The 127,500-nt window shown below is 38.0% G+C and overlaps 2 protein-coding genes and 2 long non-coding RNA genes across 8 annotated transcripts in view; 3 read left to right on the top strand and 1 right to left on the bottom strand.

Moving 5' to 3' along the window:
* Positions 1–31,770: 31,770 nt before the first annotated feature.
* LOC115216986 lies at positions 31,771–114,568 on the top strand. 4 transcript variants are annotated; one of them, XM_029786467.2, is made up of 6 exons: positions 31,771–31,925; positions 37,957–38,157; positions 41,086–41,157; positions 44,004–44,093; positions 45,433–45,555; positions 46,534–46,686. In XM_029786467.2, exons 2-6 carry the CDS (start codon positions 37,981–37,983, stop codon positions 46,672–46,674), a joined length of 603 nt encoding a protein of 200 aa, XP_029642327.1. In that variant the 5' UTR covers positions 31,771–31,925; positions 37,957–37,980; the 3' UTR covers positions 46,675–46,686. The 4 variants fall into 4 exon arrangements, with proteins under 4 accessions (XP_029642327.1, XP_036363623.1, XP_029642329.1 ...); XM_036507730.1 differs by lacking the exons at positions 37,957–38,157; positions 41,086–41,157; positions 44,004–44,093; positions 45,433–45,555; positions 46,534–46,686 and adding exons at positions 71,064–71,264; positions 108,796–108,867; positions 111,719–111,808; positions 113,119–113,241; positions 114,254–114,568 and having other exon boundaries at positions 31,782–31,925; XM_029786469.2 differs by lacking the exons at positions 31,771–31,925; positions 37,957–38,157; positions 41,086–41,157; ... (1 more) ...; positions 45,433–45,555; positions 46,534–46,686 and adding exons at positions 61,796–61,942; positions 71,064–71,264; positions 108,796–108,867; ... (1 more) ...; positions 113,119–113,241; positions 114,254–114,568.
* LOC115216987 lies at positions 34,286–53,592 on the bottom strand. Its single transcript, XR_003882146.1, has 2 exons — positions 53,186–53,592; positions 34,286–34,348 (listed from the first exon to the last, which is right to left on the bottom strand). It is a non-coding gene; the product is annotated as an uncharacterized LOC115216987 (long non-coding RNA).
* Positions 46,690–67,918, top strand: LOC118765494. Its single transcript, XR_005001358.1, has 3 exons — positions 46,690–46,951; positions 49,803–49,811; positions 67,902–67,918. It is a non-coding gene; the product is annotated as an uncharacterized LOC118765494 (long non-coding RNA).
* A 12,507-nt stretch (positions 114,569–127,075) lies between the features above and the next one.
* LOC115217015 overlaps positions 127,076–127,500 on the top strand; it is a 35,883-nt gene continuing 35,458 nt past the window's right edge. Inside the window, exon 1 of one of the 2 annotated variants that reach the window (XM_029786541.2) lies at positions 127,076–127,224. The gene's annotated coding sequence lies outside the window, so the exon portion shown is untranslated. The remainder of the gene's footprint in view (positions 127,225–127,500) is intronic. The other variant, XM_029786539.2, reaches the window with a different exon arrangement.

The following is a 127,500-nucleotide window of genomic DNA, read 5'->3' as shown; positions in this document are numbered from 1 at the left end:
ATATATATAAATGCGTGTATGTGTGTGTGCGCGTGCTGGTCTGTGCGTGTTTGTGTGTATGTAATTATATATGTATTATGATTCGGCATAGGCATCGCAATTCTAGTAGCCTTTTGTTAGGACTAAATATACATATGCTTCAGAATAAAGTGTTAGGCGATCGCCTACGAGATTCGACCACTTTTAATTTGTCTGTCGTAAACCACCGTTCAACTCTGCTTTCTTTTCTTCATTCTTCATTTGCCCTGTAAACTTCTAGCACTGCCGATATTTCCACATCTAGCACTATCCATACTTTACACATCCACCCCATCCCTACCCCACCCTCTGCTTTTCAAAATGTTCGACCTTATTTACAACCATTAAACATTATTGTCTTACAGAAGTCCCTCAGCCTCTCGCGGTTCACCTATCGCGGTTTATTATTTAAGCTTACATCGATTCCTCCGTGGTGTTGTTTTGAATTTATAATAAAATTAATATATACAAGTTATAAGAATAATAAAATATATATACAGTACTGTTTCTACTTTGCGGATTTTCACCTATCGCGGGGATTTTGTAACGTAAAACCCGCGATAGTCGAGGGATTACTGCATTTTCTTTATTACCTCGAAGAATAACCCTCTTAGCATGGACATTTCTTCAATTTTACTCATATTACGATCTGATTATGGCCCATGTAGACAAAGCAATGATAGTGCCTGTTTGGAATGTTACGTAAATTCTATAAAAAATAAAGAGTTTTGCAATATTTGTCATATTTCCCTCTCATTTTATATATTTTTAGTTCCCTTCCTTACTGTACTACATTTCCGGTCACGACGGCCAGCGAGGGGCAACGCGAATGCTACTACCTATGCTACGCCTACCATGTGCCCTCACAAAACTGGACTAGTTGTTTATTATTATTATTATTATTATTATTATTATTATTATTATTATTATTATTATTATTATTGAGTGAGAGAGCAGCGCTTGCCATCAAAGTGGCACTGGGGTACAAATATTCGAAGCCCAGTATACCCATCATGACTACCCGTCTGATAACGGTACACCAGACACATGCATCACAGACATGTGTGCGCGACATGGTGATCTCATATCAAGATAAACAGTGTATGACCTTGCGGGTGGAGCCCAGTTAGAGTTTTCTTCAGGTCGAGTAACCCCTCCCAATCAAATGGTCCTTGAATAAGGGTTGTTTAAGGATGTTGAGCGAAACACCCATGTTTCCAGAAGTGAATTATTGAAACTCCAAAGAATTTCTTTCTACGCATGGCTGTTATGCCCCCTCCCACTAATCCTGCACGTGATCAGAGATGCACATATCGTCAACCACCAAGTGTCTGAGGTCAAGCAACTGACAAGCAAATCTGTAGTTTTGAGCAGAATATTTGCTGTAGCCCATCTTTTATACTAAGTATTATTATTATCATTCATCATCATCATCATCACATCATTATTATTATTATTATTATTATTATCATCATCATCATCATCATCATCATCATTCATTTATTATTATTATTGAAGGCAACGAGCTGGCAAAATCGTTAGCACGCTGGGCAAAATGCTTCGCGGCATTTCGTCCGTCCTTACGTTCTGAGTTCAAATTCCGCCAAGGTCGACTTTATCTTTCATCCTTTCGGGACGATGAAATAAGTACCAGTTACGCACTGGGGTCGACGTAGTCGACTTGCCCCCTCCCCCAAAATTTCAGGCCTTGTCCCTATGGTATAAAGGATTATTATTATGATTATTGAAGGTAGCAAGCTAGCAGAACTGTTAGCACGCCGGGCAAAACGCCTAGCGACATTTCGTTCGTCTTTATGTTCTGAGTTCAAATCCTGCCGAGGTCGATTTTGCTTTTCATCCTTTCAAGATTTTAAAATTAAGCGAAATACCTAGGGTCGATGTAATCGACTAGGCCCCTCCCCCAAATTGCTGCTCTTGTGCCTGTAGGAGAAAGGATTATTATTATCTGTTATCATTATTATTTTTGGTTTGACTCAAAGTTCGATCTTATTCCTTATAGGATTTATGTGGGGAGTGGGTTACTACCTGTAACCTTAAGTATTCACAAGTTTTCAGTAGCCTTTCAAGTACATAGAACCCTCCTGAAAAATCCTTACTTTCCCTAAGAGACAAATGTTTTTGTTGGAGCTCTACAGGGCGTTCTATTCCAATGTCCTTCAGCCATTTGTCTACATCGTTACTTACTGTTCCCAACGCACCAATTATTATAGGCACGACCTTGACAGATCTCATACTCCAAATTCTTCCTATCTCAATTTTTAAGTGATTGTATTTTCTGTTTTTCGTCCTCTTTCTTTTCGATCCTGGAATCAAACGGGCATGATGGGTCGATTAGTAAGCATCTTCGATTTTCTTTATCTATTAATTGTTGTGTCTGGTCTATTATTTTATAACTTATACGTTTGAACAGGTAAGTCCTACAAAGTTTTGCATTTCTCCGACTCCAGTGCTCTTTTCGACCCGATGATTGTACCATGTTTCCAGCTTCAAATCCCCATTTCTGGCAAAGTTTCCTGTGTAAAACTTTTACAATCTGGTCGTGCCTCCATTTCTTATACTCTTCCTATACCAACTTGAGAGGTTCCTGCCACAATGTGTGCCACTGTCTCGTTCCAAGTTCCACGGACTCTACATTTTTCTAATACATTCTCTCCATACACATTTTTTTCTCAAGCTGCTTGATTTTATCACTTGATCTTGAGCTAACTTAGGCTAACTTATTTTCGTCCAAACATAGCTTGCTATCTTAATTTCGTGTTCTCCATATCTGATAAGAGTGTTCGGTGTGTTTCTCTTCAGATGGCCTACTTAATGCATAGTAATAGACGTATATATACAATATATATACAAGACTTCTGTATACAATTCTCGGTTCCATCTGATCCGCTTACATTTTTCGTTCGGTGAACTTGGAGGGTTCGAGTTGGGGACAGTTCCAGTTCAAGTGACCATCCAGATTCGTATTCAGAGAGGAATAATTATTACTACGGTGTCAGCTGTTCACTACCAGTGAACTAAGGTAACACCTCTTATTTTTCGAGCACCTTACGGAGTATTCGAACAGTTCCAAGCAGTGCTATTTTCTGCAAGTGCTCCACCCTTATTGCAGCCCCTATTTGTTCCACGTACTTCTCGAGATTTTTGCTCACTGTTCCCAGGGCTCTGGCAATTATTGGCACTACTGCTACCGTTTTCATCGGCCACAACTACTTCACTTCCCAAGCTAACCTGTCATATCTCTCGACTTTTCTTTCTTCCTTATCGCATACCGTGTTGTCAGCTGGGTATGCTATATCTACGACCCAGCATAGTTTGTTTGGATCTTTTCAATTGTGTGGCCAGGAGCCCAGATCTTTCTACTTAACTAAATAATTTGAAACTTCGTATGCTGGTACAGTATTTCAAAACAAGACACAGGTTGGAACTAGTTTATTTGAGAAAAATCTATTTTATGACTTTAATCGTAGATTAAAACTGCGAATTTTAACCAATGAGATTGCTTGTTTTCATATTTAATACGTTACTGCATTCTGTTAGTGTGACGTAGAAAGCAGTTTTGTGACGTAGGCAACTGTGCACATTTGAGGCTAACATACATAGATACATACACACACACACATACATACATACAGATACACATACACCGAGTAATCACTCGAAAAAACTAAACACTGAATCGGCCATACATACATGTGTGACACACACATAGATACACACACACACACACATACATACACACACATACATACATAGATACATACACACACACACACACATACAGATACACATACACCGAGTATTCACTCGAAAAAACTAAACACCGAATCGGCCATACATACATACATACACACACATACATACACACACATACACACACAAACACACACACACACACATACATAGATACATACACACATACATACATACATTCATACATACATGCATTCATACATATACACATACACCGAGTAAAAAATTTCATCGTTATTGTTTTGTTTACATTTGTTTACATACCATATGTTTACTACGTCACCAAATTGGTGGTCGAGACAGAGTAAATAATATGAAGCCGAAAGACGGAATACCATTGGTTAAAATTCTAATTATTAAACAATGTTAAACTTAGAAGTTACAATTCCGTTTTCATTCTGGTTTACAATTAAGTTTACTTTTGACACATTCTACCAGTATACGAAGTTTCAAATTGTTTGGTTCAGTAGGAAAAATTTGAAAAAACTGGCTTCACAAATGAAAAGATCCGTTTGTTTTCTTTCTTTCTCAATTAAGACTATGTCTGGCTTATCATCATCATCATCATCATTATTATTATTAGCCTCATTATTATTGAGTGAAAGAGCAGCGCTTGCCATCTAAGTGACACTGGGGTACAAATATGCGAAACCAAATACACCTATCATGACCACCCGTCTGGTAAGGCTACACCAAGCACATGCATCACAACCATATGTGCGCGGCATGGTTAACTAATATCAAGATAGATAGCGTATGACCTTGCAGGTGGGGACAGTTTTCTTCAGGTCGAGTAGCCCATCTCGCTCAAAAGGTCCCTGAGTAAGGTTTAAAGATAATGAATGAAACACCCATGTTTCCAGAGGTAAATTATTCAAACTCCAAAGAATTCCTTTCAACACATGGCTATAATGCTCCCCAACTACTACTACTCGTAATCAGAGATGCGCATATCACCAGTCACCAAGGCACATGCTCAACTGGTTAAGTTCAAGCAACTGGCAACCAAATCTGTGGTATTGAGCAGAATATTTGCTGCAGCCCATCTTTTATACCAAGACAAAACACGTTCACGATAACGCTTCCAAACGGTTAAGATGAGAAGCCATGAAAGCCACTACCTAGAGAAGCCAAGCGAGCCACTGCCTTGAAAAGCCGTGAGAGCCACTGCCTGGGAATCCATAAGAGCCATTGCCGTGAGAAGCCATGAGAGCACTGTCTTGAGAAACAATGAGAGTCACTGCCTTGAGAAGCCATCATCATCATCATCATCATCATCATCATCATCATCATCATCATAATCATCATCATCATCATCATTATTATTATTATTATTATTATTATTATTATTATTATTATTATTATTATCGTCATCATCATCATCATCATTATTATTATTATTATTATTATTATTATTATTATCGGCATCATCATCATCATCATCATCATCATTATTATTATTATTATTATTATTATTATTATTATTATTATTATTATTATCGGCTATAATATCTAAATAATTCCATACACCTTTTAATTATTGATTTATTTCTTTTGTTTACTAACCTCAGCATAAACCAAAATAGGCTACGAATAAACCAGTGGGCAGAAACTATATTCTACTACTACAACTACTACTACTAACGTTAACAAAAAACGTTAACTATTTAGAGGAAAACAGCATATAAAATGTTAGTAACCTTTTTTCAAACTTGGCAGAATGTTAACCTACCAGACAGCTACACTCTACACACGTGGGCGCGGGAGCATTTCTGTCCGTTTTCAGTTCCTAACTTCAATATATAGGTCACATACATGTTACTGCCTCTTTTCTCTTCATGATATGGAATACGTATTCTGATTACGAGTTAGTTAAAAGGAATGTGGGATAGTGAAAGAGGCAGTGGTAGTGTATTATAAACTAGGACAGGAACTATACATATACGTTTACTCAGTTCAGCTTACACTTCTACGCTGTCTCGTAGTTGCACAATATCTCTGCTTCGAAACATTCTACCACTCCTTTTCATTTCATAACCTATAGAGTAAATGGGTGCAGCTACAATGTTTAACGCAATTGCTAAAACTAGCTGTTGATTGGATACAAGGTTTTGCGTCAGTAGAAGGCTTATACTTGACATGTTACGCAATTCAACATAAAAGTTATGAAATAGTTGCAATCACATTTCCTCTGCATCCTTACTACCCGCTTCCTCTATATTCTTGTTATCTGCTTTTTATTACTACCACCACTACTACTACTACTACTACTACTACTACTACTACTACTACTACTACTACTAATAATAATAATAATAATAATAATAATAATAATAATAATAATAATAATAATAATAATAATAATAATAACTGATTGGAAGTGTTATCATGTACATTGTTTTGTCCTGGTATTAAAGATGGGCTACAGCAAATATTCTGCTCAATACCACAGATTTGCTTGTCAGTTGTTTGAGCTTAACCAGTTGAGCATGTCCCTTAGTGGCTGACGATATGTGCATCTCTGATCACGAGCAGAAGTAGTGGGGGAGCATCATAGCCATGTGTTGAGAGGGATTCTTTGGGGTTTGAATAGTTCACCTCTGGAAACATGGATGGTTCTTTCAACATCCTTAAACAACCCTTATTCAGGGACCGTTTGAGCGGGATGGGCTACTCAACCTGAAGAAAATTCTAACTGGGCCCCACCTGCAAGGTCATGTGCTGTTTATCTTGATATGAGATCACCATGTCGCGCACATATGGTTGTGATGCATGTGCCTGGTGTACCTTTATCAGACGGGTAGTCATGCTGGGTATACTGGGCTTCGTATATTTTACCCCAGTGTCACTTTGATGGCATGAACTGCTCTCTCACTCAATAATAATAATAATAATAATAATAATAATATTATTATTATTATTATTATTGACATATCCTTCCAGTGTCGATAAAAATGAAGTCCAAGTCGTGTAAACCCGCTAGGCCCAGGTGGCGGGGGCCCAGCATGGCAACAAAGCTAGTATTCGGTCGGTGGTGGACCACAGCGGCTGTGTGCTTTTAATTTCCAAATAGATGAGTTCCATTTTCCAGCACTTCACTGAATTGTTGTCGATGAACAGAGAATCGAAGACAGCGGACAGATTTCCGTATGCCAGACTTGTTCGCTTCTGTCATCATCCCAAATGTCCAGATATTCCAGCAGGTGTATCAGCCTCAGTATGTGTATAATGCATTTCCTAATGCATCGCAAATTCTTCAACTCGAAGCATGAAGGCTGTGTTGTCAGAGATGTGCCACGTGCTCTAGGACATGAAGGATCAAAAGTTGTTAGACAGGCCCATGTAACGTTGCAGCAACATGACAACACGGTCACTACTTTGTCTTTGGTGGACCATAATCGCGTTGCCTAGTCCTAAGCAGATATGTTGTGGCTTTTGAGCGACACTTTGCTCGACTTTTCGAGCCGGATTACAGGTTGGACTCCACTCTTTCTCTCGACGACCTAATGTGACTTATGACAGATGTGGCGGAGTGTTGCAAAAAGCCGATAGTAGCCCCAAAATACAATCCCTGGTTGCGCGGGGTAATTCGCCCCGTTTTACGAGCGTTTGAAGGTAATACTTGACCAGCTTTACTTAATATACGCCAGACTTGTTCGAGGATCTCATATCTACCGCAACTGACAGCAGAACGAGAGAATTTCCAATTCTATGGGTTTAAGAATGGTTGCACTGCTAAGAAAGAAATTTCAGAAATAATTTTCGGTCCATAACTCTAGTAAACGTAGATTTCAAGATTTTGACCAAGGCATTAGCGGAGGTAGCGCTTGTCGTCGGTAGTCTGACTGGTGACGCGTAAACATGAGCCAGCGCAAGCAGATTTATCCACGACAACTTTGTCACATTATAGAGATGGTGGAAAATGAAACTGGCATATATAGGGTCTTGGTCAGCTTAGATCAATCATAAACCTTCAACAAGCTTGTCCATCAATACTTGGCGAGTATCCTTTACGATCCTATTTTCAGGGGTTGGATCGCTGTAATGTACAATATCTGCTCGGTTGTTAGAGTAACCGACAACCTATCGGAACCTTTCAGCATCATACACTCCATCCGTCAAGGTTGTCCTATCTCATCTCTTCTGTATGTACTGACAATTGGGCCACCTCTACGGAAACTAGAGACTGTGAGAGACCCCCAACACTGAGAAAGTGAAGGTTCTATGTCGATACATGTGAACGGTGCCACCGTCATGGTATCGGATGCCAAGCACATCGAGGTGACCTGCACCTCTCTAAGAGACTGCAAGCGTTGACAGGAGCCCAAACTAACCAGAAAATTTGATGAGCCGGAACTAGACTCCAGGAGAAAAAGTCATGCCGGCCAACAGCGTCAGTGTCCATTGTGAAGATCGTTCCACCGCATTCCTTTGTCCGGAAATGACGGGAAGTCTTTATCTGCCTAGTGATCATCAGCTTTTTCAAGTTTGTAAAGGAATGTGAGGATGGAGAAGAAAGAGCTGCCTCTCAGAAAATTTGTTGAAAGGTGGATGGGAGTAGCTAGCATAAGGTCAGGGTGAATGGACCTTTTTTCAGCATGCACCAGGAGACTGAAAGAAGACCTTTAAGAGAAGGCACTTTGCTGGGCGTGCTTCTACATAATTCTACACTGTATCGTCCACCCTGCATCGAACAGGGACCAGCCCTCCACGGATAATAACAGAGGCCCGAGTGAGGAGAGAAGTAAGTTCCTCCTCTGTCACAAAGACACGACATGGTATCTAAACACATCATAACACGAGTTGGGGATTGCTCTGGAAGATATTTTAAATGAAATATTTTTCATTGGAAGTCGGACATATGAAACTATGTGTCATTTTTAAAACAGAGGAGGCAGAGATAACCGAAATCCAAACGAGACGCGTGTCCTATAATCTGGCTCCGCAGTATTTGGGAAAGAAAACGCAAGGAACTACGATGATATCGACCGCTGGCTTGTAGTCACCATCATAGCACGATATGAGAAGGTGGTAAGCATATATGTCCCATTTGGTGAGACGTGGTTGGGTGAGAGGATCACCATGAGCATAGATATCCTCACAACATCGTATGACCACAAAACAATACTTGGATTGTGTTCTTTACAGGGTGTCGAGAGGAAGACCTTAAAGCTCACCAACTAAGGTAGACGACTAGATATGTGGAAACTGAGCCCAGCTAAAAGCTTTCTGCGCAGAAAATCCAGAAGTACAAATGCAGCAACAACAAATCATAGTTATGAGCCACATATCTAACTACTGGTCGTTTTCCTTAGTTGTTGAGTTTTAAGGTCCTTCTCTTGGTATGCTGTACATAACAAAAACCTTCGAGGTGGAACTAGTTCTCTTTCTGAATGTAATTAAATTCTCCGCAATTCGTTTTAACAAAGTTCTCATAAAACACTTATACACAAAGAATATCTAAAGTATTCTACGACTGGTTGGAGTAGACGATGGGCTAGCCGAGTACAGACCATTTCTGTTTCACCATGAGAGTAATAGATTAGAGACTCATCAAAGTGTCTAACAGAATGCTTTGTGGTTATTTCAGGTGTATTCGTTCATACATACATACATACATATATGGCTAAGTTGGCAAAATGACCATTCCTAAATACAACAATATATACACACACACACACATACACACACACCACACACATACACACACACACACACATATATATATATATATATAGTTTTTTATAAATCTTTTAATGTATTTGTTGTATATGCATTTATGTTTATTATTTGGACGGAGGGACCGGTTAAATTGATTGGATCTGGTTTGGTCCAGATCTCCAGATGGAGAAGAACTGAGACTGGCTGACGAGCAGGGTGGCCACTCTCACTCAGAAATGGGCCGAGAAACAAACTATCCCTGAAATGCCGGCAGAGGTGGCGAATGCATATATTGCCTCCATCATTCCAAAATTCACTTGTCCGTGACGAAAAATACTCCTCCAGTACAGTTCTGACCTCGTCTACAGAATTCATATTTTTCAGTTCAAATGATTTGGAAGACTGCTGAATAAATGATAATCAGATGGGGAAATGTCCGGTGAATATGGTGGTTGGGGCATCGTTTTCCATTCAAACTGCTCCAGTTTTTGCTGTATGTGGCCGAGCATTATCCTCGCTGTATGTGGCCTAGCATTATCCTGATGGAAGAATACCTTTCATCTTGAAACCAAAAATGTTCGTTTTTCTTCTAGCGTTGACTGAAGCCGCTCAAGATCTCGCAGTAGATCTCCTTTGTTATCGTTAGGTTTGGGTTTAAAATTTCAAAGTGGACTAAATCTTTCATATCTCACCAAGTAGACAACACCTTACGTGGGTGAAGACCTTCTTTAGCCTGGGGTGCCAGTATTTGTCCTTTCCCTACCCACTGTCTTCGGCGCTTGAGATTTTTATAGAGAACCCATTTCTCGTAACCAGTCACTATTCGGTTCATGCGTGAGACATGACAGCAAGGAAGAGCACACGTTCACTCTCTGCGCGCGATTAGATTCGGAAAGTTTGTAAGGAACCCATCGACCCAATTTGCTGACTTCCTGATGGAACGCAGGTGCCGATGTATGGTTGAATGACCAAATCCAAGCTTCTCTGCTAGTTCCCCAACAGTTACGATGGGGATTTTATTCCACCAGGGTTTGCAGGACGTCCTCGTCGAGCTCTATAGATCTTCCAGGACGAGGCTCGTCTTTTAGGTTGTAGTTTCTGGCTCGAAATGTCTGGAATCACCACTAACACTGGCTTACGCTTACTGTCCCATCCCCATATACTGCATTAATATTCCTTTTATATATGCATTAATATGCTGCATTAATATTCTTTTATATATGTATATATATACATATATATGTATGTGGCTGTGTGGTAAGTAGCTTGCTAACCAACCACATGGTTCAGGGTTCAGTCCCACTGCGTGGCATCTTGGGCAAGTGTCTTCTGCTATAGCTCCGGGCCGACCAATGCCTTGTGAGTGGATTTGGTGTACAGAAACTGAAGAAGCCTGTCGTATATATGTATATATATATATAATATATATATATATATATATATATATATATATATATATATGTGTGTGGTGTGTGTATATATATGTATGTGCGTGTGTGTTTGTGTGTCTGTGTTTGTCCCTCTAGCATTGCTTGCTGGTGTGTTTACGTCCCCATCACTTAGCGGTTCGGCAAGAGAGACCGATAGAATAAGTACTGGGCTTACAAAGAACAAGTCCCGGGGTCGATTTGCTCGACTAAAGGCGGGGCTCCAATATGGCCGCAGTCAAATGACTGAAACAAGTAAATATATATATATATATAATATATATATATATATATACATACATACATACATACAGACAGACATAAATATATATACATGTATATATATATATATTATATTAAATTAGAGATAAAACCACTATTAGGCAACTCAAATAGTGAAAATCATAAACCAATACATCACTATTTGATTTACCTAATAGTGGTTTTATCTCTAATTTAATATAATATATATATTTATACTATAAATTAGATTAGATTAATCCTAAATCTAATTTTTCCCTGTAAGTTTGGATTTACTCCCTAATATTATATTATATATATATAATATATATATATATATATTATATATATATATATATATATATATATATATATTATATTTATATGTATATATATATAACATACGGAATGCGTTGCGTTACATAAATATTTCAAGGAATTTTTAAAAAAACGGTTGTCATATATGTGTGTGTGTGTGTGAAAGAGAGAGGGATATATATGTATGTGTGGAAGTATGTGTATATATACATATATACATATATATATATGTGTGTGTGTGTGTATGTATGTATATAAATGTACTAGATGTATCGATATGTATGTATGTGTATATACATGTATATGTGCGTATATATATATGTGTGTTGTGTATATACACATGTGTATATATATGTACGTATATGTTTTGATATATATATATATATAAGTATATGTATATATGTATGTATGTATATGTATATATAAATATGTATCTGTGTTTATATATATATATGTATATGTATGCGTGTGTATATATATATTATATATATATATATATATATGTGTGTGTGTGTGTGTGTGTATGTATGTATGTATGTATATGATGTGTATATCTATATATATATATATATGTATGTATATATATATGAATATATGTACATATACATACATAAAAACATACATATATATATGTATATGTAAATAAACGTATTTACACACACACACACATACGCATATATATATATATGTATATATGTATACATATGTATATATACATATATACATTATATATATGTATATATTTTTATGTATATATACACATATATATATGTAATATATATAGTACTAAGCAATAAAGGGTTTAGCACGAATTGCCTTACCACATACCGAATTTAGAAATAGCAGTCTAGTATCACCAAATTCAATGTGTGAATGAAAAGATTGTGTCACCAGCCCCTTCCCACCCGCGTGTAGCCAAAACAAGATGCTGTGGTCATCTACTGAGATAAAATATGGTTATCCGTAATAATGAAGGGTGAAATTAATTAATTTGGAATAATTATCAATTACACCAAGTAGTCTTCGGCATGTAAAAGCCTCATTCGAGGAAAATTTAAGTAATACTAAGCAATAAAGGGTTTAGCAACGAATTGCCTTACCACATACCGAATTTAGAAATAGCAGTCAAAGAGTTATAGCTATTTCTTCTACTAAAAAGGGAGATCTCAGTAAAAACAGCAATCGGAAGGCAGACACAAACAGGTAAGAGAGCTGAATTGACGGCAATCTATCTACAATTTTAAGTTATCTACGGACGTTAAGTCGAAATCAAGTTTTGGAAGCATAAGAATTAAATATAAATAATTCTATCTCACCAAAACTTCTTTCTCTTCAGCGTAGAATACTATAATAATAAATGATTATATATTGAATTTTGAGATACCAGAGGCACCAACTCAATCAGTATCAGAGCGAGCTAGAATCCGCAACTAGTATCACCAAATTCAAGTGTGAATGAAAAGATTGTGTCACCAGCCCCTTCCCACCCGCGTGTAGCCAAAACAAGATGCTGTGGTCATCTACTGAGATAAAATATGGTTATCCGTAATAATGAAGGGTGAAATTAATAATTTGGAATAATTATCAATTACACCAAGTAGTCTTCGGCATGTAAAAGCCTCATTCGAGGAAATTTAAGTAATACTAAGCATAAAGGGTTTTAGCAAACGAATTGCCTTACCACATACCGAATTAGAAATAGCAGTCAAAAGAGTTATAGCTGGTGACCAATCTTTCATTCACAATTGAATTTGGTGATACTAGTTGCGGATTCTAGCTCGCTCTGATACTGAGTTGAGTTGGTGCCTTCTGGTATCTCAAAATTCAATATATAATCATTTATGATTATAGTATTCTACGCTGAAGAGAAAAGAAGTTTTGGTTGAGATAGAATTATTTAATATTAATCTTATGCTCCTAAAAACTTGATTTCGAAACGTACGTCCGTAGATAACTTAAAATTGTATGATAGATTGCCGTCAATCATTCTCTCTTACTTTTGTGTCTGCCTTCCAATTGCTGTTTTTACTGAGATCTCCCTTTTTTAGAAGAAATAGCTATAACTCTTTGACTGCTATTTCTAAATTCGGTATGTGGTAAGGCAATCGTTGCTAAACCCTTTATTGCTTAGTATTACTTAAATTTTCCTCGAATGAGGCTTTTACATGCCGAAGACACTTGGTAGAATGATAATTATTCCAAATTAATTAATTTCACCTTCTTATTATGTATATATATTATATATTTATTTATATATATATGTGGTGTGTGTGTATATATATATGCATATATACATATATGTATATATATATATGTGTGTGTATATATTTGTATATATATATATGCACATATATATATATACATATATGTATACCTGTATGTATACAAGTATGTATACATATATATACATACATACATACATACATACATACATATATATATATATACATACATATATATATATATATATATATATATATATATATATATATATATATATATATATATATATATGATGACATTGTGGACCGCGAAGCAGATAAAGCTATAAATAAAAACGCGTAAATATTGGTTTAAATATTGGATAGAAAAAGCCGGAGGCTGTCTGTAGGACTCAGAACCATACCTTCATCATTCCAAAGAGAAGTTTTTCATGTACTCTCGATAGCATTTAACTGTCGCTGGTATGAATATTATTTCTATAATGGATAACATAATTCGAAGTATTTCTCTGTTCCCATGGTAGAATGCCTGTCGTGTTTACATGAAATGCGGAGGTTCAATTCCCACGGGCGGGATTCCTCCTTTTCTATCCAAGGGTTTTTTAGCCTAATATTTGCACCCTATTATTTATGGCCTTGTCTGCCTCGAAATCCACCATTCCAAAATATGCTCTTTTGAGCTTTCTCGAAGTTTAAAAATTCTCATGACGTCAACGATGTATATATATATATATATATATAGTTAATCCAAACATGAAAACACAAAGAGAAAACACAACAACGCGAGGACGTGGAACAAGTATAGTGTTATTGGACGCTCAGGAAAGGAAAGAAAGAAGGGGGATTTAACGTTTCGAGCAGAGCTCTTCGTCAGAAACATAGGAAAAGGAAAGATCCAAGGAAGTGAAGACGGAGGAAAAAAATCGCCAACTCCTTTATGTACACTGTTTTGTTCTATATTATTATGTTTGACCCTAAAGTTTCTTATGTGGTGGTTTAATAAAGTATGTGATTGGGTATTATCTGGTAATTGATATTTGATTTGGATGTATTTCTCCATTTTCTTATTTTGTATTATGAATTTGTGGTAAAACACTTTACCTTTGCCCATATAATACAGTAAATGAATTAATTGCATCGCAATTCTTAACATTTATGTATTAACTTTGTTGGGTACTTCACTAGCGGTATATCACTAGCTTTTGATGAAAGTAGATACTATGCCTACGCAGACTTATTGAAGAATCAAAAGCATTTAATCGCGATCTTGCAATGGTATTTGTAGACTTTTCAAAAGCGTTCGATTCTGTAGATAGGTACAAGATGTTTGAAATCCTTAAGCTCTATGGGATACCAGACGAAATCATTTCCGCTATCAATGTCCTCTACACAGATACGTCTTCAACCATCTTAACCCCTGACGGAGAAACATCATCTTTCTCAATCAAAGCCGGAATACTGCATGGAGACACACTCGCCCCATTTCTTTTCATCATTGTTGTTGATTATGTGCTACGTATGTCAGTTGATACCATCTCTGGCAAGGGCTTTGAAATAAAACCAAGAAGAAGTTCCAGACACCCAGCTGAGTACTTGACAGACACTGACTTTGCTGACGACATCGCTCTTATCAGTGATTCTCTCTCCAATGCCCAGTCTCTTTTACAATCTCTTGAACAAGCCTCAAATTGTGTAAGTCTTTACCTCAATGAGGCCAAAACTGAATACATAAACAAGTGCCTGTCCAACAGTGATTGCATCATCCATACTCTCAACAACGCGCCCTTAAATATGGTTTCTGATTATAAATATCTTGGGTCATACATATCATCATCTGGAAAAGACTTTCTAACTACAAAGGGTATGGCCTGGTCAGCCTGTAATGACATGCATAAGATCTGGTCATCAAATCTAAGTAGAGACTTCAAACTTGAAATATTCAAAGCCACAGTCGAACAAATTCTACTATATGGCTCAGAAACCTGGACGTTATCAAAGAAGCTTGAGAGGCGGTTGGATGGAATCTACACTCGCCTCCTTATGAGAGCTCAAAATCTCTCGTGGAAGCGCCATCCAACCAAAATGCAAATATATGGGAAACTACCACCTGTGTCATCTCTTGTGAAAGGTAGGAGAGTCCAGTTTGCTGGACATTGTTGTAGAGCTGAAAAAGAAGTAATTTCTACTCTTCTCCCCTGGAAGCCATCTACTCGCAATACCAGAGGGCGCACACTCTCCTACCCCGATGTAATCTCCAGGGATACAGGCATCCAGCAACAGGACCTCCGTAATGCCATGATGGACCGTGAAGTCTGGCGTAGCATGGTAAATTCCATTGTCTCGACCACGGTCGAACAATGATGATGATGATGAGCAGTATATTGGATATATGTTATCCCATGGAGGGTTGCATTTACAACCCCTATCTCAATTTGTATATATATATATATATATATATATATATATATATATATATATATATAGGTGAGAGAGTTGGTATATGAAAACCCGTTGTTGGATGTATAAAAGGCAAAATAGAGTGAAAAGCTACAGAAGACTTGTGTTATATGGTTAAAGAATATATTTATATCGTAATGTTAGGAAAATGTTATAAAATTTTGTGTAAATTAACATTGTTTTTGGAGAAATAACCGGTTCGTATTTTCTTTTCAAATCTGTAGTTATTTTCATTCTATTTTGTCTTATATATATATATATATATATATATATATATATATATATATATATATATATATATATATATATATATATATATATATATATATATGAAAAAACAAGTCAAAAATAGAAAATGCTAAAATAATTTTATAGTGAACATGTCAGTACCGGTTTCGGTCATTTTGAGACCTTTTCAACTGTAACGATTAAATAATTAAATTTAGAAAAATTAGAAGAAAAGTTTTTTTAAAGGAATATTTCTATAGTAGTGTTCAGATATAAGTAGCATTCTGCCTTTCTCTGACTCCCTTGTTTGCACTGGGAGTCAGAGAAAGGCAGGATGCTACTTATATCTGAACACTACTATAGAAATATTCCTTTAAAAAAACTTTTCTTCTAATTTTTCTAAATATAATTATTTAATCGTTACAGTTGAAAAGGTCTCAAAATGACCGAAACCGGTACTGACATGTTCACTATAAAATTATTTTAGCATTTTCTATTTTTGACTTGTTTTTTTCATATATATATATATAATATATATATATATATATATATATATATATATATATATATATATATATATACATAAAGAGCAATAGCATACCACTAACAAGCATATCCGGGCAGTTTCCTCTCTTGCAAAACTCATGACAATTTTCTCCGTTTTGCATATTGTCCTCTTTATTTTCCCTCCTCAAAACTTTTTCCTTCGTTTCCCCCTCAATCATTTTTAGTCTTGTCTTTCTCGGTCTTCTGTTACTGCTACTTCATTCCACATTCTTTTCCATCCTTCCTCAGTACATGACCGATCACAAGCTCTATTCTCATTATTCATTGTTTACTTTACTCCCTTCCTCCCTCTCTCTCACCCCCACCTCTCTCTCTCTCTCTCTCTCTCTCTCTCAATAATACGTTGCTCATCCACCAAACCATTCTCATTTCTATTCTTTCCTGTCTTCTTTACTGTTTCATATTCATTGCCCATATCTCTCCCCCGTAAATCATATCACTATTCACTCCTCACAAAGGTGGTATGCACCTTTTTCCTTCAGTTTCAATAACATTCCTATCCTTATTAGCCTTCAACTCAACTCCAGGAACTTCATTCATAAGCATCATGGTGCTGTTTTTCCCCCCAGACAGTGCCCAACTGACTCTGCTATACTGTGTAGGCGACAAAATCGAAAACAAACAATGCGCATGCACGGAATTAAAAATATAAAATGGTGACACTTTACCTATCACACACCCTGTATATATATAAATACCCTCCACGGAGTGAAAACGTTTGAGAAGGCCAGGATAACATATGCAAGACCAGTGACCAGTGGTTTCGCATCCACAAAGGCCTTAGCCTCGAAGACGTCTCGTCAGACTCTAAAGCCGAAGACAAATGTAATTCTTGGAAATACATCGGGTCAGTAAGGACAAAGGCGATTCGTCACATCACTGGCCAGCCACGTGTGGTACCTCAAAAATGAAGGGATCCCATGCGATATCAAGTGGAGGATATTAGAACAGCCTCGGATCCTACATTAATGGGAGCGAACGCTGCAGGCTTTGCATAGCCAAGCGAACAAGGATACTCAAGGACTCCCTGAAACCTGGATCACTGAACACTCGCCTGGAAATTTACAGTCCATGTATCCATTTGAAGTTCTACGTGCTGCAAGCATGGTATTCCTCGTTCTTCGATTTAGCCCTGAAGGGTCCTTACGATCAATAAGCTGCCCAAGGAATAAATGGCTTGTTCCGCCTCCTTTGGCCCACAAAAACTGGTCTAAGGGAGATAACCCGTCCTCACTGACCCCGGATTATTTATTTTTTGGTGACAACTGACCAAATGACCGTAACGGATTCCTGCCTCCCAGAGAGGGAGAGTTTCATTTGTCTTCGGCTTTAGAGTCTGATGAGACGTCAGGAAAATTTTAATTCCATATATAGATTAGTATACGAAAAATATAATTAGACGCCATCAAAACATTTGTGTCATAATCGTCGTTACCTCATGATGTTTGCAACAACTGTCGCATTTGAATTGATTTGAAAAAAATGCCTAGACAATAGCCACGATAGTAGAGCATCTTTAGATCTAAAGTGATTGAAATATTTGCTTTAAATTTTGGCACAAGGCCAACAGGTTTGGGGAAGGGGTTAAGTCGATTACATCGACTCCAGTGTTCAACTGGTATTCATTTTATCGACTCTGAAAGAATGAAAGACAAAGTGAACATCTGCGGAATATGAACTCTGAATGTTAAGACAGATGAAATGCCGCTAAGCATTTTATCAGACATGGTAACGATTCTGCCATTTCGCTATCTTCAATGTGATTGAAACATTATTATTTTTTTTAAAAAGCATGAAATGCACTCCAATGAACATTTTTTTTTAAGCAAATCGATAAATAGCCGAACAAAATAGCTTGCAATATTCCTAGATACATCACAATTCGTACAGGGTCCAAGTTTTACCGAGGTCAAGTTTGCATTCAACTAATCCGAGGGTCGATTAAATGAATGCCGTTCATGTAGAAAGCGGCGAGCTGGCAGAAACGTTAGCACGCCGGGCGAAATGCGTAGCTGTATTTCGTCTGCCTTTACGTTCTGAGTTCAAATTCCGCCGAGGTCGACTTTGCCTTTTCATCCTTTCGGGGTCGATTAAATAAGTACCATTTACGCACTGGGGTCGATATAATCGACTTAATCCGTTTGTCCCCTCTGTGTTTAGCCCCTTGTGGTTAGTAAAGAAATAGGTATTTCGTCTGCCGTTACGTTCTGAGTTCAATTTCCGCCGAGGTTGACTTTGCTTTTTAACCTTTCAGGGTCGATAAATTAAGTACCAGTTATGCACTGGGGTCGATGTAATTGACTTAATCCCTTTGTCTGTCCTTGTTTGTCCCCTCTATGTTTAACCCCTTGTGGGCAATAAAGAAATAAGAGTCGTAGGCACATTGGACAAACTGCATAGTGGCATTTCTTCTGGCTCTTTACGTTCTGAGTTCAAATGCAGCCGAGTTTACTTTTGTCTTTCATCCTTTCGGAATCGATAAAATAAAGAGCCAGCCAAGTACTGGGGTCGATGTAGTTGATGTGTCCTCTCCCCGAAAAATTGCTAGCCATGAACCCTGCAGTGGACTGGCGTCCTATTCAGGGAAATGTGATCTCGATTAGTCATAACGCATGCAAACCGGGTAATCGGCCTAGAACTCAAGAAAAAAAAAGAAGTTATGTACAAGGTTCCATAAAATCGATACTTGTGCTTACGTTAGAAATAATTATTCTCAACACCATCTTTTTTGTCGGTTCCTCTCAGGTTTTGTTGTCGATATTTAGATTCGTAAAAAATCGCTTTGTAATGGAATCAAACGCGACAAACAAGAACACTTCCATGCAGGAATTAAGTCGAACAAATAAACGACACATCCGCTAATTCTGTACTGGTTGACATTTCTATAAAATGCTTTCTCGAGACTATATAATGATCTCACAGAAAAATGCGTTCAGTTCCCAAATAATTAGCATAGCAAATATTGTACGCTTCAACACGCTGTACGCATTAATTTTACAAAATGTATGCTATATATTGGGTTATCTCATAAATAATGCGGTGTTTTGATTGCATGAAATATAAGTCGGAAGGGGACGGGATAAACTACCTGCATCAACTTGCAAAAAGCAGGTAGTAATTTTACCTTGTACTTATTCTTAGTGCAAGTTTTGAAGAGTGCGGTTCGATTTTAACAGTTATTTTTTTCAAAGCTATAATGGAAGTGACAAAGGAGCATATTCAGTATATTTTGTTTTATGAGTACAATAAAGGTAACAATGCAACGGAAAGTGCGAGGGATATTAATGCAGTATATGGGGATGGGACAATAAGCGTAAGCCAGTGTCAATGGTAGTTCCAGAAATTCCGAGCCGGAGACTACAGCCTAGAAGACGAGCCTTGTCCTGAAAGATATTTAGAACTCGACGAGGACGTCTTACAAACCCTGATGGAACAAAATCCTATCGTAACCGTAGAGGAACTAGCAGAGAAGCTTTGATTTGGTCATTCAACTATTCATCAACATCTGAGTGCCATCGGAAAAGTCACCAAATTGAGTCAGTGGATTTCTCACAAACTTTCCGAGTCTAATCGCGCGCAGAGAGTGAATGTGCGCTCTTCTTTGCTGTTACGTCTCACAAATAAACCTTTTTCGAAATGGGATCTCTATAAAAATCCTACCTACTGAAGACAGTAGGTAGGAAAGGAGAAACACTGGCACCCCAGGCTAAAGAAGGTCTTCACCCATGTAAGGTGTTGTCATCTATTTGGAGGGATATGAAATGTTTAGCCCACTTTCAACTTTTAAACCCAAACCAAACGTTAACAAAGGAGATCTACTGCAAGCAGTTTGAGCAGTTTAAGTCAGCGCTAGAAGAAAAACGATCATTTTTGGTTTCAGGATGAAAGGTGTTCTTCCATTAGGTTAATGCTCGACCACATACGGCGAGGATTTGAATGGGAAACGATGCCCAACCCACCACATTCACCGGATATTGCCCCATCTGATTATAATTTATGCCGCAGTCTTCAAAACCATTTGGAGAAAAAAATATGAATTCTGTAGACGAGGTTAGAACAATACTAGAGGAGTATTTTCCATCATGGACAAGTGGCTTTTGGATGAGGGGCCTTGCATGTCTACCTGATAGATGGAAGAGCATTGTAGAAAATGAAAGAGAATATATTTTAGATTAAAAAAGTACTTTGTTCATCTTAATTTTGAAAAATAAAAGAGGTATAGAAAAACGACATTACTTATGGGATGACCCAATATTTACTGTAATTTTTATCATATGGGAAAGGAATTGAAATAATATTTCAGTCGGTGAAATGTTAATATTAAACATCTAGTTTTCCCTGCTATTTCAGAATTTATGGATTTCATCAGCCAAATTTCAACTAAGTAGAATCTAAAGATACAAGCGCAGAAAACTGACAGAAGGAACCTAATGTGACTTTTAACAAATTCAAGAGTGGCCGACTAAGTTACATACATACACTGTTTCACGAGAGAGTTCAATTAAATGCATAATGTTGTTCTACAATTCATCTCTGTGCGTACACAGTCATAAGTGAATATAAGCTTGCTGTCTGACATCCTCTTCTATGACATTTCACAATACGCAAGCTTAAATCAGCAACAACTTCAATTTATAAAGAGAAAAAAAAAACAGCCTTTGCTCGATTCACATCCATCTGTAGAGAGTTCTATTTAGCATGAAGCATTTACGACAAAGTTGTCATATTTATTTTCCATTTGTATATGTATAAACGAGTGCCAACGCACTGACTTAAAGACTGCGCATTGGTAACTATCTGGCACTCCATCGGTTACGACAGCCTGCTCGTCAAATTAAGGTGCAAGTGATTGAGCACTCCATAGACACACGTAGTCTTAAAGTAGTTCTCAGGGAGATTCAGTGTGTGACACAGACTGTAACAAGGCTGGCCTTTAGAATTACAGGTATAACTCATTTTTACAAGCTGAGTGAACTGGAGCAACGTGAAATAGTGTCTTGTTCAAAGACACAACGTACCGCCGGGAACTGAACCCACAACTTACGATGGTGAGCCGAATATCCTAACCACTTAGCCACGCACCTTCACACTGGCACATATACACCGTTAACATAGACCAGAAATAGATAATAGTATCACGTATCAACAATATTTATCAGCCACTGTAGTGTAAACTGAACTTAGGAATTCTTTCCCAACTGCTTGAAATCCTTTACTTAAATCACAACTTTGTTCTATTTTTGGACATTTAGCATACATCTTTTCGACATATTTTATATTCTGGCCTTTTTTTGGACCCATCACCTGTCATATTTGAGGTAGTCACCCAATCTTTTCCGGCTCTTTCTTAAGCAGCCATTGCTAGTCTTTCTTCCATTGTTTGAATTGCCAAGCATTAGTGAATCGTCTCTTACCTCAGTTTGCTTGCTCAAGGATCTCGAGTTTCTCAACTTTAGCTTATCTTCAATCATTCCCTTGTTGCTGTGATATTTGGCCTCAAACCTCTCTCTCTCTCTCTCTCTCTCTCTCTCTCCTCGCCCTCTTCTCTCTCACTTTTCTCTTTCCTTCATCCTCTTCTCTCTCGCTCTCTTTTATCCTTCTTTCTTTCTCTTTCCTTCTTTCAATGTCTCTTTATTATGCTTTATATGCCCATCGATGTCATGGTCTAGAGAAGATAAAGTAACTTCAAATTCGCATTTGCCAGGATTAATAACTACACTGTACTGACAAAGACAGCTTTCACTATTGTTTTCAAACGTGGTGACAGTTAACAGATCGTCAGCCGAAATTGCGAGGATGATCCGGTTCTTGACTGAAGATTAAAGGCTTCGAATGACCCGTCCGTGTTTTTTGTATCGTCTATTTGGATGTTTTACGTTCTTGTCTCATTTTGTATGTTATATATATATATATATATATATATATATATATATATATATATATATATATATATATATATATATATATATATGCGAGTACGAAAGAAATCACTAGTAACATCACCAATAAATCTTTGGAACGTCTATGCAGCATTCCTCAAATTAAAAAGCATCCGTAGAATTTCGCGAAGCTGAAAGGATGTTGCGACACCCGTTTTCAGTACGTCTGAAACGGTTAGTGGAAAAACGTAATGGTTTGTAAGGGTATGTAACAGTTTGCAGAGAAATATGACGGTTTGTAGGGAAATGTGGCGGTTTGTAGAGAACTAGAACGGTTTGTGTGTGGATGGTTGGCAAGTTGAGAAGACTGCATATTTGGTTTTTCTAATGTCATGTCACCAAGAAAGTAAATAACTTGGTTGCTTTCGAATTCCGCGGAATAAACAACAGAAGAAAATAATAGATGAAATGGTCTTTATTTTACCGTTACAGTATAAAAATAACTGCTTCGAGTTGTAGAAGTATAATCAAACATTTAAAACAATACTTTAAATGAGTTAGTAAATATGCATTAAAAAGTTAGTCCTATTGTTAATGGGATGTCTCGATGCTGATTGGTCAGTTAATCGGCCGATCACATGAAATTGCTGTTACTATATCGTGACTTTTACTTCGCAATTTGTCGAAATGAAAGTGGAAATTTCGAAAAGAGTTGTGTTTGCGCATCAATTTTCTTTTTCATATTAAATAACGACATAATCATAATTTAGATACTCTGAAAGGTATTTGTAGTAAATATCATTATAAATTACCCATTTTTCCGAAAGTTATGACTTGTGTGAATTTACCGAAACTCATCACCCCACCCTCGCAAAAAAATTTTCAACACACAAATACCGAATCTTTTCTGTTTCGACTTCAATTTTCAATTTCTTCAATTTTGTTCCAACTAATTAAAAATTTGGTGTATTGATGTAGTTTTGTATGCTAATTATTCAAATGAAGTTTCTTCTTCACCACATATCAATAAATAAACCGTTAATAGCTTTTAAAGTTTGCAAATTTGTAGTAATTTTAGCCAATCGAAAGCCACAGACATATAGGTGTCTGTTTCCATAGTAACGAGCCAAACGTGCTTGCTCATGTAGAAATCTATGTGGGCCTCTGTAAAGCAAAGTAATAAATGACGCTGTGGTACTCACCGTTCCATGGCTGACTCTTATCTCTCCGAGTTTGTGTGACGCAGGAGATATGAAAATTGCAATTTATTTTTTAAAATCCCAGAGTGCATTGCTAACTTTCGTTTTTGAATTTCCGATTTTCGTGTTGTATCCATGAACTGAAGTCCAGTTAGTCTTTTTCGTGTAACATTTTCGCTAGAAAATATGTATTGTTTACAGTGGTAATGATTTTGATCAAAGGTATGCTTGACTAGAACTGACCTGAGGTTTAAAGTCTTATCATCTACAACATTCAAAGTTTATATTTTGCTGCCATATATGAACATTCTACATTACCGTAAAAACTATGTACAGTTGAAACCCAACTTGATATGAACAGGAATATATTTTACAAAAGAAAATCAAGTAAAAACCAAAAAAGGGGGAGAAAGGGGAAAAAATAGCAATGCAGCACCAAGTACTTCAGTAGGCTGCACACCACAAGGTACAAGGGAACTTACTGAAGCAAGCCAGCACGCTCGCGGCATTACCACGAGTGATGGCGAAGCTAAGGGTTGGAAAAGCCAAGCACCCTCGGGGGCATCACATCGGTGAGGCGAGCTGCCAATGATGCCGAGAACTCAGTCCCTCCAAACGTCTCTATATCACAGGTTGTAAGAGATAATTCACTGCCAGGTCCAGATATTTCAGGGGTTTGTTCCATTCAGCTACGGAAGCAGTGGCATTCCCATTTACTGCAGTATCCAGGATGTGGGAGGGAACAAAAGTGTCATAGGCTGCAGCGTCCCAGATGAGGCCCCTACCTGAGGGATAGAAGGTAAGACCATCGGGTCTCTTCCCATCATTTCTGGATTATCCCACCGGCTCCAGAACTGAGGGGATATTAATCCGAGCCAGGACCCACTTAATGGTTAAGTTTAGCTCGGTGTGATGAGCGAAACGACCAGCATTTAAGCGGCATGACAGAACTTGAAGACCTGTGGAATCGAGAGTCCTACCACAGAGATATCTCAGTCCCCTACAGACGTCAGCTCTCGCTCTAAGTATGATGGAGAAGCGGAACTCTTCTAGACTGTGTAGACTTTTAACGTTGGTCACGGACATGGCTTCAACAAAGTCCCCCGAGATTTTGCACTCACAGAGAGTAGACGACACCTTGAAAATTGATCAGATTGATCAAAGAAAGAGTTTACGGTATCACTTGAACGCAAATTTTCCCATACTCTCTGCTTGCGTCTATCCTCAGCAGTAACAGGAACTGACAAACCCAACTCACTTCACTATAACTGAGCTTCATCCCTCTCCCTTTTGGAATTAATCCATGTTGAAGAGAAGAGGATGTTGCTTACCAAAGGAATGCAAACATGGATGGAGGAAAGAAAACAGGGAAGAAAGAGATAGACGAGCACTTACGCAGACCTAGGCCACTGACGAGAATCTATAAAAGGGAGTAACTCTGAGAAAATACAATAATTTAGGAATCGACAAGTAATTCCTAAGCATTAAAAAAAACCTTGGTGGGGCTCAGTTACCTCAAGAATTTTAAAAAATGTGCTAAAGGTTAGCCATTTTAGATAGAAAGATGTACTCGAAAGCTCGGTCAGTAATTGGGGTTCCCAGAGAGCACCATGCTGATGAAGGAAGGAACCGGGATGGAAGAGAGGGTGTCTGTAAACAGGTTTAGAGTCTGCTGATGTGAAGCTGGATGGTTGAGGAGCCAGAGCTCGCATTTGGAACTATTAATTAAAGGCCTCTGAGACCAAGTTCCCCAATCATCGCCCTCCTGTTGCAAGGATATGATGTAATTATATAATGAGAAAGCGGATTATAATATTCATCACGTTCTCCTATTTCAACCTCATTATCTTATAAACATCATCGCAGCTGATCTCATGAAACCAAAGAAACTACATTTAGCTAGAAAAGCACTCGGAGAGCGCAGATCTCTGCCAAGCAGTTCATTTCCACCCATATACACGCATGCTGAAAATCGCCCAATTTCCCAAACCAACGCCGGCAAAAACATAACCTCCTCCCATACTTATCTCGACCATCGTCATCATCAACACTGTCTCCGCTTTCATCACAATCAGTTTCTTTACACAGCTGAAAGTCCATTATCCAATACTCATGGGACCGAGATTGTTGCAGATTTTGACTTTTCTAATTTCGGAGTGCTTTATTACAAAAAAAAAATTGCATCTTCAAAACAGAACAGTTTGAGGATAGAAACCAGGTTTAAACACAATAGCTTATAGACATACTCTGAATGTAGTTCTATAAAAATCTTTAATATTTTTTATACTTAAGACCATCAGAAATGTTAAGATATCAGCCTCTATCCACGTTATCAGGATTTGATTAATAGGTTACAGCATAGATTAGATTACTTAGATAAGTTTCAGCCGAAGTTGACTCAGGCCATGTCTAATTTAATAGCACCAACTGGAAGAGATACACAGTCAGCTCTGGGGAACTGTAGCCTATTCAAGCAGGGGGTTATTGTTTTCAAAGACATATCTAGGTGTGGGTGGTTTATCTCGTATTTGTTGGGGGTAAGCATCTAAGGATCGTTTGAATGCCGTGAAGTCACTTTCCTCTTTTATGTGTGTCTCGCACGATGTTGAAGAGAGCAGGGCCAATTGAGGTCAAATAGTTCTGTCACAGTGTTGTGATACGATACGAACATTTCTGTAGTGGACAGATGGCACGGGGGCCAAGCCTCGGACAAATTTTAAAGATGGGCAATGTTGATGGAATATTTTTCCACATCATACAGATGATATAGAGCTCAAAGCGGCGGTGGAGGGTGCAAAGCCTGAGCTTTTTGAGTCGATCCCAATAATCAAGGCTTATCATGTCATCCTCCGCAGTTCATTTTAAGATAGATACGCGAGTAAAATTACTAATAGAGAAACGAAAATAAACTTTGGAAACAGCAACGCCACCATAGGTTAGGTGGAAATGATGAACGTGTTTTCAAGGGAGATAATCAAAGAACCTAACAATACTTCATGTAAAGTAAATATAACAAATGAAAAATCCTTCAAGAATCCATAAAAATTCCTGGATCACTACCAAAATTTCATCATCTATTCTTTGTGCCGTTACCAACTTTTCCTGCAATTTTCATCAAATACCGTTCACAACTTTTTGAGTTATTTTGCACACCGACGGACAACCCAACGCCGATGAAAACATAACCTCCTTCCTTAGCGGGGTAATATTTTTTTTTTTTTCAATTTTTCGAAATTTTTTTTTTTTTTAATCACAGTCCGAATTTTTTGCTTAAATCTTAGAAATAGACCATTAAATGTCTTTATAAGATGAAAGATATTGGAGAACATCAATACATCAGAGTGACAAACAAACAAGGACGCCATGAGGTGGTCGTGAGATGTGCTTAACATAACCGCTAAGTACTCCTTAAATCACATTTGTTTGTTTTTTTTTTTTTGCATAGTCCTATGAATTCCCGTGTATAGAACACAAGTTTGCAAAGATTTTCTGAAAATTCCCCAAAAAGTTATATGGTGTGCTTTAAACATAATCCTGCCCTTTGAAATTTGTTTATTTATTTATTTATAGGTCATTTTACGCTTCAAGGAAACTATATTTCCGTTAGTTTTCCATTAGCTAACTCTATTCGCTATTTACAACTTCTGGCACAAAAACTTTGTGTGTGTGTGTGTGTGTGTGTGTGTGTGTGTGTGTGTGTGTGTGTGTGTGTGTGTGTGTGTGTGTGTGTGTTTAAATTGTTTTAGCTTCGAAGCTGCGGTCTACCTTTCAACAATAACTGTATTAAAAACTTTAAAGTTTATTTAGTGCTTGGTCACCTGGGTTAATAAGCAAATGAAGCACCGGGAGTGAAAGGCTTCTAGTTCTCGTTAGGGATGTTTTTTTCTGTTTGGCTGCCACTTTTGAATTTCTTCAGTTTTTGTTCCAATTAATTTCATATTTGGTGTATTGGTGCAGTTTTGTATAGTAATCATTGGCATGAAATTCATTTTCGCCATAAATCAATAAATAAACAGTAGCTTTTAAAGTTTGCAAATATGGGGTAATTTTAGCCAATCGAAAGCCACAGACATATGGGTGTCTGTTTCCATAGTAACAAGCCAAAATGTTGCCAAGCTGCTTACCACTTGTTCTTTTTGTCACTGATTACATGCTTTAAAAAAAAAACATCCGGTATGCGGTGTGCTTAAATTAACAGCTAAATATGCCTTAAATCTCGCACAACAACTCTTTTGGGGGTGTGGGGTTTGCACAGTCGTATGCATTCCCGTGTGTAGAGTATAAATTCTCAAAAATTTTCTGAAAATTCCAAAAAATAAAAGCAAGTTATGAAGGGGTTATATGACGTGTGCAAAGCAGAATTCTGCCTAATATTTCATTTATTTACAGTTGACAACCAGTGCTGTCAGGCACAAAATGACAGCTTCCAAATCCTATTTTCTGACTGGGTGAAAATTACCAAACTTTAAAACCTCTGTAACTTCTTTTCTTTAATTTCTGTTAAAAGTGAAGGAATCTTTTCGGTTTGAATGGCAGTTTTTTCTAGCGGTGTCATATGAAATTGTCACCCATAATTATGACCCTAGTATCGATCTATTGCATTTCAATCTGTTTTAGGGTTAGGGGTGGGGGAAGGGTATCTTTTTTCTTCTCATATGTAAATAAACCAATCTGTTTCTTAAACGAGGGACATATTCATACGGCACAGAATGCTTTTTACCTCAATGGACGTCACTGATTGGTTGAAATTGCAGAAATTGAAGAAAAAAAACAACAAATATCTTACAAACTTTAGAATTTTCTCAGTAAAGGCAAGAGAAAAAGATGTTTTATAAACACATTCTACCAGTATACGAAGTTTAAAAGTGTTTAGTTACGTGGAAATTATTTTAAAAAACTGCCGTTCAAACCGAAAAGATCCAAAGTTTTTATTATTTTGGAATGAAGAACATAAACATGGGTGCTGAGCCAGTGACTAAACTTGTAGAATTTCGTTGGGATTAATCCAATGAATTGACAGCAAAGTAATTGCTTCTAGCAGAATCGTTACTTCTTTCTCTGTTCATTCGGATAAGCTGTAGAAATTGTTGCGCGTGCGCACACACACAAACACAAAAAAAGTCTCCAGGCATTTAGCTGTTATTTTAGCACATCGAGTATCGTGGCGAGGGCTTCACATGCTGTTTCAGCATAGATCTACGCAAGCGGAAACTGACAAAACAGCCGTTCATTTTCACTTTTAGACAACAGGATGGGGTGTTGATCAATTTTGGAGTTTTTCATAAAAAGTTTGAAATTAAATGTTCCCACCCCCATATTCTTAATCTCCGTATTTTTCTACGTCGATTGAAAATAAAAAATTCGAAAAAAAGTTAAAAATTCAAAATTTTGGGAATGGGGGCTATAAAAAAATTTTGAAAACGTGGTTTTTTTGTATATTCGGAATTTCTGTCATTGAAAACATAGGAATCCGGTGAAAAAAAAAGCGAAAATATCAGTTTAGTGGGTGAGGGTAGAGTCTGCTCCAGGCCCACCATTAAATTAATTTTATTTTTAAACTCCTAAAAAGAAACGAAATTATTTCGTGGAATTCCACTGTCATTATTTAATGTGTTGACAACAAAGATCATTTCTTTTTCTTGAGAATTCATTCTTTTGAGCTGAAATGTGCTTCATATAACCATTACTTAAAACAAACTGTTGATTTTACAATATCGACATCTTACGCGTTTACTTTTTCCATTACTATTTACATCTCTAGTAGGAGCATTTTAAAATATTTCCCTGTTAAAACGGCAACTATCAGATATTAACAACTAGGCTTCTCTTTCTAGTCAATAAACTTTCACCTATTCATAGCGTATTTAACCCTTTCATTACCGTATTTATTTTGAGATGCTCTGTGTTTCTTTCAATTATTCTAAATATAACAAAAAATTTAGTAAAATAACTTAGTTACCATTAAGCTAGTGTTAGTAACATAAATTGTGACTAAGGTTTGGTAGAAGATTTTAATTCAAAACTCAAGAAAACAAGACATTTGTACTGCAGAGCCAGAGGCGGTTTCGGCCGAACCATACATAAATGATGGTCCGTGTAACTAAAATGTTATGCAATGAAGACTTCTCTATAACGTACACCATCTCACATATGTTGTTTATTCAAATAATTGTTTATATGTAAATGTTCCAGGTAAAAAGACGATGGAATCATATCATTATTCATGTTATTATTCTCAACTTCGCACGCAGCCTTCTTAATATTGTATAAAACCAACAATGATTTATATTTATTGATCAAATCCGCGAAAATGATGATCCACTAAAGATTATAAGTTCAAAATAAATACATGTACATAAAGATAGTAAAATTCTGCTCAACGGTGAACAAGCTCTCTGAAATTAAAGTGTTTTATTAACGCACACACTCAAGAGATGTAATTAAAAACACAAATTTATTATTTCCTGTCATTAGTAAGGCGGCCCATTAGTAATAATAACTAACCTAAATAATTACGGAATAAATGAAGTCAGTGAAGACGACTGTTGTTTTCGTTCAGTCCCAGCACAGGCTTGATTAAACATATCTACAAGCAAAAGCTTCCAACCGTGACAATTCTTTTTGTATATCCAATATTCGATATAAAGTGTCGTTCCTTTTTTTTTTTAATGATGTGATTTGAGATTTGACTACGATTTCTAACAGTTCGAGTGATATTGCGCGCACTAATTGACTGGCGGAAGATAGACAACAAAGGCATGGGATGCGTCGCCCACGTAAGTTGGAATTTCTCCGTTTTGACGGGGATTTTTCAGATCTTTTTTTCACGGTGCCCTTGGAAATGATCTGGGACATCTTTTTAACAAAACTTTTTTTAAAAATTACTTTTTAACCCCTCACTACTCTTCCCCTTTTCGGACCGATTTTGTGGGTACTACGCTCATTGTTTTGTTTTTTTTGAGCACTACACACTTAAAAAGTATAGAAGCGTTTTCCGTAATAAACAAAGGAAATATTTTCAGACGAAAAGGTGTGTAATTTAAGGGAGATTTGGCTGTTGTTTCTAGCATATCACATGACCGGTAAGGTTTATGGTTGATAAAAATCAAAAATTTTTTTAAGTTTCTTTTTTAATACCATAAATGAGTTTATGCTATTAATGGAGAGAAAATATTGAAAAACATCAATATTTATCAGTGAGAAACAAAGTGGTCATGGGGTATGCTAGAAACAATAGCCAAATTCTCCCTTTAATCACACACCTTTTATTCTCAAGATATTTACTTTTCTTTTTTACTGAAAAGGCTTCTATGGATTTTAAGTGCGTAATGTCTTCAAAATGGACCAAAATCAGTCCGGAGGGGAAGAGAAACCCTTTTTCGAAAATATAAAAAAAAAAAAAAATAGATGCTCCGAAGACACCATAAAAAGAAATCTGAAAAATCTCTGTCAAAACAGAGAAATTCCAATTCATTAAGAAGTCCGCCATTAATTCAGCGATTAAGTAATATTAATATTATACTATTAACAGAAATTATTATTATTAATATTAAAAGTAAAATATTTTCTTCGATGCGTAAATTTCAGGTTGATTGAAGAAAATTTCACATGAAATAGTTGTGTGATATGGTTTAATGGCGAGAGTACATGTTTGGCATTCTGTTGCTGGGTTTGGTAATGTTATTTTGAAATTCTGTCGACCTTACTACAAATATAAATAAAACAGTAAAATGCTGGTGAAAGAAGGTTTCCTGGGAACATGTTAAGAATTTTATTTCTTTATTTGACGCAGCATTTTGGTTGGTTGATTTCCATCCACGTGATTAAGATGCGGGGGTTGAACTGAGATATTCTCAATTTGTGAAAAGTTTTCCAAAAAGAAGATATCATTGAGCAGTCAAGTGGTTTTGATACTTCTAATTATATATATATAAACAGGTAATTAATTTGTTAATTATAACTATTTCCGAACAAAAAAAAAAAAAAGAAATTAATTTCTGTATATTGAAATATAAATGTAAAAGACGGATTAACTAGAAATATATATTTTAGCCCCAGGAAGGACAATATATTTTTTTAAAAGATGTTTCAAGTTTCATTAAGTGTTTTTGTTTTGTAGGGGAGAATAAATTGAAATTTATTTTATGAAAAATAATAGTTTTTATATCAATAGTAATTATATTCCATCATTGCGTAATAAATAGACTTAATAGTGTGTTACTGTAATTTTCTATAGAGACTTCTTATATTCTGTTAAATCCTTCTCAGCACATGGTTAATTTTATATTTTTGCATCATTGATTATTTTGTATTTAGGTATTCAGGACGGAAGAGAGGAGAGTCTGCCAGTTTTTGTTTTGTTTTTTTCCCTATTCTGTTTTTCTCGTCATCTGCGTTGTTTATGTGGGAAAAGCATGTCAAACTTTGCCTCTTCATCTTTGACTCTCATAAAATGCAACACTTTACATTCTCTTTTACTTGTTTCATTTATTAGACTGCGGCCATGTTGCGGCACCTCCTTGAGGAATTTTTTGTCGAATGAATCGACAGCAGTACTTATTTTTTGTTAAGCCTGGTACTTATCATATTAGTCTGTTTTGCCGAACCGCTAAGTTACGGGAACGTAAACACACCAACGCCAGTTGTCAAGCGGTATGAGACAGACAGATACAAAGACGTATATACACAATATGGACATTATGCCTTTTTGACATAGTTTCGTTTATGGTCTCCAGATTTCCAACTGGTTGTTCAGCAATTTCCGTAAAAGACGGGCCACTTTCAGTCTCCGGGTACTTGTATCGCAGAGTGGTCCCGAGTACTCAGTCTCCGTCTACCAAATTCATTCACAATGCTTTGGTTGGCCCGAGGCTATCGTAGAAGACGCTTGGCCTAAGGTGCCACGCAGAAGGACTGAACCCAGAACCATGTATTTGGGAAGCAAGCTTCTTACCACAACTGCGCCTAATTCATTATAATAATGTACCAACTTAATTAAAAAATATAAATAAATATGGAAGTATATATAAATATAAAGACCGGCTTTTTATTGATTTAATATATTTGTAACGTCAACTACAATATGTATACTTTTGCACAGAAAACAAAACAAGAAATATTTAAACGGTTGTCTTCTTTCATTCATTCTAATTTTCCCTCTCTACAAACCACTGACCCAATAACTAGAAACTATTTTACTTTCATTTTTGTCTAAATAGTTTATATACATTGTTTAAACTTTAATCAAATGTTACGCTGTTCAAACATTGAAATATTTGTCCTACAGAAGGCACACTACATCGACGCTGAATAAATAAAGTCATCACAAAATTAGTTTATTTCAGTGATAAACGAAGTGGACCAAAAAATCAACATGGTCTTTTAGCTTCTCTTGTTATATACCAACTTGAACATATTTCGTAACTACTATTTTTTTCTAACCCAGATCAATAAGTTATGACTAAAGGGTGGTGACTTGGCTGAATATTTTGAGTCTTGTAGTATGTAGTTGTGTTAGTCAATATTCTGAGTTCAAATCCAACTCATTTCTTTATCATCATTATCGATGGACAACTCAAAGAGGTATGTATACATTATCATTTTCGTAACATAATTTCTGTAGTATTTCAAGATGTTTCTGACACGTATTTTGATTCACATGGCGGAGATCCAACATTTCTTCACTTTTTCCAGAATTTCTTCTCTTTATTTATTTTTTTTTTGCGAAATACGGAGTTTATGATTCATGTGTGAGTGTGTGTTCTTGATACTCGTTTAGAACAAGTTTTACAACCAATTACACTATTTTTTCTTAGTTTAAAGGCCGTGGACTGAAGATGTGAAATTTCCGAAGCCTCTCCCCCACCCCCCTTTCGCGAGCGCGCATTTTTTTCATGATAGTCGTTTAGAGCAAGTTGTTTTACACCTATTACGCTGTTTTTGTTTTTGTTTTGTGCCCGGTTCAGACGCTTTCGGAATTCCCGATATAAATATTCCGAGGCCTCTCCCCCACCCCTCTTTCGCGAGAGCGCATTTTTTTTTGTCATATTCGTTTAGAGCAAGTTGTTTTACACATATTACACTATTTTTTTTTTTTTTTGGTGCCCGGGTCAGCTCCTCAGACGCTTTCGGAACTTCCCGATGTGAATTTTCCGAGGCCTCTCCCCCACCCCCCTTTCGCGTGCGCGAATTTTTTTTTCATATTCGTTCATAGGAAGTTGTTTTACACCTATTACACACATTTTTTTTTTGATTTTCTGATATTTGTTACGCCCTATATTAACCCTTTCGTTGTTTTTTTTCTTTATTTTTTTATTATTATTCAACAGGAACCCACTATTTCGACTGCGGAGATTCCGAATCTACAAAAAAAAAATCGGCATTTCAAAATTTAAACTTTGAAACAGGAGAGAAAACACTTTCAGTTTAATAATTTATACTTTGTCACAGAATCGCGGGCGTGGGGAGGGTTTTTTTTTAAATCGAAGTTTTACCTCCCCACCCCTCAGAATCATATTCTCCGTACTTTTAGGCATTCCTTCGATATAACTCGACAAAAATCAAAACATTTCACTTCGGGTATTTCCGTGGGTTGTGGAGTATAGATATAACGAAATTATGCCAGCAAATGCCTCATTTTAAACTTTAAAGAAAAAAAGCCTTGCATATTTGTTCTTACATGTTTCATGTATGTGTGTAAAATCCGCAAATTTCTAAGCAGAAAACAGAATCGAACTGTCATTTGCTTCCACGGAAATACCCAAAGTGAAATGTTTTGTTTTTGTCGAGTTATATAGAAAGAATGCCTATTTTTATATGTATTTCGCCAAAAAAAAAGAGAAAAATGAAGAAATTGAGAGTTTGGGGTTAAATTTTGAAATGCCATTTTGGGGGGGAGGGGGTGCAGATTCGGAATCTCCGCAGTCGAAATAGTGGGTTTCCTCAGAAAAAAAAAGGGGTGTGGTCCATGTATTTTACATCCGCGATAAAACACTAAGTAGTTACTTCATAACTTTCAGAAAAAGCGATACTTTTCAATGAAGTTTTCAAATTACGGTCGCATCGGAATTTGATGAGAAGATGGTTCTTAGTTTCAAATTATTATTTTTTAAATCTTCGTTTTAAAATATAGACAGTCCGATTCTGTCATTAGTTTCGCTTTATAATTTCCAAATAATTTTTTAAATACTTCGAAATCAAAATTGAAAAGTTTTAAACAATCGCGCATGCGCATGGCGTACAGTTATTGTTCAGTTTGGTTTGATTAAAAAAGTAAATAAAAGTTAAGGGGGAGATAAAAGAAGCATTCTTTATTTTACAATCGATCGGAATGGCACGTGGGACACCAGCAGCACCGCGATTCATTGTTCCTGAACGGGCGGCGAGCTGGCAGAATCGTTAGCACGCCGGGTATTTCGTCTGCTGCTACGTTCTGAGTTCAAGTTCCGCCGAGGTCGACTTTGATACACGTAAATGAATTTTTAAGATAATAAATGTGATTTTAACATATCATTGAGTATTATCTTGATATTTCTTTTCATGTTTTACATCATTGAGTATTATATTGCTTTCAAATTTTGGCATAAGGCAGGAGGAGTATCGACTACATCAACCTTAGTGTTCAACTGGTATTCAGTTTATCGACCAGGAAAAAAGAAAAACTAAGTCAACCTCGGTAGAATTTGAACTTAGAATGTAAGAGTTATAGTCCTTGGACCACAACCAAGACTGCATACATACATTTTCATGAGTATTAAGTCTTTCCTAAATTCCACCGCCAAAGTCAACTTTATCTTTCATCCTTTCAGGGTCAGTGAAATAAATACCTATTGAGTACTGGGGTTGATGTCATCGACTTAGCACTTCCTGCAATTTTCGGGCCTTGTGCCTATGAGAAAGGATTATTATTATTATTGAGAGAGCTGCACATGCCATCAAAGTGACACTGGGGTACAAATATATGAAACCCAATATACCCATCATGACTACCCATCTCATAAGGCTACACCAGACACATGCTTCACAACCATAAGTGCGTCATAGCGATCTCATATCAAGATAACCAGCACATGACCTTGCAGGTGGAGCCCATCCCACTCAAAAGGTCCTTGGATAAGGGTTGTTTAAAGATGTTGAAAAACACCCATGTTTCCAGAGGAGAATTATTCAAGCCCCAAAGAATTCCTCTCAATACATGCTATGATGCTCCCCCACTACTTCTACACGTGATCAGAACTGCATGTATCATCAGTCACTAAGGGACATGCTCAACTGATTAAGGTCAAACAACTGACAGGCAAATTATTATTATTATTTGATGTGTTAAATATTTTACAGCGCTAAGCTGACAGAATTGCTAGCACACCAGACGCTTAGTGGCATGTCATCTGTCTTTATGTTCTAAGTCTAAATTCCACCTGGTCAACTTCGTCTTTCATCCTTTCAGGGTCAATAAAATAAGTACCGGTCAAGCACTGGAGTCAACCTACTCAACTCCTGGTCCTGTGCCAAAATTTTAAATCATTATTATTTGAAAGTTGCCAGCTGGCAGAATCATAGGCACGCTGGGCAAAATGCATAGCAGCATTTTGTCCATTTTTATGTTCTGAGGTCAACTTCTGTCAAGGTCAACTTTGCCTTTCATCCTGTAAGTCACAATAAGATAAGTACCAGTTGAACACTGGAGTCAATGTAATCAACTTAAACCCCACCACCGGAATTGCTGGCCTTGTTCCAAAATTGGAAGCCATTAATGTTATATTCATAAACGTAAGTGTGAGTCCCATTTGCAGTTTTCAATATTTTTCTATCCAAAGGTTTCTTATCTCAGTATTCCGCATACTATCATTTATAGTTTTATCAACTTCACGTTCTACCATTAAAACGATATATAATGTGTGTGTATAATCATCATCATTTAACGCCTGTTTTCTATGCTGGCATGGGTTAGCCAGTTGACAGAACTGGAGAGCCAGCAGCTGCACCAGGCTCCACTCTGATCTGGCAATGTTTCTACAGCTGGATGCCCTGCCTAACACAAATCACTTTGAGAGTGTAGTAGGTGCTTTTTACATGCCACCGGCACAGGAACCAGTCAGGTGGGCTTGGCATCAATCATGTTCAGATAGTGCTTTTTACATGCCACAGGTATGGGAGTCAGTCAGGCAGATTTGGCATCAATCATGTTCTGATATTGCTTTTTATGTGCTGCTAGCACAAGAGCCAGTCAGGGGCCACTGGCATCAGCCACATTCAGGTGGTGTGCCAGTGGACCTGGCATCAACCACATTCAGATGGTGCTTTTTACATGCCACTGGCACAGGAGTCACTCAGGGGGCACTGGCAACAACCACATTCAGATGGTGCATTTTACATGCCACTGGAATGGGAGCCAGTCAGGGGGCACTGGCTACAGCTACAATTGTGGTTTTACTTGACTCAACAGGTCTTCTCAAGCATATCATATTGCCTGATACATCAAGGGTACTCTTAAATGGGCCAGACATGTAACACTAGCATCGGCCATGACTGAAATCTCACTTTAGTTGCCAGGTCTTCTCAATCACAGCATATCTCCAAAGGTCTTGGTCTCCTGTCATTGCCTCTGTGAGGCCCAACGTTTGAAGGTCATGCTTCACCACCTCATCCCATGTCTTCTTGGGTCTACCTCTTCCACAGTTAGGGTGTGGCACTTCCTCACACAGTTGTCCTCATCCATACGTAACATATGATCATGCCAGCGCAGTCGTCTCTCATGCACACCACATTTGATGCTTCTTATGTCCAACTTTTCTCTCAGGGTGCTCACGCTTTGTTGTGCATGCACACTGACATTACACATCCAGTGGATCATACTAGCTTCATTTTTTTCAAGCCTACACATGTCCAGCACCCAACACAGCATAGCATGTGAGCTTGCTAGTTTTCTTTTACTAACTAATTTGAAATTTTTTTTTTCTTTTATTTTTAGATAAGCTTCATATAACCATCAAAAATGATTGCTGGTTTCCAGTACATGGCTATGACCATAACGGGAGCGTTTCATTTGGGTATTGGAATTTTGTGTTTCATTATTTCAATGGTGGGATTTTCAACAAAAATATTACAGTACCAACCCATTGGACATTTGTCTAATGTTACCTCTGCTGCAGCATGTATTGTAAGTCTATGGGTAAGTACTGATTTTTACATTTCTCTATCCTAATAAGGATGGTTACATAACTAATATCGGTTTTTATGACAACTATATACTTTTCAAAAATATATGGAAATACACCTAAATTTTTCGAATCTTTTTGGTTTGAACGGCAGTTTTTTCTAGCGGTGTCATATGAAATTGTCACCTATAGTTATGACCCTAGTATCGATCTATTGCATTTCAATCTGTTTTAGGGTGTCTTTTTCTTCACAAATGTAAATAAACCCAATCTGTTTTTTAAACAAGGGACATATTCATACGGCACAGAATGTTTTTTTACCTCAATGGACGTCAGTGATTGGTTGAAATTGCAGAAATTGAAGAAAAAAATACAACAAATATCTTGCAAACTATAGAATTTTCCCAATATAGCCAAGAGAAAAAGATGTTTTATAAACATGTTCTACCAGTATATGAAGTTTAAAATTTTTTAGTTACCTAGAAATTATGTTAAAAACTGCTGTTCAAACCGAAAAGATCCAATTTTTCAGATAATACTCATAAAAAGCAACCAGTACACTTTGCAAAGTGATTGGCACTGGGAAGGGCATCCAACTATAGACACCATGCCAAAACAGACAATAGAACCTGGGGCAGCTCTTATCAAATCGTCCAACTCCTGCCAACATAGAAAATGATGCTTCTGTTTTTGTTATCTCATGCTTAACTATTGTTTTGTGAAATGTTTGCTTATAGCAATGAATATTGGAACTTTGCATAGAATAGTGTTTGGAAATTCTCTCAACCTTAACTGCAAATAAGGTATTTTATAGCAGATATGTAGCACTTTAAAATGTATTGCTTTACTACAACAAAGAGTAAATAAATGCCCATAGATGATAATGTTCTCAACTGTGTATGTTTTATTTAATATTTTTCTCAGTATCTCATATTCTATCATTATACACAATTATAATCATCATTGTCATTTTAACATCCCTTTTTAGGGTTTGATGGTTCAACATAAACTGGTGAATGAGGGGACTTTGTTGAGCCCCAATGTCTTCTTTGGCATGATTTCTATGGTTGGATGCTCTTCCTAATGTCAGCTACTTCACAGAGTGTACAGGGTGCTTTTTTCATGGCACCAAGGACAGGCAAGAACACCAGGTACCCCCAAAGCAAGGCTCCCTTAACTGAGTGGAGTGGAGTACTGAGCAATATAAAATTCATCATCATCATCGTTTAACGTCCACTTTCCATGCTAGCATGGGTTGTACGATTTGACTGAGGACTAGCGAACCAGATGGCTGCACCAGTCTCCAATCTTGATTTGGCAGAGTGTCTACAGTTGGATGCCCTTCCTAATGCCAACCACTTTGAGAGTGTAGTGGGTGCTTTTACGTGCCACTGGCATGAGGGCCAGTCAGGCGGTAGGGCAAAGGTCATGGGAAATCGTGTTTTTTTTTTACATGTCACCTGCACAAGTACCGCTAAGGCAACGCTGGTAACGATCACGCTCAAATGGGGATTTTTACGTGCCACCGGCACGAACGCCAGTTGGCTCCTCTGGCAACAATCACGCTCAGATGGTGCTTTTAGTGCTCCATTAGCACAGATGCTAGTCAGCGAATTTGATTTCGATTCCGATTTCACTTGCCTCAACAGGTCTTCGCAAGCAGTGTCCAATGAAGGGAAGGTACGCAAAGGTGGGCTGGTTGCACCCTTGGCTCTGCGATAATTCCCTTCCTCATCAGCTTCTTTCCCAGATCTTTGATTTTTTCTCCTCTTTAAACTGGCTTTGTTGCTTATTTCCTTGTGTAATATTGCTTGAATGTTTGCTTGTGAACATCCTAATTACTACATCATCCCTCTCAGGGACAGATTTATACACCCTAACAATGATTGAAACACACTTCCAATTACTCAGTAATAAGTTCATGTGGGTTTAGAACAAGAATCAAGTCAGTTATAGAGGATAACGTGTTTGTTCACTGCTTGATTAAAGGATTTTTTTACTAAATTTTTTCGGCAATAGTGTATTGCTTATTTCCTTGTGTAATATCTGCTTGAATGTTTGCTTGTGAACATCCTAATTACTACATCATCCCTCTCAGGGACAGATTTATACACCCTAACAATGATTGAAACACACTTCCAATTACTCAGTAATTAAGTTATGTGGGTTTAGAAAAAGAATCAAGTCAGTTATAGGAGGATAACGTGTTTGTTCACTGCTTGATTAAAGGATTTTTTTACAAATTTTATCGGCAATAGTGTTTATTGTTTCTGTGCAACTGACACAAAGTCTACTATTATGTGTGCATAGTTTATGATATGTACACAATTAAATGACCATTTTACTGGAGGAATTAGCATCCTGTCTGTCTGCTTACTAGAATTTTGGTTTCTGCTAAATTGATGTTGAAGCCCTTTAAATCCAGGTTTTGCTTCTACACCTGGAATTTCTTTTCTAATTCTACTACAGATTCAGTTTAAATAACAAGATTAGCAGCAGAGAGGAGTTCCGTGGACAACCAGCCTTAAACTCCTCTGTTATAGCCTAAAAGATAAATAGGAGGAGACTGAGAATCAAACCCTGGTGAGCTCCTAGCTGCACACTAAATTTGTTGCTGTACTTATTAGATTTCACTGTGTGGACAACACCCTCGCTTCTTCAGCAACCATCACATCAGAAAGCAAGAGACTTATTTGCTTTCTCTATGTCAATAAATGCCAAGTGCAGCAGATTACATTTGGCTAAATACTTCTGCAGTTGCCTTACTAGGAAGAAAGCACCAGCTGCACTTCTTACTCAGCTAACTCACTAGTATATATATATATATATACACACACACACACACACACACGTATACATACATACATTAATTAATTAATTAATTATCTGACTATCTTATCTTAAAATTTTACATTTAATTGTACATTTTTTGTTTTGTTTAGGTTATCGCAGTTGGCATCTTTGGAATTCTTGCTGGTCTCAAGTCAAATACAGAATTACAAACCAGGAGAATGGTAAAAATTTCTCTGACTATTAATCTTTTCTGTTCAAATTTTCAGTCTGTTTAATGTTTACAATTAAAAAGCATCTAGTTATTACTTATCAGAAATAGTAACACTATAGAAAATGCTATATTTATCCAGTTTTCCAGTGGTAGACCATGCTCTTGGCAGAATTAACAAATACTAGTGTATTACTTACAAATGTTGGAGTGCATTTGGCTAGAGTATTTTACAGCTGGATGCCCTTCCTGTCACCAACTCCACTTGCTTCCGAGCAAAGGAATTATTTTTCAGTCTGTCAAGTAATAAACAGCACAGCTTGCTCAATATATCAAGACATGTCAAAAACCCCAATATGTTCTCCTGGTGGTCTGCAAGCAAACAGCACCATCAGGATGTTATTGTTTACTAATGTGAGGGAAATACGAATTCACAGAACACATGCACATGTGTGAGTATATATACATATATATTCTCCCATAGCTTTCAGTGTCAACATCCCATTCAATTTATTCAGCTTGGATGTGATATTTTGGTCCTACAAAAGATTTGCAAACCAGTTCACAGATCAGGCATGCATGTGGATTATAGGACAATGTCTGCTCTTTCTTGGTAATGTTTTTGTGCTACCAAGAATCAAAGTCATGATCTTAGTCATGTGTTGAGTACGCTAACCACTTAGCCATGCTCCTTCACATCAGCTGCTACCCATCACAATTATGCTGTCATTACAACCACTTCTGAGCTGTGAATGTAAGCAACAGCTACCGCTGCTCATTATCATTAAAACAGCCTGTTTTAATCAAACCACCACCAAGCTGTATATTTTTGCTATAGTTGTGTCATTATACCACTTTTAAATTGTCGTTCCAAGCATAACAGAGCTGTGTCATAACAAACTCTGAGTGCTCATTACAAACACTATTGAGGTAGTTGTACGCAATGTTACGTGTGGCACTCTCTTTACTCTTTACTCTTTTACTCGTTCAGTCATTTGACTGCGGCCATGCTGGAGCACCGCCTTTAATCGAGCAACTCGACCCCGGGACTTATTCTTTTGTAAGCCCAGTACTTATTCTATCGGTCTCTTTTGCCGAACCGCTAAGTTACGGGGACATCAACACACCAGCATCGGTTGTCAAGCAATGCTAGGGGGACAAACACAGACACAAACACACACAAGCACATATATATATACATATATACGACGGGCTTCTTTCAGTTTCCATCTACCAAATTCACTCACAAGGCTTTGGTTGGCCCAAGGCTATAGTAGAAGACACTTGCCCAAGGTGCCATGCAGTGGGACTGAACCCAGAACCATGTGGTTGGTAAACAAGCTACTTACCACACAGCCACTCCTGCGCCACAGGTGCTTCAAAAGTAAAGTGTGTCCCTGGAAGACCTGCCATGAGCATCACCCATGGAAATATGGTAATGTGCATCAAGAATTTGTCCTCCAGGGCCAGACTGTCAATTGAGAGTTCTACTGTGATATTTTTAAGCGTTTGAGGGAGGACATTTGACAAAAGCAACCAGACCTGTGGAGCGCAAAGAATTGGATTCTTCATGACAACAATGTGCCCTGTCATCAAACTCTTCTCACTTTGAGTTTATTGCCAAAAACATGGTATTGCTTCCACACGCTCTTTTCACCAGATTTAGCACCTGCAAACTTCCATCTCTTCCCCCAAGATGAAAACGCTGCTCAAAGGTTGCTGTTTTAACACCATTGTCGAGACCCAGTGCAGATCACAGAAGGGCCTCAACCCACACACAAAAAATGACTTCCAGGTCAGATTCCCAAAAGTGGCAGAAATGCTGGGACCAGTATATTGCTGTACAAGGTGGCTATTTCAAAAGAGATGATGTTAAAATGTATGAGTGGCTGAGTGGTATGTAGCTTGCTTACGAACCACATGGTTCCAGGCTCAGTCCCACTGCATGGCACCTTGGGCAAGTGTCTTCTACTATAGCCTCAGGCCGACCAAGGCCTTGTGAGTGGGTTTGATAGACAGAAGCTGAAGGAGGCCCATCGTATATATGCATATATATATATGTAAGTGTTGGTGTGTGTATGCTTGTATTTGTCCCCTCGACATCACTTGACAACCAATGCTGGTGTGTTCACATCCCCGTAACTTAGCTGTTCGGCAAAAGACACCAATAGAATAAGTACTAGGCTTACAAAGAATAAGTCCTGGGGTCAATTTGCTCAACTAAAGGCAGTGCTCCAGCATGGCCCCAGCCAAATGACTGAAACAAGTAAAAGAGAGTAAATTAGTTATTTTTTATTAAACATAACTAGCCAAGGAACCTTTTGATACCCCTCGTACTTATGATCTCTGAGGAGTGAAAGACAAAGTTAGCAAAGAATGGTATCATTTGTGACTTTCTGCCACAGATCACATAAAATATTAGATTCTCCTCTCTCTCTGACAAAAGATAATAGATTTCCTGAGATATGAACCTAAAAGAAAAATGTCATTTGCCTAACACCATTCCTTCTATGTATTTTCTTTAATATACTCAGAAAAGATAATAATTTGATAGAATCCATTAGAGTGACTATGTGCTACCTTCCTGTATTTAGTTACGTCCTGGGGCTCAGTTAAAAAAAAGGATCAGTCATGGATTGGTATTATAAATAACTTTTATTTTTATAATCGGTCTATTTATCAATGAATAAATCTGCATCTCTAGTGCTAAACAGATCTGTTTTTTCTCTTTTTGACTCAAACTCACACATGCACATATCCTTACCCCCATGTGTGTATGTATGTGTCTATATACCACCACACACATACATAACTGTAAAACCTAAATAAAATGCTTTAAAATTTTTTTTTTTTTTTCAGAAAATTACCTACATGGTCCTTGCCATTTTGTCAGCATCTATCTTTTCAATTGGTGGAATGAGTGCCCTTTCTGGCCATGCAACTTGGATTGTAAGTATATTATATGTGTGTTTGTTTTTGTGCAGAGATTACTGATGCCTAATGAAGTAAGGTACTTTATATGATGGGGAAAATCAGAACAAAAGCAATTATACTTCTTAGCTGTCTAGAATAAAAGACATTGTAACTTAATTATTGTTCTTGGTTTTTGGATGAACAGGTTTTCTAATGTTATTTCACTATCATACCTTTTATCAAAACATTTTAAGCTTTGTAACTATGGAGCCTTTTTCAGCTATATTAGGAAAATATCTTGTAACAGACTTTATAGAAAAGAAAACAACCCTTTTAATATTCTTTCAGATAAATAAACTGTAAAAAGAGCCAAATAATGGCATGGCTGTGTGTTAAGAAGTTTCCTTCTCAACCACTGCATGGCATGTTGGGCAAGTGTATTCTTCTATAGCCTCGGGCTGACTGCAGGCTTGTGAGTGGATTTTATTGATGGAAACTTAAAGAAGTCTATCATATGTGTGTGTGTGTGAACTTTAGGTTTGTTAAATATGTTTGTGATATATGACTTCTAAAGGCAAATTCATTGTAGTTACCCTGGAGAAAAGAATTCTCTCCAAGAGGTGTGAAAGCACCATATCTGCCCAGTGCTTCTCCGTATCAGATTCCCAGACACACATTTCTGGCTCTTTAGCCTTCCTCAATGGAAAATACCAGAGAGAGATAACCCTGGGCAGATTCAAAACCTGTTTCTTTTAGTTAACTAAAAAAACAGTCAACATCAGTGACTGATTTGCACTAGTGGACCAACTGGTCTGAATAAAAAATAGCATCAGTACCAAACAGTGATTAGGAAGATCTTTAGATTATGGCTCTAAACTTTAACATGAGTTGAGCATGGCTGCAGGCCATTGACTGAAACTAGTAAAAGAATCTTTTTAAAAATCAACTCTATTTAATATAAAGTTAGTTGACCTAGTGATTGTGCCCTCAATTCTTGAATCAGGTAGCACATTGTGTTCTTGAGCAAAACACTTCATTTTATGTTCCTCCTGTGATGAAATCGCATCCCATTCAGGGGAAATGTTTTGATCTCAGTCCCTTATATGCTTTGGAAACTAGATAGCTGGTCCTATGAGCAGTAGACAGCAATGTGCAACAGTTGATGGTGGTGTTGTGGGATTATTCTGGACATGGCTGCAGACCAGTGACTGAAACTTGTAAAAGATTAAGTGACTGCATTTATAACTTTTAATACCAATAAAGATTATCAAAAATGCAAAGTCATTGCTTGAAAAATCTGAAAAGATAACCCTGTACTGTAAGATTATCACATATTTCTTTCACTTTTTCTCATTAAAAATTATTTGTTTTACAGGCAATGTCTTCTCGTTATGACAGTTATTATCCTTTATTTTGTGTTGGATCCTTTGCTATGTTTGCGGAATTTGTTTTGGCTATTGTCTCTTCATCCATTTGCTGCTGCTGCTCACAAGCAAAGGTAACTATAGTTTACTCATTTGATAAATATAATTGTGTAATAAGAGGCAAAGTTCATTCCATTTACATCCTAGATTTGGAAATATTTTGTAACTTCTGATCTATGTCCCTGCCATAGAACAGGTTACATGATGTTGAGATTCCATGTGTGACATCCAACTCTGTAGGATACAAGATTCGGGTATAATTCTGTTTTCAGAACCATAAAGAGATAGGTGAAAAGGGAAAAATAAAAATCCAAAACTAGATGGGAAATGGGAGTATATGATATGCTAGAGAAATAAGCTGTAAAGGTAGTGCTCAAGGTTACATATCAGGAGATAGTAGGATTATGGTGAAAGGAAAAAATACATGAAGATGGAGAACATGATGTTGGACATCATGCAGGCTTACCATTTGACCTCCATTTTTTGCATTGCTGTTCTTATCCAACAAAGGGTAAAATTAATTAATTAAGAAGTAATCAATAACTTCACCAAGTAGAATTCGGCATGAAAAACTTTCACGGTAAACTTAAGTAATACTTTATAATTAGGGTTCAGCAAAGATATGCTTTACCACATACCAAAGTTTATAAATAGTTTTTCTGGGAGTTCCTTTTAAAGTAGAAGAAATAGCTAAGGTTTTTGGCTGCTATTTCTAAACTTTGGTATGTGGTAAAGCATATCATTGCTGAACCCTAATTATAAAGTATATATATGTATATATAGAGACAGGAGAAATTATGGTGACACAAGTTTATATTATTTGCTCCACTTCACTGGAAGATGATACTCTATATGCAGCTTTTAATTCAACAATCGCAATAGTACATCTAACTACACACAAGATTTACTATGTATGAATGTCATTGAAAAATAGATGCAAATCAAGGTATTCTTTAATTTCTCTTGGAATGATTTTAGAGTTGTTTATTATTTTTTTGTTTCTAAAGAAATTCAGTATTTCTTTAATAATTTTTTTTTCTTTGCTTCTACAGAGTAATGTAGTTGTTATCCATCAGAACCAGGCTACTGAATTCGTGAATCCGTCAATTAATACACACTACTCACCAATTACTCATTATTCTCCAAATGTTGCTGACCCATATATGCCTCAAGAATTCAATGAAATGAAATAAATTTTTCATTTTTTGTGAAATTGAAATGTTTGAAAGCATGAAACAGTTTAAAAACTTTTTTTTTTTAAATTTGTATATTCTCACTATTCAGTAAAACTGACCAGAATCTCTTAATCAACATCCCTGTTGTCTACTCTCTCTCTCTTTCTCTCTCCATATATGTATGTATACACACACACACCAACATCTACATTCAAAAAAGCCTTAGCATCGTACTATTGTCACTGAAGCTGACCCTATTACGATAACCATCTGTGCTATTTTACTGTTAAGAATTGTCAAGGTTTTTAATATCAAATTTTATTTACCATACATAATTACACTACATCTTTTTGTACTAACTGTCCCTAACTTTAGTAATGTTTAATGTACTTACTTTACTAGTGTCATTGAAAAAAATGTTTATTGTTCTCATTTCTGTGAGATATTTCTAGTCCATACTCACTGATTCATTTGAAGTTGTTTTTTTTTTATTGATGCTTATTTTTGTTATTGTTTTCTTTTAAAAACACTTTATTTCCTGTTGCTCCATTTCACTCAGTTGTAGAAAGGAGTTGCGATGTCACTGGTACCAATCTGTATCGGCCTTTGCCTTTCCCTTGATAACATCAGCGACGTGGAGAGGGGAGGCCGGTATACATGGGTGACTGCTGGTCTACCATAAACAACCTTTCCTGGACTTGTGCCTTGGAGGGGAACTTTCTAGGTGCAATCCCATGGCCATTCCATGACTGAAAGGGGTCTTTACCTTTTTATTCTATTATGCTTTGTTTTGTACAAACTTTTTATATTACCTACCTTGATGCTTTTTCCTTTCTTATTTATTTGTAATTTCCTGCAAAGATCTGCTACTGCCTGATTCTATTAGCAATATCACTACAAATATTTTTGTCTCTCTAGTTGTCCTTTTAATTGTATTTTTGTTACCAAATAAATACATTCATAAAATCATTTAAATGTCATTGTTTATTTATTTAGCATCATTGATATGCTTTTCTTGAAATATCAATTAACTATTGCAGCGTGAAGGTGTTTATAGAGCCATTTAAGAAACACACAAAGGCCGTTCGATTCACTTCAACATTTAAGTTTAATTTGTCAAAATATTTTCGGCGCTAAAATCTGCGACCTGTTTCACTGACAAAAATCCGTGCAAGGGAAAATAACTATATAAGCATTTTTAGAGAGTTACTTCCCCTTATATAACCCGAGCATACACATTACATACATTGCAGTTTGTTTGGTATAATTATGCAAACACAGTAATTAGTGGAAACATTATTTTTCAAAGAAAGGCATTTTTATGAACTACTAGCTGTATCGCCCGGCGTTGCTCGTGTTTATAAGGGAAATAACTATATAAGCATTTTTAGAGAGTTACTTCCCTTATATATAACCCGAGCAAAAATCATAAAAATGCGGAAAAATGATAAATTTTTTTTTAAAAATCGTAGACTCATCATAGATGCGCGCTAATACCCAGAAGGGCTCGATGTGATGACGACTATAAGATACCCGCTTTTGGTTAAACTGCACCGCAAAATGTGGGAGTAGTTAGGAATCTAAATCGGAGGAGACAAGTCTCCAACACACAACTTCGATTTATATATAAAGATTTTCTCACAGAAAATGCATGCTCTTACATTCCAGATACAACACAAAGCAACCTTTATATGGTCCATGAGACTGCTAGAATAGCAACAACTTTCTTTTTATCAACCACTACAGATATTTTATTAATGTGACCGAGTTAGAGCAAACTGTTCACATCAAGCACATTGTCTTCTACTTTCTGATCCCTGATGTGTGATGCTGCAGCTCTCCACTCCGTGCCACCTCTCCTCCTCCATCCTGCTGTTTACCTTCCACCACACCTCCCCTTTTTTTCTTCACTCATTACATCCGCATTTGACCATCTGTCTCTCTCCTCCCCCACGCTTGTTACGAAGTTACTCTACCCTTTCCTCCCTTCCTGATGCACAGTTTTTATTCTCCCTCCTATACACTTTGTACTTTTGTGCATGCTCTCATACCCTGTCACCATGACCTTTATCTCCCTTTCAGCTACTCTCACCACCACCATCACATAATGTATGGTAATTGTGTATCTCATCTATAGCAAGATTCATGTGCTTGTCTCCTCACATTGTATGGTAATTGTGTATCATACTTTAGCCTTCAACATCTGACAAAGCCAACTCCTCTCATACTTTCCATTTCCTTTTCCTTTCTTTAATTTGCTGCAATTTACAGAGCTGCCTCATCAGTGCATGAAAAATGTCACCCGGTACTCACCAGAGTGGTTGGCATTAGAAAGGGCATTGAGATGGAAACCACAGCAAAGCTGATGCAACTCTACTCTGCTGCTTGTCAGATCCTGTCAAATTATCCATCCCATGCCAGCATGGAAACAAGTTAAATGATGATGAGGAGGATGATATATATATGTGCGTGAGTATGTATGTATATATATATATATATATATATATATGTGTGTGTGTGTGTGTATCACTATGGATATGTATATATATATATATATACTAGCAGAGATACCCGGCGTTGCTCAGTATTAAATGGTGTAGTTTGAAACAGGGATACAGGAAAGTGCAGCATTGACGATACAACATTTGTGGAGTAAAATTTAAAGCTTTTGCAGAAGCAACATTTCAGTTTAGCTCACCAATTTGGATAGAATTATAATTCTTAAAGAATAGGATGGATCATATCTGAAAGCAGCACCAGGAGTTGTGAAGAACAAATTTGTATGTGGCCTGTTCTGAGAGCTATTCTATTGGACCTCTGTGTAATCTGGCATGCTAAATTTTTATTTTAGTTATTCAGCATTAAGTGCTGCAGTATACTTTTTTTGATTTTGAGAAAGTCTTAACTCCCTTCTCTCTTGAGATTCCATCTGACGTGCTGCAGCATGGCTTTGCTGATCTTGAGAAAGTCTCATGTCCCTTATCTTTTGAGTCTCTCGCCTTCAGGCTTTTTTCAATCCTCCTTGCTTGATAGGTGTTTCTGGAGAGATTACGTTCTTCCTTTGGTGGCAATTTTTTTTTTTGAATATCATAAACAAAATATTATGATTATAGAAAAAAATATACATTAATCCCTATTTTTGTAAGTAGTTGTTTGTATGTAGTATGTCTGTATTTTTGTATACAGTGTAAAGTAACCAAATATAAGCAAATTGAAATACCTTGCAACTGCTGCGATAATTATGAACTGGTAATTGAATGGTAGATGTGTATCTTTATATACCTTGGGCGTGCCACCTGATTGTTTTTTGTCAAGAGTTTCGCCTCCAGCCATTCGCATCACATATATATATGCATATATATATGCAGATGTGTGTGTGTTTAATAATGTTCCCAACGAACGCATACACCCACACATTCATATACAAAATGTCACGCTATACATACTTACACTCTCACGTAGTCATATACATATAGTAAGAGAGACACAAGCATACATTCACACATGCCAGTCATCACATATATATATCTGTATGTGTAGATGTGTGTGTATGTCGAATAACGTACCTAATGCGGAAGCACAAGTCACAGAGACATACTCATACACCCACACACATACACACTCATATACAAAATGTGACGTTGTCATATTATAAAATGTCCTTTACTATCTCGTACGTATCGAACACGCAAACGCCCACACACAGACACATATTCTCATACGTTCACACACAGACACTCATACAAAAAGTGATGTTGCCGAACGCGGAAGCACACACTGACAGACACATACACATTTATACACACACATAAACAAAATGTGACGTCGTCATCATCGTGGTATAAAATATCTTGTACTATATTTGACTATAGAAAGATTATCTATAAAATGTTACATTGTTTTAATTGAAATGACACTCATATCATACCCCATGAGTCTTATCACATTAGGATTAAAAATGAAAGAATAAAAGCGAAACAATATTCGTAAAAGATTGCTCCGGGCCCGCATTAAGTAAGAAGTTAAAAGTTTTTTCGTCCATGACACTCCATGAACCCTAAGTAATACATGTGTAAAATTTGAATGAAATCGGTTGGGTACTTCTCGAGTTTTAGGGATTCACACATACAGATAGACAGATATACATTCTCAGTATTATATAGATAGATCTGTGTGTAGTCTGATCAGTAAGTATCCAGATTGTTGCCATAGTAACGAAGCTAAAGCACACAGAGTGAAGTCACTTGGCACATCGACCTTGAACTCTGATGTGCATGTACACATACACACACGCGCGCACACAAACATTCACATACCTTCCAATTACATACACAGAGTTGAAACGCTTCCACTACCAGTTTGCCTTTACCTCTTCCTTCTTTATTCATCTATCACCCCTTCCTTTTTCATTCATACGTTGTGATGGAGAAAAACACAAGAGTATTATTATAGTAGATTATCTTTCTCGTATCTCCGCAGCATCTTTGGTTACTATGGAAAAAGAGTTTTTCCACACGGCGATGTGTAAAATACTTGCTTCTGATTGGCTAAAATACCCAAATTTTAAAGGCTAACCACTTTTTAGTTATGGATTTATAGGAAAAATTAATTTCGTTTTCATAATTAGTATACAAAACTTAATCCATATATCAAATTAGAAAACAATTGGAACAAAATTGTAGATAGTAAGGAAAACCACAAAGATCCAAGTTTTGTTTATACTCCTTAATGGTGATAAAGGCATTCCTCTTAGCTAATACTTCTACCCTATCGGGTATATGTAGATTGTTGGGTAACTGTTTGGCTTCATTGTTAATGTTGATGTATGTGTGTGGGGAAACGCGTCCATATTTCTGCGTTATGTTGTCTTCTAAAAGTTCTATCGTATGTGCTTGTATCAACCTTATAAAGTTTTTTTAGTTTTATCGGAAAAGAGTAAGGACCTGACAGAGATTTTTAGCAGTCGTAAGTCAGAGCGGAGTTTGATCTGAAATGAGTAAGGGCCTTACCGAATCTCAACTTTGGGATGATACCCAGTAGGTCTGCTTCGAAGGTTTCGCGGTCTTTGATTCTAGATGGGAACCTCCAGCACTTAATACCGTACGCGCTGGCTTCTGAGAATGGCGTGCGTTGATTGTAGAAGTATGCCTTCCATCTCATCCGTCCTATGAGGTTGATAATCTTTTCGAGCAGCATTTTTTTGTAAAGTTCGTTTGATGGTGTTGGTATATTTGTTGTCGAATAATCGAGATCGTATAACTCCATAGTACCCATGAGACAGTAGCCTTCGTGATTATGCAGAGGTGCTCAGCCAACGGTACTGCGCTAGAGCACAAACCACCTGGCGCCCTTTTGTAAATTGCTCCGCAACCGAGGTGCGTTATGAATATTCAGTTGTTCATATATCCGAAAAAGAAGCACACGCTAAAGCATTAAATCAGTAATATATTTTTTAGGAAGTTAAATGTTATCTTACTTCAGTTGTAGAGAAGTTATGCGCCATCGGCCATTTGAATCTGACGAGTCACCTATACTGCTGAGCTCTTTATAGATGAGAAACCAATGACCGACCATAACATTATATATATATAAACGGTCCCAATCACGAGTCACTTTTAGGTCACTTGACCATTTAACATCCAACTACTATCATACCACTCCTGCGTTATTCTTCTCCTTCTTCTTCTCTGCCAAGAATTCACAACGATCTCGAACCCACAAGAGAGACAGAGACAGGCAGAAACAAGGAAAATGCCCCTTGTATTTCAATACTATGCAAATATTCTTTTTAAACAACTTTTCATTTAATTTTTCCAAAATTTAATTGTTTTCCATGCTTACAGTTGAAGTAGCCTCAGTGATTGAAACCAGTACTAAAATGTTTTTTATAAAATTATTTCAGTATTTTCTACCTTGACTCAAATCTTATCTCTTTGACTGAGCTACAGTCCTAGATCAAACATACACCGAGGAAGAGCGCCGGGCAGCTAGAATGTCGTCAGGCGCTCACACTCCTCTGACACTCAGGTAATGCGGTCGGTGGAAGTTCCATTATGGCTTTCTATAGAGGGTTAGTGGCGGGTAAGTGCGACGACGTTCTTGGAGAGATTCTGGGCGTAGACAAGAATGAGCTGACTGGTCTGTTCTGGGGACTTTTCGGGCTGGGGCCAATGGATAATTTCCAGAAAGTCTTGGCCTGGCAGTGCTACTGGAAGGAGCTGTCTGTTCGAGATAAACTCTACTGTCACAAGTGCAGTCAGCCGGGCTTGCCCGAGATGCGTGCAGGGTGACGAAACCGTTCTGCACGCTATCGTCCAGTGCCCGAGTATTTCTGACTTGTGGGTTTATGTCGAACAGCAGGTGTTTGACATTAACCCACCTTTTCACTTGAAAAGGAAAATTATGTTGGAGAGGGAAGTTCTTCCCCCCAGCAATTTTGTTAAAAGGTGGGTGAACGTCGCAAGAATGGTCCGAGTGAATAGGCCTACTCTAAGCATACGCCTGTAAACAAAGTGGAAAGGGCACTTACCCTGGTGATCAGGAATGTTGTAGACTCATGGGGCTTTCACAAGTAATCCTAGGAGGGCTCCCTCTTTTGGGGAATTTTGTTATATTCGATTGTTTTTGATTTAATTGTTTACAAGACTTTATCACTAGTTCTGTTTACTAAAAGTGGCCCACTTGGCACCGTGCATTGTATTTTTCCTGTGTTGTTCATAAAAGGGTATACATAAATATACCCTTAATTGTTAATAAAGAAATCATCATCATCATCTTCATCATCTTCATCATCCACATCATCATTTCTACTCTTCCTCAATAACAGGAATAAAGAAAACTATGACTCCACTTCAGTTTCTTACGAAACAGAACTGATTCACTTATCATTTTACACTCAACAATTTCGCTTTATTACATCGCTTGATGCTTACATCAACAATTTAATCCTATTTCTTCTCTCGACAAAAGTGAAAGAAAATCGAGAGTATACTCTAAATAGTTGTTTAGTGGTAATCTGTAATTGAGGATTGGTTGGTGCTACCTAAATTTCCTTGGAACAATCCCATCTTGTATCGGAAGTAAACACATCACGTTAGATATCACTGCTCCCATTGAACAATAAGAAAATTGTAACTGTTGTCTACGTCAATAAAACACTTGTATATTACAAATGCTAAATTTCACAACATTCTTCAACCATAAGCTCATAAAAGTATCGTTCTCACTTTGCTTCTTCTGTTGTACAACAACAACCTCTTCTCATCGGAACTATCTGCACACACTCAGGTCTCACATGAATCATTTCACCCAGTTTTTCTTCCTCAGATTGCAATCACACAGGGTGAGGACCTGCGTGATTGCAATCAGAAACGTTAGCACGCCGGGCGAAATTCTTTGCGGTATTTCGTCTGCCGCTACGTTCTGAGTTCAAATTCCACCGAGGTCGACTTTGCCTTTCATCCTTTCGGGGTCGATTAAATAAGTTACACACTGAGGTCAATATAATCGACTTAATCCGTTTGCCTATCCTTGTTTGTCCTCTCTGTGTTTAGCCCCGTGTGGGTAGTAAAGAAATAGGTATTTCGTCTGTCGTTACGTTCTGAGTTCAAATTCCGCCGAAGTCGACTTTGCCTTTCATCCTTTCGGGGTCGATAAATTAAGTACCAGTTACGCACTGGGGTCGATTTAATCGATTTAATCCGTTTGTCTGTCCTTGTTTGTCCCCCTCTACGTTTAGCCCCTTGTGGGCAATAAAGAAACAAGGGTGAGGACCTGCCTGCAAAGATCATGGTCACTTTCGGTCTTTCTAACTTTTAAATGAATAAAAATAATCTACATATTCATCACTGTTAAATAAGTTTTATTTGTAACCAGATCAGAGACAGGTTGTTGTACCACACCTGCTCACCGTTTAGGAAGCACTGGAGATGTTGTAAGATCAGCACATGTCTGCGCATCAAAGCCACGACATGCCCAGTCCTCCATTTAGCAAATGGAGCGCCTGACCAGTGGAACGCGTCCCTTCCACAGAAAGCGGAAAAGTAGGTGCTCCAGTTTGGTCGGACTCGAACCTGGACAAGTCAGGACAGTGAGACGGTAGTAGATGATGGATGCGATGTAAGCATTCGCCACCTCCACCCGAACTTTCAGGGAACACTTCCTCACAGCCCATTTCTGAGTGAGATTGGCAACTCAGCTCGTCACTTTGTCCCAATTTCTTCTCCATCTGGAGATCTGGACCAGAACCAGACCCCAAGCAATTTAAGTCGCTGGCCCACTGACTTCTGGTTAATTTTTGCTCCTGTCAACGCCTCGTATTTTTTAGAGCGATGCCGACCAGGTCCATGTGCTTGATGTTCAACATTATGACGATGACGTCGTTCGCGTATGCCGACACAGTTCCCCCACGTCCTAGTTCGCGCAGAATGCCTCTCAACGCTTCCAATTTCCGCGCTAGTGTCTCTAGAACCAGTACATACAAGAGAGACGAGAGAGGATACTCTTGACTGATCGAGTGCATAATGCTGAATGATTCTGATAAGTACCCATTTACCCGAACTATCGAGCAGATGACACTGTACATTGCTGCGATACAGCCACGGAAAACGGGACCGAAACCGGCTGCCGTGAGAACGGACGTCAAGTATTGGTGGTCGACCCTATCAAAGTCTTTAAACTGATCTAAACTGATCAACACCCTACCCATGCCACCTTCATTCCCCACCCTGTCTATAATGTGTCGCATGAGATGGAGGTTGTCGTGGATGGATCTGCTTGGGATAGTGCATATTTGCACATCGCCAACAACATATTTGCACATCGACGACAAGCGCCAAACTCTTCGTTGACACCTTGGCCAACATTTTGAAGTCTGTGTTCAGCAGCGTTATGGGCCGAAAAAGTACTATTTGATCCCCCTTGAGAACGCTAGTACTAAATTAAAATGACTGGAGCAGGCACAAGAAAGCAAAGATGGGCCACCGATCGCAAACAACAAGATGTGGTACAAAATATGATACAAAATGTGATAAGTTGAGAAAAATAATTACAAGCAATATAAAAGGAGCATGCACAAAATATTTTTTTTACAAAGTTCAATGGCAAGGCATTGGAATTGTTCAGCACACGAGAAAACAATTGTCTGTCACAGGAAGAAAAAAGAAAAGGGTTAAATATAAATAGTTCTGGTGAGTTTTTTGGCCAGTGCACAGTGCGACCTGTCCTGGTGACATAGGGTTTGTTCGTGTTAGGTTGTGGCGACGAAGGTGGAGGTGGAGGTGATGGTGTGGTCAAAAGTGCACGTGCAGGTGGATGTGTAGGTGGTTGTAAAGGATCAAAGGTGGGCATGGCTGGGGTGTCACCAAAGGGTGTGGAAACCTCAGAATGTGCCCTTCTAAGTCTGTCGACTGACACGGTCTCTGCCCGACCATTGATGTCGAGACTAAAAGCTTTGAGTGTGCGCGATAGCACACGAAATGGTCCTTTATAAGGAGAAACGAGAGGTCCTCTAACAGAACCATCCCGAACAAAAACATCAGTCCATTTGTCAATGTCCGGTGAGACGTGAGAGGGAATAGACTGGCCACGCAGATGCATGGGTGGAAGACTTGAGAAATATGAGCGAAGTCTGGTGACATACGACATTGTATCAGGATGCAATGAATTGTCTGGCGCCAACATTGTATCAGGGAGTGCCAGGATGGTACCGTAAAGGCGTTCAGCAGAGGAGAAACCTAAGACTGTTTTAACAGCAGTGCGACAACCAAGAAGAACGATAGGCAGGAATTCTGTCCAAGACTGCGAATCAGGAGTGGCGCGTAGAGCGGCCTTCGGTTGCCTGTGAAAACGTTCGACCATCCGTTGGAAGCTGGATGATAGCTGGTCGTACGAATGTGACGAACGCCTAGGATTCGTGACAATTCACGAACTAAAGAAGCTCCGAACCGGCGTCCACGATTAGTGGTTATTTAAGCTGGGATACTAAAGCGAGCAATCCAGTTAGAAACGAAAATTCGAGCAACTGACTCAGCCGAAATGGCCACTATTGGATTGGCTTCAGGCCAACGAGAGAAACGATCGACGCATGTCAATATGTAAGAGAAACCGCGACTGACAGGCCATGGTCCAACACTGCACTGTTCGTGAACTACTTCACCATGGATGAACAGCGAATGTACAACCTGCGAGAACTCCTGTACCAAGTGACTCAGGCAGCAGCATCACAGCCACAACTTCACGTACATGTACTGCAACCGGCTCTGCATCATTGCCGCAACTTCTTGATACAGTATTTCAACTATCGTGTACAATTGACTACGAACTGTTATTTATCATTCTTGTATTTATGAACTTACTACTGACTTCGATGGCTACAGACTCTTTCAATATCTCTTCTTCATCGCCATCCTTATATATTCTGAACACGCATACGTCTATGCTTACATACACACGCATACATTTTATTCTTATGACGGCCTGTCTATTATTCTGTATATATGACGCACACAATCACACATGTTACCATATCAATAAATATTCTCTTAAACATTCTACCCGGTTGTGTCTCTTATTTCCCTCTGGCACATATATGCATTGTTCTATTTCTATTTATTGTATCGACTGTGTGATGTACCAAGGAGCCATTCCCGTCTCCTCGCTTCGCACAGAAGTCACAAATCGGCGACCCGCTCCAGCTCCTTGAAGCTACAGAAATAATTATAATGGGAGGAGATACTCCACATGTATCATAAACCTTCAATTCCTGTCACGCTTACAAGAGCAACTTGAGAAATGGGACTGGTAAGTATGGAAGACTCGAGAGCTTAATGAGATACTTAGCCCAAAGTAAGGAAACCTTGCTAGTGACAGTTAGGAACGAGGGTGTATTGAGAGCAGAGAAAAAAGGGAAAACAAAGGAAGAAGTACAAAAAGGAGATGAAGAAGAATTACGCACGAAGGGACTATACAGTTAATTCCATGTAGCCATAACAGAAGTTGCTGGAAAAATATGTGGGATTGGCTGATGAAAGGAACCCTGAATAAAGAGACCAAGAGCACTATACTGGTAACTGGTAACCAAGCCTTGGCCACGAACTGGAGGGTCAACCTTAGTAATGAGCAAGTATCTCCGCTGTGCCGCATCTGCAATAGAGTGGATGAAACCATTGTCCATTTCACGAACGAATGCCCTAGACTTGCCCAGATCCACTACAAGTTGTGGCGGCACGACCAGGTAGCGAAAGTGCTACATTGGAAACTGTGCGAAAAGTGGGGGCTAGAGAGAGGCAAGACGTGGAATGAGTACGAACCGCAGAGAGTGACAGAGTAGGAGACTAGCAAAATCCTCTGAGATTTTCCAATCCCAACAGATCATGTACTAAAGCATAACAGACCGGATCTAGTGGTGGTGGACAAGGTGCACCACATATGCTATATAATTGACGTTGCATGCCCCTTTGACCCACGAATAGTCAAGAAGGAAGATGAAAAGATAGATGGATACAACCCTCTTAAGGACGAAATAGCCCGTCCATGGAAATGAAGAAGATGAAGATAGTACCAATTATTTTTTTTAGTGTCCTTGGGAACAGTATCAGAAGGCATCAGAGGAATATAAAGGAAATTGGAATAGAGTGCCCAGTGGAACTGTTACCAAAGGTTTGCCTCCTTGACACGGCCAGAATAATCAGGGAAGTATTAGATAGCTGAAAAGAACGAATAGCATGGTACTGTAGGCTGCAGGTAGTAAGCTCCAACCAAACCTGTGATTTAGAGAAAATAATAATGATAATAATAATAATAATAATAATAATAATAATAATAATAATAATAATAATAATAATGATAATAATAATAATAATAAATTCGTTTATTGGCCACAAGGGCTGACAAAAATTAATTAAAACATAAAGGGTCAAAACACAGGACGAAAGTTACAAAGAGTTTTGTCCGTTTGCAAAAAACCGTGTAAAAATTCCTGAGATAACAACGAAAATATAACAATTGAAATTCCCAACAGGAAGAGGCGCTTCGAAAGGTTATAATAATAATGGCTCTCATGGCTTCTAATGGCTTTCATGGCTTCTGATGGCTCTCATGGCTTCTGATGGCTCTCATGGTTTCTAATGGCTCTCATGGCTTCTGATGGCTCTCATGGCTTCTGATCTTAACTGATTGGAAGTGTTATCATGTACATTGCTTTGTCTTGATATAAAAAATGGGCTACAGCAAATATTCTGTTCAATACCACAGATTTGCTTGTCAGTTGTTTGACCTTAACCAGTTGAGTATGTCCCTTAGTGGCTCACGATATGTGCATCTCTGATCATGAGCAGAAGCAGTAGGGGAGCATCATAACCGTGTGTTGAAAGGAATTCTTCGAGATTTGGATAATTCACCTCTGGAAACATGGGTGTTTCGTTCAACATCCTTAAACAAACTTTATGCAGGAACCTTTTGAGCGGGATGAGCTACTCGACCAGAAGAAAATTCTAACTGGGCAACACCTGCAAGGTCATGCGCTGTTTATCTTGATATGAGATCACCATGTCGCGCACATATGGCTGTGATGCATGTGCCTGGTGTACCCTTATCAGACTGGTAATTATGATGGGTATACTGGGCTTCGTATATTTTATCCCTGTATCACTTGGTGGCATGCACTGCTCTCTCACTCAATAATAATAATAATAATAATAATAATAATAATAATAAATAATAATAATAATAATAATCTATATTATAATAAGAAATTCATCCATCCGACCATTCGACCGACCGTCCGAAATGCACAATTTGGTGCCAACTTGAGGAATGTTTCAGTGTTGAAATATGCAGATGACATCAAGCTATACCTCGAAATAAAAAGAACAGATCCTATGCGCCATAGATCTTTCTTGCAATCCAACCTGGACACAATGCAGCAATGGATCTCTGACTGACAACTCAAGCTAGCTGTGTAAAAGTGCGTCACCATGCTCTATGGGAGGAAAAACCCAGCCTTTACATACAACCTTAGCAATACCAATTTCAAGAAGTCTTCTAGTGAACGTGATCTGGCTATTATTGTAAACAGCTTTCTGCGTTGGACGAACCACACCTCTGAGATTGTCAAGAAGGTTGGGGGGGGGGGGTGTCCTGGCATTACTCAGTAATCTCCAGCTATCTATTTAAAATTGTATATGACAATGGTATGTCCACACTTAGAATTTGCATCACCAATCTGGAATTTGCATCACCAGTCTTGCTCAGCATATAAATCTCCTGGAAACTGTTCAGACACGTGCAACGAAACGAATACCCACCGTCAAGTATCTACCATACTCTGAACGTCTTGCTTCCTTGGGCATGGATACATTGAAGCTCAGACGTTTGGCAACTGATTTGGTAGACACTCACAAGGTTATCCACCATTTTTCCAACAACAACCTTGGACACCATTTTGAATTTCATATGTCAAACACTCGTGTACATGCTCACAAAATCAAAAATCAACACAGCACCCATGACTTTCGGAAACATTTTTTTTTCACACTCAGAATTATTGAAGCATGGTATAAACTACCCGCATCAGTCGTTAGCTGTCATGATTCTTCATCCTTCAAAACTTTCATACTTCCTAAAATCCGCCAACACCTGATGACATTAAATTTTTTTTTTTAGTTGTGCAACTGAGTACTGTATACAACAATTCCTTTCATATTTCGTTTCAAGGGGATTGGGTAAAATACCCTTATAGATGTATTATAAGAGGTTACCAATTGTCATGTAGGTCATCGAAAGGATGATATGGAGGTGCTGGTGGTTGACTTTGGTTCTGGTTGCCTGTAAACAATGCACAACATTCGTGAACAATTAGCAGAAACTTTATTCACCTCGCAAAAACATTTTCCATGTTGGTTTTGAATTAACAATATAAACAGACAATTCTGTAGTTATGACAAAATTGTTGGTCAGCAAGGCTCTCTGAATACGCTGTCAAGACGGGGGAAATATCATGTTAAATTCACGATAGCCAAACTGTTGCTGCTGTTTGGTCGATTGAATAAGTTCAATGTCGAAAAAGCGAATGTGGTTTTTATGGTGGTGATTTCCCACATTCTCAGATTTAGCGCCTAAACTTGTCCGGCAGATCACGTAAAAACGTTATGGCTAAGCTGTGACTTATAATTGGCTGTTTGGAGATTCGGTTTCAATTCTCTAATAAAAACAGAAAAAGTGGCTGGCAAGTCATTCGAGATTTCCTTCATTTCTAAAATATCAACTCACTAAGCGCTTCAATGTTTGTTTATAAAAAATATATTCTAGTTAATCCATCTTCGGCGATCGTTAGCTTGAGGCATTCTTTCATTTTCAGTTCCTCATTTCCTATTTATGTCTCTAAAGCGAAAGATCACTATGTATTTTTACTTGTTGAATATGTGGGGAAGACATTTATCATAACCTTTGTAGGTCCTCCAAGAGCAATGAATTTAATGCTATAAATGCTCCGTTTAAATAGCGGCAGGTCAACTCTTGCAGGAAAGATATGAACATGAAGATTTCGTGGGGATGACGTACTAGGAAGGAAAGGTTAGGTATAACGTTTAGTGTGGGGCTGGGGAAACTGGACATGCCAAAATTAAGGGAAAAGGCAGCTGGAACCGGGATACCTAAGCGCTTCAGGTACGAGACCATCCAACTCACAGAAACAGAGGCTGTTATGGTAATGATAAGAGGCGGTGAGCAGGTAGAATTGTTAGAACATTGAGCATAATGCTTAGCAGTATTTCGTCCAGAGGAACAGAAGGGGATACGAGGCGTTACATTACCTAATAACCATAAGGTGTTGCACAGAAAGTCGACATTATAGAAATGTATATATATCACAGATAGATAGATAGATAGATAGATAGATAGATAGATAGATAGATAGATAGATAGATAGATAGAAAGATAGATAGATAGAGAGAGAGAGAGAGAGAGAGAGAGAGAGAGAGAGAGAGAATTGGATGGATGGATGGATAGCGCACCCTCTGTGACGTCAATGTTTCAAATGGAATGATTCAATATATGTTGTTTGCTATTGAAGTATGTTAACGAACGTATTAAAAATATAGATAAAAGAATAAGGATTGTCAAACATTTCCTTATAGACAACTTAAGATTTTAATTTGACGCAGCAATTTGATTTGTTGATTTCTATCCACGTAATTGATAATACTGGAGTCACACTAAAATTTTCTCAAATAGTGCGAAGCTTGCGATCATTGAGGAGCTACCTCTTTTACACACTAATTATATACAGGTAATAAGATTTATTAATTATTAGTAACACACAAATATAATGTAAATGCGATGATAATTTATGTGCATATGTGTATGTGTGTGTGTGTGTGTGTGTGTGTGTGTGTGTGTGTGTGTGTGTGTGTGTGTGTGTGTGTGTGTGTGTGTGTGTGTGTGTGCAATATGAATATGAAGAATATGAAGACTGGTACATCCTCAAATTTTTTTCCTTTTATTTTACAAGTCATACAACATATTTTTATGGTTACGGCGGTCTAAATGTGTTTCCATTGTACATAGTATGGGTCGTTGCATATGCAACCGAGCATGACTTTCTGCACAGCTTCGTTCAGAGTCTTTTAATCAGCTTGGCTCGAAGCGGTGGTCTAAAAAGCTTTATCTTCATGCACAAGCATCCCGTCCTGCTTCTTGAGTTCCTTCACAGGTGTGTACAGTTTCCGAAGATGTTGGTTCTTCCTCAAGGAGAATTTGCGGAATTTGATGTATTTAACTATGCTTCACAGGTCATTTTCGAATCCAACCAGTTGCGGACTTGGTGATACTCATGCGATGTATAAAGGAATTGGTTTTATGGCAATCTTTCGTCTGTAGTAGACCTTTTTTTTTTTTACATATGGGCTTGCGGGAACTTTTGAAGTAATGAGAGCGAAAGAGACTAAGAGAAAGCGATTGTATGACGAGGGAAGTTCTTTTGAAGTTACTGTGCATGTGAAGCATTGATGTACATGTGTGTGCGTGTGTGTGTTTGATGAGGTGTGGGAGACAGACAGTATGTTGTGTAAGTGAAGTGCTTCTGTTAGTGTGTGTGAAGAGACAGAGTAATGTGTGAAAGAAAGAGATAACTGAAATTTTTTACTCGGTGTATGTGTATATGTATGTATATTACTTCAAAAGTTCCCGCAAGCCCATATGTAAAAAAAAAAATTTTTTTATGGAAATCGACGGAAAGGTCTACTAGAGACGAAAGATCGCCGGTTTTATCGATGAGATCTTTTATTATATTCCTTTTTAGAGGGCAACAAGATATCTTTTAGAAATGTATTGATGTTCATCTTCTCCATATTTTGGCATGCCGCCTTAGCCGCTCGTTGAATTATCATTGATGTGAGTTTAGAGAAATATATTATCTGGGAGGGTATCATGTTCCAGGTTATGATTAACCGCATCGGTTGGTATTTAACGTCTATGACAGCTAGGAGTTGTCGCTTAAGCTGTAAATTCCTTTGATGAATAATTCCGTGTTCGCTTCACTAGATGGTAAAATTATCTGGAGTGTATATTTGCAATAATTATAACGATAGAGAATATAAAGACAGGTACATCCTCAAAATTGATTTCCTCTTAATTTACAATTCATACAACATATTTTTATAGTTACGACAATCTAGACGTCTTTCTACTGCACATATGCAATCGAGCCAAGCTGGTGAAAGACCCTGAACGAAGTTGCACAGGAAATTATGCCCGGTTGCATATGATGCAGCTGCTCATTCTGAATCGTCGTAACCATAAAAATACGTTGTGTGAACTGTAAATCAAAAGGAAACAAATTTTGAGGATGTACCAGCCTTCATACTCCCGCTCTGTCGTTATAATTATTGCAAATATAAGACTTATGAGCGACAAAGCATCCCTGAAATGATCTAGCATTCATAGACGTTAAATACCAATCGATGCGGTTAGCCGTAACCGGGAACATAACTGAGAACTACCACGCTATCCTCTCAGATAATCTCCCTCTAAACTCACATTAATTATATATATATATATATATATATATATATATATATATATATATATGTACATGCATACATACATATGTATATATATATATATATATATATATATATGTGTGTGTGTGTGTGTGTGTGTGTGTGTGTGTGTGTGTGTGATGTGTGTGTGTGGAGGCGCAATGGCCCAGTGGTTAGGGCAGCGGACTCGCGGTCGTAGGTTCGCGGTTTCGATTCCCAGACCGGGCGTTGTGTGTGTTTATTGCGCTCCGGCAGGGGGTGGTGATCCCTGCTGTACTCTTTCACCACTCTTTCTCTCTTTCTTCTGTTGGCCTGCTCGCTTAGCCAGCGGGGTGGCGTCATTCGAAGGCTAAAACAATGTGAAGCGCATTGTGACCAGCGATGTGTAACAACATCTGATGGCCTGGTCGGTCACGTGAGTGAGTGAGATATATATATATATATATATATATATATATATATATATATATATATATATATATATATATATATATATATATATATATATATATATATATATATATATATATATAATATAATATAATATAATATAATATAATATAATATAATATAATAGTACCCACTCTCCGTCTACCAAATTCATTCACAATGCTTTGGTTGGCCCGAGGCTATTGTAGAAGACGCTTGGCCTAAGGTGCCACGCAGAAAGACTGAACCCAGAACCATGTATTTGGGAAGCAAGCTTCTTACCACAACTGCGCCTAATTCATTATAATAATGTACCAGTTTAATTAAAAAATTTAAATAAATATGGAAGTATATATAAATATAAAGACCGGCTTTTTATTGATTTAATATATTTGTAACGTCAACCACAATATGTATACTTTTGCACAGAAAAATAAAACAAGAAATATTTAAACGGTTGTCTTCTTTCATTCATTCTAATTTTCTCTCTCTACAAACCACTGACCCAATAACTAAAAACTATTTTACTTTCATTTTTGTCTAAATAGTTTATATACATTGTTTAAACTTTAATCAAATGTTACGCTGTTCAAACATTGAAATATTTGTCCTACAGAAGGCACACTACATCGATGCTGAATAAATAAAGTCATCACAAAATTAGTTTATTTCAGTGATAAACGAAGTGGACCAAAAAATCAACATGGTCTTTTAGCTTCTCTTGTTATATACCAACTTGAACATATTTCGTAACTACTATTTTTTTCTAACCCAGATCAATAAGTTATGTATATACATGTGTGTGTGTTGCCTCATAACTTTCAAAACAATTGATATTTTTCTATGAAATTTTCTACAGAAACGCCCCAGATGGTGTAGATCCTCATTATATCGGAATATGTGGTGTTAAAAGTTTTTCCGAAGGTGGAGAGAGGAGTTTCGGAAAATTCTCACGAAACGGCTTTTTTTACTCGTAACTTTCAGAAAAAGCTACATGGCTCGAATCCGCTTTCGTTGTTTTTTTCTTTTTCTTTATTTTTTTTTATTATTATTCAACAGGAACCCACTATTTCGACTGCGGAGATTCCGAATCTGCAAAAAAAAAATCGGCATTTCAAAATTTAAACTTTGAAACAGGAGAGAAAACACTTTCAGTTTAATAATTATACTTTGTCACAGAATCGCGGGCGTGGGGAGGGTTTTTTTAAAAATCGAAGTTTTTACCTCCCCACCCCTCAGAATCATATTCTCCGTACTTTTAGGCATTCCTTCGATATAACTCGACAAAAATCAAAACATTTCACTTCGGGTATTTCCGTGGGTTGTGGAGTATAAATATAACGAAATTATGCCAGCAAATGCCTCATTTTAAACTTTAAAGAAAAAAAGCCTTGCATATTTGTTCTTACATGTTTCATGTATGTGTGTAAAATCCGCAAATTTCTAAGCAGAAAACAGAATCGAACTGTCATTTGCTTCTACGGAAATACCCAAAGTGAAATGTTTTGTTTTTGTCGAGTTATATAGAAAGAATGCCTATTTTTATATGTATTTCGCCAAAAAAAAGAGAAAAATGAAGAAATTGAGAGTTTGGGGTTAAATTTTGAAATGCCATTTTTGTGGGGTGGGTGGTGCAGATTCAGAATCTCCGCAGTCGAAATAGTGGGTTTCCTCAGAAAAAAAAATGGAAAAAAAAGAAAGGGGTGTGGTCCATGTATTTTACATCCGCGATAAAACACTAAGTAGTTACTTCATAACTTTCAGAAAAAGCGATACTTTTCAATGAAGTTTTCAAATTACGGTCGCATCGGAATTTGATGAGAAGATGGTTCTTAGTTTCAAGTTTTTTTTTTTAAATCTTCGTTTTAAAATATAGACAGTCCGATTCTGTCATTTGTTTCTCTTTATAATTTCCAAATAATTTTTTAAATACTTCGAAATCAAAATTGAAAAGTTTTAAACAATCGCGCATGCGCATGGCGTACAGTTATTGTTCAGTTTGGTTTGATTAAAAAAGTAAATAAAAGTTAAGGGGGCAATAAAAGAAGCATTCTTTACTTTACAATCGATCGGAATGGCACGTGGGACACCAGCAGCACCGCGATTCATTGTTCCTGAACGGGCGGCGAGCTGGCAGAATCGTTAGCACGCCGGGTATTTCGTCTGCTGCTACGTTCTGAGTTCAAGTTCCGCCGAGGTCGACTTTGCCTTTCATTCTTTCGGGGTCGATTAAATAAGTACCAGTTACGCACTGGGGTCAATATAATCGACTTAATCCGTTTGTCCTCTCTGTGTTTAGGTATTTCGTCTGCCGCTTTGTTCTGAGTTCAAGTTCCGCCGAGGTCGATTTTGCTTTTCATCCTTTCGGGGTCGATAAATTAAGTACTAGTTATGCACTGGGGTCCTTGTTTGTCCCTCTATGTTTAGCCCCCTGTGGGCAATAAAGAAATACATTCATTGTTCCTGAACATAAAATCTTAAGTCGTGAATCAATCGTATAGGAATAGTGGACTATCATTCAATTAAGAAAAGCTGGAGACAGCATTCTTCATTGGTTGGAACGGCGTCGACTAATTATGAATATGTAAACCTGTGCAAATTGTAATTCACCATGTGGACTTACTACATATGGTGACGTTACTGATGGGAAATTATGGCACTGCAAGGGTTGTAAAAGGAGCAAATTTGTTCGTTACCTTTCATTTTTTGAGAGAAGTCCTATTTCTTTGCTCAGTATCATTTTAGTTGTTTGGTAAATTTCGACCCTTCACCGGCACGATTTTCACTAAGAAAAAAAAAAAGGAAAAAGCTCGGATTTTTTGCGTGACCTCCTAATAAGCTGCAAACCCCATATTTTTGTCCTTCCCCATCCCGGAATCATTTGAATTCCTTTTTTTAAAAAATTTTCTTTTGAATGAATTTCAAAACCCTTGGAAATTTCACCCCCTTTCCTTGGGAAGTACACCTACAAGATTTTCACTAAAAAAATTTAAAGTAAAGAATGCTACTTTTACTACTTATCTCCCTCTTAACTTATTTGCTTTTTTTAATCAAACCAAACTGAACAATAAACCGTAGGCCATGCGCATACTCTTTTACTTGTTTCAGTCATTTGACTGTGGCCAGGATGGAGCACCGCCTTTAGTCGAGCAAATCAACTCCAGGACTTATTCTTTGTAAGCCTAGTATTTATTCTATCGGTCTGTTTTGCCGAATCGCTAAGTTACGGGGACGTAAACACACCAGCATCAGTTGTCAAGCGATGTTGGGAGTACAAACATATACACATACATACATACATACATATATATACAAGGCCCAAAAACGTTTTCACAACAATTCTGATATAATTGGAATCTACACAAAATAAGGCGCTTTCATAGAAAATTTCGTCAAATATAATCTATTTTCCTGAAAGTTATGAGGAAAGAATGTGGGTGGGGGCACATGTGTAGGTGTGCCTGTGTGTGTGTAAATAATTAAAACATCCATTTGATATATGTATATAATTTATTTTATAGTGGTTTTGGTCGATGGATTGCGGCCATGCTGGAGCACCGCTTCATATTTTTAATGTATGTGTGTGTGTGTATATATATATATATATATATATATATGCGTGAATGTATGTGCATATATCTTGCATTGGTTTTTTGGTCGATGGACTTTGGACAAGCTGGAGCACCATCTAATTTTACTTATTATATATTTATATGAAACAAATCGATATAGGTCTCTTTTTGCTGAACCATAATCGAACACAAGAACACACATGCATAGGTGTGTGTGTGTACGATGAGCTTCTAGAAATTTGGAAACAGCGTGCTGTACTGCTTGGCATTCGCACTGGAAGCTCCAATATGTATGAACTGTTTGGGTGTCAATTGGAGGGACTGTGATTTAAAGGCACATAGTCGAATATAGCTGGTTTCAAATGCAACTGCTTTATCTCTATGTCGGTCGTATATAAACCAATTTTGCTGTATAATTAATTAACTGTAAAATATATATATATATCAGAAATACAAGTCTCTGTATTCATTATAATTGTTTTGAATTTACTCTCAAAAATATTCATAATCTTGTGAAACGAACTCAGGGCTAACCCCTCGGATGAATTACAATAGGATTGCTCACCCGAAGTAATACTAGATGCAACTTACTATTCGATACAGATAGCCTGAATCTGATTACACCTACAGTATCTGCCTGGATAATTTATACCTGTCTATACATTGTATGTATATATGTACATGATGATGAAAATTATTGGCTTGGTGAAGAATGCCATCTACACAAAGCTAGCATTTTATCCTAGCAATCAACCCTATCAGATAGACACAAAGTATATAGTCACGTTATTGATAAATGTTTCATAAACATTATAACAAATGTAAGCATGTTTGACTCAAAACCATTCTTAGATCAACAACAGCTTTCCATTCTGTATACAGACATTTCCCATGTAGTTGATACACGTAAATGAATTTTTAAGATAATAAATGTGATTTTAACATATCATTGAGTATTAATATTGCTTTCAAATTTTGGCATAAGGCCAGGAGGAGTATCGACTACATCAACCTTAGTGTTCAACTGGTATTCAGTTTATCGACCAGGAAAAAAGGAAAAACTAAGTCAACCTCGGTAGAATTTGAACTTAGAATGTAAGAGTTATAGTCCTTGGACCACAACCAAGACTGCATACATACATTTTCATGAGTATTAAGTCTTTCCTAAATTCCACCGCCAAAGTCAACTTTATCTTTCATCCTTTCGGGGTCAGTAAAATAAATACCTATTGAGTACTGGGGTTGATGTCATCGACTTAGCACTTCCTGCAATTTTCGGGCCTTGTCCCTATGAGAAAGGATTATTATTATTATTGAGAGAGCTGCACATGCCATCAAAGTGACACTGGGGTACAAATATATGAAACCCAATATACCCATCATGACTACCCATCTCCTAAGGCTACACCAGACACATGCTTCACAACCATAAGTGCGTCATAGCGATCTCATATCAAGATAACCAGCACATGACCTTGCAGGTGGAGCCCATCCCACTCAAAAGGTCTTTGGATAAGGGTTGTTTAAAGATGTTGAAAAACACCCATGTTTCCAGAGGAGAATTATTCAAGCCCCAAAGAATTCCTCTCAATACATGCTATGATGCTCCCCCACTACTTCTACTCGTGATCAGAACTGCATGTATCATCAGCCACTATGGGACATGCTCAACTGATTAAGGTCAAACAACTGACAGGCAAATTATTATTATTATTTGATGTGTTAAATTTTTTACAGCGCTAAGCTGACAGAATTGCTAGCACACCAGACGCTTAGTGGCATGTCATCTGTCTTTATGTTCTAAGTCTAAATTCCACCTGGTCAACTTCGTCTTTCATCCTTTCAGGGTCAATAAAATAAGTACCGGTCAAGCACTGGAGTCAACCTACTCAACTCCTGGTCCTGTGCCAAAATTTTAAATCATTATTATTTGAAAGTGGCCAGCTGGCAGAATCATAAGCACGCTGGGCAAAATGCATAGCAGCATTTTGTCCATTTTTATGTTCTGAGGTCAACTTCTGTCAAGGTCAACTTTGCCTTTCATCCTGTAAGTCACAATAAGATAAGTACCAGTTGAACACTGGAGTCAATGTAATCAACTTAAACCCCACCACCGAAATTGCTGGCCTTGTTCCAAAATTGGAAACCATTAATGTTATATTCATAAACGTGAGTGTGAGTCCCATTTGCAGTTTTCAATATTTTTCTATCCAAAGGTTTCTTATCTCAGTATTCCCCATACTATCATTTATAGTTTTATCAACTTCACGTTCTACCATTAAAACGATATATAATGTGTGTGTGTAATCATCATCATTTAACGCCTGTTTTCTATGCTGGCATGGGTTAGCCAGTTGACAGAACTGGAGAGCCAGCAGCTGCACCAGGCTCCACTCTGATCTGGCAATGTTTCTACAGCTGGATGCCCTGCCTAACACAAATCACTTTGAGAGTGTAGTAGGTGCTTTTTACATGCCACCGGCACAGGAACCAGTCAGGTGGGCTTGGCATCAATCATGTTCAGATAGTGCTTTTTACATGCCACAGGTATGGGAGTCAGTCAGGCAGATTTGGCATCAATCATGTTCTGATATTGCTTTTTATGTGCTGCTAGCACAAGAGCCAGTCAGGGGCCACTGGCATCAGCCACATTCAGGTGGTGTGCCAGTGGACCTGGCATCAACCACATTCAGATGGTGCCTTTTACATGCCACCGGCACAGGAGCCACTCAGAGGGCACTGGCAACGACCACATTCAGATGGTGCATTTTACATGCCACTGGAATGGGAGCCAGTCAGGGGGCACTGGCTACAGCTACAATTGTGGTTTTACTTGACTCAACAGGTCTTCTCAAGCATATCATATTGCCTGATACATTAAGGGTACTCTTAAATGGGCCAGACATGTAACACTGGCATCGGCCATGACTGAAATCTCACTTTAGTTGCCAGGTCTTCTCAATCACAGCATATCTCCAAAGGTCTTGGTCTCCTGTCATTGCCTCTGTGAGGCCCAACGTTTGAAGGTCATGCTTCACCACCTCATCCCATGTCTCCTTGGGTCTACCTCTTCCACAGTTAGGGTGTGGCACTTCCTCACACAGTTGTCCTCATCCATACGTAACATATGATCATGCCAGCGCAGTCGTCTCTCATGCACACCACATTTGATGCTTCTTATGTCCAACTTTTCTCTCAGGGTGCTCACGCTTTGTTGTGCATGCACACTGACATTACACATCCAGTGGATCATACTAGCTTCATTTTTTTCAAGCCTACGCATGTCCAGCACCCAACACAGCATAGCATGTGAGCTTGCTAGTTTTCTTTTACTAACTAATTTGAAATTTTTTTTTCCTTTTATTTTTAGATAAGCTTCACATAACCATCAAAAATGATTGCTGGTTTCCAGTACATGGCTATGACCATAACGGGAGCGTTTCATTTGGGTATTGGAATTTTGTGTTTCATTATTTCAATGGTGGGATTTTCAACAAAAATATTACAGTACCAACCCACTGGACATTTGTCTAATGTTACCTCTGCTGCAGCATGTATTGTAAGTCTATGGGTAAGTACTGATTTTTACATTTCTCTATCCTAATAAGGATGGTTACATAACTAATATCGGTTTTTATGACAACTATCAAAAATATATGGAAATACACCTAAATTTTTCAAATCTTTTCGGTTTGAACGGCAGTTTTTTCTAGCAGTGTCATATGAAATTGTCACCCATAATTATGACCCTAGTATCGATCTATTGCATTTCAATCTGTTTTAGGGTTAGGGGTGGGGTGGGGTGGAAGGGTATCTTTTTTTTCTTCACAAATGTAAATAAACCCAATCTGTTTCTTAAACGAGGGACATATTCATACGGCACAGAATGTTTTTTACCTCAATGGACGTCAGTGATTGGTTGAAATTGCAGAAATTGAAGAGAAAAAAAACAACAAATATCTTACAAACTATAGAATTTTCTCAATAAAGCCAAGAGAAAAATATGTTTTATAAACACATTCTACCAGTATACAAAGTTTAAAATTTTTTAGTTACCTAGAAATTATGTTAAAAACTGCCGTTCAAACCGAAAAGATCCAATTTTTCAGTTAATACTCATAAACAGCACTAGTGACAGGGCCACATAAAAAGCACCCCAGTACACTTTGCAAAGTGATTGGCACTGGGAAAGGCATCCAACTATAGACACCATGCCAAAATAGACAATAGAACCTGGGGCAGCTCTTATCAAATCGTCCAACTCCTGCCAACATAGAAAATGATGCTTCTGTTTTTGTTATCTCATGCTTAACTATTGTTTTGTGAAATGTTTGCTTATAGCAATGAATATTGGAACTTTGCATAGAATAGTGTTTGGAAATTCTCTCAACCTTAAACTGCAAATAAGGTATTTTATAGCAGATATGAAGCACTTTAAAATGTATTGCTTTACTACAACAAAGAGTAAATAAATGCCCATAGATGATAATGTTCTCAACTGTGTATGTTTTATTTAATATTTTTTCTCAGTATCTCATATTCTATCATTATACACAATTATAATCATCATTGTCATTTTAACATCCCTTTTTAGGGTTTGATGGTTCAACATAAACTGGTGAATGAGGGGACTTTGTTGAGCCCCAATGTCTTCTTTGGCATGATTTCTATGGTTGGATGCTCTTCCTAATGTCAACTACTTCACAGAGTGTACAGGGTGCTTTTTTCATGGCATCAAGTACCCCCAAAGCAAGGCTCCCTTAACTGAGTGGAGTAGAGTACTGAGGAATATAAAATTCATCATCATCGTCGTTTAACGTCCACTTTCCATGCTAGCATGGGTTGGACGATTTGACTGAGGACTAGCGAACCAGATGGCTGCACCAGTCTCCAATCTTGATTTGGCAGAGTGTCTACAGTTGGATGCCCTTCCTAATGCCAACCACTTTTAGAGTGTAGTGGGTGCTTATACGTGCCACTAGCATGAGGGCCAGTCAGGCGGTAGGGCAACGGTCACGGGAAATTGTGTTTTTTTTTTACATGTCACCTGCACAAGTGCCGCTAAGGCAACGCTGGTAACGATCACGCTCAAATGGGGATTTTTATGTGCCACCGGCACGAACGCCAGTTAGCCCCTCTGGCAACAATCATGCTCAGATGGTGCTTTTAGAGCTCCATTAGCACAGATGCTAGTCAGCGAATTTGATTTCGATTCCGATTTCACTTGCCTCAACAGGTCTTCGCAAGCAGTGTCTGTCCAATGAAGGGAAGGTACGCATAGGTGGGCTGGTTGCACCCTTGGCTCTGCGATAATTCCCTTCTTCATCAGCTTCTTTCCCAGATCTTTGATTTTTTCCTCTTTAAACTGGCTTTGTTTGCTTATTTCCTTGTGTAATATCTGCTTGAATGTTTGCTTGTGAACATCCTAATTACTACATCATCCCTCTCAGGGACAGATTTATACACCCTAACAATGATTGAAACACACTTCCAATTTCTCAGTAATTAAGTTATGTGGGTTTAGAAAAAGAATCAAGTCAGTTATAGGAGGATAACGTGTTTGTTCACTGCTTGATTTAAAGGATTTTTTTACAAATTTTATCGGCAATAGTGTTTATTGTTTCTGTGCAACTGACACAAAGTCTACTATTATGTGTGCATAGTTTATGATATGTACACAATTAAATGACCATTTTACTGGAGGAATTAGCATCCTGTCTGTCTGCTAACTAGAATTTTGGTTTCTGCTAAATTGATGTTGAAGCCCTTTAAATCCAGGTTTTGCTTCTACACCTGGAATTTCTTTTCTAATTCTACTACAGATTCAGTTTAAATAACAAGATTAGCAGCAGAGAGGAGTTCCGTGGACAACCAGCCTTAAACTCCTCTGTTATAGCCTAAAAGATAAATAGGAGGAGACTGAGAATCAAACCCTGGTGAGCTCCTAGCTGCACACTAAATTTGTTGCTGTACTTATTAGCTTTCACTGTGTGGACAACACCCTCGCTTCTTCAGCAACCATCACATCAGAAAGCAAGAGACTTATTTGCTTTCTCTATGTCAATAAATGCCAAGTGCAGCAGATTACTTTTGGCTAAATACTTCTGCAGTTGCCTTACTAGGAAGAAAGCACCAGCTGCACTTCTCACTCAGCTAACTCACTAGTATATATATATATATATATATATATATATATATACACACACACACACATATACATACATACATTAATTAATTAATTAATTATCTGACTATCTTATCTTAAAATTTTACATTTAATTGTACATTTTTTGTTTTGTTTAGGTTATCGCAGTTGGCATCTTTGGAATTCTTGCTGGTCACAAGTCAAATACAGAATTACAAACCAGGAGAATGGTAAAAATTTCTCTGACTATTAATCTTTTCTGTTCAAATTTTCAGTCTGTTTAATGTTTACAATTAAAAAGCATCTAGTTATTACTTATCAGAAATAGTAACACTATAGAAAATGCTATATTTATCCAGTTTTCCAGTGGTAGACCATGCTCTTGGCAGAATTAACAAATACTAGTGTATTACTTACAAATGTTGGAGTGCATTTGGCTAGAGTATTTTACAGCTGGATGCCCTTCCTGTCACCAACTCCACTTGCTTCCGAGCAAAGGAATTATTTTTCAGTCTGTCAAGTAATAAACAGCACAGCTTGCTCAATATATCAAGACATGTCAAAAACCCCAATATGTTCTCCTGGTGGTCTGCAAGCAAACAGCACCATCAGGATGTTATTGTTTACTAATGTGAGGGAAATACGAATTCACAGAAACACATGCACATGTGTGAGTATATATACATATATATTCTCCCATAGCTTTCAGTGTCAACATCCCATTCAATTTATTCAGCTTGGATGTGATATTTTGGTCCTACAAAAGATTTGCAAACCAGTTCACAGATCAGGCATGCATGTGTGGATTATAGGACAATGTTGCTGCTCTTCTTGGTAATGTTTTTGTGCTACCAAGAATCAAAGTCATGATCTTAGTCATGTGTTGAGTACGCTAACCACTTAGCCATGCTCCTTCACATCAGCTGCTACCCATCACAATTATGCTGTCATTACAACCACTTCTGAGCTGTGAATGTAAAGCAACAGCTACCGCTGCTCATTATCATTAAAACAGCCTGTTTTAATCAAACCACCACCAAGCTGTATATTTTTGCTATAGTTGTGTCATTATACCACTTTTAAATTGTCGTTCCAAGCATAACAGAGCTGTGTCATAACAAACTCTGAGTGCTCATTACAAACACTATTGAGGTAGTTGTACGCAATGTTACGTGTGGCACTCTCTTTTACTCTTTACTCTTTTACTCGTTTCAGTCATTTGACTGCGGCCATGCTGGAGCACCGCCTTTAATCGAGCAACTCGACCCCGGGACTTATTCTTTTGTAAGCCCAGTACTTATTCTATCGGTCTCTTTTGCCGAACCGCTAAGTTACGGGGACATAAACACACCAGCATCGGTTGTCAAGCAATGCTAGGGGGACAAACACAGACACAAACACACACAAGCACATATATATATACATATATACGACGGGCTTCTTTCAGTTTCCATCTACCAAATTCACTCACAAGGCTTTGGTTGGCCCAAGGCTATAGTAGAAGACACTTGCCCAAGGTGCCATGCAGTGGGACTGAACCCAGAACCATGTGGTTGGTAAACAAGCTACTTACCACACAGCCACTCCTGCGCCACAGGTGCTTCAAAAGTAAAAGTGTGTCCCTGGAAGACCTGCCATGAGCATCACCCATGGAAATATGGTAATGTGCATCAAGAATTTGTCCTCCAGGGCCAGACTGTCAATTGAGAGTTCTACTGTGATATTTTTAAGCGTTTGAGGGAGGACATTTGACAAAAGCAACCAGACCTGTGGAGCGCAAAGAATTGGATTCTTCATGACAACAATGTGCCCTGTCATCAAACTCTTCTCACTTTTGAGTTTATTGCCAAAAACATGGTATTGCTTCCACACGCTCTTTTCACCAGATTTAGCACCTGCAAACTTCCATCTCTTCCCCCAAGATGAAAACGCTGCTCAAAGGTTGCTGTTTTAACACCATTGTCGAGATCCAGTGCAGATCACAGAAGGGCCTCAACCCACACACAAAAAATGACTTCCAGGTCAGATTCCCAAAAGTGGCAGAAATGCTGGGACCAGTATATTGCTGTACAAGGTGGCTATTTCAAAAGAGATGATGTTAAAATGTATGAGTGGCTGAGTGGTAAGTAGCTTGCTTACGAACCACATGGTTCCAGGCTCAGTCCCACTGCATGGCACCTTGGGCAAGTGTCTTCTACTATAGCCTCAGGCCGACCAAGGCCTTGTGAGTGGATTTGATAGACAGAAGCTGAAGGAGGCCCGTCGTATATATGCATATATATATATATGTAAGTGTTGGTGTGTGTATGCTTGTGTTTGTCCCCTCAACATCACTTGACAACCAATGCTGGTGTGTTCACATCCCCGTAACTTAGCTGTTCGGCAAAAGACACCAATAGAATAAGTACTAGGCTTACAAAAAATAAGTCCTGGGGTCAATTTGCTCAACTAAAGGCGGTGCTCCAGCATGGCCACAGCCAAATGACTGAAACAAGTAAAAGAGAGTAAATAAGATATTTTTTATTAAACATAACTAGCCAAGGAACCTTTTGATACCCCTCGTACTTATGATCTCTGAGGAGTGAAAGACAAAGTTAGCAAAGAATGGTATCATTTGTGACTTTCTGCCACAGATCACATAAAATATTAGATTCTCCTCTCTCTCTGACAAAAGATAATAGATTTCCTGAGATATGAACCTAAAAGAAAAATGTCATTTGCCTAACACCATTCCTTCTATGATAAACAGTATTTCTTTAATATACTCAGAAAAGATAATAATTTGATAGAATCCATTAGAGTGACTATGTGCTACCTTCCTGTATTTAGTTACGTCCTGGGGCTCAGTTAAAAAAAAGGATCAGTCATGGATTGGTATTATAAATAACTTTTATTTTTATAATCGGTCTATTTATCAATGAATAAATCTGCATCTCTAGTGCTAAACAGATCTGTTTTTCTCTTTTTGACTCAAACTCACACATGCACATATCCTTACCCCCATGTGTGTATGTATGTGTCTATATACCACCACACATACATAACTGTAAAACCTAAATAAAATGCTTTAAAATTTTTTTTTTTTTTTCAGAAAATTACCTACATGGTCCTTGCCATTTTGTCAGCATCTATCTTTTCAATTGTTGGAATGAGTGCCCTTTCTGGCCATGCAACTTGGATTGTAAGTATATTATATGTGCGTTTGTTTTTTGTGCAGAGATTACTGATGCCTAATGAAGTAAGGTACTTTATATGATGGGGAAAAATCAGAACAAAAGCAATTATACTTCTTAGCTGTCTAGAATAAAAGACATTGTAACTTAATTATTGTTCTTGGTTTTTGGATGAACAGGTTTTCTAATGTTATTTCACTATCATACCTTTTATCAAAACATTTTAAGCTTTGTAACTATGGAGCCTTTTTCAGCTATATTAGGAAAATATCTTGTAACAGACTTTATAGAAAAGAAAACAAACCTTTTAATATTCTTTCAGATAAATAAACTGTAAAAAGAGCCAAATAATGGCATGGCTGTGTGTTAAGAAGTTTCCTTCTCAACCACTGCATTGCATGTTGGGCAAGTGTATTCTTCTATAGCCTCGGGCTGACTGCAGGCTTGTGAGTGGATTTTATTGATGGAAACTTAAAGAAGTCTATCATATGTGTGTGTGTGTGAACTTTAGGTTTGTTAAAATATGTTTGTGATATATGACTTCTAACGGCAAATTCATTGTAGTTACCCTGGAGAAAAGAATTCTCTCCAAGAGGTGTGAAAGCACCATATCTGCCCAGTGCTTCTCCGTATCAGATTCCCAGACACACATTTCTGGCTCTTTAGCCTTCCTCAATGGAAAATACCAGAGAGAGATAACCCTGGGCAGATTCAAAACCTGTTTCTTTTAGTTAACTAAAAAAACAGTCAACATCAGTGACTGATTTGCACTAGTGGACCAAACAGTGATTAGGAAGATCTTTAGATTATGGCTCTAAACTTTAAAATGAGTTGAGCATGGCTGCAGGCCATTGACTGAAACTAGTAAAAGAATCTTTTTAAAAATCAACTCTATTTAATATAAAGTTAGTTGACCTAGTGATTGTGCCCTCAATTCTTGAATCAGGTAGCACATTGTGTTTTGAGCAAAACACTTCATTTTATGTTCCTCCTGTGATGAAATCGCATCCCATTCAGGGGAAATGTTTTGATCTCAGTCCCTTATATGCTTTGGAAACTAGATAGCTGGTCCTATGAGCAGTAGACAGCAATGTGCAACAGTTGATGGTGGTGTTGTGGGATTATTCTGGACATGGCTGCAGACCAGTGACTGAAACTTGTAAAAGATTAAGTGACTGCATTTATAACTTTTAATACCAATAAAGATTATCAAAAATGCAAAGTCATTGCTTGAAAAATCTGAAAAGATAACCCTGTACTGTAAGATTATCACATATTTCTTTCACTTTTTCTCATTAAAATTTTTTGTTTTACAGGCAATGTTTCTCGTTATAAAAGTTATTATCCTTTATTTTGTGTTGGATCCTTTGCTATGTTTGCGGAATTTGTTTTGGCTATTGTCTCTTCATCCATTTGCTGCTGCTGCTCACAAGCAAAGGTAACTATAGTTTACTCATTTGATAAATATAATTGTGTAATAAGAGGCAAAGTTCATTCCATTTACATCCTAGATTTGGAAATATTTTGTGACTTCTGATCTATGTCCCTGCCATAGAACAGGTTACATGATGTTGAGATTCCATGTGTGACATCCAACTCTGTAGGATACAAGATTCGGGTTTAATTCTGTTTTCAGAACCATAAAGAGATAGGTGAAAAGGGAAAATAAAAAATCCAAAACTAGATGGGAAATGGGGAGTATATGATATGCTAGAGAAATAAGCTGTAAAGGTAGTGCTCAAGGTTACATATCAGGAGATAGTAGGATTATGGTGAAAGGAAAAAATACATGAAGATGGAGAACATGATGTTGGACATCATGCAGGCTTACCATTTGACCTCCATTTTTTGCATTGCTGTTCTTATCCAACAAAGGGTAAAATTAATTAATTAAGAAGTAATCAATAACTTCACCAAGTAGAATTCGGCATGAAAAACTTTCACGGTAAACTTAAGTAATACTTTATAATTAGGGTTCAGCAAAGATATGCTTTACCACATACCAAAGTTTATAAATAGTTTTTCTGGGAGTTCCTTTTTAAAGTAGAAGAAATAGCTAAGGTTTTTTGGCTGCTATTTCTAAACTTTGGTATGTGGTAAAGCATATCATTGCTGAACCCTAATTATAAAGTATATATATGTATATATAGAGACAGGAGAAATTATGGTAAACACAAGTTTATATTATTTGCTCCACTTCACTGGAAGATGATACTCTATATGCAGCTTTTAATTCAACAATCGCAATAGTACATCTAACTACACACAAGATTTACTATGTATGAATGTCATTGAAAAATAGATGCAAATCAAGGTATTCTTTAATTTCTCTTGGAATGATTTTAGAGTTGTTTATTATTTTTTTGTTTCTAAAGAAATTCAGTATTTCTTTAATAATTTTTTTTTCTTTGCTTCTACAGAGTAATGTAGTTGTTATCCATCAGAACCAGGCTACTGAATTCGTGAATCCGTCAATTAATACACACTACTCACCAATTACTCATTATTCTCCAAATGTTGCTGACCCATATATGCCTCAAGAATTCAATGAAATGAAATAAATTTTTTCATTTTTTGTGAAATTGAGAAATGTTTGAAAAGCATGAAACAGTTTAAAAATTCTTTTTTTTTTTTTAAATTTGTATATTCTCACTATTCAGTAAAACTGACCAGAATCTCTTAATCAACATCCCTGTTGTCTACTCTCTCTCTCTTTCTCTCTCCATATATGTATGTATACACACACACACAAACATCTACATTCAAAAAAGCCTTAGCATCGTACTATTGTCACTGAAGCTGACCCTATTACGATAACCATCTGTGCTATTTTACTGTTAAAGTAATTGTCAAGGTTTTTAATATCAAATTTTATTTACCATACATAATTACACTACATCTTTGTTTGTACTAACTGTCCCTAACTTTTAGTAATGTTTAAATGTACTTACTTTACTAGTGTCATTGAAAAAAATGTTTATTGTTCTCATTTCTGTGAGATATTTCTAGTCCATACTCACTGATTCATTTGAAGTTGTTTTTTTTTATTGATGCTTATTTTTGTTATTGTTTTCTTTTAAAAACACTTTATTTCCTGTTGCTCCATTTCACTCAGTTGTAGAAAGGAGTTGCGATGTCACTGGTACCAATCTGTATCGGCCTTTGCCTTTCCCTTGATAACATCAGCGACGTGGAGAGGGGAGGCCGGTATACATGGGTGACTGCTGGTCTACCATAAACAACCTTTCCTGGACTTGTGCCTTGGAGGGGAACTTTCTAGGTGCAATCCCATGGCCATTCCATGACTGAAAGGGGTCTTTACCTTTTTATTCTATTATGCTTTGTAGTTTGTACAAAACTTTTTATATTACCTTGATGCTTTTTCCTTTCTTATTTTATTTGTAATTTCCTGCAAAGAATCTGCTACTGCCTGATTCTATTAGCAATATCACTACAAATATTTTTGTCTCTCTAGTTTTCCTTTTAATTGTATTTTTGTTACCAAATAAATACATTCATAAAATCATTTAAATGTCATTGTTTATTTATTTAGCATCATTGAATATGCTTTTCTTGAAATATCAATTAACTATTGCAGCGTGGAAGGTGTTTATAAGCCATTTAAGAAACACACAAAAGCCGTTCGATTCACTTCAACATTTAAGTTTAATTTGTCAAAATATTTTCGGCGCTAAAATCTGCGACCTGTTCACTGACAAAAATCCGTGCTGCATCTGTTTCAGCACACGATCTCAGATCAAATTACTTGCTATGCGAGTACATCTCAATTAACTATTTAAATCAGAATACTAAATTATATTTCTATATCTTTGATATATGTTCAATACCAAATTATTCACGTATTCATCTTGTCTTGGTTAAATGTTATATACACACATACATACATTGCAGTTTGTTTGGTATAATTTCAACCATTATTTGGCATTTTTCAAAGAAAGGCATTTTATGAACTACTAGCTGTATCGCCCGGCGTTGCTCGTGTTTATAAGGGAAATAACTATATAAGCATTTTTAGAGAGTTACTTCCCTTATATAACCCGAGCAAAAATCATTAAAAATGCGGAAAAATGATAAATTTTTTTTTAAATCGTAGACTCATCATAGATGCGCGCTAATACCCAGAAGGGCTCGATGTGAATGACGACTATAAGATACCCGCTTTTGGTTAAACTGCACCGCAAAATGTGGGAGTAGTTAGGAATCTAAATCGGAGGAGACAGAGTCTCACACACACAACTTCGATTTTATATATAAAGATTTTCTCACAGAAAATGCATGCTCTTACATTCCAGAATACAACACAAAGCAACCTTTATATGGTCCATGAGACTGCTAGAAATAGCAACAACTTTCTTTTTATCAACCACTACAGATATTTTATTAATGTGACCGAGTTAGAGCAAACTGTTCATCAAGCACATTGTCTTCCTACTTTCTGATCCACTGATGTGTGATGCTGCAGCTCTCCACTCCTGTGCCACCTCCTCCTCCATCCTGCTGTTTACCTTCCACCACACCTCCACCTTTTTTCTTCACTCATTACATCCGCATTTGACCATCTGTCTCTCTCCTCCCCCACGCTTGTTACGAAGTTACTCTACCCTTTCCTCCCTTCCTGATGCACAGTTTTTATTCTCCCTCCTATACACTTTGTACTTTGTGTGCATGCTCTCATACCCTGTCACCATGACCTTTATCTCCCTTTCAGCTACTCTCACCCACCATCACATAATGTATGGTAATTGTGTATCTCATCTATAGCAAGATTCATGTGCTTGTCCCTCTTTCATACTTTAGCCTTCAACATCTGACAAAGCCAACTCCTCTCATACTTTCCATTTCCTTTTCCTTTCTTTAATTTGCTGCAATTTACAGAGCTGCCTCATCAGTGCATGAAAAATGTCACCCGGTACTCACCAGAGTGGTTGGCATTAGAAAGGGCATTGAGATGGAAACCACAGCAAAGCTGATGCAACTCTACTCTGCTGCTTGTCAGATCCTGTCAAATTATCCATCCCATGCCAGCATGGAAAACAAGTTAAATGATGATGAGGAGGATGATATATATATGTGCGTGTGTATGTATGTATGTATATATATATACATATATGTGTGTGTGTGTGTATCACTGTATGGATATGTATGTATATATATATATATATACTAGCAGAGATACCCGGCGTTGCTCAGGATTAAATGGTGTAGTTTGAAACAGGTGATACAGGAAAGTGCAGCATTGACGACACAACATTTGTGGAGTAAAATTTAAAGCTTTTGCAGAAGTAACAATTTCAGTTTAGCTCACCAATTTGGATAGAATTATAATTCTTATAAGAATAGGATGGATCATATCTGAAAGCAGCACCAGGAGTTGTGAAGAACAAATTTGTATGTGGCCTGTTCTGAGAGCTATTCTATTGGACCTCTGTGTAATCTGGCATGCTAAATTTTTATTTTAGTTATTCAGCATTAAGTGCTGCAGTATACTTTTGTTGATTTTGAGAAAGTCTTAACTCCCTTCTCTCTTGAGATTCCATCTGACGTGCTGCAGCATGGCTTTGCTGATCTTGAGAAAGTCTCATGTCCCTTATCTTTTGAGTCTCTCGCCTTCAGGCTTTTTTCAATCCTCCTTGCTTGATAGGTGTTTCTGGAGAGATTACGTTCTTCCTTTGGTGGCAAATTTTTTTTTTGAATATCATAAACAAAATATTATGATTATAGAAAAAAATATACATTAATCCCTATTTTTGTAAGTAGTTGTTTGTATGTAGTATGTCTGTATTTTTGTATACAGTGTAAAGTAACCAAATATAAGCAAATTGAAATACCTTGCAACTGCTGCGATAATTATGAACTGGTAATTGAATGGTAGATGTGTATCTTTATATACCTTGGGCGTGCCACCTGATTGTTTTTTGTCAAGAGTTTCGCCTCCAGCCATTCGCATCACATATATATATGCATGTGCAGATGTGTGTGTGTTTAATAATGTTCCCAACGAACGCATACACCCACACATTCATATACAAAATGTGACGCTATACATACTTACACTCTCACGTAGTCATATACATATAGTAAGAGAGACACAAGCATACATTCACACATGCCAGTCATCACATATATATATCTGTATGTGTAGATGTGTGTGTATGTCGAATAACGTACCTAATGCGGAAACACAAGTCACAGAGACATACTCATACACCCACACACATACACACTCATATACAAAATGTGACGTTGTCATATTATAAAATGTCCTTTACTATCTCGTACGTATCGAACACGCAAACGCCCACACACAGACACATATTCTCATACGTTCACACACAGACACTCATACAAAAAGTGATTTTGCCGAACGCGGAAGCACACACTGACAGACACATACACATTTATACACACACATAAACAAAATGTGACGTCGTCATCATCGTGGTATAAAATATCTTGTACTATATTTGACTATAGAAAGATTATCTATAAAATGTTACATTGTTTTAATTGAAATGACACTCATATCATACCCCATGAGTCTTATCACATTAGGATTAAAAATGAAAGAATAAAAGCGAAACAATATTCACTTATAACACATAATACCAAACCAGTGTAAAAGATTGCTCCGGGCCCGCATTAAGTAAGAAGTTAAAAGTTTTTTCGTCCATGACACTCCATGAACCCTAAGTAATACATGTGTAAAATTTGAATGAAATCGGTTGGGTACTTCTCGAGTTTTAGGGATTCACACATACAGATAGACAGATATACATTCTCAGTATTATATAGATAGATCTGTGTGTAGTCTGATCAGTAAGTATCCAGATTGTTGCCATAGTAACGAAGCTAAAGCACACAGAGTGAAGTCACTTGGCACATCGACCTTGAACTCTGATGTGCATGTACACATACACACACGCGCGCACACAAACATTCACATACCTTCCAATTACATACACAGAGTTGAAACGCTTCCACTACCAGTTTGCCTTTACCTCTTCCTTCTTTATTCATCTATCACCCCTTCCTTTTTCATTCATACGTTGTGATGGAGAAAAACACAAGAGTATTATTATAGTAGATTATCTTTCTCGTATCTCCGCAGCATCTTTGGTTACTATGGAAAAAGAGTTTTTCCACACGGCGATGTGTAAAATACTTGCTTCTGATTGGCTAAAATACCCAAATTTTAAAGGCTAACCACTTTTTAGTTATGGATTTATAGGAAAAATTAATTTCGTTTTCATAATTAGTATACAAAACTTAATCCATATATCAAATTAGAAAACAATTGGAACAAAATTGTAGATAGTAAGGAAAACCACAAAGATCCAAGTTTTGTTTATACTCCTTAATGGTGATAAAGGCATTCCTCTTAGCTAATACTTCTACCCTATCGGGTATATGTAGATTGTTGGGTAACTGTTTGGCTTCATTGTTAATGTTGATGTATGTGTGTGGGGAAACGCGTCCATATTTCTGCGTTATGTTGTCTTCTAAAAGTTCTATCGTATGTGCTTGTATCAACCTTATAAAGTTTTTTTAGTTTTATCGGAAAAGAGTAAGGACCTGACAGAGATTTTTAGCAGTCGTAAGTCAGAGCGGAGTTTGATCTGAAATGAGTAAGGGCCTTACCGAATCTCAACTTTGGGATGATACCCAGTAGGTCTGCTTCGAAGGTTTCGCGGTCTTTGATTCTAGATGGGAACCTCCAGCACTTAATACCGTACGCGCTGGCTTCTGAGAATGGCGTGCGTTGATTGTAGAAGTATGCCTTCCATCTCATCCGTCCTATGAGGTTGATAATCTTTTCGAGCAGCATTTTTTTGTAAAGTTCGTTTGATGGTGTTGGTATATTTGTTGTCGAATAATCGAGATCGTATAACTCCATAGTACCCATGAGACAGTAGCCTTCGTGATTATGCAGAGGTGCTCAGCCAACGGTACTGCGCTAGAGCACAAACCACCTGGCGCCCTTTTGTAAATTGCTCCGCAACCGAGGTGCGTTATGAATATTCAGTTGTTCATATATCCGAAAAAGAAGCACACGCTAAAGCATTAAATCAGTAATATATTTTTTAGGAAGTTAAATGTTATCTTACTTCAGTTGTAGAGAAGTTATGCGCCATCGGCCATTTGAATCTGACGAGTCACCTATACTGCTGAGCTCTTTATAGATGAGAAACCAATGACCGACCATAACATTATATATATATAAACGGTCCCAATCACGAGTCACTTTTAGGTCACTTGACCATTTAACATCCAACTACTATCATACCACTCCTGCGTTATTCTTCTCCTTCTTCTTCTCTGCCAAGAATTCACAACGATCTCGAACCCACAAGAGAGACAGAGACAGGCAGAAACAAGGAAAATGCCCCTTGTATTTGAATACTATGCAAATATTCTTTTTAAACAACTTTTCATTTAATTTTTCCAAAATTTAATTGTTTTCCATGCTTACAGTTGAAGTAGCCTCAGTGATTGAAACCAGTACTAAAATGTTTTTTATAAAATTATTTCAGTATTTTCTACCTTGACTCAAATCTTATCTCTTTGACTGAGCTACAGTCCTTGATCAAACATACACCGAGGAAGAGCGCCGGGCAGCTAGAATGTCGTCAGGCGCTCACACTCCTCTGACACTCAGGTAATGCGGTCGGTGGAAGTTCCATTATGGCTTTCTATAGAGGGTTAGTGGCGGGTAAGTGCGACGACGTTCTTGGAGAGATTCTGGGCGTAGACAAGAATGAGCTGACTGGTCTGTTCTGGGGACTTTTCGGGCTGGGGCCAATGGATAATTTCCAGAAAGTCTTGGCCTGGCAGTGCTACTGGAAGGAGCTGTCTGTTCGAGATAAACTCTACTGTCACAAGTGCAGTCAGCCGGGCTTGCCCGAGATGCGTGCAGGGTGACGAAACCGTTCTGCACGCTATCGTCCAGTGCCCGAGTATTTCTGACTTGTGGGTTTATGTCGAACAGCAGGTGTTTGACATTAACCCACCTTTTCACTTGAAAAGGAAAATTATGTTGGAGAGGGAAGTTCTTCCCCCCAGCAATTTTGTTAAAAGGTGGGTGAACGTCGCAAGAATGGTCCGAGTGAATAGGCCTACTCTAAGCATACGCCTGTAAACAAAGTGGAAAGGGCACTTACCCTGGTGATCAGGAATGTTGTAGACTCATGGGGCTTTCACAAGTAATCCTAGGAGGGCTCCCTCTTTTGGGGAATTTTGTTATATTCGATTGTTTTTGATTTAATTGTTTACAAGACTTTATCACTAGTTCTGTTTACTAAAAGTGGCCCACTTGGCACCGTGCATTGTATTTTTCCTGTGTTGTTCATAAAAGGGTATACATAAGTATACCCTTAATTGTTAATAAAGAAATCATCATCATCATCTTCATCATCTTCATCATCCACATCATCATTTCTACTCTTCCTCAATAACAGGAATAAAGAAAACTATGACTCCACTTCAGTTTCTTACGAAACAGAACTGATTCACTTATCATTTTACACTCAACAATTTCGCTTTATTACATCGCTTGATGCTTACATCAACAATTTAAGCCTATTTCTTCTCTCGACAAAAGTGAAAGAAAATCGAGAGTATACTCTAAATAGTAGTGGTAATCTGTAATTGAGGATTGGTTGGTGCTACCTAAATTTCCTTGGAACAATCCCATCTTGTATCGGAAGTAAACACATCACGTTAGATATCACTGCTCCCATTGAACAATAAGAAAATTGTAACTGTTGTCTACGTCAATAAAACACTTGTATATTACAAATGCTAAATTTCACAACATCCTTCAACCATAAGCTCATAAAAGTATCGTTCTCTCTTTGCTTCTTCTGTTGTACAACAACAACCTCTTCTCATCGGAACTATCTGCACACACTCAGGTCTCACATGAATCATTTCACCCAGTTTTTCTTCCTCAGATTGCAATCACACAGGGTGAGGACCTGCGTGATTGCAATCAGAAACGTTAGCATGCCGGGCGAAATTCTTTGCGGTATTTCGTCTGCCGCTGCGTTCTGAGTTCAAATTCCACCGAGGTCGACTTTGCCTTTCATCCTTTCGGGGTCGATTAAATAAGTTACACACTGAGGTCAATATAATCGACTTAATCCGTTTGCCTATCCTTGTTTGTCCTCTCTGTGTTTAGCCCCGTGTGGGTAGTAAAGAAATAGGTATTTCGTCTGTCGTTACGTTCTGAGTTCAAATTCCGCCGAAGTCGACTTTGCCTTTCATCCTTTCGGGGTCGATAAATTAAGTACCAGTTACGCACTGGGGTCGATTTAATCGATTTAATCCGTTTGTCTGTCCTTGTTTGTCCCCCTCTACGTTTAGCCCCTTGTGGGCAATAAAGAAACAAGGGTGAGGACCTGCCTGCAAAGATCATGGTCACTTTCGGTCTTTCTAACTTTTAAATGAATAAAAATAATCTACATATTCATCACTGTTAAATAAGTTTTATTTGTAACCAGATCAGAGACAGGTTGTTGTACCACACCTGCTCACCGTTTAGGAAGCACTGGAGATGTTGTAAGATCAGCACATGTCTGCGCATCAAAGCCACGACATGCCCAGTCCTCCATTTAGCAAATGGAGCGCCTGACCAGTGGAACGCGTCCCTTCCACAGAAAGCGGAAAAGTAGGTGCTCCAGTTTGGTCGGAATCGAACCTGGACAAGTCAGGACAGTGAGACGGTAGTAGATGATGGATGCGATGTAAGCATTCGCCACCTCCACCCGAACTTTCAGGGAACACTTCCTCACAGCCCATTTCTGAGTGAGATTGGCAACTCAGCTCGTCACTTTGTCCCAATTTCTTCTCCATCTGGAGATCTGGACCAGAACCAGACCCCAAGCAATTTAAGTCGCTGGCCCACTGACTTCTGGTTAATTTTTGCTCCTGTCAACGCCTCGTATTTTTTAGAGCTATGCCGACCAGGTCCATGTGCTTGATGTTCAACATTATGACGATGACGTCGTTCGCGTATGCCGACACAGTTCCCCCACGTCCTAGTTCGCGCAGAATGCCTCTCAACGCTTCCAATTTCCGCGCTAGTGTCTCTAGAACCAGTACATACAAGAGAGACGAGAGAGGATACTCTTGACTGATCGAGTGCATAATGCTGAATGATTCTGATAAGTACCCATTTACCCGAACTATCGAGCAGATGACACTGTACATTGCTGCGATACAGCCACGGAAAACGGGACCGAAACCGGCTGCCGTGAGAACGGACGTCAAGTATTGGTGGTCGACCCTATCAAAGTCTTTAAACTGATCTAAACTGATCAACACCCTACCCATGCCACCTTCATTCCCCACCCTGTCTATAATGTGTCGCATGAGATGGAGGTTGTCGTGGATGGATCTGCTTGGGATAGTGCATATTTGCACATCGCCAACAACATATTTGCACATCGACGACAAGCGCCAAACTCTTCGTTGACACCTTGGCCAACATTTTGAAGTCTGTGTTCAGCAGCGTTATGGGCCGAAAAAGTACTATTTGATCCCCCTTGAGAACGCTAGTACTAAATTAAAATGACTGGAGCAGGCACAAGAAAGCAAAGATGGGCCACCGATCGCAAACAACAAGATGTGGTACAAAATATGATACAAAATGTGATAAGTTGAGAAAAATAATTACAAGCAATATAAAAGGAGCATGCACAAAATATTTTTTTTACAAAGTTCAATGGCAAGGCATTGGAATTGTTCAGCACACGAGAAAACAATTGTCTGTCACAGGAAGAAAAAAGAAAAGGGTTAAATATAAATAGTTCTGGTGAGTTTTTTGGCCAGTGCACAGTGCGACCTGTCCTGGTGACATAGGGTTTGTTCGTGTTAGGTTGTGGCGACGAAGGTGGAGGTGGAGGTGATGGTGTGGTCAAAAGTGCACGTGCAGGTGGATGTGTAGGTGGTTGTAAAGGATCAAAGGTGGGCATGGCTGGGGTGTCACCAAAGGGTGTGGAAACCTCAGAATGTGCCCTTCTAAGTCTGTCGACTGACACGGTCTCTGCCCGACCATTGATGTCGAGACTAAAAGCTTTGAGTGTGCGCGATAGCACACGAAATGGTCCTTTATAAGGAGAAACGAGAGGTCCTCTAACAGAACCATCCCGAACAAAAACATCAGTCCGTTTGTCAATGTCCGGTGAGACGTGAGAGGGAATAGACTGGCCACGCAGATGCATGGGTGGAAGACTTGAGAAATATGAGCGAAGTCTGGTGACATACGACATTGTATCAGGATGCAATGAATTGTATCAGGGAGTGCCAGGATGGTACCGTAAAGGCGTTCAGCAGAGGAGAAACCTAAGACTGTTTTAACAGCAGTGCGACAACCAAGAAGAACGATAGGCAGGAATTCTGTCCAAGACTGCGAATCAGGAGTGGCGCGTAGAGCGGCCTTCGGTTGCCTGTGAAAACGTTCGACCATCCGTTGGAAGCTGGATGATAGCTGGTCGTACGAATGTGACGAACGCCTAGGATTCGTGACAATTCACGAACTAAAGAAGCTCCGAACCGGCGTCCACGATTAGTGGTTATTTAAGCTGGGATACTAAAGCGAGCAATCCAGTTAGAAACGAAAATTCGAGCAACTGACTCAGCCGAAATGGCCACTATTGGATTGGCTTCAGGCCAACGAGAGAAACGATCGACGCATGTCAATATGTAAGAGAAACCGCGACTGACAGGCCATGGTCCAACACTGCACTGTTCGTGAACTACTTCACCATGGATGAACAGCGAATGTACAACCTGCGAGAACTCCTGTACCAAGTGACTCAGGCAGCAGCATCACAGCCTCAACTTCACGTACATGTACTGCAACCGGCTCTGCATCATTGCCGCAACTTCTTGATACAGTATTTCAACTATCGTGTACAATTGACTACGAACTGTTATTTATCATTCTTGTATTTATGAACTTACTACTGACTTCGATGGCTACAGACTCTTTCAATATCTCTTCTTCATCGCCATCCTTATATATTCTGAACACGCATACGTCTATGCTTACATACACACGCATACATTTTATTCTTATGACGGCCTGTCTATTATTCTGTATATATGACGCACACAATCACACATGTTACCATATCAATAAATATTCTCTTAAACATTCTACCCGGTTGTGTCTCTTATTTCCCTCTGGCACATATATGCATTGTTCTATTTATGTTTATTGTATCGACTGCGTGATGTACCAAGGAGCCATTCCCGTCTCCTCGCGTCGCACGGAAGTCACGAATCGGCGACCCACTCCAGCTCCTTGAAGCTACAGAAATAATTATAATGGGAGAAGGAGATACTCCACATGTATCATAAACCTTCAATTCCTGTCACGCTTACAAGAGCAACTTGAGAAATGGGACTGGTAAGTATGGAAGACTCGAGAGCTTAATGTGATACTTAGCCCAAAGTAAGGAAACCTTGCTAGTGACAGTTAGGAACGAGGGTGTATTGAGAGCAGAGAAAAAAGGGAAAACAAAGGAAGAAGTACAAAAAGGAGATGAAGAAGAATTACGCACGAAGGGACTATACAGTTAATTCCATGTAGCCATAACAGAAGTTGCTGGAAAAATATGTGGGATTGGCTGATGAAAGGAACCCTGAATAAAGAGACCAAGAGCACTATACTGGTAACGCAGAACCAAGCCTTGGCCACGAACTGGAGGGTCAACCTTAGTAATGAGCAAGTATCTCCGCTGTGCCGCATCTGCAATAGAGTGGATGAAACCATTGTCCATTTCACGAACGAATGCCCTAGACTTGCCCAGATCCACTACAAGTTGTGGCGGCACGACCAGGTAGCGAAAGTGCTACATTGGAAACTGTGCGAAAAGTGGGGGCTAGAGAGAGGCAAGACGTGGAATGAGTACGGACCGCAGAGAGTGAAAGAGTAGAAGACTAGCAAAATCCTCTGAGATTTTCCAATCCCAACAGATCATGTACTAAAGCATAACAGACCGGATCTAGTGGTGGTGGACAAGGTGCACCACATATGCTATATAGTTGACGTTGCATGCCCCTTTGACCCACGAATAGTCAAGAAGGAAGATGAAAAGATAGATGGATACAACCCTCATAAGGACGAAATAGCACGTCCATGGAAATGAAGAAGATGAAGATAGTACCAATTATTTTTTTTAGTGTCCTTGGGAACAGTATCAGAAGGCATCAGAGGAATATAAAGGAAATTGGAATAGAGTGCCCAGTGGAACTGTTACCAAAGGTTTGCCTCCTTGACACGGCCAGAATAACCAGGGAAGTATTAGATAGCTGAAAAGAACGAATAGCATGGTACTGTAGGCTGCAGGTAGTAAGCTCCAACCAAACCTGTGATTTAGAGAAAATAATAATGATAATAATAATGATAATAATAATAATAATAATAATAATAATAATAATAATAATGATAATAATAATAATAATAAATTCGTTTATTGGCCACAAGGGCTGACAAAAATTAATTAAAACATAAAGGGTCAAAACACAGGACGAAAGTTACAAAGAGTTTTGTCCGTTTGCAAAAAACCGTGTAAAAATTCCTGAGATAACAACGAAAATATAACAATTGAAATTCCCAACAGGAAGAGGCGCTTCGAAAGGTTATAATAATAATGGCTCTCATGGCTTCTAATGGCTCTCATGGCTTCTGATGGCTCTCATGGCTTCTGATGGCTCTCATGGTTTCTAATGGCTCTCATGGCTTCTGATGGCTCTCATGGCTTCTGATCTTAACTGATTGGAAGTGTTATCATGTACATTGCTTTGTCTTGATATAAAAAATGGGCTACAGCAAATATTCTGTTCAATACCACAGATTTGCTTGTCAGTTGTTTGACCTTAACCAGTTGAGTATGTCCCTTAGTGGCTCACGATATGTGCATCTCTGATCATGAGCAGAAGCAGTGGGGGAGCATCATAACCGTGTGTTGAAAGGAATTCTTCGAGGTTTGGATAATTCACCTCTGGAAACATGGGTGTTTCGTTCAACATCCTTAAACAAACTTTATGCAGGAACCTTTTGAGCGGGATGAGCTACTCGACCAGAAGAAAATTCTAACTGGGCAACACCTGCAAGGTCATGCGCTGTTTATCTTGATATGAGATCACCATGTCGCGCACATATGGCTGTGATGCATGTGCCTGGTGTACCCTTATCAGACTGGTAATTATGATGGGTATACTGGGCTTCGTATATTTTATCCCTGTATCACTTGGTGGCATGCACTGCTCTCTCACTCAATAATAATAATAATAATAATAATAATAATAATAATAATAATAATAATAATAATAATAATATAGAAATTCATCCATCCGACCATTCGACCGACCGTCCGAAATTGTATAAGGGACCGAAATGCACAATTTGGTGCCAACTTGAGGAATGTTTCAGTGTTGAAATATGCAGATGACATCAAGCTATACCTCGAAATAAAAAGAACAGATCCTATGCGCCATAGATCTTTCTTGCGATCCAACCTGGACACAATGCAGCAATGGATCTCTGACTGACAACTCAAGCTAGCTGTGTAAAAGTGCGTCACCATGCTCTATGGGAGGAAAAACCCAGCCTTTACATACAACCTTAGCAATACCAATTTCAAGAAGTCTTCTAGTGAACGTGATCTGGCTATTATTGTAAACAGCTTTCTGCGTTGGACGAACCACACCTCTGAGATTGTCAAGAAGGTTGGGGGGGGGGGGTCCTGGCATCACTCAGTAATCTCCAGCTATCTATTTAAAATTGTATATGACAATGGTATGTCCACACTTAGAATTTGCATCACCAATCTGGAATTTGCATCACCAGTCTTGCTCAGCATATAAATCTCCTGGAAACTGTTCAGACACGTGCAACGAAACGAATACCCACCGTCAAGTATCTACCATACTCTGAACGTCTTGCTTCCTTGGGCATGGATACATTGAAGCTCAGACGTTTGGCAACTGATTTGGTAGACACTCACAAGGTTATCCACCATTTTTCCAACAACAACCTTGGACACCATTTTGAATTCCATATGTCAAACACTCGTGTACATGCTCACAAAATCAAAAATCAACACAGCACCCATGACTTTCGGAAACATTTTTTTTTTCACACTCAGAATTATTGAAGCATGGTATAAACTACCCGCATCAGTCGTTAGCTGTCATGATTCTTCATCCTTCAAAACTTTCATACTTCCTAAAATCCGCCAACACCTGATGACATTAAATTTTTTTTTTTAGTTGTGCAACTGAGTTCTGTATACAACAATTCCTTTCATATTTCGTTTCAAGGGGATTGGGTAAAATACCCTTATAGATGTATTATAAGAGGTTACCAATTGTCATGTAGGTCATCGAAAGGATGATATGGAGGTGCTGGTGGTTGACTTTGGTTCTGGCTGCCTGTAAACAATGCACAACATTCGTGAACAATTAGCAGAAACTTTATTCACCTCGCAAACACATTTTCCATGTTGGTTTTGAATTAACAATATAAACAGACAATTCTGTAGTTATGACAAAATTGTTGGTCAGCAAGGCTCTCTGAATACGCTGTCAAGACGGGGGAAATATCATGTTAAATTCACGATAGCCAAACTGTTGCTGCTGTTTGGTCGATTGAATAAGTTCAATGTCGATAAAGCGAATGTGGTTTTTATGGTGGTGATTTCCCACATTCTCAGATTTAACGCCTAAACTTGTCCGGCAGATCACGTAAAAACGTTGTGGCTAAGCTGTGACTTATAATTGGCTGTTTGGAGATTCGGTTTCAATTCTCTGATACAAACAGAAAAAGTGGCTGGCAAGTCATTCGAGATTTCCTTCATTTCTAAAATATCAACTCACTAGGCGCTTCAATGTTTGCTTATAAAAAATATATTCTAGTTAATCCATCTTCGGCGATCGTTAGCTTGAGGCATTCTTTCATTTTCAGTTCCTCATTTCCTATTTATGTCTCTAAAGCGAAAGATCACTATGTATTTTTACTTGTTGAATATGTGGGGAAGACATTTATCATAACCTTTGTAGGTCCTCCAAGAGCAATGAATTTAATGCTATAAATGCTCCGTTTAAATAGCGGCTGGTCAACTCTTGCAGGAAAGATATGAACATGAAGATTTCGTGGGGATGACGTTCTAGGAAGGAAAGGTTAGGTATAACGTTTAGTGTGGGGCTGGGGAAACTGGACATGCCAAAATTAAGGGAAAAGGCAGCTGGAACCGGGATACCTAAGCGCTTCAGGTACGAGACCATCCAACTCACAGAAACAGAGGCTGTTATGGTAATGATAAGAGGCGGTGAGCAGGTAGAATTGTTAGAACATTGAGCATAATGCTTAGCAGTATTTCGTCCAGAGGAACAGAAGGGGATACGAGGCGTTACATTACCTAATAACCATAAGGTGTTGCACAGAAAGTCGACATTATAGAAATGTATATATATCACAGATAGATAGATAGATAGATAGAGAGAGAGAGAGAGAGAGAGAGAATTGGATGGATGGATGGATGGATAGCGCACCCTCTGTGACGTCAATATTTCAAATGGAATGATTCAATATATGTTAGTTAGTTAGTTAGTTAGTTAATTTGGCTCAAAAGCAAATAGCAAGGCCATGTAGGGGGACATGGAGTTAAGTACAGGGTGGTGTTCATGTAAAGAGTTCAGGCCACTTGAGGTCCAGGGAGGCTTTGAACAAAGCGGTCGTCGGCATCTTCACCATCTCGTCTGGCAGCTTGTTCCACGGATCCGCAACCCGGACGGAGAAAGCTCCTCTCCTTCGATTGAGATGAAATCGTCGCAGGTAGAGCTTTTCGGAATGACCCCGCAGCCGACGCTCTGGAGCAGGAGTGAAGAACAGCTCTTTCGAGAGGTTACACTTTCCGCTTATGATGTTGTGGGCGAGAATGAGATCACCACGGCGGCGGCGTTTTTCAAGAGAATAAAGGTCGAGCGTCCTCAGCCTTTCTTCGTAGGACAAATTTTTGAGACCATGAACCATGCGGGTAGCCAGCTTCTGGACTCTTTCGAGATGCTGTATGTCTTTGAGGAGATAAGGAGAAGAGGCTTGAATCCCATACTCCAATATGGGTCTCACCAGCGTGACATAGAGTGGTAGGAATATGGTTGCTGTGAGCATTCCGAATGACCGTCGAATCAAGAACACAATTCCGCGTGCTTTGTTGGCAGCATGGACGCACTGGGCCGAAGGCGAAAAGGAGGAATCCACCAAGATACCCAGGTCCTTTACCTGATCGGTCCTCTCCAGCAGCAGACGACCCGGCTCGAAATCAAGTTGAGTTGCAACATGTTGTTTGCTATTGAAGTATGTTAACGAACGTATTAAAAAATATAGATAAAAGAATAAGGATTGTCAAACATTTTCCTACAGACGACTTAAGAGTTTAATTTGACGCAGCAATTTGATTTGTTGATTTCTATCCACGTAATTGAGATAATACTGGAGTCACACAAAAATTTTCTCAAATAGTGCGAAGCTCGCGATCATTGAGGAGCTACCTCTTTTACACACTAATTATATACAGGTAATAAGATTTATTAATTATTAGTAACACACAAATATAATGTAAATGCGATGATAATTTATGTGCATATGTGTGTGTGTGTGTGTGTGTGTGTGTGTGTGCAATATGAATATGAAGAATATGAAGACTGGTATATCCTCAAAATTTTTTTCCTTTTGTTTTACAATGTCATACAACATATTTTTATGGTTACGGCGGTCTAAATGTGTTTCCATTGTACATTGTATGGGTCGTTGCATATGCAACCGAGCATGACTTTCTGCACAGCTTCGTTCATAGTCTTTTAATCAGCTTGGCTCGAAGCGGTGGTCTAAAAAGCTTTATCTTCATGCACAAGCATCCCGTCCTTCTTCTTGAGTTCCTTCACAGGTGTGTGCAGTTTCCGAAGATGTTGGTTCTTCCTCAAGGAGAATTTGCGGAATTTGATGTATTTAACTATGCTTCGCAGGTCATTTTCGAATCCAACCAGTTGCGGACTTGGTGATACTCGTAGGTGTTTCCGTGTTTTGAACAAATGCTGCGTTTTCTCATCATTCTTGATGTTGCTTATCCTTTCTTCTTCCCGGTCGAGATAGTATGCTCGCCTCCTCATGCGATGTATAAAGGAATTGGTTTTATGGCAATCTTTCGTCTCTAGTAGACCTTTCCGTCGATTTCCGTAAAAAAAATTTTTTTTTACATATGGGCTTGCGGGAACTTTTGAAGTAATGAGAGCGAAAGAGACTAAGAGAAAGCGATTGTATGACGAGGGAAGTTCTTTTGAAGTTACCGTGCATGTGAAGCATTGATGTACATGTGTGTGCGTGTGTGTGTTTGATGGGGTGTGGGAGACAGACAGTATGTTGTGTAAGTGAAGCGCTTCTGTTAGTGTGTGTGAAAGAAAGAGATAACTGAAATTTTTTACTCGGTGTATGTGTATATGTATGTATATTACTTCAAAAGTTCCCGCAAGCCCATATGTAAAAAAAAAAATTTTTTACGGAAATCGACGGAAAGGTCTACTAGAGACGAAAGATCGCCGGTTTTATCGATGAGATCTTTTATTATATTCCTTTTTAGAGGGCAACAAGATATCTTTTAGAAATGTATTGATGTTCATCTTCTCCATATTTTGGCATGCCGCCTTAGCCGCTCGTTGAATTATCATTGATGTGAGTTTAGAGAAATATATTATCTGGGAGGGTATCATGTTCCAGGTTATGATTAACCGCATCGGTTGGTATTTAACGTCTATGACAGCTAGGAGTTGTCGCTTAAGCTGTAAATTCCTTTGATGAATAATTCCGTGTTCGCTTCACTAGATGGTAAAATTATCTGGAGTGTATATTTGCAATAATTATAACGATAGAGAATATAAAGACAGGTACATCCTCAAAATTGATTTCCTCTTAATTTACAATTCATACAACATATTTTTATAGTTACGACAACCTAGACGTCTTTCTACTGCACATATGCAATCGAGCCAAGCTGGTGAAAGACCCTGAACGAAGTTGCACAGGAAATTATGCCCGGTTGCATATGATGCAGCTGCTCATTCTATGTGCAGTGGAAACACGTCTGAATCGTCGTAACCATAAAAATACGTTGTGTGAACTGTAAATCAAAAGGAAACAAATTTTGAGGATGTACCAGCCTTCATACTCCCGCTCTGTCGTTATAATTATTGCAAATATAAGACTTATGAGCGACAAAGCATCCCTGAAATGATCTAGCATTCATAGACGTTAAATACCAATCGATGCGGTTAGCCGTAACCGGGAACATAACTGAGAACTACCACGCTATCCTCTCAGATAATCTCCCTCTAAACTCACATTAATTATATATATATATATATATATATATATATATATATATATATATATATATATATATATATATATATATGTACATGCATACATACATATGTATATATATATATATATATATATATATATATATATATATATATATATATATGTGTGTGTGTGTGTGTGTGTGTGTATGTGTGTGTGTGTGTGTGTGTGGAGGCGCAATGGCCCAGTGGTTAGGGCAGCGGACTCGCGGTCGTAGGTTCGCGGTTTCGATTCCCAGACCGGGCGTTGTGTGTGTTTATTGCGCTCCGGCAGGGGGTGGTGATCCCTGCTGTACTCTTTCACCACTCTTTCTCTCTTTCTTCTGTTGGCCTGCTCGCTTAGCCAGCGGGGTGGCGTCATTCGAAGGCTAAAACAATGTGAAGCGCATTGTGACCAGCGATGTGTAACAACATCTGATGGCCTGGTCGGTCACGTGAGTGAGTGAGATATATATATATATATATATATATGTAACATATTGTATATATATATATATATATATATATATATATATATATATATATATATATATATATATATAATATAATATAATATAATATAATATAATATAATAGTACCCACTCTCCGTCTACCAAATTCATTCACAATGCTTTGGTTGGCCCGAGGCTATTGTAGAAGACGCTTGGCCTAAGGTGCCACGCAGAAAGACTGAACCCAGAACCATGTATTTGGGAAGCAAGCTTCTTACCACAACTGCGCCTAATTCATTATAATAATGTACCAGTTTAATTAAAAAATATAAATAAATATGGAAGTATATATAAATATAAAGACCGGCTTTTTATTGATTTAATATATTTGTAACGTCAACCACAATATGTATACTTTTGCACAGAAAACAAAACAAGAAATATTTAAACGGTTGTCTTCTTTCATTCATTCTAATTTTCTCTCTCTACAAACCACTGACCCAATAACTAAAAACTATTTTACTTTCATTTTTGTCTAAATAGTTTATATACATTGTTTAAACTTTAATCAAATGTTACGCTGTTCAAACATTGAAATATTTGTCCTACAGAAGGCACACTACATCGATGCTGAATAAATAAAGTCATCACAAAATTAGTTTATTTCAGTGATAAACGAAGTGGACCAAAAAATCAACATGGTCTTTTAGCTTCTCTTGTTATATACCAACTTGAACATATTTCGTAACTACTATTTTTTTCTAACCCAGATCAATAAGTTATGACTAATAACTACGATCGATAACAATTGTGATTTTCACTGGCCACCTCAGTACCGTAAGCTATAGTATAAAATAAAAAAGCATCTCGCATACACACACACACGTATATACATGTGTGTGTGTTGCCTCATAACTTTCAAAACAATTGATATTTTTCTATGAAATTTTCTACAGAAACGCCCCAGATGGTGTAGATCCTCATTATATCGGAATATGTGGTGTTAAAAGTTTTTCCGAAGGTGGAGAGAGGAGTTTCGGAAAATTCTCACGAAACGGCTTTTTTTTACTCGTAACTTTCAGAAAAAGCTACATGGCTCGCATCCGCTTTCGTTGTTTTTTTCTTTTTCTTTATTTTTTTTTTATTATTATTCAACAGGAACCCACTATTTCGACTGCGGAGATTCCGAATTTGCAAAAAAAATAATCGGCATTTCAAAATTTAAACTTTGAAACAGGAGAGAAAACACTTTCAGTTTAATAATTGGCGAATGCCTAATTGGCGAAGTTTCGCATGTCGTAGCACAGATTTCCGTCGATTTCCGTAAAAAACTTTTATTTTTTTACATAAGTAATGAGAGCGAAAGAGACTAAGAGGAAGCGATTTTATGACGAGAAGGTTTCACTTTGAAATCGGCCTGTGTGTGTTTGATGGGGTGTGGGAGACAGACAGTATGTTGTGTAAGTGAAGTGCTTCTGTTAGTGTGTGCGAAGAGACAGAGAGAGTAATGTGTGAAAGAGAGAGATAACTGATTTTTTACTCGGTGTATGTGTATATGTATGTATGCATGTATGTGTGTGTGTGTGTGTATGTATCTATGTATGTGTGTGTGTGTAAGTATGTGTGTGTGTATGTATGTATGTATGGCCGATTCATCGTAATTTTTTACTCGGTGTATGTGTATATGTATGTCTGCATGTATGTGTGTGTGTGTATGTATCTATGTATGTGTGTATGTGTATGTATGTATGTGTGTATGTATGTATGGTCGATTCAGTGTAATTTTTTACTCGGTGTATGTGTATATGTATGTCTGCATGTATGTGTGTGTGTGTATGTATCTATGTGTGTGTGTGTGTGTGTAAGTATGTGTGTGTGTATGTATGTATGTATGTGTGTGTGTATGTATGTATGTATGTGTGTGTATGTATCTATATATGTGTGTGTGTGTATGTATGTATGTATGGCCGATTCATCGTAATTTTTTACTCGGTGTATGTGTATATGTATTTCTGTCTCTTCGCACACACTAACAGAAGCACTTCACTTACACAACATACTGTCTGTCTCCCACACCCCATCAAACACACACAGGCCGACTTCAAAGTGAAACCTTCTCGTCGTAAAATCGCTTCCTCTTAGTCTCTTTCGCTCTCATTACTTATGTAAAGAAATAAAAGTTTTTTACGGAAATCGACGGAAATCTGTGCTACTACAACCGAAACTATGCCTAATAATTATACTTTGTCACAGAATCGCGGGCGTGGGGAGGGTTTTTTTTTAAATCGAAGTTTTTACCTCCCCACCCCTCAGAATCATATTCTCCGTACTTTTAGGCATTCCTTCGATATAACTCGACAAAAATCAAAACATTTCACTTCGGGTATTTCCGTGGGTTTGTGGAGTATAGATATAACGAAATTATGCCAGCAAATGCCTCATTTTAAACTTTAAAGAAAAAAAGCCTTGCATATTTGTTCTTACATGTTTCATGTATGTGTGTAAAATCCGCAAATTTCTAAGCAGAAAACAGAATCGAACTGTCATTTGCTTCTACGGAAATACCCAAAGTGAAATGTTTTGTTTTTGTCGAGTTATATAGAAAGAATGCCTATTTTTATATGTATTTCGCCAAAAAAAAGAGAAAAATGAAGAAATTGAGAGTTTGGGGTTAAATTTTGAAATGCCATTTTTGTGGGGTGGGTGGTGCAGATTCAGAATCTCCGCAGTCGAAATAGTGGGTTTCCTCAGAAAAAAAAAGGGGAAAAAAAGAAAGGGGTGTGGTCCATGTATTTTACATCCGCGATAAAACTAAGTAGTTACTTCATAACTTTCAGAAAAAGCGATACTTTTCAATGAAGTTTTCAAATTACGGTCGCATCGGAATTTGATGAGAAGATGGTTCTTAGTTTCAAGTTTTTTTTTTTAAATCTTCGTTTAAAATATAGACAGTCCGATTCTGTCATTTGTTTCTCTTTATAATTTCCAAATAATTTTTTAAATACTTCGAAATCAAAATTGAAAAGTTTTAAACAATCGCGCATGCGCATGGCGTACAGTTATTGTTCAGTTTGGTTTGATTAAAAAAGTAAATAAAAGTTAAGGGGGAGATAAAAGAAGCATTCTTTATTTTACAATCGATCGGAATGGCACGTGGGACACCAGCAGCACCGCGATTCATTGTTCCTGAACGGGCGGCGAGCTGGCAGAATCGTTAGCACGCCGGGTATTTCGTCTGCTGCTACGTTCTGAGTTCAAGTTCCGCCGAGGTCGACTTTGCCTTTCATTCTTTCGGGGTCGATTAAATAAGTACCAGTTACGCACTGGGGTCAATATAATCGACTTAATCCGTTTGTCCTCTCTGTGTTTAGGTATTTCGTCTGCCGCTTTGTTCTGAGTTCAAGTTCCGCCGAGGTCGATTTTGCTTTTCATCCTTTCGGGGTCGATAAATTAAGTACTAGTTATGCACTGGGGTCCTTGTTTGTCCCTCTATGTTTAGCCCCCTGTGGGCAAAAAGAAATACATTCATTGTTCCTGAACATAAAATCTTAAGTCGTGAATCAATCGTATAGGAATAGTGGACTATCATTCAATTAAGAAAAGCTGGAGACAGCATTCTTCATTGGTTGGAACGGCGTCGACTAATTATGAATATGTAAACCTGTGCAAATTGTAATTTACCATGTGGACTTACTACATATGGTGACGTTACTGATGGGAAATTATGGCACTGCAAGGGTTGTAAAAGGAGCAAATTTGTTCGTTACCTTTCATTTTTTGAGAGAAGTCCTATTTCTTTGCTCAGTATCATTTTAGTTGTTTGGTAAATTTCGACCCTTCACCGGCACGATTTTCACTAAGAAAAAAAAAAAGGAAAAAGCTCGGTTTTTTTTGCGTGGAATCAAGTACCCTGACCTCCTAATAAGCTGCAAACCCCATATTTTTGTCCTTCCCCATCCCGGAATCATTTGAATTCCTTTTTTTAAAAAATTTTCTTTTGAATGAATTTCAAAACCCTTGGAAATTTCACCCCCTTTCCTTGGGAAGTACACCTACAAGATTTTCACTAAAAAAATTTAAAGTAAAGAATGCTACTGTTACTACTTATCTCCCTCTTAACTTATTTGCTTTTTTTAATCAAACCAAACTGAACAATAAACCGTAGGCCATGCGCATACTCTTTTACTTGTTTCAGTCATTTGACTGTGGCCAGGATGGAGCACCGCCTTTAGTCGAGCAAATCAACTCCAGGACTTATTCTTTGTAAGCCTAGTATTTATTCTATCGGTCTGTTTTGCCGAATCGCTAAGTTACGGGGACGTAAACACACCAGCATCAGTTGTCAAGCGATGTTGGGAGTACAAACATATACACATACATACATACATACATATATATACAAGGCCCAAAAACGTTTTCACAACAATTCTGATATAATTGGAATCTACACAAAATAAGGCGCTTTCATAGAAATTTCGTCAAATATAATCTATTTTCCTGAAAGTTATGAGGAAAGAATGTGGGTGGGGGCACATGTGTAGGTGTGCCTGTGTGTGTGTAAATAATTAAAACATCCATTTGATATATGTATATAATTTATTTTATAGTGGTTTTGGTCGATGGATTGCGGCCATGCTGGAGCACCGCTTCATATTTTTAATGTATGTGTGTGTGTATATATATATATATATATATATATATGCGTGAATGTATGTGCATATATCTTGCATTGGTTTTTTGGTCGATGGACTTTGGACAAGCTGGAGCACCATCTAATTTTACTTATTATATATTTATATGAAACAAATCGATATAGGTCTCTTTTTGCTGAACCATAATCGAACACAAGAACACACATGCATAGGTGTGTGTGTGTACGATGAGCTTCTAGAAATTTGGAAACAGCGTGCTGTACTGCTTGGCATTCGCACTGGAAGCTCCAATATGTATGAACTGTTTGGGTGTCAATTGGAGGGACTGTGATTTAAAGGCACATAGTCGAATATAGCTGGTTTCAAATGCAACTGCTTTATCTCTATGTCGGTCGTATATAAACCAATTTTGCTGTATAATTAATTAACTGTAAAATATATATATATATCAGAAATACAAGTCTCTGTATTCATTATAATTGTTTTGAATTTACTCTCAAAAATATTCATAATCTTGTGAAACGAACTCAGGGCTAACCCCTCGGATGAATTACAATAGGATTGCTCACCCGAAGTAATACTAGATGCAACTTACTATTCGATACAGATAGCCTGAATCTGATTACACCTACAGTATCTGCCTGGATAATTTATACCTGTCTATACATTGTATGTATATATGTACATGATGATGAAAATTATTGGCTTGGTGAAGAATGCCATCTACACAAAGCTAGCATTTTATCCTAGCAATCAACCCTATCAGATAGACACAAAGTATATAGTCACGTTATTGATAAATGTTTCATAAACATTATAACAAATGTAAGCATGTTTGACTCTTCAAAACCATTCTTAGATCAACAACAGCTTTCCATTCTGTATACAGACATTTCCCATGTAGTTGATACACGTAAATGAATTTTTAAGATAATAAATGTGATTTTAACATATCATTGAGTATTAATATTGCTTTCAAATTTTGGCATAAGGCCAGGAGGAGTATCGACTACATCAACCTTAGTGTTCAACTGGTATTCAGTTTATCGACCAGGAAAAAAGGAAAAACTAAGTCAACCTCGGTAGAATTTGAACTTAGAATGTAAGAGTTATAGTCCTTGGACCACAACCAAGACTGCATACATACATTTTCATGAGTATTAAGTCTTTCCTAAATTCCACCGCCAAAGTCAACTTTATCTTTCATCCTTTCGGGGTCAGTAAAATAAATACCTATTGAGTACTGGGGTTGATGTCATCGACTTAGCACTTCCTGCAATTTTCGGGCCTTGTCCCTATGAGAAAGGATTATTATTATTATTGAGAGAGCTGCACATGCCATCAAAGTGACACTGGGGTACAAATATATGAAACCCAATATACCCATCATGACTACCCATCTCCTAAGGCTACACCAGACACATGCTTCACAACCATAAGTGCGTCATAGCGATCTCATATCAAGATAACCAGCACATGACCTTGCAGGTGGAGCCCATCCCACTCAAAAGGTCCTTGGATAAGGGTTGTTTAAAGATGTTGAAAAACACCCATGTTTCCAGAGGAGAATTATTCAAGCCCCAAAGAATTCCTCTCAATACATGCTATGATGCTCCCCCACTACTTCTACTCGTGATCAGAACTGCATGTATCATCAGCCACTATGGGACATGCTCAACTGATTAAGGTCAAACAACTGACAGGCAAATTATTATTATTATTTGATGTGTTAAATTTTTTACAGCGCTAAGCTGACAGAATTGCTAGCACACCAGACGCTTAGTGGCATGTCATCTGTCTTTATGTTCTAAGTCTAAATTCCACCTGGTCAACTTCGTCTTTCATCCTTTCAGGGTCAATAAAATAAGTACCGGTCAAGCACTGGAGTCAACCTACTCAACTCCTGGTCCTGTGCCAAAATTTTAAATCATTATTATTTGAAAGTGGCCAGCTGGCAGAATCATAAGCACGCTGGGCAAAATGCATAGCAGCATTTTGTCCATTTTTATGTTCTGAGGTCAACTTCTGTCAAGGTCAACTTTGCCTTTCATCCTGTAAGTCACAATAAGATAAGTACCAGTTGAACACTGGAGTCAATGTAATCAACTTAAACCCCACCACCGAAATTGCTGGCCTTGTTCCAAAATTGGAAACCATTAATGTTATATTCATAAACGTGAGTGTGAGTCCCATTTGCAGTTTTCAATATTTTTCTATCCAAAGGTTTCTTATCTCAGTATTCCCCATACTATCATTTATAGTTTTATCAACTTCACGTTCTACCATTAAAACGATATATAATGTGTGTGTGTAATCATCATCATTTAACGCCTGTTTTCTATGCTGGCATGGGTTAGCCAGTTGACAGAACTGGAGAGCCAGCAGCTGCACCAGGCTCCACTCTGATCTGGCAATGTTTCTACAGCTGGATGCCCTGCCTAACACAAATCACTTTGAGAGTGTAGTAGGTGCTTTTTACATGCCACCGGCACAGGAACCAGTCAGGTGGGCTTGGCATCAATCATGTTCAGATAGTGCTTTTTACATGCCACAGGTATGGGAGTCAGTCAGGCAGATTTGGCATCAATCATGTTCTGATATTGCTTTTTATGTGCTGCTAGCACAAGAGCCAGTCAGGGGCCACTGGCATCAACCACATTCAGATGGTGCCTTTTACATGCCACCGGCACAGGAGCCACTCAGAGGGCACTGGCAACGACCACATTCAGATGGTGCATTTTACATGCCACTGGAATGGGAGCCAGTCAGGGGGCACTGGCTACAGCTACAATTGTGGTTTTACTTGACTCAACAGGTCTTCTCAAGCATATCATATTGCCTGATACATCAAGGGTACTCTTAAATGGGCCAGACATGTAACACTGGCATCGGCCATGACTGAAATCTCACTTTAGTTGCCAGGTCTTCTCAATCACAGCATATCTCCAAAGGTCTTGGTCTCCTGTCATTGCCTCTGTGAGGCCCAACGTTTGAAGGTCATGCTTCACCACCTCATCCCATGTCTCCTTGGGTCTACCTCTTCCACAGTTAGGGTGTGGCACTTCCTCACACAGTTGTCCTCATCCATACGTAACATATGATCATGCCAGCGCAGTTGTCTCTCATGCACACCACATTTGATGCTTCTTATGTCCAACTTTTCTCTCAGGGTGCTCATGCTTTGTTGTGCATGCACACTGACATTACACATCCAGTGGATCATACTAGCTTCATTTTTTTCAAGCCTACGCATGTCCAGCACCCAACACAGCATAGCATGTGAGCTTGCTAGTTTTCTTTTACTAACTAATTTGAAATTTTTTTTTTCTTTTATTTTTAGATAAGCTTCACATAACCATCAAAAATGATTGCTGGTTTCCAGTACATGGCTATGACCATAACGGGAGCGTTTCATTTGGGTATTGGAATTTTGTGTTTCATTATTTCAATGGTGGGATTTTCAACAAAAATATTACAGTACCGATCCTTTGGACATTTGTCTAATGTTACTCTACTGCAGAATGTATTGTAAGTCTATGGGTAAGTACTGATTTTTACATTTCTCTATCCTAATAAGGATGGTTACATAACTAATATCGGTTTTTATGACAACTATCAAAAATATATGGAAATACACCTAAATTTTTCAAATCTTTTCGGTTTGAACGGCAGTTTTTTCTAGCAGTGTCATATGAAATTGTCACCCATAATTATGACCCTAGTATCGATCTATTGCATTTCAATCTGTTTTAGGGTTAGGGGTGGGGAAGGGTATCTTTTTTTTCTTCACAAATGTAAATAAACCCAATCTGTTTCTTAAACGAGGGACATATTCATACGGCACAGAATGTTTTTTACCTCAATGGACGTCAGTGATTGGTTGAAATTGCAGAAATTGAAGAGAAAAAAAACAACAAATATCTTACAAACTATAGAATTTTCTCAATAAAGCCAAGAGAAAAATATGTTTTATAAACACATTCTACCAGTATACAAAGTTTAAAATTTTTTAGTTACCTAGAAATTATGTTAAAAACTGCCGTTCAAACCGAAAAGATCCAATTTTTCAGTTAATACTCATAAACAGCACTAGTGCCAGGGCCACATAAAAAGCACCCCAGTACACTTTGCAAAGTGATTGGCACTGGGAAAGGCATCCAACTATAGACACCATGCCAAAATAGACAATAGAACCTGGGGCAGCTCTTATCAAATCGTCCAACTCCTGCCAACATAGAAAATGATGCTTCTGTTTTTGTTATCTCATGCTTAACTATTGTTTTGTGAAATGTTTGCTTATAGCAATGAATATTGGAACTTTGCATAGAATAGTGTTTGGAAATTCTCTCAACCTTAAACTGCAAATAAGGTATTTTATAGCAGATATGAAGCACTTTAAAATGTATTGCTTTACTACAACAAAGAGTAAATAAATGCCCATAGATGATAATGTTCTCAACTGTGTATGTTTTATTTAATATTTTTTCTCAGTATCTCATATTCTATCATTATACACAATTATAATCATCATTGTCATTTTAACATCCCTTTTTAGGGTTTGATGGTTCAACATAAACTGGTGAATGAGGGGACTTTGTTGAGCCCCAATGTCTTCTTTGGCATGATTTCTATGGTTGGATGCTCTTCCTAATGTCAACTACTTCACAGAGTGTACAGGGTGCTTTTTTCATGGCATCAAGTACCCCCAAAGCAAGGCTCCCTTAACTGAGTGGAGTAGAGTACTGAGGAATATAAAATTCATCATCATCGTTGTTTAACGTCCACTTTCCATGCTAGCATGGGTTGGACGATTTGACTGAGGACTAGCGAACCAGATGGCTGCACCAGTCTCCAATCTTGATTTGGCAGAGTGTCTACAGTTGGATGCCCTTCCTAATGCCAACCACTTTTAGAGTGTAGTGGGTGCTTATACGTGCCACTAGCATGAGGGCCAGTCAGGCGGTAGGGCAACGGTCACGGGAAATTGTGTTTTTTTTTTACGTGTCACCTGCACAAGTGCCGCTAAGGCAACGCTGGTAACGATCACGCTCAAATGGGGATTTTTACATGCCACCGGCACGAACGCCAGTTGGCTCCTCTGGCAACAATCACGCTCAGATGGTGCTTTTAGTGCTCCATTAGCACAGATGCTAGTCAGCGAATTTGATTTCGATTCCGATTTCACTTGCCTCAACAGGTCTTCGCAAGCAGTGTCTGTCCAATGAAGGGAAGGTACGCAAAGGTGGGCTGGTTGCACCATTGGCTCTGGGATAATTCCCTTCTTCATCAGCTTCTTTCCCAGATCTTTGATTTTTTCCTCTTTAAACTGGCTTTGTTTGCTTATTTCCTTGTGTAATATCTGCTTGAATGTTTGCTTGTGAACATCCTAATTACTACATCATCCCTCTCAGGGACAGATTTATACACCCTAACAATGATTGAAACACACTTCCAATTTCTCAGTAATTAAGTTATGTGGGTTTAGAAAAAGAATCAAGTCAGTTATAGGAGGATAACGTGTTTGTTCACTGCTTGATTTAAAGGATTTTTTTACAAATTTTATCGGCAATAGTGTTTATTGTTTCTGTGCAACTGACACAAAGTCTACTATTATGTGTGCATAGTTTATGATATGTACACAATTAAATGACCATTTTACTGGAGGAATTAGCATCCTGTCTGTCTGCTTACTAGAATTTTGGTTTCTGCTAAATTGATGTTGAAGCCCTTTAAATCCAGGTTTTGCTTCTACACCTGGAATTTCTTTTCTAATTCTACTACAGATTCAGTTTAAATAACAAGATTAGCAGCAGAGAGGAGTTCCGTGGACAACCAGCCTTAAACTCCTCTGTTATAGCCTAAAAGATAAATAGGAGGAGACTGAGAATCAAACCCTGGTGAGCTCCTAGCTGCACACTAAATTTGTTGCTGTACTTATTAGCTTTCACTGTGTGGACAACACCCTCGCTTCTTCAGCAACCATCACATCAGAAAGCAAGAGACTTATTTGCTTTCTCTATGTCAATAAATGCCAAGTGCAGCAGATTACATTTGGCTAAATACTTCTGCAGTTGCCTTACTAGGAAGAAAGCACCAGCTGCACTTCTCACTCAGCTAACTCACTAGTATATATATATATATATATATATATATACACAAATACACACATATACATACATACATTAATTAATTAATTAATTATCTGACTATCTTATCTTAAAATTTTACATTTAATTGTACATTTTTTGTTTTGTTTAGGTTATCGCAGTTGGCATCTTTGGAATTCTTGCTGGTCTCAAGTCAAATACAGAATTACAAACCAGGAGAATGGTAAAAATTTCTCTGACTATTAATCTTTTCTGTTCAAATTTTCAGTCTGTTTAATGTTTACAATTAAAAAGCATCTAGTTATTACTTATCAGAAATAGTAACACTATAGAAAATGCTATATTTATCCAGTTTTCCAGTGGTAGACCATGCTCTTGGCAGAATTAACAAATACTAGTGTATTACTTACAAATGTTGGAGTGCATTTGGCTAGAGTATTTTACAGCTGGATGCCCTTCCTGTCACCAACTCCACTTGCTTCCGAGCAAAGGAATTATTTTTCAGTCTGTCAAGTAATAAACAGCACAGCTTGCTCAATATATCAAGACATGTCAAAAACCCCAATATGTTCTCCTGGTGGTCTGCAAGCAAACAGCACCATCAGGATGTTATTGTTTACTAATGTGAGGGAAATACGAATTCACAGAAACACATGCACATGTGTGAGTATATATACATATATATTCTCCCATAGCTTTCAGTGTCAACATCCCATTCAATTTATTCAGCTTGGATGTGATATTTTGGTCCTACAAAAGATTTGCAAACCAGTTCACAGATCAGGCATGCATGTGTGGATTATAGGACAATGTTGCTGCTCTTCTTGGTAATGTTTTTGTGCTACCAAGAATCAAAGTCATGATCTTAGTCATGTGTTGAGTACGCTAACCACTTAGCCATGCTCCTTCACATCAGCTGCTACCCATCACAATTATGCTGTCATTACAACCACTTCTGAGCTGTGAATGTAAAGCAACAGCTACCGCTGCTCATTATCATTAAAACAGCCTGTTTTAATCAAACCACCACCAAGCTGTATATTTTTGCTATAGTTGTGTCATTATACCACTTTTAAATTGTCGTTCCAAGCATAACAGAGCTGTGTCATAACAAACTCTGAGTGCTCATTACAAACACTATTGAGGTAGTTGTACGCAATGTTACGTGTGGCACTCTTTACTCTTTTACTTGTTTCAGTCATTTGACTGAGGCCATGCTGGAGCACCGCCTTTAATCGAGCAACTCGACCCCGGGACTTATTCTTTTGTAAGCCCAGTACTTATTCTATCGGTCTCTTTTGCCGAACCGCTAAGTTACGGGGACATAAACACACCAGCATCGGTTGTCAAGCAATGCTAGGGGGACAAACACAGACACAAACACACACAAGCACATATATATATACATATATACGACGGGCTTCTTTCAGTTTCCATCTACCAAATTCACTCACAAGGCTTTGGTTGGCCCAAGGCTATAGTAGAAGACACTTGCCCAAGGTGCCATGCAGTGGGACTGAACCCAGAACCATGTGGTTGGTAAACAAGCTACTTACCACACAGCCACTCCTGCGCCACAGGTGCTTCAAAAGTAAAAGTGTGTCCCTGGAAGACCTGCCATGAGCATCACCCATGGAAATATGGTAATGTGCATCAAGAATTTGTCCTCCAGGGCCAGACTGTCAATTGAGAGTTCTACTGTGATATTTTTAAGCGTTTGAGGGAGGACATTTGACAAAAGCAACCAGACCTGTGGAGCGCAAAGAATTGGATTCTTCATGACAACAATGTGCCCTGTCATCAAACTCTTCTCACTTTTGAGTTTATTGCCAAAAACATGGTATTGCTTCCACACGCTCTTTTCACCAGATTTAGCACCTGCAAACTTCCATCTCTTCCCCCAAGATGAAAACGCTGCTCAAAGGTTGCTGTTTTAACACCATTGTCGAGATCCAGTGCAGATTACAGAAGGGCCTCAACCCACACACAAAAAATGACTTCCAGGTCAGATTCCCAAAAGTGGCAGAAATGCTGGGACCAGTATATTGCTGTACAAGGTGGCTATTTCAAAAGAGATGATGTTAAAATGTATGAGTGGCTGAGTGGTAAGTAGCTTGCTTACGAACCACATGGTTCCAGGCTCAGTCCCACTGCATGGCACCTTGGGCAAGTGTCTTCTACTATAGCCTCAGGCCAACCAAGGCCTTGTGAGTGGATTTGATAGACAGAAGCTGAAGGAGGCCCGTCGTATATATGCATATATATATATATGTAAGTGTTGGTGTGTGTATGCTTGTGTTTGTCCCCTCAACATCACTTGACAATCAATGCTGGTGTGTTCACATCCCCGTAACTTAGCTGTTCGGCAAAAGACACCAATAGAATAAGTACTAGGCTTACAAAAAATAAGTCCTGGGGTCAATTTGCTCAACTAAAGGCAGTGCTCCAGCATGGCCACAGCCAAATGACTGAAACAAGTAAAAGAGAGTAAATAAGATATTTTTTATTAAACATAACTAGCCAAGGAACCTTTTGATACCCCTCGTACTTATGATCTCTGAGGAGTGAAAGACAAAGTTAGCAAAGAATGGTATCATTTGTGACTTTCTGCCACAGATCACATAAAATATTAGATTCTCCTCTCTCTCTGACAAAAGATAATAGATTTCCTGAGATATGAACCTAAAAGAAAAATGTCATTTGCCTAACACCATTCCTTCTATGATAAACAGTATTTTCTTTAATATACTCAGAAAAGATAATAATTTGATAGAATCCATTAGAGTGACTATGTGCTACCTTCCTGTATTTAGTTACGTCCTGGGGCTCAGTTAAAAAAAAGGATCAGTCATGGATTGGTATTATAAATAACTTTTATTTTTATAATCGGTCTATTTATCAATGAATAAATCTGCATCTCTAGTGCTAAACAGATCTGTTTTTCTCTTTTTGACTCAAACTCACACATGCACATATCCTTACCCCCATGTGTGTATGTATGTGTCTATATACCACCACACATACATAACTGTAAAACCTAAATAAAATGCTTTAAAATTTTTTTTTTTTTTCAGAAAATTACCTACATGGTCCTTGCCATTTTGTCAGCATCTATCTTTTCAATTGTTGGAATGAGTACCCTTTCTGGCCATGCAACTTGGATTGTAAGTATATTATATGTGCGTTTGTTTTTTGTGCAGAGATTACTGATGCCTAATGAAGTAAGGTACTTTATATGATGGGGAAAAATCAGAACAAAAGCAATTATACTTCTTAGCTGTCTAGAATAAAAGACATTGTAACTTAATTATTGTTCTTGGTTTTTGGATGAACAGGTTTTCTAATGTTATTTCACTATCATACCTTTTATCAAAACATTTTAAACTTTGTAACTATGGAGCCTTTTTCAGCTATATTAGGAAAATATCTTGTAACAGACTTTATAAAAAAGAAAACAACCCTTTTAATATTCTTTCAGATAAATAAACTGTAAAAAGAGCCAAATAATGGCATGGCTGTGTGTTAAGAAGTTTCCTTCTCAACCACTGCATTGCATGTTGGGCAAGTGTATTCTTCTATAGCCTCGGGCTGACTGCAGGCTTGTGAGTGGATTTTATTGATGGAAACTTAAAGAAGTCTATCATATGTGTGTGTGTGTGAACTTTAGGTTTGTTAAAATATGTTTGTGATATATGACTTCTAAAGGCAAATTCATTGTAGTTACCCTGGAGAAAAGAATTCTCTCCAAGAGGTGTGAAAGCACCATATCTGCCCAGTGCTTCTCCGTATCAGATTCCCAGACACACATTTCTGGCTCTTTAGCCTTCCTCAATGGAAAATACCAGAGAGAGATAACCCTGGGCAGATTCAAAACCTGTTTCTTTTAGTTAACTAAAAAAACAGTCAACATCAGTGACTGATTTGCACTAGTGGACCAAACAGTGATTAGGAAGATCTTTAGATTATGGCTCTAAACTTTAAAATGAGTTGAGCATGGCTGCAGGCCATTGACTGAAACTAGTAAAAGAATCTTTTTAAAAATCAACTCTATTTAATATAAAGTTAGTTGACCTAGTGATTGTGCCCTCAATTCTTGAATCAGGTAGCACATTGTGTTTTTGAGCAAAACACTTCATTTTATGTTCCTCCTGTGATGAAATCGCATCCCATTCAGGGGAAATGTTTTGATCTCAGTCCCTTATATGCTTTGGAAACTAGATAGCTGGTCCTATGAGCAGTAGACAGCAATGTGCAACAGTTGATGGTGGTGTTGTGGGATTATTCTGGACATGGCTGCAGACCAGTGACTGAAACTTGTAAAAGATTAAGTGACTGCATTTATAACTTTTAATACCAATAAAGATTATCAAAAATGCAAAGTCATTGCTTGAAAAATCTGAAAAGATAACCCTGTACTGTAAGATTATCACATATTTCTTTCACTTTTTCTCATTAAGAATTTTTTGTTTTACAGGCAATATTTTCTCGTTATAAAAGTTATTATCCTTTATTTTGTGTTGGATCCTTTGCTATGTTTGCGGAATTTGTTTTGGCTATTGTCTCTTCATCCATTTGCTGCTGCTGCTCACAAGCAAAGGTAACTATAGTTTACTCATTTGATAAATATAATTGTGTAATAAGAGGCAAAGTTCATTCCATTTACATCCTAGATTTGGAAATATTTTGTGACTTCTGATCTATGTCCCTGCCATAGAACAGGTTACATGATGTTGAGATTCCATGTGTGACATCCAACTCTGTAGGATACAAGATTCGGGTTTAATTCTGTTTTCAGAACCATAAAGAGATAGGTGAAAAGGGAAAATAAAAAATCCAAAACTAGATGGGAAATGGGGAGTATATGATATGCTAGAGAAATAAGCTGTAAAGGTAGTGCTTAAGGTTACATATCAGGAGATAGTAGGATTATGGTGAAAGGAAAAAATACATGAAGATGGAGAACATGATGTTGGACATCATGCAGGCTTACCATTTGACCTCCATTTTTTGCATTGCTGTTCTTATCCAACAAAGGGTAAAATTAATTAATTAAGAAGTAATCAATAATTTCACCAAGTAGAATTCGGCATGAAAAAGGACCATTTCACGGTAAACTTAAGTAATACTTTATAATTAGGGTTCAGCAAAGATATGCTTTACCACATACCGAAGTTTAGAAATAGTTTTTCTGGGAGTTCCTTTTTAAAGTAGAAGAAATAGCTAAGGTTTTTTGGCTGCTATTTCTAAACTTTGGTATGTGGTAAAGTATATCTTTGCAGAACCCTAATTATAAAGTATATATATGTATATATAGAGACAGGAGAAATTATGGTAAACACAAGTTTATATTATTTGCTCCACTTCACTGGAAGATGATACTCTATATGCAGCTTTTAATTCAACAATCGCAATAGTACATCTAACTACACACAAGATTTACTATGTATGAATTGCCATTGAAAAATAGATGCAAATCAAGGTATTCTTTAATTTTTTTTAGAATGATTTTAGAGTTGTTTATTTCTGCTGCCTTTATATGATCCAACATTTTTTTGTTTCTAAAGAAATTCAGTATTTCTTTAATAATTTTTTTTTCTTTGCTTCTACAGAGTAATGTAGTTGTTATCCATCAGAACCAGGCTACTGAAATCGCGAATCCGTCAATTAATACACACTACTTACCAATTATTCATTATTCTCCAAATGTTGCTGACCCATATATGCCTCAAGAATTCAATGAAATGAAATAAATTTTTTCATTTTTTGTGAAATTGAGAAATGTTTGAAAAGCATGAAACAGTTTAAAAATTCTTTTTTTTTTTTTTAAATTTGTATATTCTCACTATTCAGTAAAACTGACCAGAATCTCTTAATCAACATCCCTGTTGTCTACTCTCTCTCTCTTTCTCTCTCCATATATGTATGTATACACACACACACAAACATCTACATTCAAAAAAGCCTTAGCATCATACTATTGTCACTGAAGCTGACCCTATTACGATAACCATCTGTGCTATTTTACTGTTAAAGTAATTGTCAAGGTTTTTAATATCAAATTTTATTTACCATACATAATTACACTACATCTTTGTTTGTACTAACTGTCCCTAACTTTTAGTAATGTTTAAATGTACTTACTTTACTAGTGTCATTGAAAAAAATGTTTATTGTTCTCATTTCTGTGAGATATTTCTAGTCCATACTCACTGATTCATTTGAAGTTGTTTTTTTTATTGATGCTTATTTTTGTTATTGTTTTCTTTTAAAAACACTTTATTTCCTGTTGCTCCATTTCACTCAGTTGTAGAAAGGAGTTGCGATGTCACTGGTACCAATCTGTATCGGCCTTTGCCTTTCCCTTGATAACATCAGCGACGTGGAGAGGGGAGGCCGGTATACATGGGTCTACCATAAACAACCTTTCCTGGACTTGTGCCTTGGAGGGGAACTTTCTAGGTGCAATCCCATGGCCATTCCATGACTGAAAGGGGTCTTTACCTTTTTATTCTATTATGCTTTGTAGTTTGTACAAAACTTTTTATATTACCTTGATGCTTTTTCCTTTCTTATTTTATTTGTAATTTCCTGCAAAGAATTTGCTACTGCCTGATTCTATTAGCAATATCACTACAAATATTTTTGTCTCTCTAGTTGTCCTTTTAATTGTATTTTTGTTACCAAATAAATACATTCATAAAATCATTTAAATGTCATTGTTTATTTATTTAGCATCATTGAATATGCTTTTCTTGAAATATCAATTAACTATTGCAGCGTGGAAGGTGTTTATAAGCCATTTAAGAAACACACAAAAGCCGTTCGATTCACTTCAACATTTAAGTTTATTTTGTCAAAATATTTTCGGCGCTAAAATCTGCGACCTGTTCACTGACAAAAATCCGTGCTGCATCTGTTTCAGCACACGATCTCAGATCAAATTACTTGCTATGCGAGTACATCTCAATTAACTATTTAAATCAGAATACTAAATTATATTTCTATATCTTTGATATATGTTCAATAACAAATTATTCACGTATTCATCTTGTCTTGGTTAAATGTTATATACACACATACATACATTGCAGTTTGTTTGGTATAATTTCAACCATTATTTGGCATTTTTCAAAGAAAGGCATTTTATGAACTACTAGCTGTATCGCCCGGCGTTGCTCGTGTTTGTAAGGGAAGTAACTATATAAGCATTTTTAGAGAGTTACTTCCCTTATATAACCCGAGCAAAAATCATTAAAAATGCGGAAAAATGATAAATTTTTTTTTAAATCGTAGACTCATCATAGATGCGCACTAATACCCAGAAGGGCTCGATGTGAATGACGACTATAAGATACCCGCTTTTGGTTAAACTGCACCGCAAAATGTGGGAGTAGTTAGGAATCTAAATCGGAGGAGACAGAGTCTCACACACACAACTTCGATTTTATATATAAAGATTTTCTCACAGAAAATGCATGCTCTTACATTCTAGAATGCAACACAAAGCAACCTTTATATGGTCCATGAGACTGCTAGAAATAGCAACAACTTTCTTTTTATCAACCACTACAGATATTTTATTAATGTGACCGAGTTAGAGCAAACTGTTCATCAAGCACATTGTCTTCCTACTTTCTGATCCACTGATGTGTGATGCTGCAGCTCTCCACTCCTGTGCCACCTCCTCCTCCATCCTGCTGTTTACCTTCCACCACACCTCCACCTTTTTTCTTCACTCATTACATCCGCATTTGACCATCTGTCTCTCTCCTCCCCCACGCTTGTTACGAAGTTACTCTACCCTTTCCTCCCTTCCTGATGCACAGTTTTTATTCTCCCTCCTATACACTTTGTACTTTGTGTGCATGCTCTCATACCCTGTCACCATGACCTTTATCTCCCTTTCAGCTACTCTCACCCACCATCACATAATGTATGGTAATTGTGTATCTCATCTATAGCAAGATTCATGTGCTTGTCCCTCTTTCATACTTTAGCCTTCAACATCTGACAAAGCCAACTCCTCTCATACTTTCCATTTCCTTTTCCTTTCTTTAATTTGCTGCAATTTACAGAGCTGCCTCATCAGTGCATGAAAAATGTCACCCGGTACTCACCAGAGTGGTTGGCATTAGAAAGGGCATTGAGATGGAAACCACAGCAAAGCTGATGCAACTCTACTCTGCTGCTTGTCAGATCCTGTCAAATTATCCATCCCATGCCAGCATGGAAAACAAGTTAAATGATGATGATGAGGATGATATATATATGTGCGTGAGTATGTATGTATATATATATATATATATATATATATATATATATATATATATATATGTGTGTGTGTGTGTGTATCACTGTATGGATATGTATATATATATATATATATATATACTAGCAGAGATACCCGGCGTTGTTCAGTATTAAAATGGTGTAGTTTGAAACAGGTGATACAGGAAAGTGCAGCATTGACGATACAACATTTGTGGAGTAAAATTTAAAGCTTTTGCAGAAGCAACAATTTCAGTTTAGCTCACCAATTTGGATAGAATTATAATTCTTATAAGAATAGGATGGATCATATCTGAAAGCAGCACCAGGAGTTGTGAAGAACAAATTTGTATGTGGCCTGTTCTGAGAGCTATTCTATTGGACCTCTGTGTAATCTGGCATGCTAAATTTTTATTTTAGTTATTCAGCATTAAGTGCTGCAGTATACTTTTGTTGATTTTGAGAAAGTCTTAACTCCCTTCTCTCTTGAGATTCCATCTGACGTGCTGCAGCATGGCTTTGCTGATCTTGAGAAAGTCTCATGTCCCTTATCTTTTGAGACTCTCGCCTTCAGGCTTTTTTCAATCCTCCTTGCTTGATAGGTGTTTCTGGTGAGATTACGTTCTTTCTTTGGTGGCAAATTTTTTTTTTCAATATTATAAACAAAATATTATGATTGTAGAAAAAAAATATACATTAATCCCTATTTTTGTAAGTAGTTGTATGTATGTAGTATGTCTGTATTTTTGTATACAGTGTAAAGTAACCAAATATAAGCAAATTGAAATACCTTGCAACTGCTGCGATAATTATGAACTGGTAATTGAATGTAGATGTGTATCTTTATATACCTTGGGCGTGCCACCTGATTGTTTTTTGTCAAGAGTTTTGCCTCCAGCCATTCGCGTCACATACACTACCGTCAGAAATTAATTAGCACCCTTGATTTGCTCTTCACTCAAGGTATTTGCTGTCACCTATTGGCCATATCTCGAACTATTGCTTTGTTGCGAGTTCGCTGTTGCACAGAACGATGACGTAACTTTGTTTGCAGAGCGGTTTGAGAGTCTACAGCCTAATGATGTTGACATAGCAGTGCAACAACAACATGGGGTGCGGATGCAGACAAATCTCCCTTTGTTTAATAGATATAGGTAGCGCCTCGCAAGGACCGAAATCACACCGTACTAAGTTTTCTCATCACGTAAGACGTTTTGAACAGCTTGTAGGTTAATTGATTTGTGTATTTGCAAGATTTTTTTCCTCACAAATTCTCCTACACTCTGCTTGGTGACGTCACTTCCGGTTCACAAAACTTTCTGTTATACATCAAATAAGATGAGAAATTCTGCTTTCTTTCTTTTTTGTTTAATGAATAATAACTCATAGCAGTTTTGTTATAGCATAACATTATTCAAATGAATAGTTTTAATGAAAATAACTGGTTTTTATCGTTCATTCCTAGATGGGCCCAAGACCTCGCATGACCTTGGAGAGACGGTACAAGGCTCTCTCGTGGCGTGGGAAGCTGTCGGAGGTTGCAATAGCCAGAAAACTTGGTGTAGCCAGGCGCACAATTCAGTGCTTACTTAAGAAATACGAGGAAACCGGATCAGCAGCTGACAAAAAGGGTAGGGGACGGAAGAGGCTGACGAACCAGCGGGAGGACCGGATGCTGATCCGAAAGTCACTGTACAACCGAATGGTAACGAGCCGGCAACTGGCGGAGGAGATGCAAAAGATGACAGGGAAGCAGTTGTCTACAACCACCGTCAAGACCAGATTACTGGAAGCTGGTCTAAAATCCTGTAGGGCCACCCGTAAGCCGCTCCTTACAGCCCAAAACCGGAAGAGGCGGCTGCTCTGGGCCCGTGCCCACAAGACATGGACCGTGCAGCAGTGGCGGACAGTGATGTTCACTTACGAGTCGCGATTCAGTCTCGTCAGTGACAAGCCTGTCCATGTGCGACGCCGCAGGGGTGAGCGCTTCAACAAAGACTGCATTGCTCCCACCATGAAGCAAGGTGGGGGTGGTCTGATGGTGTGAGGGGCGTTCAGCTACAGTGGTGTTGGGCGGCTCTATGCCGTCGAAGTACGTTGAGATAATACGGGATACCTCTTTGGTGGCGAGGAGTACTGCTCCAGCAGGACAACGCGCCTTCCCACACAGCCAAGCTCACAACCGGTTTCTTCAAGGACCATGGGGTGACGGTCATGGACTGGCCTGGCCAGTCACCTGACCTGAACCCTATTGAGAACCTCTGGAGTCGATTGGGTAGGGATTTGAATGTGCAACAATACAGGAACCGACACGAGCTGTTTGGGGCACTTCTTGCTGCATGGGGGCCCATCCCTGCACAGTACCTGCAGGCGCTCATAGACAGCATGCCGACCTGCGTAGCAGCTCTCATTGCTGCCAAAGGAGGAGCAACAAGATATTGACTAAATTTCACGATTAATAACAATTATGTGGTGTGCTGGGATATGTTTTAATAAATTTTTGATTAAAAACGAGTTCGTTTCTGATAATAAGTTAATTAAATTAAGAAAATGTGAGAAAATGTAGAAATTTGAGAAGTGCTAATTAATTTCCGACGCAAGTGTATATATATGCATGTGCAGATGTGTGTGTGTTTAATAATGTTCACAACGAACGCATACACCCACACATTCATATACAAAATGTGACGCTATACATACTTACACTCTCTCGTTGTCATATACATATAGTAAGAGAGACACAAGCATACATTCACACATGCCAGTCATCACATATATATATCTGTATGTGTAGATGTGTGTGTATGTCGAATAACGTACCTAATGCGGAAACACAAGTCACAGAGACATACTCATACATACACACTCATATACAAAATGTGACGTTGTCATATTATAAAATGTCCTTTACTATCTCGTACGTATCGAACACGCAAACACCCACACACAGACACTCATACAAAAAGTGATGTTGCCGAACGCGGAAGCACACATACACATTAATACACACACATAAACAAAATGTGACGTCGTCATCATCGTGGTATAAAATATCTTGTACTATATTTGACTATAGAAAGATTATCTATAAAATGTTACATTGTTTTAATTGAAATGACACTCATATCATACCCCATGAGTCTTATCACATTAGGATTAAAAATGAAAGAATAAAAGTGAAACAATATTCACTTATAACACATAATACCAAACCAGTGTAAAAGATTGCTCCGGGCCCGCATTAAGTAAGAAGTTAAAAGTTTTTTCGTCCATGACACTCCATGAACCCTATGTAATGCATGTTTAAAATTTGAATGAAATCGGTTGGGTACTTCTCGAGTTTTAGGGATTCACACATACAGATAGACAGATACACATTCCCAGTATTATATAGATAGATAGATGTGTGTGTAGTCTGATCAGTAAGTATCCAGATTGTTGCCATAGTAACGAAGCTAAAGCACACAGAGTGAATCCACCTGGCACATCGACCTTGAACTCTGATGTGCATGTACACATACACACACGCGCGCACACAAACATTCACATACCTTCCATTTACATACACAGAGTTGAAACGCTTCCACTACCAGTTTGCCTTTACCTCTTCCTTCTTTATTCATCTATCACCCCTTCCTTTTTCATTCATATGTTGTGATGGAGAAAAACACAAGAGTATTATTATAGTAGATTATCTTTCTCGTATCTCGTATATCCGCAGCATCTTTGGTTACTATGGAAAAAGAGTTTTTCGCCACGGCGATGTGTAAAATTCTTGCTTCTGAATGGCTAAAATACCCAAATTTTGCAAATTTTAAAGGCTAACCACTTTTTAGTTATGGATTTATAGGAAAAATTAATTTCGTTTTCATAATTAGTATACAAAACCTAATCCATATATCAAATTAGAAAACAATTGGAACAAAATTGTAGATAGTGACGAAAACCACAAAGATCCAAGTTTTGTTTATACTCCTTAATGGTGATAAAGGCATTCCTCTTAGCTAATACTTCTACCCTATCGGGTATATGTAGATTGTTGGGTAACTGTTTGGCTTCATTGTTAATGTTGATGTATGTGTGTGGGGAAACGCGTCCATATTTCTGCGTTATGTTGTCTTCTAAAAGTCCTATCGTATGTGCTTGTATCAACCGTATAAAGTTTTTTTTTTAGTTTTATCGGAAAAGAGTAAGGACCTGACAGAGATTTTTAGCAGTCGTAAGTCAGAGCGGAGTTTGAGCTGAAATGAGTAAGGGCCTTACCGAATCTCAACTTTGGGCTGATACCCAGTAGGTCTGCTTCGAAGGTTTCGCGGTCTTTGATTCTAGATGGGAACCTCCAGCACTTAATACCGTACGCGCTGGCTTCTGAGAATGGCGTGCGTTGATTGTAGAAGTATGCCTTCCATCTCATCCGTCCTATGAGGTTGATAATCTTTTCGAGCAGCATTTTTTTTTTTTTTGGAAAGTTCGTTTGATGGTGTTGGTATATTTGTTGTCGAATAATCGAGATCGTATAACTCCATAGTACCCATGAGACAGTAGCTTTTGTGATTATGCAGAGGTGCACAGCCAACGGTACTGCTATAGAACACAAACCACCTGGCACCCTTTTGTAAATTGCTCCGCAACCGAGGTGCCTTAAGAATATTCAGTTGTTCATATTTCCGAAAAAGAAGCACACACTAAAGCATTAAATCAGTAATATATTTTTTAGGAAGTTAAATGCTATCTTCCTTCAGTTATAGAGAAGTTATGCGCCATCAGCCATTTGATTCTGACGAGTCACCTATACTGCTGAGCTCTTTATAGATGAGAAACCAATGACCGACCATAACATTATATATATATAAACGGTCCCAATCATTGCTATAATCCACAACGAGTCACTTTTAGGTCACTTGACCATTTAACATCCAACTGCTAACTCCTGCTTATTCTTCTCCTCCTCCTTCTTCTTCTTCTTCTTCTTCTTCTTCTTCTTCTTCTTCTTCTTCTTCTTCTTCTTCTTCTTCTTCTTCTTCTTCTTCTTCTTCTTCTTCTTCTTCTTCTTCTTCTTCTTCTTCTTCTCTGCCAAGAATTCACAACGATCTCGAACCCACAAGAGTAAACAAGAGAGACAGAGACAGGCAGAAACAAGGGAAATGCCCCTTGTGTTTGAATACTATGCAAATATTCTTTTAAACAACTTTTCATTTAATTTTTCCAAAATTTAATTGTTTTCCATACTTACGAGGGGCGTTCAATAAGTAATGCCCCTGACCCACTTCCCATAGCAGTAGAGCAACGAAACTTGGCACAGTTATTAGTCTTTTTCTACATAGGAACCACTCAGAGTTACGCATTTCTCCCATCGTTTGATGCAGCTCTGGAGACCGTTTTTGTAGAAGACCCCAGCTTGGTCCTCCAACCACGACATGACTTCAGAAATCAAGGCTGCATCATCTGGGAAACGCTTTCCTTTCAAAAACAACTTCATGGCTGGGAAGAGTTGAAAATCAGAGGGTGCAAGGTCAGGAGAGTAAGGGGATGGAGGAGGAGTTCATAGCCGCACGCCTGTGCTTCTGATCTGGCAACACGCGTGTTGTGAACCGGAGCGTTGTCCTGCAGGAGGAGGATGCCTTTGCTGATCTTGCTCCGCCTCTTGATTTTGATAGCTTCTCTTAATTTCCTCAAAAGTGAAGCATAATAGGCTCCTATAATTGTGGTACCCTTTGCCAGGAAATCTGTCATCATTACTCCGTCCTGGTCCCAGAAGACTGTGAGCATGACCTTGCCTTCTTTGGAGGAGGTGAGTCACGGTGCTTCCACTGCATTGACTGGGCTTTGGTCTCTGGATCATGGTGATGGATTCAGGTTTCATCCTGTGTAATCAGTCTTTTGAAAAATTTTGATTCATCTTCTTGGCACATCTCCAAATTCATCCTCGAGCACTCGACGCGTTCTTGCTTCTCGAAAGGTGTGAGCAACTTGGGAATCCATCTGGCAGACACCTTTTGCATATGCAAATGGTCATGAATGATAATTTCCACAGACCCGGTACTAATCTTGACCTCATGGGCTATTTGGCGAATAGTTATGCGTCGATCTTCCAAAATGGCAGCCTCAACTTGACGGACAGATGCCTCATCAATGGCAGAAGGGGGGGCGACCAGATCTGGGAGCTGTTTCCACAGAGTTCAGACCATGTTTGAATTCACGATGCCAGCGTTTCACAAGGTCATATGATGGGGCATCATCACCATAAGTTACTTTCATTTCATCAAAAGTCTTCCGTGGTGTGCGTCCTTTCAAATACAAAAACCGGATCACTGCTCGACACTCAACAGGCTCCATTTCACACTTGACTCAGTTCAAACATCTGTAAATCAGAAACCACAATTAGTTCAGAGCTGTAATTTGCCACTTAATCTATAAAGATATCAATAATTGCACATGCAAAATTTCAGCTAGATCAAACGACTGCGTGTGGGTTAGGGGCATTACTTATTGAACGTCCCTCGTACAGTTGAAGTAGCCTCAGTGATTGAAACCAGTACTAAAATGTTTCTTATAAAATTATTTCAGTATTTTCTACCTTGACTCAAATCTTATCTCTTTGACTGAGCTACAGTCCTAGATCAAACATACACCGCGGAAGGGCGCCGGGCAGCTAGAATGTCGTCAGGCGCTCACACTCCTCTGACTCTCAGGTAATGCGGTCGGTGGAAGTTCCATTATGGCTTTCTATAGAGGGTTAGTGGCGGGTAAGTGCGACGACGTTCTTGGAGAGATTCTGGGCGTAGACAAGAATGAGCTGACTGGTCTGTTCTGGGGACTTTTCGCGCTGGAGCCTATGAATAATTTCCAGAAAGTCTTGGCCTGGCAGTGCTACTGGAAGGAGCTGCCCGTTCGAGATAAACTCTACAGTCACAAATGCAGTCAGCCGGGCTTGCCCGAGATGCGTGCAGGGTGACGAAACCGTTCTGCACGCTATCGTCCAGTGCCTGAGTATTTCTGACTTGTGGGTTTATGTCGAACAGCAGGTGTTCGACATTAACCCACCTTTTCACTTGAAAAGGAAAATTATGTTGGATATAGAAGTTCTTCCCCTCAGCAATTTTGTTAAAAGGTGGGTGAACGTCGCAAGAATGATCCGAGTGAATGGGCCTACTCTAAGCATACGCCTGTAAACAAAGTGGAAAGGGCACTTACCCTGGTGATCAGGACTGTTGTAGATTCATGTGGCTTTCACAAGTAATCCTAGGAGGGCTCCCTCTTTTGGGGAATTTTATTGTTATATTCGATTGTTTTTTATTTAATTGTTTACAAGACTTTATCACTAGTTCTGTTTACTAAAAGTGGCCCACTTGGCACCGTGCATTGTATTTTTTCTGTGTTGTTCATAATGCTTTTTTATGTATACCTTTACTTGTTAATAAAGAAATCATCATCATCTTTATCATCATCATCTTCATCATCATCATCATCATCATCATCATCATCATCATCATCATCATCATCATCATCTTCATCATCATCATCATCATCATCTTCATCATCCACATCATCATTTCTACTCTTCCTCAATAACAGGAATAAAGAAAACTATGACTCCACTTCAGTTTCTTACGAAACAGAACTGATTCACTTATCATTTTACACTCAACAATTTCGCTTTATTACATCGCTTGATGCTTACATCAACAATTTAAGCCTATTTCTTCTCTCGACCAAAGTGAAAGAAAATCGAGAGTATACTCTAAATAGTTGTTTAGTGGTAATCTGTAATTGAGGATTGGTTGGTGCTACTTAATTTCCTTGGAACAATCCCATCTTGTATCGGAAGTAAACACATCACGTTAGATATCACTGCTTCCATTGAACAATGAGAAAAAATGTAACTGTTGTTCATTTGGGACCTCACCTCTTCCAATAAAGCAATGACAGTGTCTATGTCAATAAAACACTTGTATATTACGAATGCTAAATTTCACAATATTTTCTCTTCTCCTACGTATAGTATATCGACAAAAGTGCATTAATATAGCCTAAGATCTAACACTATATGAATTTCCAGAGAAAACCCACAAGAGAAAATGTTACCATGTTAAGAAATAGTGTTTCATGGAAAGACATTCCGATCGCATTCAACGAAAGTTCATTCAATGAAATGGTAATGATATACTCAGCAACATTCTTCAACCATAAGCTCATAAAAGTATCGTTCTCTCTTTGCTTCTTCTGTTGCACAACAACAACCTCTTCTAATCGGAACTATCTGCACACACTCAGGTCTCACATGAATCATTTCACCCAGTTTTTCTTCCTCAGATTGCTATCACTCAGGGTGAGGACCTGCGTGATTGCAATCAGAAACGTTAGCACGCCGGGCGAAATTCTTAGCGGTATTTCGTTTGCCGCTACGTTCAAATTCCGCCGAGGTCGACTTTGCCTTTCATCCTTTCGGGGTCGATTAAATAAGTTATACACTGAGGTCAATATAATCGACTTAATTCGTTTGTCTGTCCTCTCTGTGTTTAGCCCCTTGTGGGTAGTAAAGAAATAGGTATTTCATCTGTCGTTACGTTCTGAGTTCAAATTCCGCCGAGGTCGACTTTACCTTTCATCCTTTCTGGGTCGATAAATTAAGTACCAGTTACGCACTGGGGTCGATTTAATCGATTTAATCCGTTTGTCTGTCCTTGTTTGTCCCCTCTACGTTTAGCCCCTTGTGGGCAATAAAGAAACAAGGGTGAGGACCTGCCCGCAAAGATCATGGTCACTTTCGGTCTTTCTAACTTTTAAATGAATAAAAGTAATCTACATATTCATCACTGTTAAATAAGTTTTATTTGTAACCAGATCAGAGACAGGTTGTTGTACCACACCTGCTCACCGTTTAGGAAGCACTGGAGATGTTGTAAGATCAGCACATGTCTGCGCATCAAAGCCACGACATGCCCAGTCCTCCATTTAGCAAATGGAACGCCTGACCAGTGGAACGCGTCCCTTCCACAGAAAGCGGAAAAGTAGGTGCTCCAGTTTGGTCGGACTCGAACCTGGACAAGTCAGGACAGTGAGACGGTAGTAGATGACGTTATGGCTAAGCTGTGACTTATAATTGGCTGTTTGGAGATTCGGTTTCAATTCTCTAATAAAAACAGAAAAAGTGGCTGGCAAGTCATTCGAGATTTCCTTCATTTCTAAAATATCAACTCACTAAGCGCTTCAATGTTTGTTTATAAAAAATATATTCTAGTTAATCCATCTTCGGCGATCGTTAGCTTGAGGCATTCTTTCATTTTCAGTTCCTCATTTCCTATTTATGTCTCTAAAGCGAAAGATCACTATGTATTTTTACTTGTTGAATATGTGGGGAAGACATTTATCATAACCTTTGTAGGTCCTCCAAGAGCAATGAATTTAATGCTATAAATGCTCCGTTTAAATAGCGGCAGGTCAACTCTTGCAGGAAAGATATGAACATGAAGATTTCGTGGGGATGACGTTCTAGGAAGGAAAGGTTAGGTATAACGTTTAGTGTGGGGCTGGGGAAACTGGACATGCCAAAATTAAGGGAAAAGGCAGCTGGAACCGGGATACCTAAGCGCTTCAGGTACGAGACCATCCAACTCACAGAAACAGAGGCTGTTATGGTAATGATAAGAGGCGGTGAGCAGGTAGAATTGTTAGAACATTGAGCATAATGCTTAGCAGTATTTCGTCCAGAGGAACAGAAGGGGATACGAGGCGTTACATTACCTAATAACCATAAGGTGTTGCACAGAAAGTCGACATTATAGAAATGTATATATATCACAGATAGATAGATAGATAGATAGATAGATAGATAGATAGATAGATAGATAGATAGATAGATAGATAGATAGATAGATAGATAGATAGATAGATAGATAGATAGATAGAAAGATAGATAGATAGATAGATAGATAGAAAGATAGATAGATAGATAGATAAAGAGAGAGAGAGAGAGAGAGAGAGAGAGAGAGAGAGAGAGAGAGAGAGAGAATTGGATGGATGGATGGATAGCGCACCCTCTGTGACGTCAATGTTTCAAATGGAATGATTCAATATATGTTGTTTGCTATTGAAGTATGTTAACGAACGTATTAAAAATATAGATAAAAGAATAAGGATTGTCAAACATTTCCCTATAGACAACTTAAGATTTTAATTTGACGCAGCAATTTGATTTGTTGATTTCTATCCACGTAATTGATAATACTGGAGTCACACTAAAATTTTCTCAAATAGTGCGAAGCTTGCGATCATTGAGGAGCTACCTCTTTTACACACTAATTATATACAGGTAATAAGATTTATTAATTATTAGTAACACACAAATATAATGTAAATGCGATGATAATTTATGTGCATATGTGTGTGTGTGTGTGTGTGTGTGTGTGTGTGTGTGTGCAATATGAATATGAAGAATATGAAGACTGGTACATCCTCAAAATTTTTTTCCTTTTATTTTACAAGTCATACAACATATTTTTATGGTTACGGCGGTCTAAATGTGTTTCCATTGTACATTGTATGGGTCGTTGCATATGCAACCGAGCATGACTTTCTGCACAGCTTC

The sequence above is a fragment of the Octopus sinensis genome, linkage group LG11, assembly GCF_006345805.1.
Source record: "Octopus sinensis linkage group LG11, ASM634580v1, whole genome shotgun sequence".
In the NCBI taxonomy this organism is placed as follows: Eukaryota; Metazoa; Mollusca; class Cephalopoda; order Octopoda; family Octopodidae; genus Octopus; species Octopus sinensis.
Note: the sequence above shows the minus strand (reverse complement) of the source record. Positions and strands in the feature narration are given on the sequence as shown.

Bases quoted from the DNA above. Each gene is read 5' to 3' on its own strand.
- LOC115216986 (XM_036507730.1), top strand. From the start codon at position 71,088: ATGATTGCTGGTTTCCAGTACATGGCTATGACCATAACGGGAGCGTTT. The intron at 71,265-108,795 runs GTAAGTACTGAT...TGTTTTGTTTAG, and splicing joins CATGTATTGTAAGTCTATGG to GTTATCGCAGTTGGCATCTT. The intron at 111,809-113,118 runs GTAAGTATATTA...TTTGTTTTACAG, and splicing joins CTGGCCATGCAACTTGGATT to GCAATATTTTCTCGTTATAA.